At 38.1% G+C, this 144,179-nt stretch overlaps 1 protein-coding gene across 2 annotated transcripts; it reads right to left on the bottom strand.

The window, feature by feature from the left end:
• Positions 1 to 26,535: 26,535 nt before the first annotated feature.
• On the bottom strand, positions 26,536 to 143,299 carry RNF217 (ring finger protein 217). 2 transcript variants are annotated; one of them, XM_070559348.1, is made up of 6 exons: positions 141,750 to 143,289; positions 64,962 to 65,195; positions 53,061 to 53,225; positions 37,790 to 37,991; positions 32,138 to 32,209; positions 26,536 to 31,080 (listed from the first exon to the last, which is right to left on the bottom strand). In XM_070559348.1, the coding sequence occupies exons 1-6, from the start codon at positions 142,623 to 142,625 to the stop codon at positions 31,007 to 31,009; spliced, it is 1,623 nt and encodes a 540-aa protein (XP_070415449.1). In that variant the 5' UTR covers positions 142,626 to 143,289; the 3' UTR covers positions 26,536 to 31,006. The 2 variants fall into 2 exon arrangements, with proteins under 2 accessions (XP_070415449.1, XP_070415450.1); XM_070559349.1 differs by lacking the exons at positions 26,536 to 31,080; positions 32,138 to 32,209 and adding an exon at positions 35,026 to 37,051 and having other exon boundaries at positions 141,750 to 143,299.
• Positions 143,300 to 144,179: the final 880 nt, after the last annotated feature.

Genomic DNA, 144,179 nt, shown 5'->3' with positions numbered 1-144,179 from the left:
AGTACTGCAGCCAGCTCATACTGGCTCGTGAGAGCTGACTGTCAAATTTTTGGGAAATAGGAAAGGATGTTATTTAGGAAATAAGAAAATGAATCTGAAGGAAATGTCAGAAATGCATAATGGAATGAAAAAAATGGTGAATATGAGGGGTAAAGCAAAATAAATATTGACTGTATAATACAACAAAAATAATTTTCTGTGGGGCTTAAAATATATATGGAATTAAAATATATTGCACAACTGTATATATGTCAGGAGTTTAAATGTTCTAAGGTTCTTGCCTTGTCTGGGAAGAAGGTAAAATCACCATTTAACATTAGAATTGTATAAATCAAGGATGAATGATTTAATCACTTACAAATCAAGACAGGCGCTAACCCAATAAAAATGGGCAAAGATAATGCAACTCAAGAAGAGGAAATATAAATGCCCAATAAATCAATATTCACATTCACTGAAAATCAAATAAATGTAAATTACCACCACAACACATCCACCAACTTAAAAAAAAAAAAAAGGGAGAAAAATCTAACAATAGTGTTGTCAGGATGAGGAGCAAGTGAATTTTCACTTGTTGGTGAGAATGTAGATTTGTATGGTGGCTTTGGAGAATAATTCAGCCATATCTAGTAAAGTCGAAGATGTACATAAGCTTCAGCCCATCAAATCCACACCTGGATCTACACCTGGAACTTAGAGAAACCCTTGGCCATATGCACAAGGAGACATGCACAGATGCTCATTGCTATATTAGTTGTGATAGCAAAAATTTGTAAACAGCCAATATGTCACCAATAAGACAATGTGAAATAAATGTATATTTGTATGAAATGATATATATATAGTATATATGTTATATATGTATAAATATTTGGAGCTACAAGTATCCATATGGTTAAATCTCAAAAATATAATGCTAAGCAAAAAAGCAACTTGCCATTATTACTGTTTTATGTCATCGTACATCGTTGTTGGTTTTTTAAAATTCACTTGCATCTCAGATCTCACTTCTGGGATCATTCCGTTTTATATTAATGTATGTTTTTTTGAAATTCCTTTCTTGGTGGTTTCTGAAAGAAAGTTTGTTATTCAATTCTGTATTGAAAGTTGATTTTTTTTCAGCATATTAAAATACTATCCCACTGTCTTATGTCTTTTCTTGTCACGACTTTTTATTGTTACGACGTTTTATTGTTACGAGTGAAAATTAGCGTCACACTGATTTTATTTCTTTGTAAGTCACCTCTATTTTTATTCTTGTTGCTTTTAAAATAATCTCTGCTGCTTTGGGGTTTTGTTCTGCAGTTCCTCGATATTTGTCTATGTTTGGATTTCTTTATATTTTTATGCTCGGATTTATCATGCTACTCTTCCACCAAGTCTGGAAAATTCTCAGTCATTAATCATTTTGAATACTAATTTTCCTCTATTCTCCCTGCCATCTCCTTATATAATTCTGGTTTTATGTATAGTAATCTTTATGCTCAAACCTCCATGTGTTTTAAGCTTTCTTCCATATATTCTATCTGTCTCATTTTCTTTCGATCTGTGAAATTTATTCAGTTCTATCTTCAATCACCAATTCTCTCTTCAACTGTGCCTAATCTTCTTTATTCCTTATATTTATACAATTTATATATTTGTATGATTACATAATTTAAGTTCATATTATAATTTATATAATTACAGTATTTATGTATAATATTAAATGTCATATTTCTTATTTCTAAAAGTTCAGCTTTGTTCTTTTTCTAAATGTCCCTTATTTTTTACTGTCTCTTGTCCCTTAATCATTGTATTCATTTCTTAGGCTGCTCTAACCAATTACCACAAACTTGGTGGTTTAAAACAACAGAAATGTATACTCTCACAGATCTAGAGGTCAGAAGGCCAAAATCAGTATCACTGGGTCAAAATCAAGCTGTTGGCAGGTCTGTGTTCCCTCTGGACTTTCCAAGGAAGAATTCGTTCCTTACTCCTTCTAGCTTCTGGCGGCTGCCAGCATTTGACTGACGGCATCACCCCCAACTTTGTCTTTGTGGTCACACTGCCTTCTTCTCTTCTCTCGTGTCTTCATGTGTCAAATCATCTCTAGCTTTGTTATACAGAAACATATGGCTGCATTTAGGAACCACCTGGGTAATCCAGGCAATCTGCTCATTCTCATCTTTAACTTAATTGCAGCTGCAAAGTCCTTTTCTTTTCCCAGGTATGGTAATATTCATAGGTTCCAGGGACTAGAATTTAGATCTTTTTTGGGGGGGGGGTCATTATTCAGCTTACCACAATCATGATTTCAGTTCCCCTTTCAATTTCTTCAAATGTACTGAAGATACTTAATCTGTGTTCTGTTCTGGTCATTCTAATAAAAGAGTCATTGATTTTGTTGACTCATTAGTTACATCTTGTTTCATTCTTTGTTTTGTGATTTTCAATTTGTTTTTTGGAATATGTTTCTCTTTTTTTCAGCTTTATTGATGTATAATTGATAAATAAAATTGTAAGATATTTAAAGTGCATGTGATTTTCAATTTTGATTTCATATTTCCTGAAACTTTACCTAGAGAGGGTTTGTACCTTAGAAGGAGCATGTATTCATCCAGAAAGCATTTGCTTCTGATGGGCAATCGAAAATCCACTTTAAATTACAATTCCGGGATTGTGATAGGGTTTTTTTTTGAACCTTGCAAATAACATTAATTCAGTTCCCAAACTCACATGATGGCCAGCCCTTATATATATATACATTCTTGGAGAAAATGTTTTAACCTTGATGCAGAGGCAGAGCTGAGTCATTTTCCTTGCTGCGTGCCTCTGTGGCTCAGAGTGTCTTTGAACAGTCTTTTATTTCAGATTATAGTTCTTTTTTGAGCCTAAACTTTATGAAGCACATTCTCCTATGTGGCTCCCCATTTGCTGTAGCTCCAAGCCTTGTTTTTTCTTATTTCTCTTTGAGTGGAAATAAGAATCTGCATGTGCCTCCAAAGTATCTTACCTCCCCATGTATCTACTCATCATGCACTCCTGTCTTCATATCTACCTGACTGTTTTTCAGCCTTATCTTTTCATTCAAAAAGTGTATTTAACATTTTGAATAACTTATGAATATTTATATTTTTATCTAATGGGATGGTATCAGGCTCTCTTGTCTATCACATTATGAGAATTAGAGATTTAGAAGTTTTCATTTGCCACATGTAAATTTACTAATGCAAGGTTTTCTCATTCCTAGTTTTCCTTATTCTTGAGTCTTTGAAGAAGCAATAGTCTCCATATGTAAATATCATCCTGTTGATCTAGGATGAGGTCATGTATGGGCAGAGGGGACAGGCTTTCACTTGGGGTGGTTTATGAGGTGTCAATACAGCTGTTTGCCAAAAATTACTCCTGACTCTTCAGATGATGCTCGAAATCTTCCCACTAGGCACTTCTCTGGATAACTTGAAGGCAGTTGCTAAAACGCAAAGATGTTCTTACAAATGGTAATATACTAATTCATTACCATATACTAATGACTTCAAAGAGAATTAGGGACCTGTGTTTGATATATTTTTCTTGGGAAAAGCTAAGATAGGACGTCGCCTCAAAGTGACGTTTCAGTTGGAGATCCTAGAGAATGCAAGTTATCAAAAGCAAGAAAGAGTTCCAAAGAATGTTGGAAAAATGTTTAAAACAAACTTATGGAACTATCTTTCATCGTTTATAATATGGTAGTTATACTTGCAAAGAGATATAGAAACATTAGAGACTGTGATTGGGATAAGAAAATTTCAGCATCAGTATGTTTACTAGTAACGTCAGGCAGGTGTCCAGGACAAGTAAATAGGTCTTCAGCTCTGCGTGGTGAGATGGTGTGTGGGGAGAAGGAAATGCTTTCTAAGGAGCTGAAAAAAGCATGGGGACAGGTGCAAGCATGCACAGGTAGAGGAAGGCTGACCCGCCCCCCTGAAATGGAGGGTTAATTCTGGGAATTAGTTAGAGATCAGATTGGATAAGTAAGCGAAACCTAAGGAGAATCTGGAGTGCCTGATGGTTTCATTATTTATGCTACTAGAGGTCATATTCTAATTTTCATTTTGAAAGAAAAAAACCCAAAGTAAGAATATTGATTTAAGTGTATATTAATAATTTTATTTTGGACAGTGCCAAAATAATAAGTAATCACACACACACACACACAGGAGTTAGGTACTATAAAATCTCTTTGGAGTTAGGTATTATTATCCCCATTTTATAGACAAAGAAACTGAGTCTTAGATTATTTAACTAGCTTAGGTCAGACAGCTAGTAACAGTGCAGCTGGGATGTGAACCCAGGTTAATTTCCTCCGCCTGGGTTCTAACACAGATGCTCCTTAGATGCTCTAACACAGACTGCCTCCAATTTCTAATTTTGTTTCCCTCCATTCCTGGGTATAGTTAAAAAGTGACTATCACAGTTTATTCTGTAATAATATTAGGAATAGTCAGTGAAAATATAAATTAAAAACCAAGTTTAATGGACTAAATTCACTTGAAATAAACGTTGCATCATATCAATGGAAGAATTCGAAAAAAGGAAAACTATGTTGGCTTTCTCTTAAAAACATTGACTTACATCTGTCCCAGGATGCTTCACTTTCTGCATACCTAACAACATGTTAACCAATTACCTGTCTTTTTCAGAGAAGGAAGAAAAGGGCCACTCTATTCATGAGCTGGGTCAACAGTTTAAAGCATTCGCTAGAAAAATGAAGAAAATTAACACAATCTGACAAGCTGCAGGAACTCTCAAGCAACGTGACATTTCAAACCAGTTCAGTAAGGAAAAATGTGTAATTATTCCCCATAACTGTCAGGTGAGTAGAGCAACCACTCTAAGTACTGGTGAATAAAATCAGTTTGAGAGCAAAGAGAATCCGTCAAACTGCTGGGATAATTCAATGTCCTGTAGAAAAAAGGTTTTCTTCTCTTTTTATTCCTCTAATATATTCAAGGAGTTTTGCTTTCTACCTTTTTATATTTTTTCATTCCACCTCCCCGGGAGCTATCTCCAACCCACTTTGCCAAAACGCTATTCTGCGCTAACACACATATACGCACACACACACTCATTCTGGTTCTGATAACTCACAAGAACTGATTTCTGTTTCATTAGATAAAGTATTCCACCTACATCTGTCATTTTCAATAAAAGAGGCAAGAGAATTTTGAAGTACACACTACAATTATCAAATACAGGGGAAATAATTTTTTCTATAATTTATGAATTGCTGTGGGGCATTTATTGTATCTTATATTCTATCAGCAGGATTCTCTATTTGCTGTGGCTTAGATTTGCTTGCCCTTGTACTAATTTCTGCTCGGCGCATGATATTTCTACACCCAAGAAGTCCATCCTTTTGTCAGTTCTTTTTGTCTCTTACGTTGTGTCATTTCTGCCAATAAGGTCTGTTACTTTATTTAACCAGTCTCTTCTTTTAAAGGGAATAAATTACTGCCTCCAAATTTGTAGTGCCCTAAAACCGTTTTTAGTCCCATAGTTTAAAATTCCTGACATATGCAGTGGTGTGTTACATTTTCTACTTGTGGGCTCTGGGTGATTCAGCCCTAATCTAACTCATTTGGCAGCCTCTAGGTTTTTGGTTTTTTTCTCTTCACTCAGCTACCATACTGTTACCAACCATCTTTCTAAAACCCAAATCTAATATGTTATTACTGTCTTTATTTAAAAAACCAAATTTCCATCACCCAGGAGCATTTCTCAAAATTTATTCTGCCTGATATACTACATATATTTATATAGACATATAAATATGTAATATATATTTATATATAAATATATAATATATAATTATATATACATATAAATATATAACATACATATATTTTTATATATATTTCCTAAAATGAATAAAAATAAATAAGACAACATTTTAAAAAATAAACGACTCCAAAATCAAACACATTGGGAAATCTGCATATTATAATTTCCCTTTAGAGTTTTACAGTGTTGTGACAATTTCTAATTTGGTTTAACTCAGTTTTTCCCAACCTTGACAGTACAAACACATACATACACAATGCACATATTTCAGGGGGAGGTGAGGGGAAATGTTTACGAAAACTTCGTGGAACTCTATTTTGGGGAAATGATGATTTCCTCGAAACAAGCCCAGTCTTCCACATGACGCAGAAGGCCTTTCCTCGGTGTGGCCACGCCCACCTCTCTTCAGCACTGCCGGCCTCCAGCCAGTTAGTTACTCACTTGCACCCTGGGGTGGAGCCATTTGTAACATCCTGCAGTTTCCTCAGTGAGGCAAGTCCTTCCACAGCTCTGTGTATTTAGTGTACTTTAATCTCTGTTGCGAAAGTCCTTTGTTCTCTTGTGCATCACACTAGTGTCTCATAGTTATTTAAGATTCAATTTTTAAAAATTGCTTCCTTTGTGAAGCCTTCCCTAATCTTTCATATCATAAAGTCTATAGATATAAAACGTTTCCCAAAGTGTTGTATGAGATGTGATTCTAGTTGGTACTCAAATTAAAATTTTTTATGTTAATAATTATGTGTTTATTTTAATGTATACTAAAAGCATACTGGTTTTCAATTTGTCATAATGATAGAAAACTGGTTTTGGAAATATATTGATTTTCTCTTAAGAAATAAGCCAGTTGAAATTAAAAAATTCAATAAGTAACAGCTCATTTTGATATGGCAAAACAGTAAATGATAATATCTTCGGGAAATCCTGATCAGTTAGCTTAACGTTGCTGATTCAAAATTGCAGTGCCCAATACGAGCACCAGAGGGCTCCAAATCATAGCAAGTTAAAACGAGCATGTAAGAGATGACCTTATTTCAACGGCAAGAAATCCAATGATGATAATAGCTATCATTTCTTGATTCTCTCTTTTGTTTTAAGCATTTTGCTAGGCAATTTACATATGTGAACTCATTTATTCTTCATAATATCCCTTAAAACGAGCTATTATTATCTCCATATTATAGATAAGATTATTTCAGATAATAACAATGTTTTATTATGTTGTTTTGATTTGATCTTTGGAATTTAACATTGTTTCATGCATTGTGTTAAGATTTTGATATAGAGCATCTCAGTGATAATTTGCAATAACCCCACTTAGGTTCTATTGCATTCCTTGTTTATAGATGAAGAAACTGAGGCTTAGAGAGATGAATTAATTTGCCCAAGATTACCTGGTAAGGCAGTTATTGGTGGAGACAAGTCTGTCGGAAGCTAAAGTCTTCAGTTTCACTAAGTCAAATAAGTAAGGGTCTCAGAATAAATTCTTTCTCTGCATCTCTTCTTGCTTCTCTTCATATGCACTGAATATGTAACATTTAACATATTAATTACATATGGCATATAGCAGTGTCGTATTAGGTTAAATTTTAAAAGCAATCATCATAAAAGCCATAACAGTGTTGATACAAGTGTTGGAAGTTTATTACAATTTCTTCCTTTTTATTTATTTATTTTGAGGAAGATTAGCCCTGAACTAACATGCACTAGCAATCTTCCTCTTTTTGCTGAGGAAGACTGGCCCTGAGCTAACATCTATGCCCATCTTCCTCTACTTTATATGTGGGATGCCTACCACAGTATGGCTTTTTGCCAAGCAGTGCCATGTCCGCACCTGGGATCCAAACAGGAACCTGTGCACTTAACCACTGTGTCACTGGGCCGGCCCCTACAATTTCTTCCTTTTAAAGTTTATGTGTGGGGCCACCCGGTGGCTTAGCGGTTAAGTGCACACGTTCCGTTTAGGTGGTCCAGGGTTCGCCAGTTCAGATCCTGGGTGTGGACATGGCATCGCTTGGCAAGCCATGCTGTGGCAGGCGTCCCACATAGAAAGTAGAGGAAGATGGGCATGGATGTTAACTCAGGGCCAGTCTTCCTCAGCAAAAAGAGGAGGATTGGCAGCAGTTAGCTCAGGGCTAATCTTCCTCAAAAAAAAAAAAAAAAAAAAACAAGTGGAAACATCATGGAAGAAATTTAATTGTGAAATTTAAAATGTGATAGTAGTCCTACACTGGAATATTTACTCATAAATCGAAAAACAAATAGAATAGCCCTGCTTCCTGACAGCAAAGATAATTATAGGATTGAAGCACTGGCCTCTGCAGAGGCTTCTTTCTTTTGTGTGTTCTAGTCCTCTGGACAAATACTTCCCCATGACGAGCCTTTCTACCTTGGTCACCAGATTATCCTCTAAATTGGTTGAAGCTTGTTTCCTAAATTATAAGTAAGATCTTGCAAGTTGCAAAAAGTTAAAAGCAATATGATGAGTTCAATAGCTTGAATCTAGGCCCGAAATGGCTATGTTTGGATTGTAAAAGCACGTTTCTGTTTTTACAGTTTTATTGAGATTCATTGTCATTCAAATGCAGCACTGTATAAGGCTAAGGTGTGCGGCACAGCGACTCGACTTACATGCATTGTGAAATGATTACACAAGTTTAGTTAGTATCTATTATCTCACATAGATACCAAAAAAAGAAAAAAATGCTTTTTTCCCTGTGACAAGAACCCTTAGGATTTACCATCTTAACAGCTTTCAAGCATACCATACAGCAGCATTAACTATAGTCATCAGGCTGTACTTACATCCCTGGTACTCATTTATCTTATAACTGGAAGTTTGTACCTTTTTTGTTTGTTTGTTTTTAAAGATTTTATTTTTCCTTTTTATCCCCAAAGTGCCAATTTCATCCCATAATTCATCCCATAATAAGTGGTGGGAATTGTAATATGACTATTACCTGAGCTAGTGTCTTGTTTTTTTCTCTCATATTTAATCTGTGGGTTGGTAGGAGGTCATGGTAACATTTTACTCATATTTTCAAGTCTATTTCTTCACAGAGAGGCTCCTATGGCTAGTTTCTACTATGGAACAAGAAATTATCATTTTTTAAATTTTAACTTATTTTTATTATTTTATCAAAATACAATTTACAAATAAGTTATATCTTTTTTTGTTGAAGTCATAATAGTTTATAACATTGTGAAATTTCAGTTGTACATTATTATTTGTCAGTCACCATGTAAGTGGGCCCCTTCACCCCATGTGCCCTCCCCCCAACGCTCTTCCCCCTGGTAACCACTAAGCTATTCTCTTTGTCCGTGTGTTTGTTTATCTTCCACATATGAGTGAATCATACAGTGTTTGTCTTTCTCAGTCTGGCTTATTTTGCTTAACATAATTCCCTTAAGGTCCATCCATGTTGTTGCGAATGGGACAATTTTGTCCTTTTTTTCTGTGTGAGTAGTATGCCATTGTATATATGTACCACGTCTTCTTTATCCATTCATCAGTCGATGGGCACTTGGGTTGCTTCTACATCTTGTCTATTGTGAATAATGCTGCGATGAACATAGGGGTGCATAAGTCTCTTTGAATTGTTGATTTCAAGGTCTTTGGATAAACACCCAGTAGTGGGATAGCTGGGTCACATGGTAGTTCTTTTTTTTTTAAAGATTTTATTTTTCCTTTTTCTCCCCAAAGCCCACCAGTACATAGTTGTATATTTTTAGTTGTGGGTCCATCTAGTTGTGGCATGTGGGATGCTGCCTCAGCATGGCCTGATGAGCAGTGCCATGTCTGCGCCCAGGATCTGAATCGGTGAAACCCTGGGCTGCCAAAGTGGAGCGTGTGACCTTAACCACAAGGCCATGGGGCTGGCCCCCACATGGCAGTTCTATTTCTAATTTTTTGAGAAATCTCCAAGCTGTTTTCCATAGTGGCTGCACCAGTTTGCATTCCCACCAGCGGTATTATGAAGTGCTCCCTTTTCTCCACAACCTCTCCAAAATTTGTTATTTTTTGTTTAGGTGATTATAGCCATTCTAACAGGCATAAGGTGATATCATAGTGTATTAGTTTTGATTTGCATTTCCCTGAAGATTAGTGATGTTGACCATCTTTTCATGTGCCTATTGGCCATCTGTATGTATTCTTTGGAAAAATGTCTTTTCATACCCTCTGCTCATTTTTTGATCAGATTATTTTGTGTTGTTCAGTTGTGTGAGTTCTTTATATATTATGAAGATTAACCCCTCATCAGATATATGATTTGCAAATATTTTCCCCCAGTTGGTGGGTTGTCTTTTCATTTTAATCCTGGTTTCCTTTGCCTTGCAGAAGCTCTTTAGTCTGATGAAGTCCCACTTGTTTATTTTTTCTTTTGTTTCCCTTGTCTGAGTAGACATGGTATTCGAAAAAAAATCCTTCTAAGACAGATCTCAAGGAGTGTACTGCCTATATTTTCTTCTAGGAGTTTTATGGTTTCAGGTCTTACCTTTAAGTCCTTGATCCATTTTGAGTTCAAATAAGTTATATGTTTATCATGTGAGCCTGTGTATAGGCACACAGGCACACACACACACATAGTAGTGGTGTGCTGCTAAACCTCATTTGGCGCTGCCCCACAAAAGAACCAGAAAACAAAAATGCTCTGTTTTTAGAGTTTTCCAATTTCTGTAGTGTAACACTCCCATCTTGGCCAATTTCGAACTACCAACTTGATGTTACTGAACATGGAGTCTGGAAGAGATGAATGGAATTGACTCTTGCAAGCTGATGGAAGCCACCTCCAGGACATGCACATGTGTGTGTGTGTGTTGGAGGCTAATGTAAGTTTTTTGCCTAAAATGTCTAAGAATTTGTCTTCTTTCTTTTCTTTTTTGGTATGTTTATCCCTACAACTCTGTATTGACACCTTTTATGCTCTCACATCTCCTCGACCCATCCTTTTACTTCAGCGGTACAGAGGCAGTCAGTCGCTAGCAAGTGTAACCTGGCAGCACCTTCCTCAGATTTCCATCTTGGGAGTTCTCTTTGCCTCTATCTCATAGGATGCCCTGTGGCGACTGCTGAGCCCTTGGGATTCCTGTACAAACATGGAGGGATGAGGGAGTTACCATCCCACAGAGACTCCCTTGACTAATGGGGATCAGAGCAGGTGGATCAATATCGCTTCTTCTCTCTTTGGCCTGGGGCAATTCTGAGTCACGTGCCACCTGGCTCCTCAGAGGGTCCTGTAGGATTGGGGCCCAGTGCCCACAGAGGCAACCATCTTGATAGGACCTCCTTGGATGAGCTTTTCCTCCTCTCACGTTTTATTCTCCCAGCTGCTCACTTCTGTTTCTTGGATTCACATCCTAAAATCAACTATTACCTTCAAGCAAGACCTAATCTTAGGCTCTGCCTTTCTGGGGGGCACGGCCTGAGAGACTGGGTGTATTGCTACAGCTCCATGATGATAGTGATTTGATAAAATGTAACTGCCACCAGCAACGCTGACTAGGCTGTTAGTTAAATTTTTGTCTACAAAATACTTAATTTGCTTTCTCTTTAGTTTAACTGCAAATGAAGACTATTTGGCTTAGATTGTAACTTGTAATAAAAAAAAGATAGCAATGTGATAAAATCTGAATGGCCCTATAAAAAGGAGAAAATACTTGGGATACAATGGCATATAAAATCAGTTGCCTTGGGTTTCTTCTATTTAAGGTTTATATAACAGCAAATTGTTAAAGATAAATAAAAACACATTTAATCAGTAAGCTGTATATTTCTCCTGTCCACATTCACAAAATATGAGTTCTCATTGTCACGCGGTAGAAGGAATATGTTTAAGAACACACAAAATTCTTAAGCAGTGTTGTAATGGTTATGGAAACAACTGTTACAATATTACAATAGCAAAATATGTGATTAAGCTGATTTTCACATCCATAGGTAAAAAGAAAACATTAGTAATCAACTCGGAAGGTGGCTTACCTCATGTTCATTCTGGGTTACAAATTGGGTTATTATTTTTGGCTTAGGTTTGAACTATTTAAGTATGGTAAGGCGGTTATTTCTGCCTAACATACTTTTGTGTTTTTCTTCTCCTTCAGATAACCGGAAATAAAAAACTTAATACTGAGGCATGCTAATTCAAATAAAATAAAACAAGCAGTACATTAATACACCAAATATCCAATAGATAAGACAAATATAAAATTTAAATCTTCTTTAAAACTTTAATGGAAAATCCTCAAATACATAACCAGATGGGTAATGCTATATTTAAATTACTTACTTAGAAAAAATAATTTTAATTTTCTCAGTTTTAAAGCAGAGAATTTGAAGACAAAAGAAAGATATGTACATACCGAGAATTTAGAAAATACAAAAAAATAGAAGAAAATAAAAATCACTCATCTTATTTCTTCTTTTTTTGTGAGTGTATGTAAATTAAGATTTTTTAAAACAATTTCATTGAAGTACAATTGAAATTAAGCTCTTATACTTAAATTTAAATTCTGAAATTGAATGAGTTTCCACATATGTATAAATCATTACCATGATCAAGTTAATCAAAATTTTCTGCAAAGTTTCCTCATGTCCCTCTGTAATCCATCCTCCAATTGTTTTCTTCTCTTTGTCTGGGATTCCAAGTGCACATACATTAGAACTTTTGATATTGTCCTACAGATCCTTAAGATGCTATTCATTCTTCTTCAATTTAACTTTTTTCTGTCCTTCAGATTGAATAATTTTTTTTCCTTTTTGGTGAGGACTACTGACCCTGAGCTAACATCTGTTGCCAATCTTCCTCTCGTTGCTTGAGGAAGATTGTCTCTGAGCTAACATCTGTGCTAATCTTCCTCTATTTTGTTTGTGGGATGCTGCCACAGCATGGCTTGATGAGCAATGTGTAGGTCCAAGCCCAGAATCTGAACCCACCAACCCCACGCCGTTAAAGCAGAACCCCTAAAGTTAACCACTATGCCACTAAGCTGGCCCCCAGATAGAATTTTTATTGATCTCTCCTCACGTTTACTGACTCTTTACTCTGCCAGCTCCATTGTACTCTCGAAATTATCCAGTAAATATTTCCAGATATTGCATATTTTGATTGTAAAATTTTTGTTTGGTTCCTTTTTTAATAGTTTGCATTTCTCTGCTGAGATGTCCTCTTTCCATTCATTTCTCCTTTTCCAGCTCTCTGCCCTCCGCGACCCCTTTTTGCCTGTCTTCTTTCTGTGGTTCTGAAGGCAGGTAAGATGGCAGAGGGTCCTACAGGAATTTTAATAACTGAGCCCTCTACAACATGCCTTTGGGGCAAAATCATTAGAATAAAACAACTGAGACCCTTCCCGTCACTGGGGCTGCTTCCCTACATTTTGAGACCACCCCCCTCCCCCCACCCCAGGCAATCTGCCTGGTCTCATTCATGTCCAGCCCTTTAAGGTAGTTGCTTGTCACTCTTGTTGAACTCAGTGGGGAGGGATCAGTTGTAGGGGTTACACCACGATGGCAGGACCTGTACTACTCAGGAACATTGATTTTTGTTTTATAAAACAAATTTTAGATAGATGAAATCAAAGTATGCAAAGAGCTAGAATTTCATAATAAAAAACGGCAACCTGTAGCTTTAAACACATTTGTTCAGCCTCAAAGAAATTTTGGCATTAAAGATTTGAGGCCTTCTTTGGTTTGAGAGGAATAGCACCAAAGTGAGTCAAAATGGCCTCTGGAAAGAGGTTTCAGATGGTCATTGGGTGCACTTGATACATCCCAGGTCTGCTCCCGGACACCTGCCTAATGAATTAGATTATTGTAATTTTCCAGGACTTTATTAATTTATGTGTATAGAAGATAAGCAATAAGAATGGTGATCTTAATGCCTCTTATCAAAGATATGAGAGATGTGTGAAGCTGTTTCTAATGACCTGGCAATTGTTTTAGTAAGTATGAAGTGTTCCAATAGAAACCTCTTATTGTCTCCAGTGGCCTTAAAAAATCTGATTCTGCTTTCTATTTTCATAATTACTGTTAGTCTAATACTGAGCAAAGTTTGAACACAAAGTAATGAAAGGTGGGAACAATTGGATCCATCAATCCTTTTAAAAATGTTTTTCATTTAATAAAACACCATCAGCATTTTTAGCCATATAGTACATATTTGATAAATAGTCATTCTGAAGCAACTGGGAGAATAATGGAAGGATTCTGAGTGCCTCTGGTGGTTACAGGAAATTCTGCAGTGATGTGTGTGGTGTTCGGTTCACAGATTTCCTCCTTGGCGGACTGAATGGTTCTAGCAATGAGCAAGCAACAGGCCTCGGAAAGTTCTTTCAGCCGCCTTTATTCTTGTTGCTCAAGATTCCGGCTTATGGCCTCCTGGAGTTAATTGCAGCCGCCAGCCTTTCCTGCAGGGCCAGCTGCTTTTTATGGTCAGGGGAGATAAACAGAGCCTCAATGGGAGATCTATTTCTGGGGGTTGAAAGGGCCTCTGTGCTGCTGGTTGAGGGGGAAATCATCCAACCTCCCTCATGGAATGCCTGGATGATTTCTCGGGGCTGTCCTCCTCATACTGGCACTTCCTGGACCCAATTTAAACAGTGGACCAGCTAAGAGAAACAAGCCTGAAAACGCCTTAAAGTATGCAATCGTGTCTAACTTGGCAAACCGAAATTCTAATCTGGCAAGTCAAGATGTGTTAACTCAACGCTGAATTAATGGCCAGGATGAGAAGCATATTAATTTAGGGTCACAATTACAACCCAGCAATTGTTAATAACATTCTCTGGGTCAAGAGTGATTTGCTTGAGGGAGGGGAGAAGAGAGTTTCCTTTCAACGAATACTGCTTTGGGCCTCTTGTGTGAGTAGTATCCACAGTGAATTTATTCCCACTGTGCAACTGCTAAAGCAAAATTTAACTTTGTAAAATTGGGAAAGAGGGTTTTAATTGCTGTAGTTTGATTTTACTACATATTGTTATTCATATATTATATTATAGTGTATTAGAGAGCTGGTTCTCCCATATTCAAGAGAAGGAAACGTAGCTACACAGAGCTTGACCCTTGGTCCAAGGCCACAGCACCCAGGGGCCGGCAGTAGAATCCAGACCCTGAGACTCGCGAGTCAATGCTCTTTTCCTACCCCAGACCATCTTATTTACATGATAAAGTTTTTTGGTTAGGAACGCAAGTCAAAAGCAAAAATCCCTAGGCACAACAGTAACGTTAAGAAAAGAATCTTCTCTTTTACAACGATTTTTATTTCTGAAAAGAAACAGCCTTCTGTCTACAAATAATACACTTTTTAGATACTTTTCACTATTACCAATTGATTATGCAAAATGCACACTGTAAAAGGAAACAGAAAAATTTGATCCCAGCTAGAGGAAATAAATGTACTGCTCAAAGGATTTTTCTCATGAAATGGGATTTGCCTATATTGCTATTTAGTAACCATTTAGACTCATTTAAATTTAGTGAGGGTCACTTCACAAGCAGGAGGGTGTTTTTAATTTCAATGTAACACTTGTGGAGTCAGGCTCGGAAAAGTCCGGTGGCTTTCCAATATTAATAGAAGATGTTGCTCCCTTTGGACTGCAACAAGCAGTCACACATTTTTCTAGAAGGAAAACAGTGCCCGTGTCAAATTGGGTCTACGTCTTAGAGAAGAATTCCCCTGCATCCTAGAATTAGATTATTCTGTTGAACAGAGGATGTGGAGTCCATTTGCCAATGGAAACCTGGGGTGCTCTCCAGATTGTGCTGTGGCCTCTTCTAGGTTGTCTCTTAGGGATGGCTGGAAACTGGCCCGGTCTTCCAGAGAGCTTCATGTAGGGAAGAGGGGAAAGTGTTCTTTCGTGCCTTCAAAGATATTGGTTGCCATGTATCGGACTGTCTTCTGGTTGCTGAGGTACCACACACCAGGCATTTCAATCCCACACCAGCCCTTCCAGGTAAGTGTATTCTAATCTCACAGATGAGGAATTTGAGACTTGTCCCAGTTCCCTGAACTAAAAAGTGGAACCTAAATTTGTAACCTTGTTTGTCTAGGTCCAACATCTGTCTATGTTCTTTCTATTATGCCTAATCGATCTGTTTATCTATCTATCTATCTAGCTATCTGTCTATCATAATCATCTACTTATCTATCTATTTATCTATCTAGCTATTCTATAAATAAAATATTTGGGACATATTCATACTAAAAATTATTGGTCGTTTGTCTGAAGTTAAACTTTAACTGAGTGTTTTCTATTCAGTCTATAACCCCAGGTTCGTGGTCTCCTCACAGCCAGCAAGAAGGCAACAGGATGTCATAATGTTCCTCCAATTTTTTTCATATTGGATTAGGACCCACTCTTACGATCTCATTTTATGTTAATTACCTCTTTAAAGACCCTGTCTACACATATAGTCCCATTTTGAGGTTCTAGGGGTTAGGACATCAACATGAATTTGAGGGGGACACAATTCAGCCCATAACAAGGTCATACCGGATGAGAGTGAACTTTAAATCCCATGACTGGAGTGAAAATACACAAGGAAAGGAATGCCAAGCATTGCTGCCAGCCAGCAGAAGCTAGGGGAGAGGTGAGAAACAGATTCTCTCTCAGAACTTCCAGGAGGGACCAACCCTGCTGATACCTTGATTTTGAACTTCTGGCCTCCAGAACTGTGAGAAAATATATTTCTGTTGTTTTAAGGCCCCCAGCTTGTGGTCCTTTGTTACAGCAGCCCTGGGAAACTAACAGAAGGCCCTTGCTCAGTAATGATTTGCAGAGTTTCTCGGCAGACGAGGCCATGGCGGTATGTCCTGTGTGGTATGGGCTGGATAGCACCCTGCAGGAAATGTTGGGCCTGAGGACCAGGAGAAGCAGGAGGTCGGTAGAGCAGGAGGAGGCAGGGAATCAGCCTATGCAAAGGCACAGAGGCTTGACACACGGTCTGTCCATCTTGGAGAAATGCTAGAACTGAACTGCCTTTAAAAATAGGTTGCATAGGAGTGACATCAGCATCATGGCGGAGAGAGCTCTCTCAGAAATCTTCCCCCTCCAATGCACAATAAAAAAAAATCCATACTCCAACGGAGGAGATCCAAACTCAACACAAAAAATGTTGGAGAGATCCGCGCAGCCATAAGACAGAGGGTGGAGAGGCTGGAGCCCCCCTTGGAGGTGGAACCGGCTAAGAGAAATCTTCCCCCCTCCCCTAAAGACTGCAATCAGGAAGCAGGAGACCTCCTAGAGGGAAGGAACAGGGGAGTGGACATTCGTTCACGGGAACATCAAGGATCCCTGGTGGGCCCCTGCAGTGCCTCGCATTCTCTGGTTGATAAGAGGAGACTCTGAGAAGGAATCCAGCGCGGTGCCTCATGGGTCTCAGGCCTGGGTTCGGATCTCAGCTCTGTTGGGTGACAGGAGTCATGTTACTCAGTCTCAGTCAATGTCAGATAATGCGAGAGTGGTAATTCTAATGTTTTTGCACAGACCAAGACACGCTGACGTCGTGGAAAGTAAATCGCCTTTGGGATTGGAATCAGATGGGGGTTGCGCCTGCCGACTTGATTTCATCCCACCCCCATCCCGGACTCTTCCCCGTAACTCCTGGCCCCATGTTCCAAACGTATCTTTTAAACTTTCCCTTCCTTTTCTCTTTCTTTTCCCTTCTCTTTTTCAGCCCCTCCCCTTCTGTTCCTTTTCTTTAGGGCAACGTTTTTAATGAGATGTAGAAAATTTACCAGCCAGGTTTATGAAAAGTGATCTGGCAAATGGAAGATGCAACCAGGACGCTCCAGGCAACTGTTTTTCTAAGCTCCCCATAAAACTGGTTTAATTTAATAAAAAATTCACTTCCTCAATGTTTAAACATGTAGGTAAAGGAGACAGCCTCGGGAAGTGTTACTCTCACATACGTACACGTCGCTGCCTCAGTGTCTCGGTGTCTCTTGGATGGTGCATCCGGAGGAGACCCGGCCTCTCCTGGAACCCCAGTCCAGGCAGAGGGGCAACAGCAGAGGGCGCGCAGGAGGGAGAAGGCGAGCACAGACCCCCTCCCCCACCGACACCCCGCCCCAGGGCTGTCCCCCCTTGCCCGCCAGCCCGCCAGCCCATGCTCCAGGTGGCCGGCAGCCTCGTGCTTGCGTTGCTGGGGACGAAGATGCTAGAGTGCACCAGCCCCGCTCCTCCCAAGGGAGGCATTTGCACCCCTTGATCCCAGGACTGCCATGGTCCCCGGGGCTCCTCCCTCTGCACGGGGCCGGGGGGTGCTGCCTGGCCGGGCTGCTCCGCTTGCAGGGGAAGCATCAGCCGAGTGGGTCAGCGGGTCTCCGCGTGGGGCGCCTGCCCTGCGACGCCCTCTCTGCACAAAGGTAATCCTGACTTGTTTTTGTTCTTTTGTTTTGTTGGTGATGGGAGTTGCGGATGGAGGAGAAGGATTTTGAAATTGTGAAAGGGTGTCTCCCTCTTTCCTTGTTTGTGTGTGTGTCTTTTTCTTAAAAGATGTCAGAATTTTCCGAGGGGAAGGACCTGCCTACTGGCAGGCAGCAGCCCTGGGTTTGAATTAAGCCTTTGCTGTGTGACTTCAAACAATCACTGAACTTTCATATTTTTAGTTTAGTGGGTAAACTCTAAAAATGAGCATAACAGTAACACCACAGGGGTGTTGTAAGGATTTTGTAAGAATAAGTGTGAACCTTCCGGGCGAACACATATCCTATATGAACACAAAGCAGGGTGCTAGGTATCCCCCTGCTATAGAACCCATAGAAATAACCCCTCCGACTTAAGGAGGAAGAGACTGAGGAGGCCCAGGGAGGTGAAGTTACTCAGCACAGTCGCTGGAGGACGAGAACCCAAGGGTGGAACTTAGATTTCCCACGGCCTGTCCAGTGTTCTTCCGCTCTCCTGCTCCTCTGTCTGTTAATTCGAAGCCAGCGCACTCACACCTTTGGAATAGGAAGATCCATTTTGAATCCCCAGCTTCATCATTTCTGGAGTTGAGGACTCTTGACCAAATCTCTTAACTTTTCTAAGTGGTTTTGTTGTTTATTCTACAAAATATTTCAGTGCCTGTGAGGTACCTACCTGCTGCTATAGAAGGTCCAGGAGACAAAAAATGAGCAGAACATGATCCCCGACCTCATGGAATTCATATTCTTGCTAGAAAGCCTCATACATAATATAAGCAGAAATAATTAACTAATTTGTTGGTAATTACAGAATATGGTGGAAGGAAGTTGTTCTGTTTAATGTTGGGGGTGCGGGCCATTCCAAATAGCTCAAGAGTGAACAGAGCTTGGAAAGGTAACTTGGAGCATGTGGCCCAGACCTGTCCCCACCTCCACCTCCGTCCCTATCCTACCCCTGCCACCGCTGCCCCGCCCCGCCCCCCAGGGCTGATGTACTCACTACCCCAGCTACTGAGAGTGTTGATGACTGACAGCTGTCAGCTAAATCCCCCTCCGGAGATTGTTCTCAGTTGAAGACAGCCACCTCTTCCCAAAGTCATGCTCTCTTCCCAGGGGAAACTCACGTTCAATGACTGATCTATGTAGGGGTATCAAGTCCTGGTCCACTCTCCTCAATTTGGGACAACTCTCTGCCAGGTCTTCCCAGCTTCTTAAGATCACAATGATGGGCTCAGGCTCACTTCTCTCCCTGCCTGCTTCTGTTGCCTTCACTCCTGCACAGGTGTTGATCCTGAGAGTGCGTAGCCATAAACCTATTGCGTGCAAATCTCCATCTGAGTCTGCTTCTCAGAGAATCCCACTCTGAGAAGTGATAATGTCTGATTGTGGCTTAGTGACATCACCCTAACAGCTCTGTAAAGAAAGCTTTTGTTCAACAAAGACACGCTGGGCTCCTCCTAGGGGCCAGTCACTGTCATAGGCATGGAAAAAATGGAGGGGAAGTGTGGAGGCAAAATCACCACTGATTGCAGTAATCCAAATAAGAAATGGGGACAATCTGAAAGGCTTGACTCGGGTGTCCATCATTGAACAAATTGGGCTGACTGATGGAGTAGGATATGAGAAAAGATGGCAGCTCCCAAATAAAAATATGGTTGGGTAAGTGAACAGAATTACTCCTAGGACAAAACAATAGATGTCAACTAACATATGATATAATTGACTTTGACCAAAAAATTTAAACAATACGCTAATCCAGAAATGTGCATATCAGGCATTATCCATGAAAATAATTTGCCTTTTAGAACGCTTCACATCACATCCTTGACAAGATGTCTAGGAATGACACTAAGCCGGCACTGTCCAGTACTTGTGACTAATATCAAGGAATCATTGTGTATTGGCCAACATGTTCATAATGAAAGAGTCACTAACAATATTAAGAGCTAACATTTATTGAAAGCTTAAGAGCAATGTACTATTTTAAGTGCTTTATATGTTTGAAAACTCAGTTAATCCTCACAACTACCCTTCGAGGCATATACTGTTATCCCCATTTTACAGAAGAGAAAACTGAGCCACAGAGAGGTTATGTAACTCGCCCAAGGTTAAACAGCCTCCAAGAAGCAGGGTTGGGGTTTGAATACAGCAGCCTGGCCACAGAGCTGTGCTCTTAACTTCTTTGCAAACCTATCTATCTCACTTGTGAGGGTTAAAACTTGGCCTATTATAAATTTCATTCCTAATAATCTAATTATTTTATATCAAATTCCTAACAGTACCTTGTCTAACACCCAGAGGAAGGAATACTATAACTTCATCAGCCCTTCCCAGTCAATATCCCCACCTCAGAAGAAACCACGGCTGTGACTTCTGTCACCATGGAGTAGTTCTGTCCACGTCTGATGATCATATAATGTTATCCTACAATATATACTCTTGCATGTCTGGCTTTACGTGCTAAACAATCTCTGCGAGATTCAGCCATATTTTTGCATACTGTTCTCTAGTTTTAATTAAAATTCTTTTCGTTCTTATTGCTCTGAAATATTCCACGGTATTAATATGCCACAATATACTTATCCATTTTACTGTTGATGAGAGTTCTTATACACATCCTTTGGTCAACAAATACCCTTATTTCCCTGGGTGTAGGTCTAGGAAAAGAATGGCTAGGTTATAGGGTAAACATACATATTTAGCTTTCCTGGTTTAGTGGTTTCTACTTTGCCCACAGCAGTCCAGGCCCCTGTCTCTAGAGAGCAGTCACCCCACGAAGCCAACCTTCTTTCACTGTATTTGCCTGTTTATCACACCCCAGGCAGAAGCTTCAGACTCTTCTGTGCATTTTCCTCAAAACACGCCACAGCAACACGATACAATCCGCCTTCCAAAAAGCACATCCATGACTTTCTGCCCATTCCTGCCTCTCCGTTCCTAGAATCCAGTACAGAAGTGACTTCAAGGACTCCTTCTAAATTTAGTGACGTCCATGTAATTTTGGCACTGTCAAATTTTACCTTTTCTTTAAACTTCAAATCTATTGGAAAAAAGACAAGAGTCTTCTCTTTTACAAACTTTTATTAGCATTGCTAGATGACACTGCACGATGTATCCGCCCACATTGTGTGAGTACACAGCACTGCACAGGAATCCATACAACAGCTCATACAGTGGCAATCAAAATAGCTGATTCCCATGATCGTTTTCATCCAAGTTGAGTGAGTGTTGTTATATCCTTCCATGAGATCTGACCTCATAATTATGATTACCCTTCCACTCTGAAACAACCAACCCAAACCAATAAAACAGAAAGCCCAAGCCCAACAAAAGGCTGTAGGGACATTACTGAAAGTCCAAAATCAGGCTCCAAATATCACCAGGTATCCATCTTTTGAAAGACCTGCCCCTAAAATTTGTGTGATCTGACACTTGGGTTGCTTTTACTGCCAGCAGCAAGTGAGCTTGTATTTACTAAGCAGCAGCAGTCCACTGACACGCAGCCACTGAAAATTCTTGAGGTAATAGATTTTAAAATTTCACTGCTTAAAAAAAAATCTGTTAAATTTCCAGGTCCTGTCCAGCAGGACATATCTGTTGGCAGAAAGATGCTTTTCCTCCTTTTTTCTTTGTTGAATATTTACACATATTTGCATATACAACCTGTGTCTTTGTCTTTTCTAAGCATATGATTTATTTTAATTATTCATCATACATTCATCAGGAAAAGTTGAAAAATATACTATAGTACATAACGAATACAACAAAACCGGCTTTTTGTATAAAGCTAACACAAAAGGCAGACCAAGAAGAGCAAAAAGAATATATTATACAAAATGTCTTGATGTTGACAAAGCCCACTCTGAATGAATCACGATGGGTATATGGCAAACACCACAGTTCTTCAGAATCTGGGTGGGAGCAGATTACAGGTACGAGATTGCAAAAGACAAGTCATAGGGAACTGGTCAAATTCCTGAAGTACCATCTAATTATTTTTATTTTTAATGCTTTTTGTGAAGTAATTTTGTCCATTTAATTGGAGCTATACAGATCAAGACTGATAACCATCCCAACTCCTGTTTTAAACTTTAATAATCAGCATTATTTTTTGTGGTTTAAAAATACATTTCAACTATAATGGCTTCAATTTATGGTGTTTATTACCCTTTTTTAAAATACGTTAGCATAAAAATGAACAATGAATTAAAAAAAAATACATTGGCTAACCTGCTGTTCTAGAGCTAATACAGTGGACGAAGGCAGCAAAAGCGGCCCGTAGACATCCCTAAAGGTACAGTGTCTCACCAGCACTTTAAAGAGAGGGACCGAGGAACACGCACGACAAATATATGGCTCTTTAGAGAAGAAATAAAGTCAAGTGAAAAAAATAAGGCACTAATCACATATATAAATGTCATTCATCACACAAAGCACCGTATGGAAGGTCAAAGGGACTGCACATTAGTGCTATTGGAAAACGGGAAGAAACCCAGTTTCCCTGGCTTTTAGTCACCAATTTCTTTCTCTCTTTCAGTAATTAATGTAAAAACACTAAAATGGTGGGGAAAATTATATATTATGTTAAAAACACAATTCATGGAACCAACAGCATGAAACAATCATTTGGAAGTAAGAAGTTGATTACTGTAACAATGTAAGAAATTAAGGTTTTAAATACTCCCTATTTTCCAACGTTTTTATCTCAATAGAACTTGTGTTTTCCTTTCCAATTTTCTTTCAAGGATTTCTACATAATATTAATATCTATTTTCTTATTTTATTTCTACCTTCCACTTTCTTAAAATATATTAAAAATGGTTTCCTCCACATAGTTTTAGGAATACCAAAGTTAACAGTATGAATAGTGAAATGTAGAAAAAGTTAAAAAATAAAATTACATAAATATTTTCCAATATCATTGAAAAAAGTACAGAAAATCTCTTTTCAACCAGGCTCATTTTAAACATGACAACTATTATGACATATTATTTGGAAAATGACTACAAATTTTACAGAAAATGAAAAATATGTGCCATAATGAACAATAGACAAGATCTGGTACAAACTACTAGTGAAAATCATTCATTTTAAAATTAAGAAACCTCTTCTCATTTGTTATTGTTCATGAGAATATAGTTAAAATGAGATATATTCTGATAATTCAGATAGAAGATAATTATTCCTTAGAACTGTAATTTGTGAATATACAGTAGTAACAGATTAAACACCCAAACGTTTTTCTTTTTAGCAGTTTATACTCTTTGTGAAAAGAGAGCATGAATAATTTAATTGTCCCACACTTTTGCAATAGATATACATACATATATTTACTTCATGAATGTCTTATAACGAATTCTGTCTAAAATAGAAACAAAGCAACTAATTGTTGCAGCTTAATAAATAATGCTTTAACATAACTTAATAACATTTTAATGCCACTGTTTTCGTGTTCCTTCTACACAAAATTGCTTCTGTGACCTCCCAAAATTTACTACTTATGAAGTTAATAACCGATTTCATAAGCAACAAGATTGTCAGTTTTCATATTAAAAATCTGTAACAGATTGTCCTTGTCAAGGTAAATGACATATATATAAACCAATTACTGTTCTAGGTTTCATATGAAATATAAGGTTGGTTTACTTTTTTCAATACAACCTACAGAATTTTAATTATGAAGAAAATGATCAAATAAGTCAGCTATTGCCATATGGAACTTTTTAAAAGAATGAGTCACAAAAATGGTTTGTAGCCAGCTGATAAAAAACCATGATAGTTTATCTAGAATTTTCTTGATAAAGGAACATAAAGCATGCTAATTTTCTATAAACTGAAAAAAATCAGATATTGATGGTAAATATTTAGATAGTATTTACTTGAAAGGAACAATAAAATTATATGTGGACATAGAGGAAGAAATACATTAACGAAAAACATGTTATGTTATTTTGAAGAACTTATTAGATTATTGAGACTATGGCCTCAGCTGGGGCATGAGGTGAACACCTAACAAGTTTGCAGGAAGCCAATGACGGACAGCACAGGTTGCTGGCTACAAGGAAGAATCCGAAATGACACTATTTCAGCAATTTCTGGGGCCCTTTCACATCCGTTTGACCCTCCCTTGAACTTTTCCATATCGTGTACTAAATCTATACTGAATATGTCTTGAGTGTGGCTTATATCTAAATCATATCAATGAAAAAGTTGAATATTTTCAAATGACAAATGGTTTCTCTCAAATACAGCTAATATCAGTTACATTCAATGTGATCTACTTTACATTGTCAAAAATTCTAATAATGTTCAGAGTATGAATCCATGGTTTAGCCATATATACAAATGCTACAGTACATAAATCCAGTCCCAAGTCCAAGCACAGGACTTTTTGCTGCTACAAAGACCACAAACCATCCATCTGGCCATTTTGGATGAATCATGAATGACCTGGGGTCCGGGTAGATGAATGTCCACATGTGCTTTCCGTCCAACTAATAAGCCAACACAATATTGACCTGACAATGTTCGTGAAGCAATTTCTGAAGCTTGGTTTTAGAGTATTATTAGCCTCTCCGATCTAACTGACATCTCATTCATTTTACTTTTTGTTATAGGGCGGGGCAGGGCTCTCCCACTCCTCTCAAGAAGAGGGACAAGCGTCCCAGGTACTCCTGATACATTTCAATTTACAGTGGAATAAGCTAAGGTAAATTATGGTCACTACCATTGCCAAATTACGGAGTCCTTTCAGTGTTTGAACTTCATTTCATTAGAGTCAAAGGAGTTAATGGTGAGACAGAATCTATCCCACAGTTGGCCAAGATGTGAACGGGACTGCAGAGCGAACAAACAAAATAACCACAAAATCTAAAAGGAAACAGGAACTTGATGTTGAACTATGTGAGTATCACTTCACAAGCAGGGAAGAAAGTCATTTAATATTAATGCTGGAACAGAGAGACAAAAATGTGCGATAGACCTGAAAAAATTTTTTTTCTATGCTAGTAAGTCTGTACAATCTAAGTGATGCAGAATTAAATACACCTAATGAAATTTCTTTTATAAGCTAAAATGAAGTAGCACAAAAAAAAAGCAGTGGCAGTTTTTTGTGTATGTTTTTTTTAAAAAAAATAATTTATTGCCTTTTAAGTCCATATTGTTATTCTCAAACAGTCACTTCTTCAGCCAAAAAAAAAATATATAGTTTGTAATATGCATAATTACGTGCTTCTAAAATTGGCACTATGTCTGAAGATCTATACGGTATATGATATACGAAGGCTGCGGCTAATGCACTAAGTAGACAGTTACAAGTCTTACACTACTGTCACTGTGACCCTCTGCTTCTTGGATTTAGATAAAGTCAACTAAAGTTCCAGCCTCACAACAGTGATGTACAATAGATGCCCCAGACAAGTGTTAGCTAGGAAATGAGTATGAATCCTATCCTTAAAATCAGAGTTACAAAAGAGTTGCATTGCATTGCTCTTTTAAACGTTTGCAACATTGGTTAACATCCAAAAGGTAACATTTCACAATCTTGAACACTTCCCAAATTTTGGAACTCTGATTTTGTTCAGACCGTATCATAGTGCTTCCATAAAATTATTTCAGTTTTATTGAAGTAATAATTGTGGATGAACACATTAAAAATGGGATTTTGGAACTTATTTTCCATAGGGGGAGGAAAATGTCATAATTAAATTATAAAGATTTGAAAAACAAAATACTCTCAAACTGGCTACTGGTGGTAGTTTTGATTTACTATGCTTCTAGTTAGTGGAATTTCTTTTATAGATCTCACAAAAGATAAAAATGCAGTAAAAACTTGCAGTAGAAATTAACTTGATATTTTAAACAAACATTCCAACTGGGTTATTAGCTAACACTTATTAATTACTTGCTATGTTTGAGCTCCTAAGACCAATTTCTAAGATTACTATAGTTTCAGAAACTTGGCTACATTTTTTTTTCAGGTATGCTTTATTTGTTTTAAATTTTAAGCTTTAGATCTGCCCCCTCAAATTTAAAGAGGTGACAAAAATTTGCTAACACTGCTGTCTCCATCAAAAAGCAGGATATGTATCAGTTTCTTTAACTCTGTGAAATTACTTAAATGGCACGAGCATTTTAAAGTGCATTATTGAATTTTAAGGCTATATTTATAATAGATATTAACACAAAACAACAAAGCTGACCACAGGAAAAATTACTTTCAATGGTTGGGACAGATTTCAGTCACAAACACAAAAGATAAGCATACAATCCAATGGGAAGACTCACGAATGCGTATGTGCAGCTTGCTTATAAAATTAAAATCTACAATGGCTTTTGGCATGAATTTCTTTTTTATTTTGGTACTTAATGAAGTATACCAATTAATGTTGTTTAGACCACTAACTTTTTTTTTATAATTATGAGTTTAACGGGCAGCATAAAAGTCTAACGTTAAAAACAACCGCATTTGTTTAACAAGGGAGAGACTGGATAGATGTCTTGGCAGATGTACTCTAATTTGACAAAGGTCAGGAAGAAATGTTGATGCTTTGCACATGCCAGAGTGAGTGTTTCACCTGCTCCTGTCTCTCCTCTCTTTTAGTGAAAAGGAGCTAACTGGAGCATCAGAGGAGTGGAGAAAAAGGAGGTCGGAAGAGTCATCAGGGACTAGGGGAGATTACAGCTGTTTAAGCCTTTTAGGGGAGTCATGGGCCATATATTTGGGTGATAGGATTGAAAGATAAAGGCTCAACTGGGGTCCTTGAGACTCAAGAGATGGTGACTGGCAAAGGACAGAGACTCTCCTGACACCACTGAATCCTGACACTACAGCAGGGAAAGTACAATTAAAGATATCAGGTTGTAACCTGACTGGTGTTTAATTATCTTTGTTTTCCTGTCTGTTCTCCCTCTAGGATGCAATAGCTTCTACCAGAAAACCAAGGTGATGGCAAGAGGATGTTGCTTGTGTCAAAGGGTATGGCCCCCTCTCCTCTTGTTAACTCCACATACAGAAGTTCTTAGGGAAGTGCTGGGATTCATAGTAAAATGAATGTTTCATATTATTCCACAATTTATAAGCATCCCAACAAACCAGCAAACCTTACATGTAGCCTAATTTATTTTTCTATGGATAACTGTGGTCATTCATATTTGCCAACGTATTGCTTCATGCTTTTCACAATGGCATGATTAAATTCCTTTGTGGAGCAACATGCATGAACATGGATAGAGTTTTAAAAAATGTGACAAACATTATCAATTTGGCTATTTCATGTAATTCCCTCAAGTTTTAAAACTAGGCAATCCAAATATCAATGCATCTTTCTCACATATCTTTAGACATCTCATGCATTTATTTTTACTGGAATAATGTGAATTTTTAAAATTAGTTTTGGCAAGGTATTTATTTGGCTAACCAAGAGGGGGAAAATCATCTCGCACAAGGTGTTTTTCTTTAAAAATTATGCACTTTTATACAATCTTTTTTTCCTCCAAGAAAAGGATCTCAAATATGTTATCTCTAGGATCTCATTCACTGAAAATGCATTAGAATTTTATTAAAAATATCTTATAAAAACCAAATTTAAAAACTTATGGAAATGTTCACACAAAGTGACAAAAATATATATAAAGGATCTTCACTGATGCTTTGTAATAGAGAAGTGAAAATAATCCCAATGTCCATTCAATAGGGACTAATTAAATAAATTAAAGCTTAGCCCCACAATGGAATATGTAGTAATTTACAAAACAATGAGGTAAATTTATTTAAACTCTTATGGAAAGGTGTCCACCAATATATACTAAAATGAAAAGTAGTCACAGGACAGTAAGAATATTATCATTCTATTTGTACAAAACTAATACACACACAGATGCATACACACACACACTTATTTGTATATTTGTAGAAGTGTCTGGAAGGACACATACCAAACCATTAACAGTGGTCACCCCTAGAAAATAAGGGGTGGAGTAATCAGAGGAATATTTATTTTATAATTCTATATGGTGTGATGTTTTTTAAAGAAGTATATATTAAATTTACAATAAAAATATATAAAAAAATGACAAGCCTTGGATAGAAAGATGTTTATATTATGTGCAAGCTTCTTTTTGTTAAAGTAGTTTTTAGAATTCATCCCAAAGTTGTTACTTTTTACCTTCATTGTTGGCACTAACATAAATAATCCTTTTTATTTTCTCCCTCTTTTTAAGATCTTGATGACCTTTAGTAAAAAATTCACAAATAATTACTTTAAGTCACCAACAGGGCAAGGCCTAATATATATCAACTTCTAAAGAGACAAATGTATACATTAATTTTTCAAAATCTATGCTATAGAAAAACGAAAACCCTGTGCAACACAGTGCGCACCAGCTCAAGCAGTGATGAAACAGCCTTCACTGATAACAGATACTACTTTGTAACTGGAAAATTGGAACATTTCCAAATAATATAAAAATATCTCCAAAGATAAGTTATCCAAAGAAAGGAATAAAAATCCCTGAGTAGGCCAAAGACAACAGATACAATAACCTAAGAAAATAGATTATCTAAGACCAGAGAGTATATTATTTAGCCAGTTGGTATATATGTATGTGGCATATGTATTCATATGCATCTATGGAAACATTATATATATGTGTGTGTATACATATATATACACACATATATACATATATATACGCAAACATAGCCACTAGATTTAGAATTCATCACATTCACATATCGTCACACTAACAGCTAAGTCTGAGAAAGACGAATTTATAAAAATTAAGTACTTTTTGACAGAATTACATGGATTTATGCTAGAAATTCTTCTCTCAGTTTTAATACTAAAGCATGCAGAATAGGCACTCAATAAATATTTGTTGAATGGACAGATGGATGTATGGATGAATGGAAAGGTGAATTTGTGAAACTAGAGCATCACTTTTTCTGGTATCAGGTTATGCTTTAGAAATATGCCATTCCAGAACCATAAATGGTACACTCTCCTCTAACTGGAGATAGACTAGTCCAGAAGCTACAGTACAGCTATTCTGAGTGTTATTCAGAAAGAACAGAAGTGTGCTGGCTTGTTATCCCTGCAAGTAAACTTCACTATCATGGACTTTTTAGGTCAAATAAAGATGATAAAGGTTCTTATACTCCAACAAGACAAACTATCCATGTTAATGCATGTTTTATCACATAATCTATTCCAATTGAGACAAGGTTGGGGACAAATAAATGCTACATCTATGCAGATAGCTAATTCTAAGGATTTGGAAACAAGTGGAAACTTTAGGTTTCTTAGGGGTCTTTACTTCCTTTCTGCTGATGACTTTCATGATGAAAACAAAGGAATAACATAGTTTAGTTCCTTGTTCTTTTCTTATTTTTAAAGACTCCTCAGCTTGGTAAAACTTCCTGAAAATATTTCCTGCATTTTTTTTTTGCTCCTTCTCCAAAAGCAGTTTATGTTTTGGATAAACCCATAAACACAAAAGGTTTTGTTTTTAAATTACCCCTCCATAAAAAGATACCAACACATTATTATGCATTCGAACAGTAAAAATAAGGAAAATCCTTCAAAACTAGTATTTGTTTTCATGAAAAACTTGGGGACAAATAAAAAGAGAGGAAAAGAGAGAGGAGAGGTGAGAGGGCGGGGTATTAAATAATGTCACATCTTGACCTAAAGCAGAATTATCTATAATTACAAGTTGGTTAAGAAATATGCAGAATAAGGATTTGTCTAAAGGCTTAGGCAGTTTTCTCTACATCAGACTTGTTATTTAAATTAACTAATCCTGCCTGAAGGATTTATTCATATAGTGAAGTATGTATGCCAAAATATAACAAATCTGAAAAGACCCAATGATCAGGTCTTGAGAATTTCCTAAAAGCCACCTATGAGTTTGTCAGTTTATAAAGTTCGATAATCCTGGGGTGACATAGCACAAACTTCTGTGTGTGTATGAGACAGAAAGAGAGCAAGAAATAGAAAGGGTCAACATCAAAATAGCCTGTTGTCTACATTGACTTTAATTCAGTACATTACCAAATTATGCCCACAAAGGAACGATCATCTTTAAATAGGTCTATGAAAATATGGAAAAACAGCATAGAGGCATGGAACTGGACATGTACAAGGTTACTGGACCTAGTTTTAATACAGGTATTTATATACACGCACATTCACACCCCTATACATACACACTTGAGTAACTCATGATTCTTCCCATTAATTTAGTTTCATGAGTTCCCTTTTAGGCATTGAGATTTTTAACAATTATAGCATCTGAAGGATAAAGGAATTATACTGCCTGGGCCACTGATGGAAACAGGTGGAGATGATGAGCCTTTATCTTCTGAAAAGTGGCTTCGCTTGTTGGTGGAGGTGGACTTCAACTATTCACATGGAGTCTCACAAGGTGGCCTGGAGGGAAGTTCAGGTACAAAGACAGTCCAAGCAATGCTCAGGAGAGGCATGCTCAGACAACTCTGAGGATAACTGGTTCTTAATCAAAATATTTTCTTCCAAGAACCATTAGGAAGGTCAGAGTCATCAAACAGATGTTTATAGTTTACGAAAGTGACCATTTTCAAAAGCAGCAATCTGTAGAGGAAAGGACAGGATACCATGTTGGGAGTGCACCAGAGCCGAGGCATTGTGGCATGCAGAGAACCACGGGGAGACGGGATGGAGACGGGTCCTCCCAGCATTTCTCAAGATGTGGCTCTCAGACAGGTGGCCCATTCTGTAGAGCTCCCACCTGGACCAGCTTAGCTCGATGAAATCATCTGCATTTTACCAGTGCATACCTGTCCGTGACCGTTTTCTCTGTTTTTTACAAAGGCAGTAGATAGGAAATACAAATAAACCTGGGAGTAAAGAAAAAAAGATTGAAGCTCCTTAGAGGGAGACACATTTAGGTTTATATATTTGAATTTTCCATTTTGCAAACTCTTTACAAATAATCATTATTTATCAATACGTGAAAATGAAGAGAAAAGACACCTAGGCTGGGAAATGTATTTCGTTCGACAAGATTTCATTCTTTATTCTTTTTCTTTACCTCTCTCCCCCTTTTAAAAACCTCAGTGACACCGGTTTGAATATAGAATAATTCCATATGTGGAGCAATCAACAAAGCAGCCTTTATTTATAGCACTGAATTTAAAATTCTCTAAAGCAATGGTTCTCAAAGTGTGGCCCCTGGACCAGCAGCATCAGCATCACCGGGGAACATTTTAGAACTACAAATCCACGGGCACCACCCCAATACTGGGTCGGAAACTGAGAGTAGGAACCAGGAACCTGTGTTTTAACCAGTCCTCCAGGTTATTCCAAAGCACGCTAGAGTCTGAGAACCACTGCGCTTTAAAATGCGTATTTTAATATACTTGTATGACTAAAACTATAGACATCACTGATAATTTCCTATTTGTCAGTGCTCAAGTTATATGTTGGGTATATGTTCCTATACACATGGGAAGTATCTTTTTCTAGATACCTTTTTCCCAGGGCATCCTTTCATCCTTTCACTAGATGGAACCAAACACCCAAGGGTGTACCAGAGTCTCTTTTCTTTGATGCTCCAAACTGAACTCAGAATTTGAGAATCTGGGTTCCAGGGCCACTGGACTTTTTCACTGAAATACTAGTTGAACTAACCGTGGTATTAAAAGTGGGTTAGTAATGCTTTATAAGATACATGAATCAAAGTGTTCATAGACTGAAAAAGTATCACACCAATCCATCCTATATGAAACAGACCGAATCTCTGAATCTATAAATCATATGCTGATTATCTATCTAAAGCAAACATGGGACAGAAATGAGTCCACGTAATGACTGACTCACATCACTACATTTCCACAATATTCTCTCTGTGGCACTCAGAGAATTCTCATCTCAGATAGCTTAAGTGTTTCTTACCGATTACAACTGCTATGGCCCCTAGAGCTAATCCCAAAACCAGGATTAGAGGTGCAACGAATAATTTTCCAGCTGGAAAACAAAAGGCAAAACCATTTAAAGAGTCTTAAAACATTTACCAAACAATTTCAGCAATGCTTTTTAATACAGAGTGTATGTTATTTTTTCAGAAGTCTGATTATAATGAAGGCTATATTTCTCTAAGGAAACGTATCAGGTGTAGAACAAATATACATATGTAAATTCAGCAGCTTTACTGAAGTCCTGGGCACATGAGTCAAACATCTCATCAAGCATTTATCCTTTATAACGAAAAAAATTCCAAGGCGACTGGCTCACAGGATCATTCACCTTTGTGCTTTTCCTTTAGATTTCTTCCATTTTCAATTTTCAAGATTTTGAAAGATTAAGAAACGAGTGACACTCTCAGTTAGAAGAAGAAAATCTAGTCAGCTCACAAAATGGAGAACTAGTAGGTGCTACAGAGGGCTTCTGCCCAAGCCCACATCTGGAAAAGTGATTTATTTACTTCCTGGATGCAAAGAAAACTAACAATAGGGACACCTACTAGACTGAACTACAAATGGGATGGTTTAACACTGTCGTTGGAGAAAATCACCAATAAACATATTAATATGTTGAAGGCTATTCAAGTGAATCGTTTTAACAAATTTAAAAAGGAAGCACTTCCAAAGAAGGCTAAAGGCTGGTAAGGATGCCAAATGGCATCTACCAGCATTTTTTTTCTAAATGAGTAACTGAGCAGTGATAACAATAAGCTCTAGTCATATGTAAACGTAGCACAGAGCTCACAATTGGAATCCCACAAACTTTGAAAGGCACTAACACAAAAAAAGACTCTAGTAGTTAATATCCTGTTGTTATGCAATAATCTTGATCTTAAGGCATGTGACACAGCAGTACAGCTGCATGACCCAACAGGAGAGACAAGGAGGGAGCGGAGGGCCTCCGCTGTAGAATCACATCAACGTTTAAGAAAAAACCAACATCATTCTACAAATTAAGGACGGTAATTTGGAATAACCAATTACATAAAAAGAGAGAAATATAATGCACCCATTTGTCGGAAGTTTGTGAGAAAAATATTAACTTTTTTATTATTAAGAAATGGTCTTTGGAACCACAAACAGGCAGATAGAAAATACAGTTTCAAATACTAATTTAAAAAGACTGCCACTCAATCAACACGATGTCTAACCATGGGTTTTACTTATATTTATTACCAAAGACAGAATCCAATTAAGTAATACTAAATCTCATCGAACAACTGCACTTCGTACATTGTTAAAGCTACGCTTAAGAGCTTAGAATATATTGGCATGCGTATTTTAAAAGAATCTGCTTTTTCCTGTATAAGTAGCTCAGAATGTCCATTTGTGTTTCCTTTTTAAATAATTATCAGTATATTTTCATAACAGCAATGAAACGTGACCTCAAAATAATAGCACCAATTTTTTTTTTCAAACACCACAGAACTCAAAGAGCCAGAAGTGCACCCTCTCTCTTTGGGAAGTAATAAACTGATTCCAGTCAAGCAATCAATGCTCAATACATGTCCAAGTCTACTTTAGAAACCGTCCTGAGGGATTAAGCATACGCTCTCTTACTCCTAGATCATTAACAACTCTTTTAGAAATATCATTCTCAACAACTGAAATAATATTCTAACATATCCACATATTGTATCGTATTTAAACAGTCTTATACCTAATTTTTTTCCCTTTTTTTCTATTTCAAATTATAACTTGGAAATACACCACTGTCAGCCTATCTAGTTTATCACGTTTTAAATGTCCTTTACATTACTATCAAATTTCTTAGTAAAAGAATTGCACAAAATTTCCACTTCATTCAGTTGAGTATGAAAGTCCAGCACTGAAAATTAACAAAATATTTGCTAATCAATGGTCCCCCAAAATCTCACTTTATTTTAATTTACATTTCGCAGACTACTAATATTACTGAAGATTTTAAAACATGCTTATTGGCTATTAGTATTTCTTCAATTCTGGTTCTAGGCTTTGTAGGGGAGGAAGACTTTTCCTCTGCCTAAATGTGGGTTTGTCTGGCTGGAGAACGACTTAAATTCACATGAGACAGAATAGCAAGAGAAAATTAAACAAAGCTTTATGAGGAACCATGGCCCGGGGCCTTTCTTCCCGAAGGAAGAAAGGGCACCGAAGAAGTGGGGTCCACAGAGTGGTTATATACCCCCAAACAGGGTGTGTCACATATGATTGGAATGTCCCTCCCACACTAGTCACAAGATTGCCCTGCTGGCAGAGTGCTTGATGGACACAGCAGGTATTGGGTCTGCTATCTTGGTGGGCGTAGCAGGAGACAATTCTATTGTCTGGAGCTGGGGGGTCATAGGTGAGCGCAGCAATCAGTTCCTAGCCTAAGGAAAGATGCTTAATCCTGAAGGAAATGCCAACGTTGGGAGGGGGAGGGAAGTCAGTTACAGGAGGTTCCAGACAAGCACAATAAAATGCAGATTTAAGTCCTTGCCTTTGGCATTGATTAAGAGTTTCTAGAGAGAAGGTCATCTCCTTTCTTCTTCCTGGTACAGAGAGGGAGGCACCTTTTACAGATAGAGATTTACCTTACAAATATAAATGTGTCCTAACAAAGGGCAAGTTCCATTCCTCAGAGCCTCCTTCCCTGTCCCAGTTTATCAAAAGCAATCAGCCTCAAATAATCCTGATGCCAAAGAGACAAATCTTGGGGTGGCCAATTTCAGTCCCCCACAGCTTCTTTGTCTTTTTTTAAAAATTGGATATTTATTTTTAGAGGGGGCTCCATTGCTTTTGTTCATATAAATTATCTGCCATCTAGAAATCAGCTAAAGACTTATATTTTCTTTACTATTATATGCTTTAATTAAATACTGTGAATATTTGTATGGAATAATATGAGAATTAAGCATCTTTCCTCAGTCACTTTTATTCCCAACACCATTCACTGAATAATCGGCCTGCTCCCTACCAGAGAGATGCCCTCCTGCCAGAGGCTGCTCATCACCCCCAATCTCTGTTCTCCCTTATTCTTTAGGAGCAGAACTTCTGATTGGTAGCTGGGCACCTGGTCACATGGGATATAGAGCATGTTTCTCATCCTCCAGCTGTGAGAGAGGGGCAGACCCTTTCTCTGCCCCTGTCTAAGGACATCTGGAGGCTGCGGTCCAAAACTGAGGAGCAAACTGGGTTCTATCACACAAGGACAGAGGACGGGAGGCTTACCTATAACCCATCTTCTCTTCTATGTGGAAGGGAGAAGGTAAGTTTGTGACTTGCAGAGTGATCCCTTTTCCTGCCTTTTGTGCAGATGGGAGAGGTTGGGATCCTAACAGCACAACAGCAGCTAGGGGCAGCTGTGCTGGAGGTAGGAAAATATGTGTGGGAAGAAGAGCTTATCTCAAAGGCCACTTCTCCCTGCTTTGTCAGGTTTATTCTAACATGATTATATCTGCATGCCTGTGTGCACACACATACACACAAATACACACACAGTAGAACACAGGCCAAAAAGAAAACCATTTACAGAAAGTTGACCAGAAAGTTTTTACATAAAAACAGAAAGACGAGGCTGGCCCCTTGGCTGAGTGGTTAAGTTATGCACTCCACTTCGGCAGCTGGGGTTCACTGGTTCGGATCCTGGGTGCAGACTTACACACTGCTTATCAAGCCATGCTGTGGTGGCATCCCACATTGAGGAACTAGAATGACCCACAATTAGGATATACAACTACGTACTGGAGCTTCGGGAGGGGGAAAAAAAAAGAAGATTGGTAACTGATGTTAACTCAGGGCCAATCTTCCTTACACACACACAAAGCACACTTAAAATAAAAAACAGAAAAGACTACAGAGAAAATATTTCCCTGTCGACAATGTCTATGGGCTGTTCATTCTACAGGGTATTAAATAACCCAACTCTATTTCATGATCTGAGAAGAGGATTCTAGTGGCATCCAGGCAAATAGTGAGAGGACCCAAAGAGAATGCATCCAAAATATTATTGGACAAATAGGGCAGGAAATTAACTTCCTTTATTTAAGAATGACTAAACAGAAAAACAAAAAGGAAAAAAAAGACTGGTCAAATCAAAGATTATTTAAAATAAAAAATGGAAGGAAACATCTTGCCACAAAATGGCACTGAAGTAAGACAGAAAAGAACTAACAATGCAGAAAATATAAGGGTTTTGTGATTTTAGGTTGCTCTGTGGATATAAAGACTTACAAACAGGCTACAGCTCAAAGCTTAATTTGTGATTAGTTTTCTCTTGGTAATACTCTCATAAAGGAAGGTTAGAATCCCTAGTTATCACTCCAAAGTCTATTTAACTAGTAAGTAAATATTGTTATATAATTATAATATATACCATTATAAGCAAATAAACAGAAAAACATTGAAAATCATTAAAACTAATCTTGACTATACTCAACTCTTGACTATATCTAATAATGCTGTTGGCTGTGGAAAATTATGTTTGATTAAAGCTCAGTAAAAGTATTTTTATAGAGCTCATACAAGATTTCAGAAAATGATGGCACTAGTCCCCATAAGTTAAAGTGAATTAAAGTATACATTTTACCTTTTACCTGATAGGAATATATCATTACCACCAGCTCTGTTCTGAGGAGCCATCATCTGATTCTAGAAAGGGGAGTGGTTTACGACAGTAATGAAGTGACGACGGGCTAAAGAGAGATGTAAGATTTTCATAAAGTAACCAGGCAAAAGTAGGTAGAAATGGGGAAAAGGTGGAGGATGTGAAAAAGTATTGCACATACATGAGAAAGACTGCCAAAGAAAGAAGTAATGGAGTTCTGCGTGATGGAAAGAGAGAGGAAGAAATCTCACAGTGGGTACATTCCAGACGAGCAGGGAGCTGTTGGAAGAAGAAACGTTAGGTCAGAAGAACACTGCCTCGCACAAAGGCGATGGCATTTGGCCAGAGCAGGAATCTGTTTGTGTTTGCATCTTTGTGTATGAGACCACATGTCATTGAGGATGAAGAGGGAGCTAAAAAAGTCAATCCATAAAAGCATTGCAATTGGATATTTAAACTTGAGTTTGTATGCAATGAGGGCATTTCATACTGATCTCATTAACTGTTAGCTATTAATATTAACTATTAATACAGTAGAAAAATATATACAATGACTCATCAACTATACACATACAATGGAACTCCCTTTTGGGGCTCTGAAACACACAGATCTTTTTGATTGTACTGCACGTCCTCCACGAATGAATAGAGGACATGTGCAAGACCCACAGACAGGTACTGTCAATACAAAAGCCAACGTGACACTGTTCCTCTTGTTAAGTGGCTTGCAATAGGGTTTCAGAAATTTCTAAGACTAAAGACTTCACATTTCTGCAGTATAATAAATAATTTGTTCTTTGAACAAAATTTGCTTGCTCATATAAGTAGTGTCCTGCTAATAAACTTAACGTTTTTCATTTTAAATTCAAAGGGAGAGAAAATATCTTCCTGCTGTTTTGGGTTAAAGGCCCTCCTAGAATACCTCGCAAGTGCGCAGAATTATCGTGGCTCCTACATTCCTAAGTATCGCTGCTTACTTCCCAGGCAAGATTCCTGTAACTCACGCGGGATACTCACCACAGACCGACCCTCGCACTAATCTCCTTAGATGAGGTCTCTCTGGGAGGTAGCGATATTTGCATCCAAATATACTGAGGTTTGATGTGTGGTCTCCAAAGAAACGGAGCTGGCGGTATCTCTCCCCACATCGATAACAAAAATTAGTGTTACACTGTGAACAGGTCATATGGTCACATCCTTCAGTTCTCTGGATGTGGATCTGTATCAGGGAAAGAGAAGGAAATGTTATTACATTTTTTCAAAGTAAAATCTGGCAAATGTTATGGAACCGCACTTAGAAGTTTTCCCAAAATACAAGCCCTACATAGTCTTCCTGAGGCTGTCAATTTGCTTATAATCACAGTCTCCAAGATCGTATTTGGATCAAATACTTCATATGTGCAAAGCTCAACAACATTTCAGGTACTCAAGCTGTTGGCTGATTTTGATCAATATATAAACACACACATCCCGAAGAAAACTCACATATCTTTCTAGACATACGCCTAACTCACTGGTTAGGAGGCAATTTAAAAGGCTCTGGAAGTATATTTTGTTCATGCTAGGATCAGCAAGTATAAGGTGACCTGGGGAATAAGAATAGATAAAAAGTATTTCTTAAAAGCAAGGATCGCGTAAAACTTTTTGTGAATAAGTATCAAGGAACAGAAAGCTCTCTGTGGAAGGAAATGATAGCAGCTGTAAGTGTATTCACAATACCATTTTAGGTTCCGACTCTAGTATCATTTGAAAATACATGTATACGACTGTTTGTCCAACGCCACCGGTGCAACTAAGCACGTTCCTCTATTGCTGCAGTCAAGCTACGTGTAAACACAGTTTCGCTTACAATGGAACAAGGAGTTTATTCCTGAACAGTCCACCATAGACCCAATGCGGTGGTCACTGTCTCAAGTACCAAGGCCGCGTTATAATCAAGGTCTTACTCTTTGAGACAAAATTGGATGCTTGACTCAGAATCCTCATGGACACTGTATATAAATTGGAGCCCTCTTTCACTCAAGGATGTGTACACTTTGCTGGGTGAACACTCGTGAAAGAGGACTCAACATTATTTCATTGAAGAAAAATAAAGGTTTGTTTACACTGCCCAACTGTCATGTGATTAAAAACAGTCTTCTCATTTCACTACAGAGTAGGCACTTACCGCATTCAAGTCACGTCTCACTAATTCTCATGTCTGTTTTTTATCATATATATGAGATTATATACATATATAAAATATATTGTGTATATATATATATAAGTTCTTTGTTTAGAAAATTTATTTAAAATGTTCTCAATACTATTTGGACTATTTTAAGTTTCTACCCACAACTTTGCTTTGGGACTAGCATGTCAGGGAACGTTTGAATGCAATTGGGAACTTCCCGGTCAACACGTGAGTCAGTCCCTCCAGTGATGGCTGGACTCTCTTCAGCTAAACCTTGGCCACAATCCACAACCTTACATAGTCCCTCTGAAATCACGCTCTCCATCCCAGGTACACAGCTCAGCTCCCTAAGCTTCTACAGTACTGCAGTTATAATTATATTTTTTCAACCACTGGACAACGATTATGGAAATGGGATAAAATCATCCGGGAGAAAGAGAAGATCTTTAATGTGAAAAGAGAGATTAAAAGGTTGAGAGATAAAGATAATTATACACTTCAAAATTTAACCTTATTTTATAGGTTTTGAGAAAAAAAATTTTAAGTTGCTGACTCCAAATCATGTGCAGTATTTGAGTTTAGTGATTAAATAACTAATATTTAAACTTTAAAGGAACAATATGATTTTTCTCTTTTTAAGATTGGCACCTGAGTAACATCTGTTGCCAATCTTCTTTTTTTTTCCTTTTCTTCTTCTCCCCAAAGGCCCCCAGCATATAGTTGTATATTCTAGTTGTGTGTGCCTCTGGTTCTGCCATGTGGGATGCCACTTCAGCATGGCCTGATGAGTGGTGCCATGTCCACGCCCAGGATCCAAACCGATGAAACTCTGGGCCACCGAAGTGGAGCACATGAACTTAACCACTTGGCCACGGGGCTGGCACCTGGAACAATATGAATTTTAAAAAGACTTCTGAGGCTGCTTTTTTCTTTTTTTTAATTTTAATTTTTATTTATTTATTTTTTTGAGGAAGATTAGCCCTGAGCTAACACCTGCTGTTAATCCTCCTCTTTTTGCTGAGGAAGACTGGCCCTGAGCTAAGATCCGTGCCCATCTTCCTCTACTTTATACGTGGGACGCCTACAACAGCATGGCTTGACAAATGGTGCCATATCTGCACCAGGGATCTGAACCAGCGAACCCCAGGCCACCGAAGCGGAATGTGTGCACTTAACAACTGCACCACCGGGCCGGCCTCCAGAAGGCTGCTTTTAGAATAACAAAAGATATTAATCAAAGTAGTGGTGAAAGTTTTATCTGAGCAATGCAAGTGTTCGTGAACCCACCCATCTATGTACCTACTTACCTACTATATCTATCTACCTACCTACCTACCTACCTACTCGGAGAGTTTCTAGGTGATGGTGACAATTTTGAAGAAGTAACAGCGAAGTAAAGGGTAGCACATTACAGGCAGGACAATGATTGGCACACGGCAGGCACTTAACACGTGATGAGTGAATAAACCAAGAAAGAAAAGTTTACTCAGGGTTTGGCAGGATGTTATATATTCAAAATCATTAGGTTGACTGCAGCTTAAATGTTCATTCCCTCCCAGTGGCTGATTGATTCTTGGCAGGTAAGCCTCTGCTCCATAGGGAAATCTCCCAAAGAACCTGGGCTTTGACTTTAAGAAGCCCTGTGCTTAAATTCTGTCTCCACTAGCCATATAAAAAGAAGTTACTTCACCTCTCCCAAGCCTCAGATTCGATGACATCACTTACATGAGAATAAAAACGTGATAATCTATGTTCAGAGCCTAACCCACTGTGGCACATACCAAGTCAGAACAATACAAGATTGATTCCCATCTGTCCCTTCCTCTCTACTCACCTAAAAAGGTGAGACATCAACTACCTGGGCAATGGATCTGCACGTCTCCTGATTGCCAGGTGGTCCCCTGTCTCACTTCCTCATATGGGTAATTCTCAGGCTGATGCTGGACTGGAGAGCACCTTCCTAGATAGGCAAGGGCTGGCTTGTGGTCAAGGGCATATGAGCATCTGTGGTCAAGGCTTACCAAATCACTACTAGGGCAATACAAGCAAAACTTATTTTTCCTACTATTGGCCACCTCTTCCTTTTAAAATTCTATTGAAATTTGTTTCTTTTACCTGACAGTCCAGTCAGAGTAGATCCAGGTTTTGTGGGGCCTGAAGGTTACCTAATTTGCGGGCTCCTCTTTAAGGAGAAGAATGTAAATTACAAATGCAAATTAGATACAAGGCCTAAGAAGGGACTTGCGAGGTGAGAGGCTCGAAGTGCAGGCTCTTCAGCCTCCTGGTAAATCCAGCCCAGTCCAGCCCTTCCCCTCTGTTGTGCCTGTTTCTGTGACCCATTTCTGAAGACCAATTCCTGTGACCATATCCACGTAGCATAGTAGATGGCATTCAGGAATAATGTAGGCCAAAGGCCGGACTAGACCCTTGAACCATTTCTGATCCTTCTTGAATACTAGGAGAAAACATGTTCCAGTGCCACTGGTGAGAACCCAGAATAAAGGTTACCTTGTCATACACTCAACTCTTTGACTGTATATTGTATTTGATCTCAAAATGTAGACAATAAAACTTAGCAAATTTCCTAGTCCCATAGCACAGTGTTGTATTTGACCTATGAAGGGAAAAGGACTAATATTTGTTTAGAGCCCATCACGTGCCAAGCATTGTAGGTAGAGTAGCACCCTCAAGCCTCATACACAGCGCCATGAGATTGGCATTCTTGTTCACAACCAGAGCTCAGAAAAGTAACCTGCTTGAGGGAATGGAGAAAGGATTCTGATTCACGTCTGTTTCTTTACTAGGCTAAGCACCTCTCTTCATAAAGATAAAACAGAGGGTCGGTCTGTCATATTCTTTCCTGACAGCATGATCTGCATTAGTCAGATAAACACATCTGCTCTCCTCCAGGAGGCATTTCTGAGTCTTTCTGCTTGTTTTAAACGCTGCTCTTGGGGCCAATTCATATTCTTCCTTTAAAACAACATCACAACTTTTTCTGACAGGAAACTTGTTCTCATAAGTTAAACTCATCACTGACAGTTCATTTGCCTCGAAGTTTCGCATACAATTTTCATTGTCATTTTATAACTGCTTGGAAAATTGCTTCATTAGGTTCTAAAATCTCTATGTGGCATATTTATTATCTCATTTAAATAGTGAAGACTGCAATTTCTAGTCTCTTTTAACAGTCTTTTCTTATTTCTAATTTTCTGAACACAGCAGGCAACTAAAATATTGCTAGTCCAATAATATTTCTGCATAGGCAGTGATAAAATTCTAAGCTCTGATAACACTCCATAGTCACCTTGTACATTGCAGGATTATATGGTTCTATAGATTAATTTGAATATTTTATATACATAAAGGCAGTGATTTAATCATGAAAAAATGGTTTCATCATTTACCAACTGTCAGGTACACAGCGCTTCCTTTAATATTATTGTGAATATATCCTGATTACATACGAATATTTTATAATTTGATACTAATAGAGAAATGAACTGACACAATGCAAGTTAACATGCAGGAGGAGACGTTACTTTTCACATTTGCTAAGCAAGTTGTAATTGTGAACTCCTAACGCTCAGGGGATAATAAATTTCATATGCTAAATGAGTTCCCTGAGTATATCTTTAAGGTCACACTTTGACAACGCCATTGTTGTTTGTTTTTAAAACACAGGACCTTAAAAAGGAGACAAATTATGTTTACATAAAGTTCATTTTATTTTTGAATGACTGTTTTTATTTGTTATTATAGCTTCAAAACATTCATTAGCTTAGTTCTGCCAAAAAACAAGTTAATCACCCAACTGCCTATAATTTGGCATCAAAATTCTATTTTTACTTCAGAGATGAGACAGACTAGGGCAGAAAAGATATTCCTAATCTATTAGGTTAAATTTACTAGTCATAACCACAAATGTCACTTAATTTGTTATTACTCACAGGGTTTCTTTTCTCCATCTACAATAAATAAAGACGGCTGATACTTAAGAAGCTGAATATTTAAACACTAAATATTGCTTATACCTCACTAAAAAGTCATGAGACGAAATGTTCAGAATATACCAGATATTTCTTTAATAAGAGTTTGATATTAAGTTCACATTGCTGTAGACAGAAATGACAACACAGACCATTTTTGAGCCTGTAATATTCTCCATAGGACATACCAATACCTGTAATAAGAGATTAATCATAAAAACCATACATACATATATATTAGTACCTGCCCTCCTCAAGTTGTTTACATTTTGTTTAATAAAATGCCACAAAGTATCTAAAAAATAGAACTAAAATTCAGCTTTTAATTTTCATACAGATTCTATTTAATCATAAGGTGAAAGAATAATAATAAATGAACTGGTAAATATCCAACCCATTTTATAATTAAAACAGTACACATATGCCCACAAGGATTCATCTCCACTTTCACCAAGAAATAAGAGCTTATTTTATTCTCTAAGCAGAAAATCATAACTAAATTATGTTATAAATTATTGTTACCAACAAATATTTAACTCTTGGTAGAATACTAAATGTTTGTTTACGCTTAAAAGTCTTTTTATATATAGGTTTGCCTCAATGGCTTTTGATATCTGGAAGAATTAATTAGAAGTAGCAATTATTAGGAAACTTTTAGAAAGTCCATGAGTAATGTTCAGTTCTTTACTACCTCACCAATTCTCCATAACACAGAGATTTCTAAAAAGCAAATATATACATAAAGCCTTCAAAGATGTGATAAAAGATCTTATGAGTCTAGAATTTTTGTTCAATTATAAAATAAATATATACTGGGGCAAAAATAAGACAGTTCCAGAGATGCTAAGACTGCTCTGTACGTTTTCTGGCGCCAGGACTTGACGAAAGACTTCCTTAAGTGCTTTTCTTGAATGTGAAATTCAAGAAAGGATAATGTTAGCCCATACAAAAAATTTTATAAGTAATCCCAGAGAAAAAGCTGGAAAGCAACCAGTCTAATTTAGAATAGGAGGCCAGTTGGTTCCCAAAATATCTTAAAAAAATAACAATGGAATATACACCAAGTAATAATATTCCTGAGGAGCTAACTATGAAATAACATGATAAATAAAGCAGGTATTTCTTTTACTCTCACTAAGGAAAAACGAAAAACTGGGAACTTTCAGGAAAAACAAAAGAAAACAAAAGGCAGGAAAGTTCCAAATATTCAGCATAACAAAATATGGCATGATTAAGTAATTGATAGTGAGCAAGGATGCTAGGGGCATTTTTCCTAGAAGTTGTGATCTCCTAGAAAAGAAACGTAATCTTAGTTCCATAATTACATGTTCTTGGTTATGTAAACACCCAACTGGTTTTTAAATCTTACAATCATTCTTTCGAAAAAACAAGTATTAAGTATTACATTAAAACTGAACTTGAACATTATTTAATTTGACAATATGAAAACAGTTACAGCCTACAGAAAATGGGAAATAGGGAAGAAGCGAAAAGAATTGTAGGAGGGCTAATATCCTCACACACCGTCTAAAACTGTTAGAATATTTAACAGAGGTTTAAGTACATTATTTAAAGGTAAAAGATAATCAAAAGAAGAACTAAATTAATTACTACCAAAAATTGGAAAGAGAAGAAAGGAAGGAGACAGATAAGTGAAATGGATCCTCATCTGTCATGTCAAACTAAAAGTGGTTGCCTCTATTACAGGAGATTAGATTGTAAAAAATAAGATGTTGATTTCAAGATTATTTGGTATCTCCTTCTACATTAGCTTTTTAAACCCAAGACTCTGATGACTTTGTCCTCCAATGTACCTGTTTGTTTGTTATAGGGAATTTCATATATATTTCCAGTTGTCTTATGACTGATTTATGATGACAAAAATTCTTTGAAGAAGAATACTGTCCAATTCTTATTCCTCAGGATAGAACTGTACTACAAATTAGCCCCTGATTTTCTTCCTCCTTCTTTCCCATACTTCCCTTGCCCTGTGCGCCATGTTCTCAGGAATCTTCAGATGCCACTTATCTCTTCCTTCATTCATTTTCACCCCTTCCCCTCTGTGACTGTGCACTCCCTAGCCTGCCAATTGCTCAGGTAACACCTCATCCTAATAAATCTCTCCTTTAATTCCACATGACCGTCTAGCCCATGATTACCCTCAAGCTTCTGTTTTCACCAGCCTTCTTAGAAGAATACTCCATACTCCCTGCTTTTCTTACTCACCTCTCAACCCCTTCTCAGCTGACTGCAAACCCATGTTACATCAGCTGTCTTTCTCCAGAAAACATTTATTCACTCAACAAATACTTATTTGTTCACGTGGTTCCGGCCCTTAAGGAGTTTACAGTCTAAGGTATAGACAGACAATCAATTGTATGCTATATACTCATAAGCTATGACAAACGCTATGAAGGAAGAAGTACAGGTAGGAAGAGAGGACATAACAGAGGAGCTTGATCTGGTCTAAGGTCACAAGAGGCTTCTCTAAGGAAGTGACATTTGGTCTGAGAAATGAAGGACAAGTCACAGTTCACCAGTTAAGAGGACTCAGAGCTGGGAAGAGCATCCCAACACAGCATATTCTTGGCACTGTAGCCATGAAGTGAGAAGCAACCTGCTCGAGCACTGTCACAGCATTTCTCACTCTACATTTAAAAACTCTTTAATTATCTGTACCCCTCCACTCAAACCGCTAATCTCCCAGTGGATAAGATCTAAAAGGGTTCAGTTCATGTACATCTTGTTTATTATTTTACTAAGGGGACTTGCACAAGTCCTTTCACACAGCATATTCTCAAAAAGAGAACAAATGTGTATTATCCATGACCCTCTCATTGCCAAATCCATGAACATGTTTTTAATTCTTATCTTGTCTCTCTCAGTGTCATTTAATCAGTTGATCACTACCTCCTTCTGACCTTTGACATATCTTTTTTCCAGGTATTCCTCTTATCTCTCTTAGGTTCCTATTTCTTCATCTATCCCTTCATTCCATCCATGACCTACCACTTTGCACATACTCTTTGCGTGATCTTTTCCATATTCAAATGGTTTCAACTTCCCTCTACTGGATCTCATTTCTTCATTTCCACTGTGGATCTGGCCCCTGAGCTGCAGACTCATGTAGCAACTGTTTGCTGGTCATATGTATCTATATGCCTTACAAACATTTCAAAGTCAAATAAACAAAACCATAGTCATCATCATTCCATGACCCCCTAGCTCAACAACAACAAAGTAAAACTAGGCCCATCTCCATTATTTTACTCAGTTTTTGATATCACCATCCATTTAGACACCCGAGCTAAATATCCAGGGATTACTCTCTTCTTACTTCTCACATCCATCTCATCATCAAGGTCACACAGTTTTAGCCCCAAGATATTTATCTAATCCTTCTCCTCCTCTCCAGCCTCTACCACTAGCTTAGCTCCTACTGTCATCATTTCCTTCTAGATGTCTACAACTACCTTCATATAACCAACAGCAACCAACCGAAAATACAAATTTGATAGCACCAACTTTTCAGTCTGGAGGATAAAATCCACATTTCTTAACAGTGCATGCAAAGCCCAGGCTTCTGTGTGCTTCTACAGCCCAGCTTTCACCACTTCCTTCCGAGAACCTTACTAAGGGAACCACAAAGTGCTTGTGGCTCCCTACACGGCACACATGTCCTGGCTCTGTGCTCTTGTGCTGTTAATCATAATACTCCTACTCCTGGATACCTTTCATCACGCCCAAATCCACTAAAAAGTCCTCAACAACCCAGCTCTCCCTGGATTCCCTGAGATGAATGAGATGTCCCTTTATCAGGAACCTTCCTATAATACTCTATGCCAAGCCCTACTGAAAGGCAATTGTGTTTTATCATTGTCAATGTAACGGCTTTGTCTCCCCTTCTATGAGTTTTATGAAAAAAAGGGCCACATTCTAACAGAGCACATAACGGATTCTCACTAAAAGTCGTACAAGGAGGAAAGAAAAATGATATCCGTTTATTCAACAATTATGTATTTAGTGCTACCCAGTGCCCGGCACTGCTCTGAATGCTAGAGGTATCTCAAGGACCAAAATAAATCACAACCCCTTGCTCACACGGCTGCAAAATATACCCACTATTTTACATAGTGATAAGTACTATAGTGTGCTATGGCGAAAAAAATAAAGCATATGGGGGCATACTACCTATTGAGACAAGGGAAGGTAGTGACTGAGAAGCTGAATTTTGCTCAAAGACATGAAGGGAGAGAGCTGGTTGTGAAGGTATCTGTGGAAAGAATATTCTAGACAAAGGGAAGAGCAAGTATGGAGACTCTGAGAAGAACACATGCCTGATGTCTTTGAAGCACAGCAAGGACGGTGAGTGGAGGAGTGTGAAGGAAGTAGATGAGGTCAGAGAAGTATGGGGTGGAGGAGTGTCCCCAGTGGGACAGGTCAGATGGTCATCATAAGGACTAGCTTTTCTCCGTGTGAGATGGGAGCCATGGAGGGTTTTGAGCAGAGGAGGGATGGAATCTGTCTTATGTTTCACAGCTTCATTCTGGCTGCTGGGTTAAGAACACTGTGAAGAGTAAGAAACCAATCAGGAGGCTATTGCAAAAATCTTGGAAAGAGATGATGTATTGTAGCAGATTAGTGATGGTAGGCGTGCTGAGATGTGGTCAAATTCTAAATATATTTCATTGGTACAATTTACAAAACTTAGTGATTGATGGGATGTGGGGTGTGAGAAAGAGAGTCTGGGATGATGCAAAGGTCTTGACGTGAGCAGCTGGAAGGTGGAGTTGCCATTTACTGAGATGGGCAAACTATGAGAAGAATCACTTTGGGGAGAGAGAATACACTGTGTTAGAGAAGTCTATAAGGCAAGTGAAGACACTGAGCAGGCATTTGGATATATACGTTTGCTCACAGCTCCCCAAACCTTTATGATCTGCCTATGATTGCTGTCACCAGTAAAACCCGTTCCTTGTTTTGAATTCTAAGTTGAGTTTGCTGCAGAAAGAAAAAACTACTCTTAAAACTTAAAATTAAATGAATCATCTAAGAAAGCTCTAGATTCTTTAGCAAAACTGGTCCCATCGGTATCCACATGGAAAATGGGCAGCTTTTTACTCAAACATTCCCCTGTCTACACAGCTCACTGAACTTATCCCTCTCAGAAGCCCTCATCTAACAAAGGCTCTCAATAGGGGCTCTCAGCCCCCTGAAGATGCTTCAGATTTTTCCTTTTGTAGGGCAGGGTCTGCTTGGTACAAAGGTGGCTGATGCTGGCAGTTAAGTTGTTCTGCAATGCCTGGGACATCCTCTATGGTAGAGAATTGCGTTCTGACCATATAATTTTCTAATGCATTAGACATTCATAGAGGTGAAAATCTGTTTATAAGTATCTGAACATAGAACCTAACTCCATTTTACATAAAACAAAAAATAATGTTTGCATGGCTTTAATAGATAACGAATGTTTTAATTATATAACTGCTGTGTAAATCGAGGAAAGATTGATTGTATTTAGAACCTGACTCTATTTTATATATAAGCCCAAAATATGTCTGTGTGGTTTTAATGAATATTAAATTTTCTAGCAATATAACTACATATATACATACATATATATATATACACACTTATTTTGTCCTCATTTAAAATGTCAAATAGAAAGAATAGGTATTGCTAATATTTAAGTTTCACTTCAAGGTTTCTTAAATCCAAATTTATGCATTACGAATAGGAACAAAAATCTGACTTCTTCTTGACGTCTTTTAATGTACTGCGTATTTCCTTGTTGAACTACATATTATTTCATTACAATATTTTCACTTATTTCTGTTTTATATTATAATTAGGACAAGATATTGATTTTTCAAATGACTTGTTATATGTAGTCACATTATAAATTTAATCTCAGGATAGTAAACAAATATTTAAATTATTTGTCATAAAAATGGAGCATTAGAGGCAATGTAGTTTACATCCCAGAAAGTATCTGCCATTGAACAATGAGGCTCTTGTCACAACTCAGGTCTAGATTTTGGCACACAAAGCAAACAGTGGCAGTGATAACCACTGCTCCAAAGTTCGTGATTTCAAGCAAGCTGGAGAGTTAAAAATGGGTAATCGGTGGTTAAGGGGAAGCTATTTTATTTTCTGAATGGGCACTATTTGAAAGCAGTCATCAGAACCATACAAATGTGTTTTTGCAGCAGTGTATGAAGTGCTGGAGAATCGCAGGATTATCTAGAAGATCCAATATTAATACTCCAAGTTCTTTCTTCAGCAACCACAGGTTACACAGCCACAGTTCACATGTAAGAGCCACAGGCATGGCTTTTCTGCTAATTTTATGGTGAATGGGAGCAAATGAATCATTTTCTCTGCATCAATGCATTCTTGCCCAAAGCATCCTATTATAGATGTAAGAGAATAAAATATCTGAAGGGAAATATCATGATAAGTAAATTCTTTTATTTCCAAAGTCACAACAAATTATGGACAAACATAATTCACTCTCCCCTGCCTGGCGCTGGGTCCACTTAACCTCTCTGAAACTGTTTCTACACCTGGAAACCTCTTCCTCACAGCTTTCTTTTAAATGAGACAACGAATGTAACTTACATATTACTGAGTCTATCATTTTATTATTACTGTGTAACACCTCAAAGCTTTATCAAAAGACACTTAATAGATAAGATCTGGATGGCACATTGTAACTTAGCATCTTAGTATCACATCTAAGGATTTGAGAAGACAACATAAGTATAAAACTACAATGGAGACTGACATGTAGTAAATATTAATAGATGCTAGACAGTATTGCTATTACTATTTACTGTGCTAACACCACAGAGAAAGATAGATCATTGTACAAAGGCATTTTCATGAATAAAATAAAGATGGCATATCAGAATTCAGCACTCCCTATTCATATCTTTGCATTTCTTTTACAAAAAGAAAAGTGACTATCCTCTCACCTAGAATTAGGGAATATTTTGACCCTGCAATTATAAAAACAAATGACTTAATTACCCATTAATTCAGAAATTACGTTACTTACATATTAGTCTAAGAAAATGGATAAATTCCTAATTAATTATCTCTATTCAATGTCTTGTAAAACAGCCTAAACAGAGATGTGAAATTATTTCTATAAAAGGAAATTAGGGTCAGCTGCAGATAATCGAGCGGGCTCACTGTGAGTCTCTTTGCACCACATTACACAAATGTTTATGGAAATAGTTCTCTTATCTGACATTAAAGAAGAAGGTAATTTGAGGGAGGAATATTTGAGGAATTTCCCTTTAATTTTCATAATTAAAAGAAAAATCTAAGCATATTGAGAAATATTAACCCCAACTTTGCTTTAGTAAGCCCAGTATTCTGAGCAACATTTCACTTCAACCCGAGGAAGGAAAAAAAATGTAACAGCCAAATCCTTAGAGGTTGTATAAGAAAACAGAGATGTTTAAGCTGCTCCAGAAAGCTGTGACGTTATAATCCTTCTGTTATCTTCTTAGAGTTTATTTATTTTTAATCATGAACTATTTCAAACACTTTAAAAACTAAAGATAATAATGGAACAGACATACATGGATTTACCACCCACATTTAAAAATTAACATATTGAAATATTTGCTTCAGAAATATTTTTGAAGAGATAATGCTTCCTTTATATACTGCCTTCTTTACATAATTGTTTCTTAACGTCAACTTCCTGCTTCTTCAAACTAGCGTGCTTCAAATTATTGGGTAAAAGGGCCGGAAGGAATGTCCACCTCTCTTTTGAAAGAAAATATGTCAAAAGAAATAGACTCAGCAGAAATAGGAGCTTCGGAAAAATGAGGTTTTAACAATTCAAAACTTCACAAAGGAAAAACACGATATGGCTAACCATCCAAAACTGGTTAACCGTAAGACAAGTGAGACTAACTGACTAGTATTAAGAACAACCAGAAGGTTAGATCATTAACCATTCTTACAAAGTCCTCACTCACATCTTGAAGGCTTCATAACTTATCTTTACTGATGCTTATTATAATATTAGACAATAATATTAGAGATTTCTAATTATTCTAAGATCTAAAATGATTCAGGCCTTTACAAACATCCGGCAGGTTGCTACCATCTGACATGCATTTATTAATAAATTAAATATTTTAAAATTTCCTTTAAATAAGCAGATTTTTTAAAAAGTATGTATTAAGCAATGAAATTACACGTGGTATCTGGGTTCTGGAAAAAAGGAAATAATAAAATAACTTACTTTGCTTTTTGCTTTTAATTTAGTTAGTCTATGGAATCTCAATCTCACCAGGAGGAGATTCCCTGCTATAAGATGGTCATGTAAACTGATTCCACAGTTCCTTAGCTCCTTTGCTTTCAGCTATTTCAAAAGCAATTCTTTTTAAAGCCCCAACCTTTTAGCTATTACTTCAAAAGGAAACCAGCATGTATGCTTTCTCTTAACTATTTATCTAGATTTGTTAAAACCATGGGAAGTTTGTTAGTGCATTCAGTAAATTCCTTACAGTTTTGGCTGCTTTTTTTCCCTACACATCAGAGTGCATTTAATGTTAGATTGAGAGGTTACAGTAATAAATGTATGTTTTTAAGTATTACCTCAATTCACTGGAGAATTTCACCAATGTACAATGCCGCAGTATTACTCACTCAGAGCCAGGCTAACTGGTAATTGTTTTTACAGCTTTCCAGAGAGACATAAAGTATACTTATGAACAAAGTGTTAAGTACAATGACTTAACAGCACTCCTAAATTCCTACTGGCCTTTATTTAGTTTGAAACTGAGCAATAGCTTAGAATAAACTGAAAAGGCAAGATAAGGGAGGAAAGGCCTCATTTTCTCATTGTTCTTCAATGGATGGAAAATAAAAGTGTCCTGAGCAATTGACGCAGGGGTCATAAGCAGCCCCAGAATCAAAAGGACAATTGTGGATGAATTTGCCTTCTACAGGGAAAACAAGGAAAGCTTTAGCTCAAACATTTTTAGACATTACTTTTAAGAGAGCCAGGTCATCAAAACTATTTCAGAAATTTCTTCCAACTGCTAAGAACGTAACATGCTATTTCAAGCAACACTTTTACTTACTATATGTATAAACTAGTATGTGAATTTGGTATAGTGAATCTGTGCATCATACTTATGCTCATTAAGAGGCTTCAGAATGTACTTTTACTGTATCAAGTTAAATTCACAATGATCAATTTTTTTAAATTTTCTAATAATTCAAATTTCATTTATCTGGTGCTAAGTCTCCAGTAAGGAACTGTAGAATTGTTCTTAAAAGAATATTAGGCTCAATTTAGACATGATTCCCAAAAATAAGTTTGGCAAAAAGTGGAACCACATAAGATAGAATGTACATATACATATAAACATATATAATTTCTAAAAGCTTTAAAGAAAACTTTCAAATTTCAACAGATCTCTATCCTGTTTTCTGACTGGATTTGTTTGCTGATTTCTCGATAGGAGACTCTCCCTGGCTGTTTGCACAGTTGGTTTTCAACATGTAGGTCTCAGTTCAAATGCCCTCTAACTCTTGATGACTTGCATGATTATCAAGAGAAAAATGAAAACTGGGATTCATAAATCCCTACATCCTGATTTTAGCTATTAGCTTGTAACTCCCTAGATTTATAAAAGCAGCTATCAGTTTAATGTCATCCAAAAGTGATAAGCAATGGCAGAGGGAAAGAAAAGCAAAAGATTGCAGGAGTCAGAGCCCCCTAACTGAGAAGTGATTACAGTACGTGTGGCAAACTAGAAATAATACTTTTACATCATTTGCCTACTAGCTTTTCCCTGTACACACAACTCCATTTTTAAACGGAAAATAAGAATTTTGAAGTGTAAAATGAATATTTATATGTAGCCTCCTTAAATTTTGGAACGTAATGCAAATAAGAATATATGTTGTGTATATACAAAATTTTCAATTTAGTTATGTAATATAATTACTCTTCTAAAACGAAACAGAGAATATTCTTTTTTTCCACACTTGCATGAAGAAGTTATACACATAATTCACTTCAAGATTGTAAATATTATTGTTCAATGACAGCCAGATGCACACAATCCTTTCCTCCCGAAGGTTCTCTCACCTTGCACTTTGGACACTTCTGGGCATTCCTCTGCCCATGCTCAATTTCGCTGGCCCAGTGACGCAACAATTTGTCTCCTTTTTTGTACTCCTTGCAGTTAACACCTTCATGCCAAGGAGAGTGGCACTTAAAACACCAGACGAATTGGCAAGTGGGGCACTGGATCTGCGTAAGGAAAAGTAATATTAAGTACTAGTAGATATACTGAAAGCATCTAAAAGGATAAGAATGGTGAGGCTTGGGGAAATGAGCTAAAAGGTTATAATTTGTCCAGATTTAAAATATTTCCCTGTCTAAAAGACCTAAACTACAGTAAGATATAACTATTCTATCATGAAGGGAGGAAAGAGTTGCTTTGGCAAGGCTGATTTGGCTGTTTGTAGACACTACTGGAATTAAACACTTGGGACATTCTGGAAATCAATTTGACCTTAAGAAAATCTCCTAGATTGAAGCAGAGTAAAACCTGAAGGCTCACGGTGCCTCATTTCCACACAGTCAGGCTGCTGCCCTCAACTTCGCTTTTCTCTTGAAGCACTTTTCCAGGCATTTCCATTGCTCTACCTACCAACGGCTTCGTTCACTTTTATATAATCAAAGCCTGACAGATGCTTCATCAAACGAAAAACACACCAGCAAATCAACTGCTTTATCAGCATTTCCCATGAAGCACCTTCTAAAATAATGAGTACCCTGCTTTGCTATTAATCTAATGGAGGTTAACTATAAAAATAATACAAAGGATCCTATTAGAAATATATCAGTATGCTGGTCCCGTGGCCTGTACAGAGGAAACTATCAGAAAGATGTCTTTGTATTTTCACTACGTGGAGGTTTCTGTGCAAGTGTGTGTGTATGTTTATTGAAAATATCTGTCTTCCACTCGACATGGAAGACATTTTATCTGACTTCCTTTATTTGGAATGACTGTCGAGCATCCCATTCTCACACACTATTCCCAGTCCTCATCTCTACAAACATATGGGCATAACTGGACGTTCCCAGCCCTGTTCGATTAAAGTGAATTAATACAATGTCTCCCTATGAACAACACTGATAAGTGACTCTTTTTCTCTGTGCTCCTGCACATTACGTCACTGCAGCACGAGTGAACTGACCGATGACATTGTGAAGATTAGTCAGAATTTATTTTGGTAAACTGTATACAACATCACCACTTACTTTCTTGGGAAACCACTTTTTGGACAATGGTGGTTCCGATACATAGATTAACTGAGAGGCAATGACCATCACAGCTCTTCTATTTATAACTCAAAGCACTGCAGTTTTCACTAATGTCAAGAATAGATAATGTTCTTCCTATGCAAATATGAAGTAACAAAAGTACATTTGCTTTTAACTTATATCAAAACAAAATAATATTTTGTTATAAATTTTTAAGATGTCCATGTATATTTATTTATTGAAATTCTGTTATATGGTAATGTTTATACTGCTGCCTTACATGCATTATTTATTTTTATCAACAAAATAATGCTGCAAAGTAGGTATGAACACCACAAGTTTACAGATGAGGAAATTAAGGCTCAGAGAGATTAAATAACTTGCCCAAAGTAACACAGCAAGTATGTGTTAAGAAGAAATTTAAACATAACTTTGTCTGGCTCCAGGACCAGCAATCTTTTCTCTCTTCCAAACTCTTCCTCATACTAAACAGAATGCTTTCTTTGACAATTAAAAACCAAAAGGGAAGTCAAAGAAGGTCACGTGGTTAAACTATTTAGTAAGTCAGAATTCTACATGATTACCAATATAGGGTGAATTTTGAAAATCCTTTTCAAGATTTTACTCAAATAAATTAGGAGACTCCTTGGTTAAAAAAAGGAATGCTACTATTCAATCATTTAAAGTAACTATTTTTGCCTTTTCTGATCACTAAAGTTAAAGTAAGTCATTTTTAAAGTAGGAAGAATGAGTTGAAGTGGGTAAGCTCCAGATAATAAAGCAATGTAAAATGATCATTCCTCTATGTCAGTGAACAATGAAGAACAGATGTAAATATCGCTGGGGCCTATATGAATATAATTATGAATGGAATGAGTGAAATGGGGAAGAAGTCAGAAAGACTCGCTTTTCCTCATGCATCTGCCATTCTGTCAGATGGGCTTGAATATTTAATTCAGTTCTCTTCTATTAGACATTATTCATAATTCTAAATCACTGAACTTTAGCACTGTTAAATAAAATAAAACCTCTTTGGCTTTTAGTCTTAGATTATATTTATGAAATGAATAGAAGAATGAATCAAACAGTGCTCTGAAACTGGGATTCACTCTCTGGTTCTCAGACGTCGTAATGGTTCGGGATCTTCGTGATCAAGTGCTGAACCATCACATCTATGTCTCTCTAATAAAGACAGTTAGAAAGGTGTGATTCTCCTAAGGCACCAGAATGATAAAAAATCTGACACTTGGTGTCCGTCCCATCCAGTGGCTCCCAACTTCTCGCAATAAACAACTAAGTCCCACTGCAGATCTTACTGCCAACCCTCTCCAACAACACAGACTTGCTGACAAACTGTGAAAGGAGTTTTGCAGCAAGCTCTCAAGTGAAGACGCACAGTTTAAATTCATACCAGACTGCTTACTGTCTCTCATCGAAAACATTAAAATAACTATAGCCTTGCTTAGGATTAAAACAATGAAAGGACGAACAGCCAACTCCGACAGCCTTGGTATTCAGACTGTGCCTGAATTTTCTAAATACTGACTTTTTGGTCAGAAGATGCGTTACTCATTCTAACCTTAACCATACTCAAAATTGGCCTTAAATGAAACACACCTAGACATCAACACCACATCCTCCTCCACTCCTGTACTATACCTATTCTTCCATGTGAACTGCCATCTCACAACCACAGACCTCCTACATGAGTGTCTGCCTTCTGAGTGATTATATTCACACAGAGATCATCAAGCTCTATCCTTGCTACTCAAAGTGTGGTTGGAGGAGCAGCAACATCAGCATCACCTGGGAGCTTGCTGGAAACAAAGAATTCAGGTCACACTCCAGACCTAGAGAATCAGAGCCTACGTTTTCACAAGGTCCCTGGGAGATTCACACGCTAAAGTTTGAGAAGCACTGCTCTCGGCCATGGGACCCTCTCTCTCTGGCCACACCTGCACCAGGGATGAGTCCTTAAGTCAAGAATACGTATCCACTGGCTGGCAAGCACCCTGCAAGGGGGCTGGCATGGGCTTTGCGCAGCAGGGTGCTCATTGTTGAATAGACATTAACCGAGCAGATGTTCTCTTCTGAGGAGTGAAATGGGGATACACATACACTCTACCTTTGCTGTGGAGGCAAAGACAGAGAAGAGCTGAGTGACCATAGTGCAGATCACTGTAGAAGGGAACAAGAGACACTCACATCTAGTGAGACAATGGAGGGGTTCTCACGCTACCAGAGCTGGTGTCCGGTTCTCCGTGAGGCCTGCCTGGGTGGCTGCTGGGACTGCTTTCCGGCCCTTCCCACTTCCTGGGGAGTCTCAGAGTAAACCAACCTCTGAGTCAGCTTGAGAGACAGCACAGCTCTGCTTCTTGTAATTGGAGAAAGTCCAATTAACACAATCTGTCTATTGAAATCTTATCCAGATCAAATGCTACTCGCTTCAAAAAGTCTTCCCTATTCCTCCCAACCAGATTGAGTGTCTTCCTTACAGAACTGACATTGGAAGTGCAGCTGTCTAATCTCCCTAACAGCCTATGAGTTCACTGAGGGCAAAGCCTGGGTCTTGCCCATCCTGTATTTCCAGAGTTAAGTAACACAGAACTTCTGGCACATGGTAGGCATTCATTAAGTTATTTGTAAAATGAATTATTTTGCACACAGCAAGTACTACATATTGCCTAATGTGAAATGAATTCAAAGAAAAACCAACACATCTAACTTACGACCAGTGGTTGAGATGGTATCAGTACTTCTTAGATTACCAGATGATGTTTACTAAATATTTTATCTACAAGACATTTTACTGAGCATCATGATTAATGTGCAACCTCTTCTACAAGAGCAGAGCTGTATGTGCTTCAAAAATAAAGTTATCAGAGCTGGAAATCTTGGTTAACTTTCCCCCGAGTCCACGAAAAAAATTTCATTTTTGACTTTTGAATTCCCTTAGTTTTTCCAGAAATCTGGGCCACAGTGACTCTCGGATGATAAGCTAAACCAACCTACTTGACCTTAGCAATGGTATTTTCCCTTGACAGCTTATCATGCCAAAAAAGAAATAACCCACAAAATAAAAACAGAGCTCAAAACCAAAGAGCCCCCCAGATAAGTCTTTTCTTGCCTAAATTTTATACACTCTTCATACATAATTATCTTAAATAAACCACAAAATCATTACTTAAATTCAAAATATCAGATGACACCCACATGGAAATGTAGCATTGCTCATATGAGAGCTTAACTCAGTTTTCCAAGAAGAATTTGCTCTACTAGAGTTTCAGGTTAAGACAGATACTAATGAAATACGTTCATGAATTCACTTGCCCAGATACAAACCCAGAGAGCTACAAAACCATGAAATAACTGCTAGAGTAGAAGCTTGGATGAGTGGGTGCCATGGAAGGGTGCTCAGGGAAGGCTGGGACGGAGGTGTTCAGAGAGAAAGTGGCCTTGAAAGATGACTGGACTGTCACCGGGACAAGTGATGGGGTAACACTTCAGGCAGAGGGTGCAGCCTGAGTCGCAACACAGAGGCCTGAGAGTACATGCTACAGTGGGGAAAGAGCCAGTGTTCCAGTGTAGCCCAAACGGAGAGGTCACTTCAGCTGGCTCAACCCTGAGCCTTGCTGAAATGTCCAAGAGGATCCAATTAGCCTTGCATTGATGTTCCTATACTCTTGATGTGTCTCTCAAAATACACTGTGGTATTTACATGAAACATGTAAAACAGCTGTCAGACTAGGGTGTGTCCTAAAGAAACAGATCAATATGTAAATAATAGGGAAATCTTGTAGTTATAAAATTTTCCTAAGAATTTAAGATAGTTTTCTTGAAGAGGAGAAGATTGTGAAGAACCACAGGGTGTTAGAGAGGAGAAAAGGAGTGTTTGATGCATGGCTTCAAATATTTCAAGGAAGCACTGTCTGCTCCCTTACAAGATCAATGCCTACAGCAAGAGCTTCTCCACATGGGAAACAGGGCTTGACTTCTTGCCTTGATTCTTATTCTCTAAGATTTCACCTCCTGCTAGGTGATCTCTCCCTGACTGTGGTGCCAGTAACACGTGGGCTTCATGAGGTATTGTTCCCTGAACACAGCCCAAATGTGGCCAAGTGACCTTTCACTTAATTGCTCACAGCACAGCTGAAACTAAGCTGGAAAATGAAAGAGAAACTTTCCTAAAGGTGGGCACCTAACGAGGACAAAAACACAGAGTGTCACATGATAAGATAAGCTATATGGAGATACAGTGCTGATTCATATAAACAACCTCACCGACCTCACTCATCCTGGTTTGCCAGCACAATACATTCACTTCAATACTAGCTTTTATTTTCAACAGGGAGGCATGCTTTTCTAGGGCAGCACATCAGAACTTGGGAATGGGGCTTTTGTCCTTTGAAAGAGTCTTTTCTTCCTAATTTGAGGGTCACTGTTCCATAACAAACACTGTTCCATCTTGCTCCCACTGCCTGGAAACACCTTTAAGCATTTATAGAGTTTTCCTCTAAACCTAGAAAGCAAGGCCCAGAGAAGTGTCTATCTGAGTCTATTTCTTGTCTGAGGACCCACCTCTTCACAGATGAATATAAAAGGTACTGGAAGATTCTGCTCTGATTTGTGTAGCCCAAACTCACTAGCCAGCACGTTGTCGCATCATCCTCTTTTGACTGGGACACTCCATTCTGAACACAGTACAATAAGGCTAACACCTCACAGAGATACTCATGTAAAGTAGCAGGAGGGCCATCTAACCACATTGTGTCCACGAGGAAATGGGAGTGTTCTCTGCAACCAACAGGTGAAAGCAGGAGAGAGAGATCTCAGGCTGAAGGGAACCATGAGTCCTTTCAAAATGGAAGGGAATGATTTTATAAGTAGTGAGTTCCTAAACAGCGGAGGTGTTCAATCAGTGTCTGATGAATGGCCAAGTGACAGGCATTTTGTAGAGAGGACTTATACACTGCGTGGATAGCTGCATCAGGTTCCCTTACAGATGTGAGAGCATACATATGAGAAGGCAGAAGTACAGTGTGGTGGGTAAGAAATGCAGTCCTAACCATCCTCCAGACCATCTTAAAATAAACACCAGATTCGGCTTACTTTCACCCACTATCCAGTGGGGCCTCAGACAGAAAAGATTCTTTACTTGTCTCCAGTGCTGAAGACCCAAAGGATGATGTGATGAAGTGAAAACCAAACAGTTCTCAATCCCATTGCAGGCAATTTATAGTAGCTGTGAGCCTTGATTATTTTTTTTTTAAGGTCAGATGTAGGCTAAAATATCAAATGAAATTTTTTTTAAGGTCAGATATAGGCTAAAATATCAAATGAATTCCAAATATCTGGCTCTTGTTGTTAGAAGTTCAAGCTCAAGTAAAGACTCTATAAAATATTATGATGATTTTATGAATCAAGAAAGCAAACAAAGAACAATTTTAGCAAAGCATCTCATTGGTGACTAGAGGGAGAAATGCATCCTAACAAATTTAGTAGGCCTGCATCATAGCTCAGTGTTACACACTTTTTCAAAGGTAAAATGTACAACATGCCCTCTGTTTAAACTGGCTTCTTTAAACCAGACTAGACAACTACATCTTTATCTCCCTCGCAAATCTATGCCAGCAACAATCATTTAAGAAACTATACTTGTGATCCATCGGTTCCTGACATCAATGATGCATTAATGCCAAGAGAAATCAGTGTGTGTCATGAGCTAAACTGACCTTGCAGGGCTGATGCACAATCTGACTCTCAATTTGTAAACACTGTCAACTTAAAATGATGGTGTCAGGCTAAAACAGAAGAGGAAAGTAGCATACTAACCATACTTTCATGGGAAAGCTTCGAACACTTTTATATATGGAAAAGAATTTTCTCAAATCATCTTTGCTAGAAGGAAGCTTATGCACGTTATTTATTTATTTATTTTAAAATGAAAATTGTTTATTATAAGCACAGCTGAAGAGGTGCAGCTGGGATTTGAACAAACCAAGGATTAGGAGGCCCCCAGAAGCAGAAACAGTGGGAAGCCATTGCCACTCCTAGGGCCTAAGAGACAAGGGTGGAAAGAAGTTTCTGGAGCCCAGTGAGAACTGGAAATGTGGAGGATGGACCACCTAGGGGGAAGCTACAGTCATGGAGGGACACAGCTACTGCCAGAGCTCTGCACTGAATTAGGAAAGGGAGGGAGGAAGTAAGGCACCTATATCCTCTCCTTCCATCCTCCCATCTCCTGCCAGTGCCAACCCCTGGCTGAACCCAAATAGAAACTGAGATGGTAAGGGAGTTTGGAGAAGTAGTCCAAAGAGGCAACTTTTTGGAGCACAGGACAGGTCAGAGAAGGTTGAATAGTAGACACAGGCAGAGGGGAAACTGAATATTACCAGAATTCCAGCCTTTCACATAAGCACATTTCAAAGTACACCAATTAGGAACAACAAACCCATTGATTTGATTATAATCTTAAAGCCCTTAGAAAAGTTATTTTACCACTCAAGGAAATAATGTACTTGGGCAGTTTTATAAAATGTGATTTCTACCCAGAGGGTTTATAATTCCAAGAGAGAAAAACGAATGCTAAAGATATAAGGTAAGAATAGAATTTCCCCAAGACATTTTACTGGCTTTTTTCTTTCACCTTGTGATGAGTCAAAGTACCCTTTTGTGAATTATCAAGGTTCTGTTTAATGTTTATGGGAAGAAGAGTGGGGATTATTATTAGTTTTGCCTCAAGGAAACCATAAGGAGAATTACCTCTAATCTGTTCCCTGTGTTGATTTATGCATGGCCTTCAATTCACTCCAAATCAATATGAAAAGGGGATCATTTCTTGGTCTACACTTGGAATAAGACGGGAATCTAGAGCTGTACCTACCTCAGTAAAACACCTAGGAGTAAAATAACTATATTTAATTATTTGCAATCCTCTCCTCTTCCATGAAGAACAACTATAACTTTCCCTATCTCCCAAAGCATGTATTTTTTTCATTTCTCTGAACTCAATGACCATCCCCCTCAAATATTAATGATTCCATCAGATCATTCCTGAGCATAGGATCCATGTTTCCTGGACATCTCTTCTTTCAGGACCCAAAGGGTCTTCAAACTTAACGTCACCAACACATTTCAAATCGAATTAGTTTTCTACTCCCCAAACCTGCTCCTCTTCCTCAAGATAACGTCAATTTCATCCCTCCTTTACTCCCACCATCACCAGTCACCCAATCTTTTATTGCATCTCTATTCTTTTTGACTCCTCCATTCCCCTCCCAATAACCCACAGTTGCTCAGTCTGCTGCCCTTGACTTCTAATGATAATAAGTATAAAAGTTCATAGTACAAGTTGAGCACTTAGGATGTATCAGACGTGGTGCTGAGCACTTTATATATGTGATCTCATTTAATCCTTACTATACCCTCATGACAGGGACTATTACTACCCCAGTTAAACAACTGGGAGCTGTACTCCAGGTTACAGAGCTACTATGTGGCAGGCTGAGAGTTTGAATCTAGTTTGAAGCCAGTGCTCTGACCCACTTTTTCCAGCTTGGCAAATTCAACATTTCAATCCTTAGTTTAATGTGTTTACTCTTTAATGAAGCTTTCTCAGTCTCTCCTGTCCTTTCTTCTCCTACGCTCTCAGCATTTTCTACCTATATTTATTATAGTACACATTGTCGTTTATGCATTGGCCCACTTATCAGTTCCTTCAACAAATAAATTATTTTGACAGTATACTCTACCAGCCATAATGCTTGACACAAGTTATCAGCAATAAGCAAGCCTGGACCTGGACTCCTAGAGACCAGTGGGAAAGAAAAACTTTAAGCAAATAACCTCACAAAAATACCATAAAATCCCAGAGGATAAGTGCTATGGAGAAAAACTTTGGGTTCTGTCTCCAGGCATCACATGAGTACCATTAGAGCCACAACTTCAATATTTCTATTTTCCCACTGCTAACTTTTCCCTGAATTTATATGCAGTTGGAGTTGTGTTAATAAATAATAGGAACTGTTGATGTTACGAATTAGATTTCTAGTTTGAAATTAAAATTACCTTGTAGAAATGGAACGGTAAAACTTTTTGGCCTCGTGACAAGAGTTACAGGGACAAGAAGGTAGAAATATTATGAATAAGAAAGACTGGATTTGACCAAAGCTGAGGTTGTCTCAATGTAAATCTCTCAATTCAGGAACACACTCGTTCTATTTGATATAGTATGAGTTTGCAGAGTTCAGAACATAAAGAAACACTCTATTTACTCAAACTTTTGCCAGAAGGGAGTTGTTGAGTGAGGGCCTGGAAGGATAACCTGGCACCTAAGACTTCTTGTTACTGCTTGTTGATATATTCTGTTTACCCCTTTTCCATCTGCTGAGTACAAAAAGTTAACAAATGGTATTTACAAAAGCCTATTCAAATGAAACCTCCAACTATGATATTTTAGATCTCAAATTTCATGTGAGATGTACTCAAAGGTTAGTTGCTGCTATAAGATACCTATAATACTTTCAAGCAATTTTAACTTTCTATGTTACGTACTTCCAAATTGACAGCAGAAGCCATAATAAATGCTCAAAAAATGACATCCTGGATCAAAATATTGTAACTCAATGACTCACAAAGAATAATATTGAAATATACATTACAAGGGTTTTATCAATAGATACAAAACCTACTTTAGGCTGTAAACAATATTATAAAGAGATTTTACATTGCTCAGACATGTTAGACATTACTAGTAAACTTTTTTTCTGTTTCTGTTGCCTTATGATTCAATTTATTACATTCAAGTGCTTGAATTCACTAATCTTAAAGTTATGAAAAACTATACCAATTTGGAAGTCAGTTTCATTATTAGGGTAACTGAATTTTTAAAAAATACAGCAAACCTAAAAAATATCCATTGGTTCGCCAAAAAGAATGAAGACATTTGTCTCAGTTTAGGGTGCTACACTATAATCATGAATGTCACAGTTGGTGTGCTGGAGTGTCCATGTCTGTGCTCTCTTTACTCATAACATGCAGACAGGTATAGATAGGCATGTAAATCAGATGGTTAATGTTCATATAAGAGTCTGGAGTTTAATGAAGAAAAATGTGATACAAACATACTAAATAGTCAAAATCATTGCTTCAGGAATTGCTTGAATTATCCCTGGAACTTTATACAATATAGAACAGTGGGGTAATTTTCCTTTTCTATTGTAGATATCTCTTCTACAAAAGTAAAGAAGAGTCACAAACATAATCATCCTCAGTTCTGCGGTAGCTTTATTTTTCTTGAAAGTTGCTTAGTAGTTTCACCTTATATTGGGATTTTCATTCCTCATCTATTCCCAAGGATTTTAACTGTTTCATGGCCAACAACATTTATTTTGTACTGAATTCCTCCTCTCCCGAAAGCAAATTTCCTTCTCTTTTGCTCATCAAAAGTAAAACAAAATGAGTTGACTAGACCTGAGGTCTTGACCCATTTGCCCCCTACTCCTCTTACCTACAACCCAATTGACAGATGTTGGAGGAAGCCTGACATTGGGAAATGTTATCAGGGTGCCCTTGGTTCACTCAGAATTATACAAATATAAGATCTTATATTTTTCAATTCTTCCATAGTTCATTCCCTATACGTGCGCATTGTGATAAATTATGCTCATCACAACCCGATGGTGATTTTGGATGAAAGAAGACCTATAACATTTTACTATTGCTATAATTGTACCTGAAATTACACCTCCTTTTACTCATTTCTTAAGAACAATATATTTTTAAATTATTTCCACTTTTATTCAATTATTTATAGGGTTTTAATAATTGCAAATTCCAAAATAGTATAGTATGTTTATATATATAAATATATATTTTATAAATATATAAATTATTAGTATATGTAATATATAAAATATATACATAATTTATAATTCTAAATATAATTTAGAAAAAATTCAACTATCCTGTCATAAAATAACAAGCCTTTCTAAAACTAATAATTTCTGATGACATCAGTAACATAATTGTAATAAAAATAACAAAAATAATCTAAGAATATACAGAGCCAAATTAAAATATTCTATTGCTATTAAGTCAGCATTCAAAATCACTGTAAGGGTATTATTTTAGTTATACAATTTTGTAACATCATACATGCACTTTTTAGAGAAGAAAAAGAAAGGTTTTTCCTGATAGTCATGACTTAAGGACACCAGCCGGCACAAAAACAGGAGCAAGGACGACATCACATTTGTACAGCCCAAACTTAGCACACTGCCTGGCATTTTGTTTTTGCTGAATAAATGAATGAAGAGTATTTTATACTACTTTCACTCATTATAGACAGAGCCAGAGGAGATTCACATTTGGTCCCCTCAAAAAAGTCGAGCTTATACTAAAATTTAAAAAAAGTCTTAGTATTTATTAAATATTTAGTAATGGTAATGACAATAACTTTAAGATTAGCCTTTCAATTAGGCTACTAGATGAATTTTAAACACGGTTAAAGTCAAAGAAAAGCTTTAATTAAATCCTCAAGAGTGCTCTCTTATCCTCAGCCTCCCCAAACCACACATTTTCAAACCATGGTCAATATATACTCACCTTAGACTCCGGTAAGGGAAGGAAGCCCACTTAATGCCCACCACAAGTTGGCCTAATTTGGCTGCTCCCATCATGTGACATCTAACCCACAACTCTGGTGAACATGCTTACTTTGTATTTGCTTTCTGATCTGGAAGGGGTGGGAATATGTCCCTTTTTCTTGAAGGTTGTAAAGTGCTTGCACTGAGGACATGGCTTGGTGCTGGAATCAATGCGGCCAAGTTCCAAGAAGTACTTATATTTGATGGAGTCTTCATGCGTTAAGTTATAGATAACCGTTGTTTCTTCCAGGAACTCAAAACATTCTGTGATAGGGCATTTGATTTCTACTTGGCCAAGTTGTACCTGTGTGAGAGAGCAGATGGGAGAGGGAAAAAAAAGGCACTGGTTATTAAGTTTCTCTTTTTTTTCTTTTTTCATTCAGTATTGCCTATTCATAATCACAGTAAAGGATTATCTGTCATTTTTCATGATTCCTAACATCATAAATGGTAATTAGTATGATACCTATATTAGCAGTACCAAAATAATTAATCACTATATAATGTTTCCAAAATGATTTATAGCATGTTTAAACATTCTCTATCATTATATTCATGAACTTACGTGGACCTAAGCCACAGGCTTAAGGAAGAAAATTAAACCAATCACAACAACGTAAAAAAATAATCCTTATGAGATCTGGCTACTACTGAGTTCTAAAATTACTGAGGTAATTTATAAGGTGAATTTCTTCAAAGGACCACAGAGATAGATTAGGGGAGACAAGAAGAATATATTGGAATGCTATATTTAGCATTTGGTATGGGATTCTAGAGATGGCTAGCATTAAAGATTACAGTCTAAGATTAAAGCACAAAATGTGGACACAACTAAATTTTAAAATATGAAGAAAGTAAACTACTTTGAAATATGGAGAACCTAGAATGTTTGCCATAAGTAGCAACCAAGAACTCTTTATATTCATGGCATCATAATCTCTTTTGGCCCATCCTAACGTAGCAGAGGGAGGCAGTGAAAGCTCCGAACGGCAACCAGTGCTAAACCATTTCTTTCTCACTTGGGCGAACCTGACATTCTGAGAAGGCAAAACATGTTGACCCTTTGAGGACTGAGGTATGAATGGGGAAAAGCCACATGGTCTGGGAAAAGAAAAATGGCACCACAAGGAGCAAGTAAAAAAAACCATAAACTCATAGTAACTTCTAACTTTGCTGTTTACCTGGCACAGACTTGAGGAAAGAGAGTTAAGAAGCTATAGGCTGAAGGATGCATGGGAAGGATATACATAATACCAGTAGAGGACATGAGCCAGACTGATAAAGGGATGAAAGAGTCTGGCTTTGGATAAACCTCCTTCTTCATACCGACCTGCTGAAAGTGTAAATTATTAACATAATTTTATGCTACTATTGTACAAAACATGGTCCAGAGAGATTTTTCAAATATTAACCCAAAGCAAGTTTTTTCCACTTTTCTTGATGAGTCTGCTTATAGTTACAATCAGATTTTATTACAATTATTACAGTTATGATAATGTTATTATAACCCAAATAATGTTTTGCAATAAATTTTTTCCAGTTACAGCTCACGACAGAAGTCCTCAGAAGATTGTTAAATAGAAGCCATGTGTGACATTATAAGAAATTGGCTTAATGAAGAATATAAAATATTTAAAAAATTAATACGTTTCCTCTTTTAACATTCTGTTGACATTTATCAAGCCTGATTCTGAGCCAGGTCCTGGGGTGAGGCACTGAAGCTTTACACATGCCCATCAATAAAGAGGCAATCGTGATACAAAGCGGTGAGTGTCCCAACGGGGAGAGTACAGGGTGTCAAGTGAGGCTACTGGGGGGTGCTGGGTGACCTCACACTTGGGAGGGTCAATAAAGGCTTCTTGGAAGAAGTGAGGTTTCAAGTTGAGATCTTAAGATTAGTAGGACTTACTCAAACAAGGGTGAAGGTGTTTCCAGCAGACAGAAGATACAACATGGGCAAAGGTCTGGAAGTAACAGAGCATAGTACACTACAGCAGGGATACTCATGTTTTTCCCACATCCCAGGTGGATCAAATGTGCACTGCCCTAAGGTCCCTGCATCCTAACTTAAGATGACAGCCTTAGAGACTGAAAGATGAGCAGTATGACTGGAGAACAAAGTGGGCCAAAGAGAAAGATAGGGCTGTATGGATGAACTGAGATCAGAGCATGAAGCCTCTTAGGAGTCTGGACTATATTCCTATGAAAACAGAAAACTTCGGTTTTCAGCATGTGAAAGACAATTTCTTTTCATTCCACAAAGAAAGAGCTGACCTGGGCCAACTCAAGTGACTTGTTTATTGGGGAGCAGTCTAGTTTAGGGGGTAAGAGCCGCAATTTTTTACTCCCAGGTCAATGTTTTAATCTAGCTTCCCTCACCTATAAGTTTATTTATTTTAGCTAAATAAATGATAACAATGGAAGCAGTAACTTCACAGGTGCCAAGGAACAGTCTGGTCTTATAAAAATGGAATGCAGGTTAGGGAACAGAGCAACCCAAGGCAGCTCAAGGGGGCAGGTTATCCTGTCACTCCTTCAGCAGTGGGTGTTCACTGCCTCACCACATGCCTTGCAGATAAGATTCAACCAAATACTGTGTCTTCCTCTTCAGTGTTTCTCAAATCTGCCTGCAACCTGTTCCATTTCCATAGAACACGCAATTTCCTTACACTTTAATACTCTTTGCGTTTTGCCTATTCTATATCTTCTCTTCTTTCCGAAAGCTTCAAAATCCCTACCCGACTACACTGAGCCAAATGGTCTCACTTATTAAATGACAGAAGCAATATGATCATACTCCCTCATCTTCCCACTACCAACTCTCCCAATCTCTGTCTGTCCCCATCTTTTCTGTCTTCCTTCCTTTTACAGAATAGGGCCTGAATCTACTTCCAGGACAACTGCATGAGTCTCTTACGGTGTTTGTTGAGAACTCAAGTTTCCTGGCCCACCCCAGACCTACAAAATTTGAATCATTGCTGGTAAGCTAGTAACTGACAGTTTGGAACAAGTACTCATCCAATCCTTTGAATTACTCATACTTCTTCATACTAACAATATCCCCTTTTTATAATAAAATGCTACTCATGACCTATGCAACTCTTGACCTCTACATGGCTATCTTTTTCAGAATAATTTCCTCAAAAGACCACCAGCAAACAAGTAACATGATTAAGCAAAGTGCATTCATTTATTTACGCAACAAGATTTATATTTCATCAACTCAAAGACACATTTTTTCAACATCTTAATATCTCAAAAGTCAAGATTGTCTTACAATCAATAGCCTTTAGCATTGTGCCATAGTTTAATTTGCAGTGTTTTACTTTCTTGGTTGCCCATACTATAATGCTGCATCTTACAATTGATCACGTCTCAGATTTCAATGAAACGTGGCTTTTGTGAGTTAGGCACTGGGATGGACTCCGGAGAGATGAGGAGAGAGAGACACAGGGCTTCTAGTGGAGGAAATGTATGATAAACTAGTAAATAGGCCAGGTGGGTTGTAATCAGTGCTACGAAGGAACTACACATCAGGGAAGGTATCTCTGAGGAGCTGACAACTTGAACTGAGGACTAAATGTCCTGTCATGCAGAGAACTTGGGGAAGAGACTGCAGGCAAAGGAAACAAGGACAATGGTCCCAAGGCAGAAGATGCCTGATATGCCTGGGTTCAGTGAACAGAACTGAGTGACTGACACACATACTAAGTGAGGCAGAACATGCAGACCGTGTTGGATAAGAAGTGTGGATTGTATTCCAAGTTCAATGTGAATCACTGACTGGTTTTATGAGGAATAGTGACATACCTTGATTTACATTTTAAAAAATCATTCAGGATTTTCCTGGAGAATAGGCTGTGGAAGGAAAAAAGTGGAGACTGGGAGAATAGTAGAACTCTGGATTGCACATGTTCTTCCAACCAGCAGCATATGACTGTTCCAGTTGTCCAGGCAGTAAAGGACGGAAGACTGAACTAGGTAGCAAGAGGTGGCCAGATCTGGGGTGCATTTTGGAAGGGGAACCCATGGGGTTTGGTGATGGACCAGGCATGGAGGATGAAGCAAAGAGAGGGACCAAGGATGACTCCAGGTTTTTGGCCTGAATAATTTGATGATTGGCAGGTGCTACTTACTGAGAAGTTTCGAATAACATATAATTTACATGGATATGTGGTATTTGCTGGAAATGATTCACTGCAAATTTATTATAGTAACAAGAATAAAGATCATTAATTCATCCAAAAAACATACATTGAGCTTCTACAATATTACAGGTAAAGGATATAAAGGTCCAGGATATAAAGTAGCTTAAGCCATGAATCTTGCATTCATGGAACTGGAGACTACAACAATTAAATTTAAATTTGTGTTGATAGCCTCTTCTAGCAACTTGGGATTTGATGGTACTAATTCATTTAATATTTTAGCCAATGTTTAAAAATTTTTTTATTAGGGATAATCATAAACACTTACAAAAGTTGGCAGAGTTGTATTATGAAAGCTTAAATATTCATTTTCCAGCTTCAGCAATTATCCACTCTGCCAATCTTGTTTTTTCTGTGCCCTGACTCATATGGCCCTGCCATATTATTTGAAGCAAATACCAGACATCATATCATTTCGTTCATAAATATTTCAGTAGGGGTCTAAAGAAAAAAGAAGTCTTTTAAAAAACATAACTGTGATACCAAATATCTCCCAAAATGATAATTCTTTAATATCAATTTAACAGTTTAAATAATGTGTCATCTAACTTCAGTTCACAGAATTTTATGTACTTAATATACTTAAAACAAAGTTATTTTAAATTTCTGTTGCGTTCAATGCTAATACCACTATTTATCAACGAAAAATGTGCTCTCCAATTCTCTGAACAAAAACATGCCCATTCTTGTAAAACAAAATTACTTAACTCTAAAACAACCTCCAAGGGCGTTAGTAAGAAACACTATTACCCACTTAGTGCTCAAGCTAGATGGCTAATTTGCCACCTGGGAGAACCCAGAAGTAATTTAGCAACACAAGTGAGAGAGACCTAAGGAAAAGTGGCAGATTAAGTAATTAAATCCTCCAAAGAAAAGGACAGGGAAAGTATAAACTTTGGACTTTGAAGCTCAATTTATCCAATTCAGTCGTGGTTTTAAGTGTTGCTCATCATAGTCTACACAGTGCCAAAGCTTTTGTTCACTTGATACCAAGGGATTTCAGATTTCCTCTTTCCTTAAAAATGGAACATGTCAGTATGGCAAAAGAGAAGAGAATACCACAACAAAAGCAATAACAACAATCACGAAATGTATATGGCATCTCCTAAGCCAACCCGAGCACTCTTCCAGTCCTTTCTGTACATGAATTACTTTGTGGAACACCATAGAAGCAGATTCATTTTCAGGTTCATGGATTTACCCATAACTTTCTCATCAGTGATTATAGGAAGGTGGCTGCTTTACTGATAAATAGGCATTTTTGTTTACTCAGCAGCTATTACAGAGCATTGTGCTAGATCTCTTTGAATTTAAAAAAAAAAAAAAAAAACTAATGAAAAACATCAGGCCAAATATCCCAGAAGTTCTCTCAACCCCAAGGAAGATAAATATAAAGAAAATCACACCCAGGAACATCAAGTACCAAATACAAACAAAGTATCTTACAAGCAACAGAGGAAAAATTTATATTCCCACATAAAACACTTCAGCCCCAGGTGCCTTGCTGGTAAATTCCACGGAGAATTGAAGGATGAAATAACACCAGTATTACACAACTACTCTTAGAAAATAAGGATTTTTAAAAGGGGGGGCGGGAGAGCACTGCTCAAGGTGTTTTATGAGGCCAGATTAATCCTGATACTAAAGCCTGATAATGACATTGAAAGAAAGTAAAATTACTGATGGACCTCTTCATAAATATAGATGCAAAAATCCTAAACAAAATATTAGCCAACCAACTGAACGATACATAAAAAAGATAATCTATCATGATCAAAGTGAGTTTATTTCAAGAATGCAAGGTTGGTTTAACATTCAAAAATCAATTGATATAATTCACACATTAACAAAATAAAGGAGAAAAATCAAATGATTACCTCAATATAAAAAGGAAAAGTATCTGATAAGTTCAACATTCATTCATGCTAAAATCTTAGCAAACTAAGAAGAGATGAAAACCTCCTTAATCTGATAAACAGTATCTACAAGAAAACCTACAGTAAACATCATACTCAATGGTGAAATATTAAAAGCTTTCTTCTTGAGATTGGAAAGAGGCAAGTATGCACTGCCACCATTATTCAACATTGACTATATAGCTCACAGTCAATGCAAGAAGAGAAAAAGAGAAATGAAAATAAAACAATTGGAAATGAAGATATAAAATACCCCATTTCTTGCAGATTGCATAATTATGTATGCAGAAAATCCAAAATAATCTACAAACTATTAGAATTAGTAAGTGAATTTAGCGAGTTTGCCAAATAGGTCAATACACAAAAATCAATATACTTCTATATACTAGTAACAAGCAGTTTGAAAATAATATTTAAGAAATATCATTTAGAGCAATATCAAAAACATAAAGTATGAAGAAATCCAACAAAAGATGTACAATATTGCTACACAGAGATATTTGAAATATTTTTGAGAAAATGAAAAGAAGCAAATGAATGGAGGGATACATCAGGTTCTTGAATTGGAAGACTCAATATAGTAAAAATGTAAATCCAGGTCATATTGATCTAAGGCGATTTCAAAAAAATTTCCTGCAGTTTTCTCCTTTACTTTTAGGGGAAGGTGGGTTCAAAATTACAAGCTGATTCTAAAATACATATGGGAAAAATAAAAAACAAAAAAATAAAATAAAACAAAACACATATAGATGGTCATGATACTCCTGATGTAGAAAAACAAAGTAGTAAGACTTGTTCTACAAGATACAACATGAAGCATAAAGCTACAGAAATTACAATGGTGTGTCTCTGGTACAAAGACAGATAAGAATAGATAACAGGACAACAGAATAGAAAAGAGTGCAGAAAAGAACCACTTACATATGGACGCTAGATGTATTGACGTTATAGAGCAGTGGGGAGGATGGGTTTGTTTTTTTCCCAATAAATTGTGCTGCATCACTTAAATATCCATTAAAAAATGTGTCTTAACTTCTACCTCAAACTGGGTAGATTGTAGCTATAATTACAAAAGGGGAAACAATAAAGCTTCTAAAGATCAAGAAGAATATCTTCACGACCTTGAGAAAGTGGAAGATTTCTTACACATGACACTAAAAACACTCACCATAAAAAACGTGACAAATTGGAATAAATAAAACTTAAATGTCTGTTCATCAACAGATACTGTTAAGAGAATGAAAGTGCAAATTAGAATGGGAGAAGATATTTGCAATAAGTGAAGGATAAGGGTGTGTTTATCCAGACTATATAAAGAACCCCTCAATAAGATCAACCAGATCAACAAGAAAAAAGCAGACAAACAACCCAACAGAAAAATGGTCAAGGCACTTCCCAAAAGAGGATGTCCAAATGATCAATAAACATATAAAAGTGTGCTGAACTTCATGAGTTATCAGGGAAATGAACATTAAAACCACAATGACATACAATTTTGAAGGAATTAATTGAGTTTGCATAGTACTTAAAGATTCAGCAAAATAATATTAAATAGTTAGAATAATAACAATACAATTAATGTAGCATTTATGTTCTACACAATCAAGCCAAATGTATCTTTGTACATACAATCACCTCTTTATGTTACTTAAACTTCTTTCCTCTTTCCTCTCTAACTGAACTTTCATGCCCCCTTATCCACTTAATTTTAAAATTTTTAATTCACTTTCTCAAGTAAGGTCATAAATTCTCAGAGTTCAAAACCATGAAGTACAAAGATATAAATTAGCAAGGCACTCTTTTACAACTTTTTTCCATCCATCCCACCAAATGGTTGCTGTTTCCTTTAAGAAACTTTTTACACATCTACAAGAAGTGCAAATATAACTATTTTGTCCCTTTCTGACCCAAATGTTAGCAAATAATATTCACCTTATTTTCTTTACTTAACCATATATTGTGGAGATATTTTTATATCACATATGTCGAGTTTCCTTGTTTTTTGTTACTTTTTAATAACTGCTAGTATTCCACTGTACTATAAGCAGTCTTATTTCCCACATTGATGCACATTTAGATTGTTTCTAGCATATATTTTGCTATGGCTAATAATGCCACAGCGAATAAACTTATACATAAATTATCCATATAAACTTATACATAAATTATATACACGTGTGCAAGTATATCACTAAGATAAATTCCCCAGACTAAAATTGTTAGATCAAAGGGAACATGCTTGTACTTTTAATGGACAAGCCCAGTTTGCTCTCAATTAGATAATTACATATTTTTAAAAACCTCACAGTGAAGATGCAACAATGAGGTACAAAAGGAATAATGTGTGAATGCTTACGATACAGTTTTATCCAATAGGTGAAGTGCATATTCAGATGTGGGAATCCAAAGGGTAATAAATGTTTCTTCCTTAATTTGAAAGAATTATAAGCCCAATCCAATTTTTCTTCTTGAAATGCATGCTGAGATGTATTATCAGATGGTAAGCAAACAATTTTTTAGGATTCAATAGCTTCTCTTGATTCTTTAAGAAGATAACTCCAAAATTCTGATCAATCCCTAAAGAATATTAGTATGAAGAGATTTTTCAATGCCAATTACTATTTAGACTGAAAGAGAAAAGTGTAATGTATGCTCAGATAAACAGAATGAGTACATATTCATTTAATTATGATAGAATTTGCTCTTTGAAAGGCAGAAATTTTATAAGAGACCAGATATTTGGTTACACCTTAGAGAGGGAAATATTTCTAAAAGAAAAATTTTGGGTTTACTTCGCTTAAATGTTATCCATTCTTTTTTTCCACCTTTATGTCAATCTAAATCAGATATTCCAATTTTTTAAAACCAGAAAATAAAGACACTACATAGGTAATTTATGAAAAGAACCCCAAAACGGGAATCAGATACCAGGTTCTGGAGCTGTTTATGTGGTTTTGTGTCCTTGAGTTTCAGGAACACACACAACCAACTCTCGCAGAGATGGACTAATTCACCTTTAGGATTTCCCGCTTGCTCTGAAATTGTATTATAAGACGTGCTCTTACAAACTTACTTACAAAAAGACCGAACTGCACTTAAGCTCTCTAAAGCTTAGTTTTAACTAAAAAAGCTGTAGAGCGTAGGAGTTAAAAGATTCCAGAGTCAAAGTGGCTGTGCCCCTCACTACTCGTTCCTTCATCTCTCCCTTGTCCAGCATCTGCAACTGTAAAATTCCATCTGGTTGGAATATACCAACCACACTGGGTTGTTTAGAGGACTGTATGAGTTTTTATGTAAAATACCAGGAACTGTACCTGGCAGACCTGGCAGATAGGGAATACTCCATAAAAGTTTGCTAATACTTATCTTCCTTGATACTTAGAAAGCAGTATTTCACAAAATTAATTTTAGAAATTAAAAACTCTTTTAAGCTTATTTCTTACTTGAGAACATTGAAAATTCTGCATTCATAATTCAGCATTCTCATTCATAATTCAGTGTTCTTCCTCCAAAAGCATATACTTAAAGGAAGATAGATAAAAGTACCAATTACACGAATATACTGTATTCCAGTAAGTAGGACAGAATGCTGAGGTACATAAGAAAAATAAATCATATACCTTTACATCGAAAGTGCCCCGTTTTCTTATAAAATTAACCAAGAACGGAAATACAGACATATAAATGTGGAAATATAGATACATAGGTCACAATAACGGACATGAAATGACATTGGAAATATTTTTAGTTCAGCCAGTATCACAGGCTGATAATTAGCATTACTCTAGTGAGAGCCGGAAGCCTTAAAATTTCTTTTTTTTACCAAGTTTAATTTCAGTAAAAAGGGCCAAACGAAAATTTCAGATGCCAGAAATAACTTTAAGCTTTAAAAACTTTTATAGAACCTACAAAAACCTTCTATAACTTCTCTCTCTCTTCATTGGTTTCTTTCCCTTGACCTTCAAAATATGCTTAAATATCCTAAAAATGACAAAAGCAAACAAAACTGAAAGCCATTGGTGATTTAGTTATGGAAAACTATTCGGCCCTTCCACAAATCATAGTAAATTCTCTTAACACCCCTGAAAAGTGAAACAAGAAAGTAAAATTTTGCAATGCGAGGGGATTTTGAGGACTTATGAGTAGGCAAATTAGTGCCCTTGACTCAAGCATGGGCACACAAAGCAACAGATTCAGGGAAAATTATTGCAAAATGGACATGTTGGCCCAGAAGAGTAATCTCGTATTTCCCCAAATGCGTTCCCTGTCTTTGGCAAGGTGTTTTTAATTCTCTCTTGGGCCCTATAGGATATGTTTACCCACTCATCTTGGTAAGGGATCTTCAAATTCTTGAAGACAGCTGTGAGGTCCCTTTAGTCTTTTCTTCAAGGAAAACACCTCCACTTCTTGAACTACTCCTCACATATTGTTTGAAGTGTTTCCTTCTTCCTAGCTTTACTGGTTTATAAAAGTGTGACACTCAGAAACCAAAGCCATCATGCAGGTGTGGTCCGGCCACTGGGGAGATAGGATTATCCTCAACCACAGTAAAACCTGAAAGAAAGGAAAATGAAAAGAAAAAAAGCTCCCAGGAATGATAAATTACCAAAATTAACCCAGGAAGAAGTGGAAAACTTGAATGGGCCAATTACAATAGAAGACATTTGTTTATGGCTTCTTCTACGAAAGCATCTATTTGCTAGGTTTTCACCTCTATTGCAACTGAATATTCTCTTATTGTCTTCCCTCTGTCTCTCTGTAGTTTTCTCTCTTTTCTCATCCTGTCTATTTTTCTCACCTTGTCTCTTTGTCTTGTCTACTTTTACTTTCTTGATCCTTAAATCAGTCTTCTAAAAGAATTAATCTTTTATTTCTTAAAATAATCAGCTTTTGGACTTGCTTATCCTTTATGTTGCTTTTTTTCTTTAATTTTTGCTTTTCTTTCTTTTGGTTTTCATCTTTAGCATTATCCTTTTTGTGCTTTTATTTGTTTCATTTTGTTATTCTTTTCCTAGTTTCTTAAGATGATTCCTTAATCCCTTTGGCTTCTGCTTTTACTCTGTAGTAATGAATACAGTTTTTTCTATGTTCCAAAGATTTGGCATGAAATGTTCTCTCTTCATCATTTTCTAGGCAGGTTATAATCTGTTTTCATTTTTTATTTAAGTGTTTCTTAATTTCTATGCAGTTAAAATATTTTTGGTGACTTTTTGTATTATTTGTTTTCAACTTTACTTGATTACAAATAGAGTAAATGAATAATTTAATCTTAATTTAAAAAATATTAAGGTTTTATTTCTAGCCAATTATTTACTATTTAAAAAAATGGTTCTTGAATATTAAAATTTTTTACTCTAATCAACAGATGTAAGAGTCTATATAGATTTCAATTAAATCACAGCTTTGATGGTTTAAGCCAATTTCTCTATGAGCTTATCAATGATCTACTCGATCTGATTCTGAAAGAGGAGTACTGAAATTGCTTACTGTAATTTTTTTCCAATTATCTTTGCACTTCTACTTTATATATTTTTGGTTTATATATTTAACTGCAGTGTTGCCTGGTGCATACAGGTTTATGACATATCTTCATAAATTGTCTTCCCCCTACTTGGCAGTTTTACAATTAAAATTCCACCTTTACCTCATCAGAAATTAATACCGCCACTTCTTCCCTCTTTAATTGGCATTTTTCTCCTATGACTTTGCTCGTTTCTTCTCATTTCAACTTCTTTTTAAATCACTTTGCTGTAAATGATTCTATGGACTAGTTTCCACTCAATACACAAATATTTACTCAGTGCCCACCATGGGCAAGGCACTCTACTAGCTACAGTAAATTTTTTTTTTTCACATGTGTCGTCTGAACTACAGTAGATGAGAGATCCAGAACTGACAGCAAAACCAGTAAGCAAAACTTTGGATTGGTCTTGAAAACAAGACAGGGATACTAAGAAATATGGGTATAGGATTCTACTTATCAAAACTGAGTTACGAACATAATTTACGTTTGTTTCGGAATACGCTTGATAGTCTCAGTTTATATCCTATACCACGGCACTAGTGAATTCTGGGCTTTGTCCTCCCCCTTTGTAGTGTGCAGTGGAGAAATCAGCCACGTCCTAAGTACACTAAACCCTTTGGGAATCCCATCCCACACAGCGCTGCCGTCATCTCGGCTAATTCACAGAAAGTAATGTTCTTTTTATGGAGCTAATGTCAAAATAGTTTTAAAAAAATCCCAAAACCTTTCCTCTTGAAAATTCTTTAGCAAATAGAACAACAAAATCACTCCTTACGATACTACTCGTAAACCTGGAGGTAGTCCAAGTTTGATGCTTAAAAAATACATGTTCTATATTTTTACTCACAACCATTTAAATGTTTTTTTCTTTTTCCTACAGATTTTGGTCTTTCAGTATTGGCAAGCATCGATGCTTTCCTAGACCTTAAACCAAGTTAACATGGATCTTTAACTTAAAAAGAGCAATTTCAACAGAGCCTTTTCATGCCGAAACAAAGTATCTTTGTGCACCATCCACCCAGTTCTAGGAATAGATTGCTAATTACCTGGAGTTTATAGATTTAATAAAGAAAAATGTAATTACCTTCTCTCTGGCTTCTAGTCATTATTTCCAGATATAAAAGACTATTTAGCGTAGAATGACCAAATTTGCTCAGTGTATTTAAATATGAAAAGAGAAAATATATATACATTTTCCAAAAGCTGTCTTCTCTTTTTGACGTTTGAATTCGAATACTTCCAAAGCAGGGAGAAATCTTATTCCAGGAGTATAGCAATCTCTTTTAAAAGTAGGACTGGGACAGAGAGGTGTTCAAAAAGACTTGCATGGTGAATAGAATATACTATAAACTCTTACTGAAAAGTTTTTTGATTAGATTGAAAAAGGACTGGCATATGCAGTGCTAAATGTCTTGATGTACTGCAAATACCTTTTAGAAAATCGTACTCTGCTTCAACTGAGCTTTTTCATTTCTTTCGGTGACTCCGATACAATGAAAACCTCTTGACTCCACTAATGGCCATAAAGTAAATACTGCTCATGTACTAGAACAGAGATAGGTCAAACATGCGGTTTTTGATCGAAATAATTCACTTAAGAAAACTAGCTAAGATAAAGTATAGAGGAAGACAGTAAGATACAGACCACATCAGAAGACTGGGAGCTGCCTGGAAATAGTAGAACCCATCACAATATTTTAACAGAGTTAATAATCCTAAGTAAAATCGAAAATCAAGTTGTTTTTAAAAACTTTTATACCTTTGACTTATAAACCAAACATAGGTACAAGTATAACGGGAAAATAACACAATTTAAACGTTTTTATATAGTATTTGTATAGTTCCACAAATTTTTATATATACCATACTTGTATACTGTATACTTTATATACTAAACACTTTACATATACTAATAGTATTTTGTATTGGTATTATTTCCAGTTTTATTATACGCTTTTATCTCTTTTTATATCAAATTACACAATAAATTTTCCATAATGCATATTCTAGAAATTAAATCCTTTTGGAATTACACAGAGTGTATATATATCCGGAGATCCAACCTGGGTCCTGAAATCATTTTTTGTGTGTTGCTCACCTGTGTATTGTTGGTGGCAGAGACGCCAAGATTTCATCATATACCTAAATGGGTGCTGGACTAAAAAAGGGAAGTTAAGATAAATAAGTAACCTATCAGTTGTATTAATAATAGTACAAATGATGTCATGTTCATTCAACAATTCATTTAATAAATACTTACTACGTCCCAGGCACTATTACTCTTTGCATGTAAAAATAATGCTACTATACTATTGGCACATCAGGGTTCTTTTGTATTTGTTTTAATGTTTTTCATCCAGTGAGAGAGAGAGATTTAGGCTATTACGTCAATCACATACCCATCTGGTCTTCCACAGGGTCAAGGGTCACCCAGGAAAGCAGTGCAATTCCTGGAGGGTTTAGGGATTGAATATGGAAACTTGCCTACTAAAAAGACTGACTTGATAAACATTTTTGATTCTCTGTTTTTGTTCAGGGAAAGGTTTTTAATATTTGTTTTAGTGTTATCCTCTCAAAACAGGAATGCACAGTGCCTTTTGTTATTCTACCACAGAAAAGTGGAGTACTGATGACACGTTCATGCTCTATAGTAAATGCTTAAATGGTAACCTTTCCAGAAACTTCCGGTATTGTCATAGTGAGCTGAATGATGATGTTGCTGACAGCAGCAACTAACATTTATTGAAGGTTAATAGCCAGACATTGTTCTAAGAACTTTCCATTGATCACTTCATTTTTTCCTGATAAAGACCCTATCAGGATCCGAAAGCACAGAAGAATAAGTAATTTGCCCAAAGTCACACAGAAAGAAAGTACTGAAGCTTTAATTCAAACCTACTCACTGCCAGAGCTTGGACACATTGTCACTATGCCTCTGCAGATGCCTACCCAGACTTGGCAAAGCTAGCCACTTGGAATAATACTGCTGTGCTGCTAGTGACCACCAAGAATTCTTAAATGCTTCATCAAAAGCAGTAAAGTCTTTCTAAAATGATACTTTGATAAGCATAAGCAGTCTAACCATCATCTCCCTCCTCCAGGCTCAGTCTGTAGACAGGCAGATGGTTTCCAAGCTCGTGTGGGCTGTCATCACGGAGCAGCAGCCCTTCCCTTCTCTGGGCCCCTCTGGGTCACCCCTTCCTCATCTATGAACCATTGGTAATTTTCTCCTCCCTCCTCAAGGCTTCACTCCCAACCTCCCCTTTCAGCTGACTGATACACAGGCAATCAACAACCTGACCGCCCACTTGACAAGGTGAAATCTAATGTGGTCAGATGAGAACACCTTTAACCTTCTGTTCTCCACCCACAAGGGGATGCATCTTCTTCCATCCTTCCTTTTTGGTAGAAAGCAGGGCCTCTCAAGCTTTCCGAGATGAATATTTCTACCTACCTTGTCAGTGATCTCAACTCTTTCTGGTAACTTCAGACAATCAAGCATATAAACATGCTCAAATTTCTCCCATCATGAAAGCAAAACAAAACAATAACTTGCTAGGACCCAAGTGCATTAGTCTTTATGTCTTATTCTCCTTCCATTTTCAGCCAAGCTAATTGAAAAATTATTTAATGCTCTTATCCCTGTGTCCACATTTAAAAACCCACTGCATTTCACCCTCCACTTTTTGTTACTCTCCACAAAATTACCAATGACCTTCTCATTATTAAATGTCCCTGTGAATCCTGATCTTATTTGCCTCCTCTGCAGCACAGAGACTGTTGACATCTGCTTCTTTCTTGACCCCTATGACATCACATTCTCTTTGTTCTCAGTACTTCCTTCTGTCCCCCTTGTGGATTCTTCCTATGTCCATTCCTTAAAGCTTCCCAAGTCTCCAAGGTTCCACTTATAATGGATTGTTCCCATTGCAGAATCTGAGTGGTTTCAACTCCACACATATGCCAAAGGCTTCCCCATGTAAACCTCCAGCCAAGATCCCTCTACTGAGCTTCTGATACCTACACGCAATTCCCTAGTCGATGTCTCCAGTTAAATACCTCAAACTCAGCCTAAAACCAAACTCATTGTCTCCTCTCTCTGACAACCCACTTTCTTACATGCTCCTTATCAAGTGAATGGCAAAGAAACCAGAAAACAAAATATTATCTCCTCCTGACTTCTGCCTCATCTCTTCCTCAGCCAATCAATTAACAAAAGTTTACTTTATTCACACCTCAAAGAACCTTTTTCATCTTTAGATCTCCATGGCCACTAAGTTAGTCCAGGCTATGGAGTACTCTTTCTAAAACACAAATCTGATCATGATACTCCAATAATTAAATTACTTCAATAATACCCTTGTGCTCAGGAGGAAGTGAAAACTCCCTAGAAGGTGAAATAAAGACCCAATTCACGATCTGACTGCTTTTCTGGACTCCTTACTGCCATTCGTCCATCGCAGGCCATGCCCCAGTCATGCAGTGGTTAGCCTCTGAAACATGCTGTGCTTTCTACCTGCAACATTATTCACACACTTTTCTTGCCTAAATCCTGCAGGTCTTAGCTTAGATGTCAAGTCCTTTTGGAAGACCTTCCTAATCCCCCACATGGGACCAGGTGATCCTTAGTGACCTAAAGCAGCCTGTGCTGATTCCTGCCACTGTATTTCTCTCATCCAGACTGACTGCTTGTTTTCCCATTATCCCATAAGCTCTCTGAGGGCAGGCACTCTGCCATGTTTATTCTTGCATCTCAAATACCTCACTCACCACCTGGCACAGAGGAGGTACTTAATAAATACTCATTGAAATTCAGAAAGAGGTTCCTAGAGTTAGTGTTAGTTTTCCAGGGAATGATCAGGTAATGGGTGTCCAGCCACATAAGGCCAAGGGTCAAGCATGGAACAGATAGAGCCGATAAAGGGGAGAGGGGCCATTAGCCCAGGAACAGCATTACTATAGGGGAGGAAATGTGATTGTGTTTGTTTTCTCTAGTGTATAATGTGGGCTTGTAAAATGTCCTGTTCTGGACTATTTTAAGGGGTCCTGGGAGCAGGGAAGGGGGTGACAGCCTAATTGGCCTCGATCAGTAGTTCTAAGATAGAAATGACCAGTCACAACCGCTAGGGCAGAGACCTCACACAAGCCAGAAGCCCGGCCTCCCTTAAGGGGGCCAGTCAACATCCTTGGCTGGCCATGGGCTCAGCTGTTGCACCTAACATGCCGACTGAAAGAAAAAATGGCTGGGATGCAGGAAACGAAACACTTCTGGCCCTCTCTAGTGGCCTGCCCATTCTTCCCAGCCCAACTCCCCCCAGGTGTTCCTAAACTGCTCCAAATAAAGAGCACTGACTGTTCTGTTTGTTCTTGTTTTTGTTTTTTTTAATGCAGCAGTTGCCAAAATTCTGCTGGATCTCTACTATATATAATGGAACTATATAAATTTTATCTAACTGTTGAATAATCGCATCATTTTTTGAGAGAGAATAGAAACATATTTTTCTCCCCTATACCAAATAGATCTGGTTTGGGCCTCACTTGCTAGGACTAGTAGAAAAACAGGTATCAGTCATCTTGGGGGCCTGGAATGTGGGCAGTGTGTGACAGCAGTCTTGGGGGGCACTTGTGTTTGCATAGCTGATAAATGACTTTGTAAAGGAAATTTGGAAAACAGAAAAAGGGGAAAAATTAGGCTTTGTCTTATCATCCAAATATGACTGATATTAACGTTTAGATATGTTTTCTTCTAGAGTACACTGTATTTATTCTATATGCATTCTAAATTCAATTTGGTATCTTGCCCTTCCACATAACATAGCATGAGCATTTTCCATGTTATTACCATCTGTAGTCATCATTTCTGAATGCTGTATAATATTTCAGAAAGTAGAGGAGCCACAGTTAACCTGTGGAGGCTACTTCCAATTTTATGCTATTATAAATAATGTGGTGATGAGTAACTTTATGCATATGTATTTCAGGTTATTTCCTTAGGATAGATTCCTAGAATTGGAATTATTGGGTCAAAGTACAGGATTATTATAAGACTCTTGACACATATTGCCAAACTACTTTCCAAAAACCACATTTATTAACAGACCATGATAGTAACCATTTTACCATACCGTTCTCTGTGAGTACCAACATTAAAAAAACAAGCAATCTTTTCATGTGCCTGTTGGCCATTTGTATACTTTCTTTGGAAACATGTCTGTCCATGTTTATTAGGCAAACGCAAATCAAAACTACAATGAGATATCACCTCACACCCGTCAGAATGGCTATAATTAACTAGACAAGAAGTAATAAGTGTTGGAGAAGATATAGAGAAAAGGGAACCCTCATACTGCTGGTGGGAATGCAAACTGGTGCAGCCACCATAGAAAACAGTATGGAGATTTCTCAAAAAATTAAAAATAGGAATACCATATCATCCAGCTATTCCATTACTGAGTATTTATCCAAAGAACATGAAATCAATAATTCAAAAAGATATATGCACCCCTATGTTCACTGCAGCATTATTCACAACAGCTAAGACGTGGAAGCAATCTAAGTGCCCATCAACAGATGAATGGATAAAGAAGATGCGGTATATATACACAATGGAGTACTATTCAGCCACAAAAAGGACAAAATCGTGCCATTTGTGACAACATGGATGGACCTTGACGGTACTAGGCTAAGCAAAATAAGTCAGAGAGAAAGACAAATACCATATGATTTCATTCATGTATGAAAGATAAACACATGGATAAGGAGAACAGATTGGCGGTTACCAGAGGGGAAGGGGATGGGGGGGAGGTGAAAGGGGTAAAGGGGTGCATATGTATGGTGATGGATAAAAACCAGACTATTGGTGGTGAACATGACGCAGTCTACACAGAAGCTGAAACATAACAATATACGCCTGAAATTTACACAGTTATAAGCCAATATGACCTCAATAAAATAATTTTTAAAAAGACAAGAAAACCAAAACAGCATTAAAAAACCTCTAAAACTTGTTCCTTTAGTGTGATAAGCAAAAATGGCAATATTATTATTTTAACATGTGGCTTAAAATTTTTCTTTACTAACTGTCAGCTTTAATATATATTTGTTTATTTACATGTTGTTTTCTCCTTTTCTGTGAATCTTCTAGCCATGTGCTGACCTGTAATAGTTTGATGCTTTATATATACTCTGCAGTATTCATGGAGATTATATAATATTCCCCGTGAAATAAGAATAGTTTCCAGCAAGATGAGCCAAAGCAAGAAGCCTGTATCCAGAATCCAACCCTGAACAGATGTTTGCTTGGCAGCCTAGTTGCAATAATTAACATCAGAAAGCAGGGCAATTAAAAAAAAATACAACCAGATCTCACATCCATGAATCATGGTTCTGTAAATGTCCCAAACCATCTGGATGACTGGGCTCCAAGCCTCCATCTTGAGAAAGACCTGCACGATTGCACCAAAAGACAAGGGACCTCTGAATACCAAATGTTCATAGGATATTGTTTGTCTGCCTCTTAAATCACTTCTCATTCTCTACCTTTTAACAATAGATATTGATGTAACTGTCTCAAGTCCTCTTTCCCTGGATTATACACTTCTCACAGGCACATACCACATTTTATTTATCTTGGTATCCTAGGGAGCATCAGGACCTTGCCCTGCATACAGTAAACACTTAGTATTTGTTTGTTGAAATAAACTGCAATAGAATAATCAAAGCCTTGGCAGATGTCTGACCCCAAGCCAGACAGTGTCTCTTAATTGCACTGACAGTAGTTTATCATTACAATAAACAGCTCTGTCTTAAGTCCTGCTGATGGTGGGGCGTCTGGCAAAGGAAACACACCAGCAGTGCTGCATATGATGAACAACATGAAGAGAGAAGAGCGCTTGGCTTCGGAGGCAGGTGGAACACCTTCAGAGCACGTGTGGTCCCGGCCCAGGTTTACTGTGCGGTTCTGCATCAAGCAGCCTGAGCTATGAAGCAAACTGTGACTTCAATTTGATATGCAAAAATGGCAACATAATATTATTTCAATGTATATTATTTCAGCCAACTATTATTTGTTTTCCCAATAAAAAGATGGTGACAGGCAATTCTCAAAGGGAAAGAGATGGGTGTCCACATGAATTAGCAACCTAGAGAGATTTTCATGTCAGTACTATTTGATTGCATATTTTCAAAACATTTAACTAAAATCTTTCCCACATTTTAGGAAAAGTGCTAATTGCCTCCAATTCCACAACATTTCTTTTGCAAAATCAAAGGCTTCACTAAGTCCCTGTACTGGCAAAGAATTTGCTAAAGCACTTTTTTTTTTCTTCAAGATTTTATTTTTTTCCTTTTTCTCCTCAAAGCCCCCCAGTACATAGTTGTATGCTCTTCTTTGTGGGTCCTTCTAGTAGTGGCATGTGGGACGCTGCCTCAGCGTGGCGTGATGAGCAGTGCCATGTCCGCACCCAGGATTCGAACCAACGAAACACTGGGCTGCCTGCAGCGGAGTGCGCGAATGAACTTAACCACTCGGCCACAGGGCAAGCCCCTAAAGCACTTTTTTTTTTAAAGAATGCATGGCATAATCTGTCCCTCAAATTATTTCTTTCCAGCTTTCAACTTTGAATCATTCCAAGCTTTCTCTCTCTCTCTCTCTCACACACACACCCCCCTCTTATTTTTCCTTCTTCTTTGCTTAACCATTTAAGAGAATAGAGGCATACTTTTTTTTTTTTTTGAGGAAGAATAGCCCTGAGCTAACATTGACCAATCCTCCTCTTTTTGCTGAGGAAGACTGGCCCTGAGCTAACATTCGTGTCCACCTTCCCCTACTTTATATGTGGGATGGCTACCACAGCACGGCGTGCCAAGCGGTGCCATGTCCACACCCGGGATTCGAACTGACGAACCCGGGGCCACCGAAGCAGAATACACACACTTAACTGCTGTGTCACCGGGCCAGCCCAAGGCATTCCATTACTTAATCACAATATAATCATATCACCAGGAAACAATACAGATAAAATATTTCTACCTAATACACATTCAATATTCATATTTCCCCAATTGTCTCCCAAATGTTCTTCATAGCTGATTTTTAAGAATGATTCAGGATCCAATCGAGGATCATAGAGTTCATTGGTTGTCATTTCTCTTTTGTCTATTTTAATCCTTCAGCTTTTTAAAAAATAATGTATTACTAACATTTTGAGACATTCAGGCCAGTTGTTTTGTTGACTGTCCTGCAATCTGGAATTGTTCCTTATTTCCGCATAATCAAATCTGATTTAAACATCATTGGTGATGTGTCCTTCCCACGGTGTCAGATCAAGAAGCACATTCTTTCAGTTTACTCCATGATTGGCAATAAGTTTGATCATTTCGTGATTGTGATGTGATGTCTGCCAGATTTCTCTATTGTGAAAGTACTTTTTTCCCTTGTAATTAATATGTAATTTGTAACTGACACTTGACCATCAGACTATATTTTGTTCCCCAATAAAACCCAATGGTTTTTACCATCCATTGATGATCCTTCTCTGAATTAGATATTGCAGTGGGGGTTGCAAAATCGTGATCTTTCTAGTTCTATTATTCCTCCTACATTTACTAGCTGTCATTCTTCTTAAAGAGCATTTTTCATATCACATTTTTTAAAAAGTCACTATAGACTCAGTATTTATTTTTTATTCATTGTGTTACAATCCATTACTGTCATTCAAATTGTCCCAAATTTGGCCATTGGGGACCACTTTAAGTCAGTGCCCTTTTGACTAGTCTGCATTAGTTTTGAATAATTCCTTGTCCTAGAGCTGGAATCAACTGATTCTCCAAAGAACCCTGTTTCTTTCATTATGGAATAATATTTTGAAACCAAGATCCAAGCCTCAGATGCTCTTATTTCTACTGGAGTATCATTGCCCCTAGGCCCTTTCTGTCATTGGAGTTATTAAATATACATATATACACACATACATATAATTCTATATACTTTTATATTATTTAAATTTAATATATATTTAAGTATATTTTTTAAATATAAAATATATTTATATTTTTTCCTTTATTTTAAATCAGCATTTCCTACTGATGCCTCCAATTCTAACCCAATGCTATAAGGGTTCATTCTCACCTTTCCTCACTCTTTTCTCCCATGGCGAGAAAACTGATGTTGACATATTTATTCGCTTCATCTTTCAATACATACGTAAGAGTTTCCTAATTACTATACCAACAAACTGACAACAACAAAATGCTACATAAAGATCAGATTTATTTGAAATTCTCTCAGAATATATCCCACAGAGTCAGAGCACTGTGTTTCAAGTTGCCTGAATGAACTCGTCTGTGTCTTTATGCAACCAATTTGATAAACAGCTTAGCTCCTTTGTTTCTGTTCATATTTTATTTCCAGGCTTGCTTTTTTAAAAGATCCTTTTTGATTTAATTTTATCTTTGATAAGTAACATATTAACATGGTCAAAAGTCACAGCTATATAGAAAGGTATACTCAGAGTATTTTCACTCCTCCTCTTCCTTCCACCCCATTCCCACCTATCTCCACAGGTAACCATTTCACAGTTTCTAGTGTATCCTTCCTATATGCTTCTTTTTGCAAAAATAAGCAAATACATTCATATATTCTTATTTTTCTTTCATATTTTTCTCTGAAGTATTTTTAATCTAGTTGAAGAGATAAAGCATTCCTGCATAAAAAGTTAACTAAGGAATAAAAGGCAGAATATTGGTCACAGAGGTAGTCCAGTTTAACCATGCACAGAATTCAAAAATCCATAAACATCCAAAGCTGTGCATTGCCAAATACATAACACAGTAAGAACAGAAGTTTCGAAATTAGCTTAAAGCAAGTTGTAGTCCCTATTTTCACTTACTTTAATCATGAAATGAGCACTAAGAATGTGCTATATGTACTTGACAAGAAGGAAGAGTTAGCATTATACCTAAAACACTGGAAATCATGAAAATCCACCTTACAACTTATAAAATGTTTAGCAATAGAAGTAGATATAAGCTAAAGATCCTTTTAAAATAGAGTCAAGAAGCTAATACTTTGCTCTAAAATAGAAAACTTAAAGAGCTCTAATAAATAATTCTAACAGGCCTTAGAAGTAAAAATTTTATTAGTGATATAACTTCTAGCTGGAAACTGATTAAATATCTAGACATGATCATTTCTGGTGTTAAAGGTAACTTCGTAAAGTCAAAGTGTTACCCAGATGTAATCTGATTTCCCACAGCCTATCACAAATTTAATGGATTAGAGAGCTAAATACATGTGTAGAATATTAAAATAGTATTACTAATACATATACTAATATTATATTAAATATTATATTAAAATAGTATTAATAATACCCAATATTGATAATACATACCAAGCACTATACCACGTGCTTTTTATGCAATATTTTGTTCTCTCTTCCTAGCATTCTTATGAGGTTATTTTTATTATTATAATTATCATCATTATCCCCACTTTGCAAATGATGAAACTAAGACTTTCCAAAAGTTAAGTAGTTTTCCCAGGGTCACAGAGCAATACTATGCCACTTAAAAATTAGAGTTAGGTTCAGCGGCTGGCCCCGTGGCCGAGTGGTTAAGTTCGTGCACTCTGCTGCAGGTGACCCAGCGTTTCGTTGGTTCAAATTCTGGGCGCGGACATGGCACTGCTCATCAAACCACACTGAGGCAGCGTCCCACATGCCACAACTGGAAGGACCCACAATGAAGAATATACAACTATGTACCAGGGGGCTTTGGGGAGAAAAAGGAAAGAAATAAAAAGAACAATTAATAAAATCTTTGGGGCTGGCCCCGTGGCAGAGTGGTTATGTTCGCGCGCTCCGCTGCAGGCGGCCCAGTGTTTCGTTGGTTCGAATCCTGGGCGCGGACATGGCACTGCTCATCGGGCCACGCTGAGGCAGCGTCCCACATGCCACAACTAGAAGGACCCACAACGAAGAGTGTGCAACTATGTACCAGGCGGCTTTGGGGAGAAAAAGGAAAAAAATAAAATCTTTAAAAAAAAAAAAAATTAGAGTTAGGTTCAGTCACCTGTATGTGACAGTCCACTCTACTTTTATTGACATTATACATGTGTGTTATTTTAACAAGTCAAATGATTCTTACAAGATAGGTAATAAAAATAGATCCAACTCTAACTCTTTATTCCGACCGGGACATAGTTTTCAAATTCATCTATTTCTTTTATGATAACCTTTATGTTTCTAGAGAATATGCTTCTGTTCCTATGTTAGAAGAGTCAAGTGTAGAACTCTCATAGCATTCTCACCATTTTACTTATTTCCATCCTCCCAACAGAGCTAGAGCACAAGTTTTTGTTAATTAATAATCCATATTTAGCATATTGTGCCTATGGAAGTAATATTTACCATCTATTGCTGAGTCTAATAGTATATTGCAATGCCATTTCATTTCTTATATAACTATTGCATTCCTAGGAAATAAATTTTTCCTTGCTTTTTTATTTTTAGCTTGCTACAGCCCTATTATTAATATTTCTTGAAACTCTGCAACTGAGTTATAAACTTCCCCTGAAGATTATTTTCCACAGAATCAGATCAAATAGATTTCCAAGTTCCACCTCTTTCTTGGATCATACTTTCTGGAGCCCTCTGTCTGTCTGCTCCAACAGGGGCTGTGCTAAGCCTGCTACTTTTCTCCTACATTGGAGCCCACGGCTTCCTGGATTCAGTGTTCCCCACCGTCTTGCTTCACTTCCCCTGTTTTGGTGGAGAACATCCTCGTGGTGGTGTCACGCAATCTACATTTCAGAGTGAGGCAGTGTGAAGCTGACTGGAAGATCAGCTTCACACTGCCTCGCTGGCTGATTGCATTGCCTAGTAATCAGGTGGCAAGCTGGCCTTTTTGCTGGGAAATCACCAAGTGTCAGTAACCTTAAGTATCTTCCCTGGGGCCATATGCTTTCTCCAGAAAAGAATCCTCCAGTTTTATGCCTGGAAGTGTATGTCCAGCTGCCAGTGTTGGAGCATGTGGCCATAGCGGGTCTGGAGGATACATTGCCCTTCATGTGGATTTGCCCACAGATCTCTGTTTTCAGGGCGGTGCCTCTACCTCATTTGAGTGGGCCTGCAGCATCCCTGCTAAACCACCGATTACTCTGGGATAGGGGTGAGCACCTAGCTGCGCAGGGTCCAGAAAGGTGAGGGGGGAGGAGCTCCTCTTCCTTATTCAGATTTTCAACTACTCCTACTCCTTTCAGCCCCACAACTCACCATCATCTTCTAAATATTCTGGTGCCTCCTAGTCCAAGGACTTTGTGACGTTCACTGGTCCAGACTAAACTTTCTTGTTGGTATCCCTATTTTTAATCATCTAAGTTTCAAATAGCTCTTGTTAAGGCAGTCATCCCTCCATTTATTTTCTCCTCCTAAAAATGGGTCTGGATTTCTGCTCCACTGTTGTCTTTCCCTTATTCTCATTGCCCTTGTGAGTTGAAACCTAAGTTTTGTGAATGCTGATATGTTTGGAAAGCCTTCAACGAAAACAAACAAGATGTTATGTTTTCAGTGAAAATTCTTGTACTCAAGGAGATTTGTCCTTGAAATAATACAATGAGCTCATTCTATTGTATCAAATGAGGTATGAATCAAGCAGAATTTTGAAAAAAAAATTTAAATAATTCTAACTTAGACTCATCCAACACGAGTGCCCCTTGGATTTCCAGCAAGTCACTTGATCTTAAGAAAGTAAAGACAATTGTAAGTCTCCCCAAATGTAAGGTGGAAGGCTTGACTAAGAAATTATTAAAAATACTGTACAAAATACAGATAAAAAGCAGTAGCACTTCTTGATTCTGTACTTCACTGATTGATGCTAATGCCAAACAAAGGAGCCCTCTTACCACACCTCTATAAAGAACATAAATCTTTCCTTTAATACTTACATATCACTCTATCCCAAATTCTTGAATAGCCTGCATTAGAAATGGCTAGTGGCTATACTTCAAAAAACTCTAATTCTATTGATTGTGCACTGCTAGAAGCCTGAGTGTAACCAAAAATAGTTAACTGCATCAGAACATCTGATTAAGGGAAATATGTGGTAACTTCTTTTGTAAAGTGAATAAATGCTGCTCTATATCACTGGCTTGTAATTCGAAATGTTTTATTTTAACCTTTCACCACTGAACGCGTTAATCCATTTATAATACTACGCTTCTGCCAAAATAACTACTGAACACAACTTGAATAGAAAGATTAAAGTGACTGGTGCCCACACTGCAAAAATACACATTCAGTCAAAATTTAATAATAACTTCCAAAAAAGTCAATGGCATTTAAATACACATAATTAAGGAAGGCGTTTAATCCTATTTTAATCATAGGATTATACACACTTGAGTTTAAAGGCCTAGAAAACACACGATCCTAGTACCAAGTGGAGAGAAACGTGGGCACTTCCCAAAATAATATGACCTATACAGAAATCTTTTTGCTGCACGATAGGTTATTTCCATTATTTTATGCCTTCATGTACCTGTTTTCTATACCTTATTTATAATTCCACAAATTACTAAAGCTGCTTATGATAAGACAGACAATACAATAAAGATGCAAAATAGGGGCAAAAGAAAATCTGCCAGTTCATGAACGAGCTAACATTGTTGATTAAGAAACCCTGGGGCCGGCCCTGTGGCCGAGTGGTTAAGTTTGTGCGCTCCACTTTGGCGGCCCAGGGTATCGCCGGTTCAGGTCCTGGGTGCGGACCTAGCACCACTCGTCAGGCCATGCTGAGGTGGCGTCCCACATAGCACAACCAGAGGCACTCACAACTACAATATACATCTATGCACTGGGGCTTTGGGGAGGAAAAAAAAAAAACAAAGAGGAAGATTGGCAACAGATGTTAGCTCAGGGCCAATCTTCCTCACCAAAAAAAAAAAAAAAAGAAAGAAAGAAAGAAACATTGCTCAGGACAACTGCAATTAATCTCCAAATTTAGCTCTGTGTTTCCCAGTGCAAAGACAAATGAGAAAAACAATGGGGTAAATAGCTGTTACTGTCTAATAAAGAAAAGAAAACCAATACACTGAGAGAAATATGCTTTCCTACACAAAATTCTAAGAAAATTTGTATAACTCTTCATATAAAACATATTTGACACCATGAAAGGCAGTGTCATCAAATGGCATGTCTTTTTTCCTTTTAGTTGTATTCACAGTTAAGATTTATTACAGCAAAAGGGAAAATAAGAAGAGGGAAAAGGTGCACGGGGCGAAGTCCAGAGGAAACCAGGGGCAAGGTTCCAAGAGTGCTCTCCAGTGGAGTCACACAGAATGCACACAATTCCTCCAGCAACAGACAACGTGTGCGGAGCATCGTAGTTCATTACATCAGTAGAGAAGCACTTAGCACTCCAGTTCCCATATGTCACAAAGGTCCAACTTGCAAGTAGGACTTTCTAAGGACAGTGGGCTCTAGCCAGCTACGTTAACCCTTTTCTGCACAGATTCCATTAAAATAATGCACTAACGACCCACTAGATTGATTTCACAGCCCATTCCTGAGTCATGACTCAGTATGAAGGCTAGCTTTAATGCATCCCATCTGACACAAAGATCCCTCCACTGACACCACAGTCCCCTAAAGCTTCTGATTTTTTTTTCTCTGCTCTTTCACTGTAAAATTTGTCAGAGTGTTCTAAAACTTATCTCTACCTTCTCACTTCCAATTCAGTGTTTGACCTTTTTGAGAAATTTTTTAAAATCTATAAAATTACGAAGAATAATGAAAGAAACATACCCCTGCCATCTAGTAGTAACAACTATTAAGTTGTTAGATCTGCTTAGACTTTCATTTAGGTATGGATGTTTTTATTTATTTATCTTAAGAAATAAAATAGTACAAATACTGAAGTCTCCTTTACCCAGCCCGGTTACTCTTATTTTCTTATTTCTTCTTCCAGTGGCTGCACTGTCATTAGATTGGCAGGCCTCCTTCAAGTCCTCTTTATACTTTCAAGTACAAGCATATCCATTCGAATATATGGTTGATACATATCCTTCTGTATTATGCCTTTTTTCACTAAATATTTTTTGAGATATACTCACGTTGGTAAAGATTTATTTCTTTGGTTGAAATGCTATGTAAGATTCCGTCATATGAATATGTCACATTTTAGTAACCCAGTCTGTTTTCAGTGGACTTTGAGGATGTTTCCAAATGTTAGTTCTTAGAAATAGTTTAACAAGGAAAATTCTTGTACATATTACATATCTGCGTGAACAAATATCTCTAGAAGGAAAATTCTTGAGTCTTGGGGAAACTATGTCTCCTTTTACATTACTATTTTCTTTAAGATGATGTGAAAATATGGAAAATACAGAAAATATAACTATATAGAGTAGCATCTATATAACCCTATAATTAGTATCCATAACTCTGATTATATATGTATATATAATTTAAATAAATTGATTATACTATATATACCATTATAACTTGCATTTATGATTATATCATAACCATACTTCCTTTCTAAAACACTTTAGTGTCTGCATATATGTGTTCCATTATTTATTTAACCAACATCTACCATTTAGCATTTAGAGTTTTCCATGTTTTCTCTATTATCTAACATAGTGACGAATATCCTAGTATTTTTGTATGTATGTGCATTTCTGATTACTTTCTTAGGAAAATTCATAAAACTGCTGGCTTCAAAAGTATGAACTTTTAAAAAGATGTCTGATACACCTAATAGACGGCATTTTTAAAATCAATGCTGTAATTTTTTGAAGAGATTTTTCTACAGGGATGGAAAGTTAACATAGTCCAGGTGTGTACTTTCTGAAGATGTGACTTCAGACTGGACAGCGGATGTGTCCCTTTGCTTCCTTTTCTGGAATATCAACAATTTTTGTTGACCTTCTAATAAAAACTAGACAGCATACACATTGATATCAAGAAAATTGCGAAGTGGCTGCTAAGTGTTCGTGAAAGGCTATATGCTTCAGACACTAGATATATAATGGACAATATTGGTGGCTTTCTGTGCAAATAAAACGTGACTAATAAATGTACAGAGTCGCAGGACCAGTTCATCTCAGGGCAGAGGTGCCCTCAACAATATCACGAGCAGGGTCTACCTGGTTCTTCAGGAAGCAGCTTTGGATTTGCTCCAAAGTTCATTCAATGAAATGACCAAGTCCCTATCAATACTGTACTATACTTTACCGTATCGTTACATACGTATACTTAAAGTAGACTCACCTACTTTATCGTATGTAAGAGATGACCTTGACCTGGAGTAGTATTCATTTTTAACTAAAAAAGTAATTTTCCTTCATTACAAAAATGGATTCTTCAGAAAACTGTACCCCAGGTAAATGAATGAGTCACGGCAGTTTTTATTACTGTCCATCAGAATGGCAAGCGTCTAATCAATATGAAAAGTTTTGTTTTGGTGTGTTTAATTTTTCACTGTTTCTGACAATAATTGGCCAAAACATTCAGTTATCTCTCAAGGCTGATTATTCTATCTACAGTTGGATGATGTAATCAGCATAGAGAAGAATACATATCCTATTTCCATCATCAGAAAGGATACGGCTCAATTAAGAGCTGTACTAAATAATTCAATCATAATATTAAATAGGGGAAAGCAGAGACTTACAACCAGTTATAATTTGCTCCTTCTATCTGTACCCTAGTATCATCATCTACACATACATCACAGAGTTTTTCCAAGGATTTAGTAAGGTAACCCATGGAAGGCGCTTACAGTAAAGCCTGGAATGCAGTACAAACTCAGTAAGTTTTAGTTATTACTATCATTATTATTCAAAATCTCTTATCTATTCCAGAGTGCTATTTTGATAAAAGCACAGTAGAGTCTCCAATCTATTCTGGGACCACTAGTTTAGGAAGGGCCATCCATTTTGCTCAAATCCAGGGAATAATACAATATGAATGGTACTACGTGGGGCTGTCGATGTGAATGGTGTCCTTTGGAGTTGTGTAACATATTAGCCCTGAATTTGGTCTGGAGACAGTTTCCATTTAGAGAATAAGAAGCTGATGAGTAAAAATCTTAAATACAATTCTTTTTGTAAACAGAGACTGGCTGACTTAATATAACTAGCATATGTAGCCTGAAGGGCATTATATTTCTAGGATGTGTATTAACTTGTTTCACAAATTTATTTTCTATACTATAGCACTAAATAATAACTGCTTTTACTTACTGGTGCTGTTGTATGTTATTTACCTATAAACATTATCCAGTAGGTACATAATGGCCAAGTGGGCATTTGGACCTTGATCTACTAGATGAAAAGTCTTGTCCTCTTTCCAGTTGCCACTCAGTGAGATGACATACTGAATCATTAAAATACAATGAATATACATGGGATATTCTTGTGATAGTCTTTCTCTCAGACTTCCGTACTTTTCTTTTACTATATTATTTAATATGAATTAGATATGGTAGATGAATAAGAACTGTGTAATGAATAAATCTGCATTAAAAAATACCCAAAGCGCTTAGATTTTCTTTTAGCCCAAGCATACTCTGGCCTCAGCACTGTACCTGCTCTCCCTTCTCCCTGGAAGGCTCCTCCTCTGGGTGTTCACCTGCCTCATTCCTGTGCTCTTCTGAAGCATCCCGCCATCCACGAAGCCCCCCGTGACGACCCTCTCAAAATCAGCACAGGGACACACATGTGCACCCACCTGATAGATCCCTACCCTTCCACTTACCCTGGTTTTGGTCTTTTGGCAATAGCCACTATCACCACTGTCCTGTTATGTACATTTATTACCTGTTTCTTCTCACTAGAACGTAGGCTCCAAACCTGAGCAGGGACTCAGTTTGGTTAACTGCTATATCCTCAGAACCATGAACAGTTCATGTTTCATATAGCAGGTGCTCAATAAATATATGCGAAATCAATGAAAAAATCAAAATTAAATGTCAATTATTTCAAATATTTCTTTTTCCTTATGAGACTTTAAGAAAAATCTTTAAAAAATGCTAACTTTCAGGAAACAAACATTTAATATACTTTAACTGAAAAACTACCCATGACAAATGAGTATGTTGTTGAAAGATATTTTACTCAAAGCTCTGAAAGGACACCTTCAATTTAAGGAGTTATGAAATATGCTTTTGAAAAGGAAGTGGACTATAGCCATCAAAATATAATGCACATGAATAAGAAATTCAAAGATGATAATAGGGGTTGGCCACGTGGCGGAGTGGTTAAGTTTGAGCACTCTGCTGCAGGCGGCCCAGTATTTCGTTAGTTCGAATCCTGGGCACGGACATGGCACCACTCATCAAACCACGCTGAGGCAGCGTCCCACATGCCACAACTAGAAGGACCCACAACTAAGAATATACAACTATGTACCGGGGGGCTTTAGGGAGGAAAAAGGAAAAAAATAAAAAATCTTAAAAAAAGAAAAAATAACACAAAGAAAAAAAATGATAATAGATTTGCCAATAAAGCCAAAAATCAAACTAAACCAAATTATCACTCCTAATTTATTCACAAGCACATTACAAAAGTAAACTATAACTTTAATTCCCACAGACTGTCTGCTGCCATATTATGCTAAGGAGCACCAATGGGAAAACATGGAAACAAATACTTGGAAAACAAACACTTGGAATAGAATAAATTTCTGTGAAACACAAAACTTATGCTTTCTAGGAATACGTAGAATACCCTAGTTATAAATCCATCTTTATTAATGAAGTTCATGTTAAATTACAGTCATTATGAAAACATTATTTTAAGAAGCCCAAAACCACTACCCATCACGGTATAGTGAGTGTTAATACAATTGATAGAGAAAACACACTGTAGTGTGACAGAGTACATTTAAAATATCATATTCATTGTAGTTATCTTACATTTATCAGGGACTGTTAATTTGCAAAAACTTCCCAAATTCTGTCAGGTAAGCTACTCAACTTGAAAATCCTCATTCTGTTATGCTCATCGAGATAGGTCTTAGAAAATACCAAGATTCTCTCTCTTATTTAATCTAGATCTTTAATGGGATTCAATATATATTTATTCAACGAGTGTCCTTTTAAAAGGTGGAATTTGATTTAAAACGGAATCTGGCCTCCTGATGTGACCCCTTCAACTCCCACTAAAATGCATATGAAAACAGAGGAAAAAGACAAGAAATCACCAAAAACTAGGTCTAGCAGTTAATATCACACTAGGAAGAATTTCTTTAAACACCACGGCTAACAGAAGTGGATACAGAGGAGGAAGAATAAAGAAAACCAAAATGCAATGGCAAATAGAGAACTAGATGGAAAAGCACCATGAAAGAAATAGTGCTTGGTTCCGATTAAGTAATCATTTTTAAATTAAAAGTGACTTTTTCAGAACCTAACATTTCCTTGTTCTTTCATGTAAAACTTCTGGATCTAATTCAATGAATGATGCATCCACATTAATGAATGTTGATGGATGCTTTAAGACACTACCTAACCAAGCAATTTTTGAGTAATTACAGAAAGGAAGTTGTTAACAAGGCGAAAATAATCAGATCAAGAAGCTCAAAATCACAGACAATGGCACCTGACACACAGTAGATACTCAATAAATGGTGGTTATGATGATGACCTGTGTCACTGAAGGTGAGAACCCAATTACACTCAGTATTGTCTTTTAGTTTTTAGCTTTCTACTGTCCCTGAAGATCAAAATTTTTGTGGAGTAAGCCCTAGAAAAACATTAAAAATTTGTCTTTGGTGTTCTGGCTCCTTCCCTTGTTTTTTTTGCTGAGGAAGATTAGCCCTGAGCTAACATCTGTAGCCAATCTTCCTCTTTTGGCTTGAGGAAGATTAGCCCTGAGCTAATATCTGTGCCAGTCTTCCTCTACTTTGTATGTGGGTCACCACCAAAGCATGGCTGACAAGTGGTGTAGGTCTGTGCCCAGGATCCATGTCCACAAACCAGGGCTGCTGCAGCATAGTGGGCTGAACTTAACCACTATGCCATGGGGCCAGCCCTCTCCTTCCCTTTTAAAGTCCCCATCTCATTTCTTGAATTCTTGGTTCCCTTCATCACCACCCTACGACCTTCAAAATTATTGCTTTCCAAAGAGATTTAAATCTAAGAGTCTGTGCTATTGTGTTTTACATACCTATAGTTTAGTGTGTTAACCTTCCCAGGTTAGGACTGAATTTCACCTGCTGTCTTTTTGGGGACACATCTTAATTGAAATCATGATCTAATAGCAGAATTTTAGGGGCCATGGCAGACCAGGGAGGGTTGGACCTCAGAGCTGGCAGATCTCAGATCATTTCTCAGATCTCTAGTCTGCTGCATCCAAGCACAGCAGCATGAGGGAGATAACTCAAGGCACTCAAACCCCAGAGTCTCTGGTTTAACCTGTGCTGTAATGGGGTGGCTAGGAGCAAAGAAGCAAAAAGCATTCTTTCTGTAAATTTTGCACAAAGCATTAAATAGCTGAGTCTAAGAGCTAGCATATATTTAAACAAAAGCAGTTGCTTTTTTCTTAAATTCTAAAAGGTCTACTATTTTTTACATAACAAATTAGTTTTATTGAATTAAAAAACCTCAGTCGAAGCATTTTTGAACAAAATTTCCTAAAGATTCAAAGTGAAAAAGCTTGCACTGGAAACAGAGAAATTGGTATAGGCATTCAGATCTGCAAAATGCAATGCCCCCTGGAGCTACTTCATGAACTGTTTATTTAGAAGACAATCGTAGTAATGCAGATATTTAATGTTGTATTGTAACTTTTTACATCAAAGCACTTCATACATTATACTTAATTAGCACTTGACGACAGCAAGGCTCAATTGAAACTAAAGTTGAACACACCTGATCACTAATAAACCAAGAATAAAATAAACAGAAACATGGTAAATCATTATGTTCTGGCAGTTCCTATCTAAGAGGAAATAATTTCTAGTCACACTAACAGCTTTGTGTCTGCTACTTAATAACACCATCCTCATTCCTTTAGAGCAAAGACTCCAGGAGAAGAATCTAAGAAAACGTTGCTCATTTCAATTACGTGACATGAATGAGATGCAGAGAAGACATCCAGTACACCCTGAGGGTGGCCAGCCAACTGCTGTCCTTTCTCTGTTTCTCCATGAGAACCAAGCTGGTGGTCTGAAAACCTGTCTGACCCTTAGATTTAGTGAAAAAGAATGCTGGGCTGTCTTTGCATCAGCAAAAGGAAGCATGAACCAAAAAACTTACTGAAACTAGTCTAAAATGACTGGAGCAATTTGGGACTCTGAACATTTTTAAAGATTCTATAACATTATATGGGTAAGATCAACTCGAAATAACGTTGCAAAGATATAAACAGTTTTTGCAGAAATTTCTCCCAGTGAATGTGCATGGAGAGGGAATGCTGTTGTGAGCAGTTTATCTCTGATGCTAGTTAGGAAAGCAAAGGCTTTTTGATATGTGGCTATGTCTTTCAGAGGAATAAACAACAGAAGTGATGGAAAGAAAGGGAGGAAGGGTACGAGGAAAGGAAGGAAAGACAGAGAGAGAAGGAAGAGAGAAAGAAAAGAGAGAGAAAGACAGCCTATAGTTAACTATAATGCCAGTAGAATAGTCAGCTGCCATGAACCAAAGTCCTGTGGCATCATGGTGCATTATTACGTGCACATAGCTCTCCACGGTATATATTTGTTCATTGTCTCTCTCTTGCTTGCTTCTTGTCCTTCCTAGAAAGAGATGACACCATCCAGAAGAGAATCACTTCTGCTTCTAAGACAGTGATAAAACCTACTGTCCAGGGGTCATGTCTGTGAGAGGGCTTGACAGGAAGTATTTTGAAGAAATTACAAGGGCTCCTGCAGCGCAAATAAATGTGCCCCCTGTGTTTACATAACCTATCTCATCCCTTTCTTGAAGAGAGCTTATGAGTGTGGATGAGAAAAGAAAGACACTCATTCTACAACAGCCTTGATTTCCCTAGCCTATGCCTGTATCAGCTCCAGCACAGACCAAGAACGTGAGCAGAGAAAAAATGGTTCAAGTTCAAAGAACAAACACTCTGCCCTGCACACTTCTGATACCTCTGCTCAGGGAAGCACCCTCTCTCTACTTCCTTCTCCTTTGTGAACTAGTTATATAAAAGCCTACGTGGTAGAAAAATACATGGAATATGGTATCATTTGCAACCATTAAATCAGAAAAAAAACATTAAATAACACTGAATGCTAATACGAAGATGAAGAAACTCATACTCTCATGTATTGCTAGTGGCCTAGTAAATCATAAACCTTTTTTGGAAAGTAATTTGGTGACTTCAGTTCAATATGATGAACTTGGCTGATATGCAAAATCTCTCCACCAAACACAAACACATAAAAATACTGAATCAGGCGCTGGCCCCGTGGCCGAGTGGTTAAGTTCGCGCGCTCTGTTGCAGGCGGCCCAGTGTTTCGTTGGTTCCAATCCTGGGCGCGGACATGGCACTGCTCATCAAACCACGCTGAGGCAGCATCCCACACGCCACAACTAGAAGGACCCACAACGAAGAATATGCAACTATGTACTAGGGGGCTTTGTGGAGAAAAAGGGGAAAAAAATAAAATCTTTAAAAAAAAAAATACTGAATCAAATAAAACATTTTTACTACCGAATTAAGCCTGAAACCAACAGTGGGGACTCTCCAGGATTCAGAAGAAAGAGCGGTCTCCAAGGCAAGGGCCAGATACAGGCTATAAGCTGAGGCCAATCAACAGCGGGGAAAGGATCCAGTCACAAAGAGATCCTGACTTGTGCGAAATCACAGAACCAAAGAGGGCTGGTCCATTTGCAGGACTAACCAATACCTCACCAAAGGCAAGAGGCTTCGCATCAGCCTTGACGGAGAGCAGAGAGAGGGAGTCATTCCAAGAAGTCGGAAACCAAGCCCTGGACTGTGCTCAGGGCTGGGATGTCCAGACTTACATTATAGTACCCCTGTGATTCACGGACCCTGAGTAGAAACTAGATATGAAGACTGGTCCAGAATTGGTTAATGCTTAACTTCTTTGTAAATATGATTCTCTAACCTGGAGCACAATGGATGTCTGTGGAAAACCATCTCAGTAAAGATGACTTTATCTGTAAGAAAGTACAAGGTTAAGAACAAAGAAACAGGCAAGAAGCATTAGTCACCATGAACAAGAGATTTCTGCACCCCAAGCACTGAAGACAGCAGAACAAACAGAAAAAGACTTTACAAGAAATAAGCTTAAAATGTTCAAACTGATAAAGGAAAGAATAGAAACTATCAGGCAAGAATAAGCCTGCTGCATAAAAAAAAAGCAGCAAAAATGAAGTAGATAGAAATTCTAGATGAAAAGCACAGTCACTGAAATAATTCAACCAACTATTTATAGGCTGAACAGAGTTGAAGACAAAATTAGCGAATTAGAAGACCAATCTCAGAAAACTGTCTAGAATTTAGTTTTACATAAATGTTAAATATATATTAAATATGTATATATTCGATAATTGTGTTTATCCAAGCAGAACAAATCCAAAATATCAACAAAGTTATATTTAAAAAGATGTTCATTATCAAATTCAATTTTAATAAAAATCAATATCCAGAAATAATTTTAACATACACTGATAGACTATTAAGTTGTTAAATATTCATTTAGTGGAATAGCATGCTTTCATTAAAATTAATTATAAAGTCTGTGGAGCAAATTGGGAAATGCATATGAAATAAATCTAAGTGAAAAAAAGGATAGAAATGTCTATGCAATAATTATAAGTATATAATATATAGAGAAAAATAACACGTCGTACACCACCACCATCCTTGCGACTACTCTAGGAAAGCGAGGTCATATACTTTTATCTGTTCTGTAGCCCTGTAGTTAGGAAGATAACTCCTCTAATGAAATTTTCTCAAATCTCACATCCCAGTTATAATGTAAATTTTGGAATCTCAAGAGGAAAGTTCAGGCCTCTTTTCTCTTCATTAAATATAACTCAAACATCTCCAACACAAAGGGACATTCTACTTCTAGGCTCCACTCTCCATTCACACTTTAAAATGACACCATTACAGACAAAGTCCTCAAGCTCCCTGGGAAGCATCCTCAGGCCTCTGGCCAACTGCAGGAGCTGCAGGAGATGACACAGACTGCGACAGCACCTTCCTGGGCCTGGCAGAGTGCCTCAAAAAATATCTATAGACTTAATAGCCCATTACTGGGTCCTTATAAATAGACACTTTTTCTTACCTATTTCTCAAGGCTGTAGGACATAGTATAAATCATCTTTACCTGCATTTTAAGTACTATTCCTAGAAAGCGTGATATACATCAAGCTTGGATTTGCCACATAAACAATAATAATTTCCCAGAATTCCTAATTATGCTGGAATGCCTTACGTTCTATAGAAAAACATATTTAATTAACTACCAATCTATCCGTGAAAGCTTTCTACTGCAAATAATTCAAAGAGAGTAACATAAATTCATATGTAGAATGTAACATGGTATATGAATTTTTAGCATTACATCTTAAAAATTCTTAAAGATTAGTGTTTCCTCAAGATTTCAAAGATTTGGCATTAAGAAAAAAATTATTTCAAAAGATTTTCAAAGGAAGCTTTGAGAATCTGTTATAGGATGCTTAGGTGATGATCACCTGATGACTGAAAACCCAACCCAGGTACCTGCCTTTATCACAAAAGATTTTCCTGCAGAGATCAAGTTTCTCATTCTGTTGCCCACAAAACAGAAAGTCTTTCTGCTTTCTCATCATCGTTAAGGAATTCCTCATTGTACCCTTATGGTTTGCAAGATATATCTGTCTTTAAATTGCAGAGTCAACATTTTTGCAAGGAACTTTTTATCCTTTGATGTCTCAATATGCTCATATTTCAATGTCAAAAACCTTCAGAGACTTCCCGGAGTGACGTGAGGCACCAAGTTTGAGGCCGAGTTTACGGAATCAGTCTTTTCCACTGCATCTATAAATCCTACCTACAGGCCTTTAGAAAGCATCTTTTTTTCCCCTCTTTTGTCAGCTATTGAAAAGACTATAAACTAGTGAGACTAACTTTGTAACAAACAAATCAGAATTAACATTTTAACATAAGCTGTGGTCCTTTGTGCTTTGTGTGTATATTTATGCATTTATAATTTTACCTCTCCCTTTCCACAAAAGGATTGTAATAAACACAATGGTTTTCTTCCAACGATTTTATCATGGCTCAGAACACTTCTGTACCTGCCTTGGGGACAACTTCCTAGCCAAGCAAGAAAACAGTCCTCCTTATCTTGAATCTGCCCGACATTTTTACTCTCCCCAGGGCTAGGGCCTTCACTGCTCTGCTTATCTCCTCTCAGCTTCCACCTCATCCTTTTGCCACATGATTCATCAGCCACAGGAAAACTATCCTGGCTGGAAGGTGGCAGTGCGGTTTCAGAGTGAGGGCAGAGGAAAAGGCCCTGAGCCAGAGTGGGAAGGCTAGGACGCAGGAGAGAGGAAGTGCCCTGTGATGACAGCCTTTCCTGCCCCAGCAGCCTGCCTACTCTTAAGTCCACAACCGGACCGCACCTCAGTATCAGGGTTATAGTTGCATACTGGCTTCAAGTCAAAACAGAAATAATATCATTGGTATGCCTTGTCTCTTTTAATAAATGGTTTTGGATCTATTACCTATATGTTTATCTAAAACTTTCCTACTGGATTTTTTCCAAAACTACCTCTGAGAAAGGTAGCCTTATTTGATTGCTGAATTTTATAGGAAAGAAACCTTTAACTTACCATTAAAAAAAAAAGATCAGAAGCAAAAATCTAATTAAAAATACAGATTTCAAGTGCAGAGTTTTCAAGAGCTCGACATCATTTGGCTGCTGGACAATGAGACTAGACATAGATGTGGTATCAATTATTTGTGAGTTCCCATCACGGGCCTTCCCTAATTTATCTGAACCTCAATTTCTTCTCCAACCACTGACCTCACAAGGAGACTCTGAGGACTAAAGGACAGCATAAATGAAAGGGCTCAGTGTGGGATGTGACAATAGCTACTCAGACACTCAATACATATTTGGCTTTTCCTCTGCTACAATTACCTTTTGATGACAACGACGATGATGATAATGATGTTGCTGTCTACCAATTGTTGAGTGTTTCTTGTGTACTAGTTACTGTATCTCCATTATAACCTGAAGACCCTGAGGCTTGGGGAAGTTAACTTTTCCAAGGTCACAAGCCAACAAACAGCAGTGCTGGGATTTTAATTCACAGCCTCCTGACTCCAGAGCCAGTGCTGTTTTCACTACGATATGCTCACTCTCTTCTCTTATCAGTCATTACAGAAACACACAGCCCCTCTGTGCCGCTTCCTACTGACCTGAACTTGAACAAACCTATCATATGTAACAAAGTATTTCAGATTGACTTAAAATGTATAAATCCTAGATGTCAATCACAGCTATGTAAGTCACACTTTGGTAACAAATACAGAAAAATATTCAAATGAGAGGAAAAGATGAAAAATGAGAATTCTCTTTCATTCCAATCAAGGCATTCCAGACTAAACGTGAATGTTAATTACTAAATCATATGATCTCAGCACTAAAGTCAAGACTTTAAACCTCAGCTACTATACCTATGTATCTGATTCTTAGCCACCTCTACATGACTGTGAACATGAGTGTGCGTGTGTGTGTGTGTGTGTGGGAGCGCTCATGTGTGTATGCATATATATTTATCTTCGGCCACCACTATTATTAAATCAATCTTTCCAATACACAACCAAGCCTTTTCACTTTCTCCTTATCCTACAATAAGGTTTCCAGACTCCATAGCATCCCAATTGCTCTTATTTTATCTGTTATATGTGCCTTCTACTGCAGATCCAGGACTATTACAATATAACAAGGAGCTTCCTCTGACTAACAGAATTGGCAAGACTCTCTCCATCGTCTAGGTATAACAGAACCAAACAGATTCCACAATACACATTAAATACTTAGTTACAACAAATAACATAATAGAGAAGATTCCACTCTAATGAGGGATATGAAGTTTCATAAGCCAGTGGCAGTCATGTGGACACTGGCAGAAAGGAGAGAAGAGGCGGGTGGCCTCGGCGGCGAGACTTCCAACAGGAAACTGCGGGGCCACAGTCAAGCTGACAATGGAAGCAACAGAAGAAAAGAGGGTGGCAGCATTAGGAGTAGATAACAGGACCAAAAGAAATAATAAGCTTTGGAGTGAAAGTCAAAGAAGGTATCTAGATTGGAAGTAAATGAGGCAATGAAACCACAACAGAGCACGCAATTCTTCTAAGTCCTATGGGGAGACGAGGAGTGGCCAAGAGAACATTTAGGTCCTGAGATGGAAGCAAAAGTAGGACAGTAATTCAAAGTGACTTGGGCCAGTTAGAGACCATGAAGCTTGTGATGAAGAAGATTAGAAGATTTGAGGTCACGGTTTACTTAATCCACGAATGAGCACATTGTTCTAGTGCCTGGAAAGTGGCGGCTAAATTCCTCAGCAGTCAAACAAGCTTCCTCACACTCAATAGCAACAGAGCAGACAGAAAGCACTTCATTTAGAAGCTAACAACGAGACAAAGATGCCCGGGGTGGGCCAATCAAATTAGGCCACTTTGGGGATTACTAGTCTTTCCAGGATGTTACTCTCGAACAATACCAAAATAATCCATGTATAGGAGTTTGGAGTTTACAAAAGTTTCTGTAGCTAAAGATCCTATTTCATATTTAGAATGCCAAAGCACTTAGAATATACCTGCAACAATTATTTTAGTCCACCCTGGATGGAAACAGTAATTCTAGAGGTCTGCCTCTGAATACTCCCTCATGTGTCAGGGATGATTGATGGGAGTCACATTTGTTCTTCAGCTGCTGTGCATTTTCTCACTTATCGCTGCTTTGAATCACACCACTCAGCATTAAAGGATAATCATTTTATTTCCCTCTCTCAGCACAAATAATACAAAATCCATGCAGCGATGCGTGGAGGATTCCATTACAATGTACTCCAACCACACAAGGGAGAAATCCTACACTTCGTTCAAAACTGTAAAACTAAAGGAGAAAACCAACACAAGTGTGCGAATTCTGGACCAGTAAGCGGCAGTCCCTAATTTTAACGACTTGTGATTCAAATTTTAACACTAGAAGAGTGTATTTATAATTAGGAAGAAATTAACTTATTTCAACTTATTTCTATTGTCATATTTTAGTTACTAGTTGACACAACATATGATTACATCTTTATCTATCACATTATAAGATACTAATAGGTGGTAACATTAATACAGGATTCTATGTGCCCAGCCTTCCTAGATCCTTCATTCTATAGTTCTCAAATTAAGTCCAACAAGCCTAAAAGCGCAACTCCATTTATCACAGACCTCAAAGGCAGAGCCTCTAAAAATAAATGGTAGCAGGAGTGCAGTATAGGGAGAGAATAAACACACAGAAAGACCGATAACAACAACAAAAACCATGAAGAACGTAGGAAAATTTACTAAAAATTTCATATAAATATTGAATTCAGCATTCCCTAACCAGAACTCTGATCTTCAGAACACTTTTGCCTTCTTTTATTTCCCTCATGAGAAAAATCTCATAAATCAGTAGCAGGGGAATATTAATCAATAAGGAAATCAAAAGAAGATTGAAAAATTAATATTCTGAAAAATGTCAAATCAATAAGGAAAAGGTATCTCTGAGTTGACTGAAAATTTGAGACTCTACATTGCAAGGTCGTTACAGAATTTTTTAATTATGTGCAATCGAAAGATAGTTCTCATATATCATCCTTCTATCTTTTTTTGTTCCTTTTTGAAGAAGAAGAAGAAGGTTAGCCCTGAAGCTAACATGTGCCACCAATCCTCCTCTTTTTGCTGAGGAAGACTGGCTCTGAGCTAACATCTGTGCCCATCCTCCTCTACTTTATATGTGGGATGCCCACCACAGCATGGCTTGACAAGCAGTGCCTAGGTCCGCACCTGGGATCTGAACCGGCAAACCCTGGGCCCCCAAAGTGGAACATGAGAACTTAACTGCTGTGCCACCAGGCCAGCCCCCCTTCTATACTTTTGAAACACTTTATAGCATTAAAAATAATATGATATGCTAGAATTATGTTACTCTTCATACCTGAGATTTTAAGCTTTACTCTATTTATTAAAAATCCTTTTGCTATAGTAATCCATTCAGGACAATCTCTTCCCATTAATGAAGCATGCTGGTAGACTATAAACCATGATTCAAATCAGGACATGGAAAACTTCCTCAAAATGTATTGAGCCACGAAATCATTTCCATCACTTTAAAATGTGCAGATACTCTCATATTTCAGTCAATATATTTAAAGAAAATATATTCTAGAGTGTCTATTTCTCTAATAGGTATACAAATCTGAAATGCACCATGTTTTCCTAGAATACTTGATTAATGGAAGAACAAAAATTTCCTTAGGAAATCATGAAAGAATAACATTTAAGGGTGAAAGAATCAATAGCTCTGTTTTTTAAAAAATAATGCTTTCTTTATAGTATTTATATTCATATGACAGTGAACAAATAATGTCTGATATCTCTAATACTCCCCTTGCATTTCTACAATATGTATTATAGAGAATACATCATATATTATAATATTATGTGTGTTAGTGTTTCTCAAACTGGAATCCAATGTACAATGACCACCACTGTACTCTCAGAGGTTTTTTTGATGCTGGTTTTAAAGACAATACTTCTTTTCAAGCAATTATTCATGTCTTACACCTTTTTTTTTTTTTTCCTGAGGAAGATTCACCCTGGGCTAACATCTGTTGCCAATCTTCCTCTTTTTGCTTGAGCAAGATTTGCCCTGAGCTAATGTCTGTGCCAATCTTCCTCCATTTTGTAGGTGGGATGCAGCACAGCATGGCTGACAAGTGGTGATCCGAACCCGCAAACCTGGGACACCAAAGAGGAGCACACCGAACTAACCACTAGGCAACAGGGTCAGCCCCTCTTACACCTTTTAAATACGTCTTTTGCCTCTAGATTCTTAAATAAACTAAAACACTGATTTAAGATTAAGATAATGACACAACATGGCAAGGTTTTGTAATACTAATTGCCAAGGGCTAGAGGGAAAGGAACAGAGACAGAAACACTGTTAAATGATGAGACCCCATTATCTAAACCAGGGTTTCTCAGTAGTCCAAGTGGAGAGAGGCTTGAGAGAACCAAGTCACCACATGACCAATGGCAGAGTAATAAGGATAATATTCATCTGAACTGATTTAGTTTCAGGAAAAAAAGGTTCATTACACTAAACCAATCTTATTTGTAGTTAAGTTACGAGTTGTGCAACTGTGTTGGGATCTATGTTATAATTTGTTTCAGTTTCATGGCTGTAGAACTAGGTGTGAGGAATAAGTATAAAGCATGTGACAACTGTCACGGGATGTTTATTTATATTATAGTGTTAAGTCAACAGCATGGAATCCACAAGTTCTTCCTTTAGAGGTGATCTGAAGATTGCTCCATTTTAAGAAATATTGCTCCGTCCTTATCATTTCACCTGATGCTCAGAGCAGCCCTGCAGGGCTCCCCTCCATTTTCAAGATTAGGTGAACGTGGTGCAGTTAGGTTACCTGCATGGTCTGTAATTGTATTTTAGGCTCTGGCTAAGTACAGGGCTTTTTCTATAATACCACACTAAAGATATCAGTGAGTTTGAACTACAATTTTAAACTTTGGGAGAAAAAAAGGAAGACCTCTTGTATTTGCTATTTTTCTAGAAGAAGCGAGATGGATGAGAGAAGAGATACATTGATAGGTATTCACAAGGCAGAAAGCATCCAGTGAAGCCGCAGAAGAGATCTGCGGGCACCTCAGCTGAGGAAGCAACGAATCCGGCCAGCTCCAGGGGCCAACTTCCCTGTGCACCTGCGGTTAGCCACCGAGGCCACGAGCAGGCTGAAAATGGAATGGCGTTCCTGCAAGAGAAAATTTACAATGAAATATCCCGAGACCAGCCGCTCTCAGGGCTCACCTAGGAGACTCAGAACCAGAGCTAACAAGAGCCAGCAGGCCCTGCTTGTCCTCACCATAATACACAGCACATTTTTCCTTGTACAGTCAGTAGAGGATCTAAGTCACCTTGAGACATGAAAGTCTGTTTGACGTCAAATACTGCTATAAATCAAGTGCAGTTTGCAGACTATATGGAATCATGGAAACAGATATGTTTATACTTGAAAACAAAAGGTAGCAGCAAAAGGCACGTTTGAAGGACTCAATTCAACACGTATTTATATAGTGCCTATTTTATGTAAGGCATCGTTCTTGACCAAAATGGGAATATAGATTCTTTACTAGTTACAAGTTTATAATCTTATAGGCACTTATAATCTTATGTTGATAAATAATTACTATAAATTTGATAAGGGCTATGACTAACATAAAAATAATGTGTACGGAAAAATGGTATATAGAGGATTCTGAATTTAGGGATGTTGGGTAAAGATCTACGTAAGCTTATGGAGTTACAGTAGCATTTAAGAAAACTCCAGTCCAATTAGTCTTCCCTCCTCCTTGTCCATACCCCATGGCAGTCTATACCTGTTAGAGAGTCTGAAACAGGGGAAAGGAGCTGAGGGAAAAAAGGTAGATGCAAGTGACACATGAGGTGTCACGCCTAGGGTGGGATAACGGAGGGGGAAAGTGAAGTGTGGAAAAAAAAGGTGACAGGCAGAGATGACCAAGGTTTGAGGCTGAGCAACTCAGAGGATGAGAAAGGAACACAGGAGGATGAAGTGGTGACTGTTCTGGAGAAAATATAAAAACTTTCCTTCTGGGCATATTTAATTTGAGGTATGTGAGGAGGAATGTCTCTTAGGAGATGCCCCCCACTCACAATCAGAAAAGGGGCTCTGCAGCTTGCAAGACAGATCAGAGCTAAATACAGAAATTCCAGTGATCCCTGCATGGGGGCAGCTGAAGTGATGGGATCGATGAGGTCAAAGGAATACTTACGGGGTGGAAAAATAAAAGTCTGGAAGCAGATCATGGAGAAATATGCTATTTGAGAAGATAGGGTCAAGCGAAGCCGTTGAGGGTGGGACAGTGATAAGGCTAAAGGTGAAGAGAATGTAAAGCAAGCAAGGACAGCAGTGTTCAGGGCTGTAGAGAGGGTGAGCAGGAGGAAGACAGAGCGTTACCCTGAAACTAATGGCAGGGTCTCTCACTTGCACAGGCTCCCTTCAAGGACCTAGGAATGTATTCATATGGTCATATGTTTGCGCAGAAATAAGATATTTTTTTAACTGCAATTGGTTTAGACTGCTGTTACTTTCCGCTGTGACTTCTCCTCCATCACTGTGGCTGCTGTCATTATTGCAGCTCCAAGCGGACATTTTTCAGATTTGCCTAAGGAGAATCTGAGTTGATAACATATAATAAGTCTGAATTTGGGGGATACGTCTATGGGATTTGCAGTCACTGTTGAGTATAGTTAGCCAATCGGAAGGGCCCCAGGGTAGGAATGACTTCTAGGAATATCTTACTTCCTCCTGCACTGACTGACCTGGGTCATTACATTAAGCCACAAGGGTTGTATCACAACATGACCATGTCCTACAGAACCCAGAGTGGGAAATATGGGCACAGTGGAGGAGAAACAAAGTTTGAAATATATGGAGACATAAATTTAACAGTGGCAAATTCCCTCCAACCATCAAACACAAAACATTTTTAACGGATTTTGTTCTCTATACCTAAATCAAAACAGACCTTCTAAACTCTTCAATCAGTTTAACAATTAAAAACACATCATACTTTTTCTTCTTTTTTGACAGAAATGCTATGAGATAGAATTTATCAGCATGTCTGTGTTTGGAGGACACAAATTTATAGAAGTACTACAGACAACAAGTCTGTCCGAGGGGGTATTTCACATGCGTCCCAACTCTCAATACTAAAACACGTTACAATTAACTACTGGAGGAAAATAGGAATCTTCATATTCTGTCTTCCAAAATTATATTACAAATTTTTTGTCACACAAAGGTAATCAGAGTGTATGAAGTAAAATATTGGTAAAACATCATATGAAGATGTAAAAGGCAGTTAACACAAATATTATATTTAAAAACTGTGTGACTTTGTAGTATTTGTAGGCTTTTAAATTTGTAATTTGTTTTGATTTTCCTAACCATTTTCTTTCGCACCTAATTTTATATTCACAACTTCAGGCAAATTCACAATTTGTCTTAAAGAGTACACCCACATCGTATAGCTTCAGATTCCGCCAAACCTGGCTCTAGCCCTGATTATACATCTCACCTTCTAGAGGGCTTTATCAACAGAATGGAGGCAGCAGAACTCAGATTGCAATGGATTAAAGAGAACTAAAACTCTTCATAAAAAGAACATCATAAAAATAACCAAAAAAAAGGAAACCACAAACAAGGAAAAGATATTTGCAACACACACAACCAACAAAGAATTAATATTCTGAGCACAGAAACAGAACTCCTATGAATCAATAAGGAAGAGAAAAATAACCCATGAGTCAAACAGAAAAATAAGCTAGACATGAAAAGGCACTTCCAAGAATGAAACATAATTGTCCAAAAGAATGTTCAAGCTCAATCTACGTGAGGGAAATGCAGACATTAAACCATGAGATTTTTTTCACACCCAACAGATTTGCAAAACACTTCAAGTATGATAGTACAAAGTACTGTTGAAGTTGTGGAGCAAGAGAAACTTTCATCAGCTGTGAGAGCAAGTATAAATTGGCACAACCACTTTGGAAAACAATTTGACAATACCAAGCCGAGCTAAAGATGCACATCCCTGTGAAGCACTAATATCTTTCTCAGATATAAACCCTGGAGAAATTCCTGTACGTGTGCATTGTATGTAACAGAAACAGCAAACAACAGAGACAATTCAAATGTTTATCAAGAATATAATGTGTAAGTAACTGGGGTATATTCATGCAGTGAACCACAAAATAGCAATGAGAGCGAGCAAATGGCTATCAGACACTTCAATATGGATGAATCGCAGAAATTTAACTTTGGATTAAAAATGCATGATATAGGGGCTGGCCCCGTGGCCGAGTGGTTGGGTTCGCGCGCTCCGCTGCAGGCGGCCCAGTGTTTCGTTGGTTCGAATCCTGGGCACGGACATGGCACTGCTCGTCAAATCACGCTGAGGCAGCGTCCCACATACCGCGGCTAGAAGGACCCACAACGAAGAATACACAACCATGTACGGGGGGGCTTTGGGGAGAAAAAGGAAAAAAAAATAAAATCTTTAAAAAAAAATGCATGATATAAAATAATATACAATACCTGTTTTCATTTACATAAAGGTGAATTCAGGCAAGAATAAGAAATAGTGTTTAGGGACGCATACATTTGTGATGAACTATGGTTAGCAAATGATTCAATAAAATCCAAGACATTGACTGCCTCTCAAACAAAGAGCACAGAATGTGTTGTAGACAGGCACCACGATGAGCTGAACAGAAGTACACTGCTGTTCTATTTCTTATGCATGGTGGTGAATATATAAGCATTCGTCTTGCTATTGTTTTTTAAACTCTAACCTTATGTTATATATATTCCATCACATGTGAGATATTTCATGAAACAAAATTTGCAAAAGAGATTAGAGAAAGGCAATAAAAGTATGCTAACTTTTAAAAAATTATTACTCAAGAAAGTAAAGGTACAAATAAATAGCCACAAATAGCTCCCTATTCAGGGTATAAATACAATGAAGAACTAGCAATAATCTTATTTCAATTCTTTCATAATGGAAATAGAAGGTTTCCTTAGGTAACATTGAGTACTTAACATCCCATTTTTGCATAATACTAGTAGCGTGGATTTACAAAGGATATTGTATATTCCTAGATGATCAAAAATTCTTGTACTATATCCTTAACTATCTCAATGCTATCTCTTTCAGACACTGAGCTCCAAATCCCAGAGGCTGCCAACAGTCAGCCACGGAGCTATAAAATTCAGAGTCAAGTAACAGGTGTAAACTTTCAAGTATAATTCTTACTCATGAAAGCAGAACTGGAAATATAATGCCACACAATTGCCTACTGTAGCATGACTAGCACTGAGGAAAACACTGGGCAGCTCAGGATACATTTGAAAGTGCGTTGTAGAAATTTTTGTTACCTCCCTAAAGTCATGCTAGTAACTAATTTTTTTCTCCAAATTGGAAGCAGCAAATGCAACTGAGACAGAATTGGAGATCTGGAGTCAGAAGTCTGGGCAATCTTGGTTATTTCACTTGCAAGTTTGTGAATTATGGCACTTATGAGGCAATTGGAAATTTGAACACTGACTACATATATGATATTAAGAAATTATTAATTGTTTAGGTATAATAATATATTATTAAATATATAATACATTATTAAATATATATTATTAAAATATATAGTATATTATTATATATTATATATAACATATTAATATATTATATATAACATATAATATATAATACATAAAATATATATAAATATATATTATTAAATTACATTATAAATTAATATATTATTAAATATATTAAATTATATTATAAATATATTTTATAATTGCATATAATTATAAATATTATAAATAATGAAATATATTATTAAATTATTAAATAATATATTATTAAATATATGTTACAAAGGAAAAGTTCTTACTTTATAGAGATACAAACTGAAATATTTGCAGATGAAATTATGCCCGGAATTTGCTTCAAATAATAAAGGGAGGGGAAGTGAGTGGGAATAGGGAAGGAATAAAACATGAGTCATGAGTCTCAAACTGTTATAGTTGGGTGATGGGCACATGGGGACTACACTAATTTGCCGTTTTTTTAATATGTTTGAAATTTTCCATAATAAAAAGATGCATACATACATTCATCATACACACACACACACACACAGCCCTTACATATTTTTTCTTCAGGTTAACATTTTACAATTCCCATTTCTCCTAACCTCGCTTTTTCCTCCTGTTCCCATCACGACCCCCTCCCTTTCTCCAGTCTCTTCACACTCCAAGGAGAGAGATTTGTTGGCTGAAATGCAAAACATTGTTGTTTCAATGACTTTCAATGACTCCTCACCGCCTGCAGGATGAAGGCTCAATTCCGTGTCCTGGAATACAGGGCTCTTGCGGCTGATTCCTGCTCACCTCTCCATCATATCTTCTGCTTGTATTCAGCCACTTCAATTTCAATGGAAGAGCTGTGTTCTCATAGCCATGGTTCTCTCAGGCCTGGACACTCTTTATCAGCCCTTTCTATACCTGGTTAAGCCCAGCTCACCCTCAGATCTCATCCGAGGCCTTCCTGCTCTTTACAAACCCTCCTTGACAAACAGCCTACCTATCCCTCCTGTGTGCTGTCCCAGCATCGGCATTAACCCCTAATGCAGAACCTACTACACTGCAAGACAAGTGCTTTTACTTCCATGCCTAACCTCTAAGTCCTTGACTTAAAAACACGGCATGTTCAGTCAGCATCCCCAGGACCTGGAAAAGTGCATGTAGCATCAAGAAAGCACTCAGGGAGGGGCCAGCCTGGTGGACTACTGGTTAAGTTCAGTGCACTCCACTTCAGTGGTTGGGGTTTGGTTCCCAGCCACAGAGATATACCACTTGTCAGTGGCCATGCTGTGGTGGTGCCACATATACAAAATAAGAGGAAGATTGGCAACAGCTGCTAGCTCAGGGCAAATCTTCCTCAGCAAAAAAAGAGAAAGAAAGAAAGCACTCAGTGAATGTTTGTGCAATTAGGGAATAATCTTATTCTCTCATATTTCCTTATCTTTTTCATCAAAGAAAGGAAGAACTAACCAAATGCTGATCAACTAAGACGGGCTAATGATAATAGTTTTAATAATAATGGGAAGGAGGAAGAAGAGAAGAGTTAATATTTATTAGTATTCACTACCTGTCAGTTATTCTCATAAGCATTCTATTTATATTAATACGTTTAACCTGAAAACCCAAGACACTTGTTAAAAATACAGATTCCTGGGCCCCATCCCAGAATTACTGAATCAGAATTTCCTGGGGCAGGGCCTAGGAATCTATTTTTAATAGGTGCCTCATGCATTTCAGATGTTAAGTCAGCTTTGGGAATAACTAGCCTAGCAGTACAGAGCAAAAGAAAGTTCATGTGATATCATGTACATTTTTCATTTTGAAGTTATTGTTACATAATATTTATTATTCCCATGATATTCTAAAAATTTGTGAATAATCCTAGTGTAGGCAGGGACAATGATATTGAATTAGCCTTTAAAATGGTCAATATTCTATTCTATTAAATTGGAGAATTTAGAAGGCTATGTCTTTTTCTGATAGCTAACTCTGACATCATCAAAGAAAAATTGTTTTAGGTGAAAAATGGCTGGTCAGCTTTATTAGCAAGTAAGGATAAGGTTATTAAACCTCTGTTACTTTAAAGTTAGAATTTGACAACAAATTATATTACAACAAAGAATAATATCCTACTGAATAAATAGCCTTTACAAAAATTTGGAATAGAAACTCTCAATGTAATTTTCTCTTCAAAAGTTAATTCCATCCTTTCCAAAACCAAACCCAAATTCTGAACAACAAAAAAAGCCAATTTCAACAAGGAAAGCCTGCCCTCCTCCCACTATTCTAAACTTTCATTATCTAAACCAGAATGAGCCTAACACAGTCTAATATGTGGCTATGGGAATCAGCAGAGTAGCCGTTCCATCTACGCACCATGAGAAATGTAAGCATCACAGAGCATCCTATGTCAAGTATCAAGTACGTTCTTAAAATGAATGTTCTATCTCCTCTCAGTTTCTTGCTTTCTCCTATGATGTATTATTTATGAAGCTTTCATCTGAGAAGAGAGAACATGTTTTAATAGATGTAGCTGTGTGTGAGACCAGTATTTAAGATACCAGCCAGCTTTATCTAGGAAACATTATCCTAATTACAAAAGTACACCTTTGTGATGATAATGAATAAATGTTCTACTACAATAATATCAAAAGGAAGCATTCCTTACTATTTGTAGAGTGCTCTCCAGCCTTCCTTCCAAAGTGTGACACCCCAGACCAGAAGCACTGGAGTCACCTTGGAGTTGGTAGAAATGCAGAACTTGGGCTCCATCCCAGACCTACCGAATGGGGATCTACAATGTTAACAAGATCCCCTGAGGCCTCCATATGAGAAGCACTGCTTTACAGTTTTTATAAATTACTTGAGTCCCCTGGGTTCCATCCCAGTTCTGGACTAACGACCTGTGTGACCTTGGGCAATCTACCTGACTCTGAGGGTCCAGAGCAGCACTGTCCAATAGAACTTTCTGTGATGATGGAAAAGGTCTGCACCTGCGCAGTCAAACACAGAGCATTGAAATGCTGCTATTGAGACTGAGGAAGTGAATCTTTAATTCTATTTAATTTTAATTAATATTTAAGTAGTGTCATGTGGCTATTATACAGCACAAGTCTAGAGAGTACTGATAATATAAAACCCCGTCCAGCTCTAAAATCTTACGATTCTAGATCCAGAAAAATGATTTACAAAATCATATTCAGGATTGTATTTAAAACAAATACTGTTGAGTTCCTACTATGCATCAAGCACTCAGGCTTCATCAATCAACAAAACCAAAATCATTATCCTCACGGCTTACAGTCTCACCAGGAGAGAAAGACAATAAAAATAAACACAATAATAAATAAAATGTAACATTATTAGAAGATAAGGCTATGGAAAAATAGAGCAGATTAATAAAGGATGAAGGATGCTGCTGAGGGGATGAGTGTTGGGAGCACTTATACACGAGATACTAAGAGGAGGCCACCAGGAGAAGCTGACATTAGAGCAATGGCTGGAAGCAGAGACGTGTTAGCCACATAACTAGGGGGAGGAAGAACGTACCCAGAGAGAGTAAACAGCTAATGCAAAGGTCATAATGTGAGTGAGGGCCTGATGTGAATGAGGAACAGCAAAGAGTGCCAGGAAGCTGGATCCGGGTGAGCCACGGCAGGAGTAACGGGAGATGGAGTCAGAGGTCAGAAAGGAAACTGCGGGGAGCAGAGGGTCGTGGATGATGGAGGGCCTTCAAACCACTGTGAGTCTTTGACCTTTATTGTGAGGAGCCATTGTACAGGAGTAACATGTCAGACCTTACATTTATAAATGATCCCTTTGGCTTCACTCCTGAAATCACTCTACAAAGGTGGCAGGGCAGAAGCAGGGGGACTCATTAGGATCTTATTGCTGGATTCCTGGTCAGAAAGGAAAGTGACTTGGTTCATAGTCGTAGCAGTGGAAATGTGAGAGTGGCTGGATTCTGGATATATTTTAAAGGTAGAGCTAACAATAGTGCATGAAATATAGGGAAGCAGTGTGAGAGAAAGAGAAGAGTCAAAGTCGATTCCAAGGTTTTGGTCTAACTGGAAAATGCAATGGCCATCAATTGAGATGGGGAAAACTATGGGTGGAGCAGGGTTAGAAGGAAATACAGAGAGGTGAATTTTGGACGTGTTACATTTGAGATGCCTAGTACACTCCAAGTCGAGATGTATCACACAGAAGAAGAGATCAGTCTGGAGATCAATGGAACAGCCTGAGATGGAGATACATGTGAATTAGAGAATCAATGGCTATAGAGAATATCTGCCAGAAATTGGATGAGATGATAAGAACAGTCAGCATAAACAGAGAAGAGGATTAAGACTGTTGAGAGTTAATAGTTAAGAAGTAACTCATAAGGGGAGGAATTAACAAAGAATTATAAAAGAAATATTCAGTATGGAAGGAAGGAAATCAAGAGACTGGTGTCCTTGAAACAAAGTGAAGAAAGTGCTTCTAAGGGAAGGAGTAATCAATTGTGTCAAATACTGCTGAGAAATCAAGCAATGTAAGAGTAAAAAAATAACCATTAGATTAAGCAATATGAAGGTCAATGGTGACCTTTCCAAGAGCAGTTACAGTGGAGAGGTAGAAACCAAGCTTGATTGAAGTGTGTTCAAGAGACAATGGAAAGAAGGACAATAAGAGATAGGGAGTATAGACAATTTCTGCATAGAATTGGACTATAAGGAGAGCAGAGAAAATACTAGCTAGCTGAAGGGAAAATGGGGCTATACGTGGGCTTTTATTTGTCTTTATTTTGTTGCCTTTTTTTTTTTCTTTAAAGAGCATTAACAGCCAGTTCGTATGCTGATGAGAAACATCCAAAAAGGGGAAAAATCAATGATCTAGGACAGAGCTCAGAAAATATATTGGGCCCATGGGCCAAATCTGGCCTATTAACTGTTTTGTACAGCTCATGAGCTAAGAGTGATTTCTACATTTATAAATGGTTGAAAAGAAAAATCAAAAGAAGACTATTTCATGACACACGAAAATTACATGGAATTCAAATTTCAGTGTCCGCAAATAAAGCTTTATTGGAACACAGCCATGGTCATCATTTATGCATTGTCCACAGCTGCTTTTGCTCACAGCAGCAAGGCTGAGTTGTGATAAGAGATCATATGTGACATTTTAATTGATTCCCACTGTTGAACAGTGCACTATGAATCACAATGATAGAGTTATAACTTGACAGCATTTTGAGTGCCATGAAAACTGCCATACTGTGACACTTTATTTTTTTATTACCAATGCATACATCAAAAGGAGATAAAATGGACTTCAAATGTCATGCTTTGAAGGCACAGTGGAGTGTGGACTATTTTGTTATTGAACACATGTTGTCTATTTTGAAGAAACACCATAACTCTGCTAAAAGAACACAATATAGGTCAACAATACCAGCCAAAGCACCCATTAAAATATCTCCAACTCATCGAAAAGCAATGGTCAGGAAATTTAGAAAATTTAAAACAGAATATCCCATTACAGCAGAATTTCTTCACAAAATGTAAAAACTAGGATGAGGTTGCAACCAAAGTTAAGTTCTCAAATGGCATATTTGTTAGACAAGCAAAGCAAGCTGTTTACCAATTTTAAATGAATTAAAATATGTTCGATTGCAGCAGCCAAAGATGTTCCTAGAGAAAATAAAAACTTGTTTAAGACTAACAGCTTTTTGGCAAGAACGCTTTCAAAAAGTTCAGGAAATTGGAAGCAACATCAATAGCCAATTTAAAGACAAGGCAAGTGGTATCAAGTCATTTTCCTTGGTTCACTATGTTTCAATAAATGTACAGATACTGCTTAATTGTCGTTGTTCATTTGAAGAGTCTATGACAAGTCTGAAGTGACGGAAAGTTAGCCTCTACGAATAGTCTGTGTAGAATAACCAGAGTCAAAGATATGCTTAAAGAAGTTGAGAAAATACAAATTCAGTACAATCTGAAGTGGAATCTGCTACGATGTGTTACAATGGATAGTAGTAAAAATATGTGTAGAACAGAAAAACACTTAGTTTGACAAATTTACCAAGTTAGTGAAAATTTAATGTGTTTACATGCTACGATTACTCATTATATTACTCATTAGCAGGTACTTTGTTAAAAAATATTTGAATCTATCGTGTTATTGAACCAGTGGCATCACCAGTGAAATTCATTCGATTTCATGGACTTAACCATGATTAGCTCTGCGAATTTTGTCAGAAATAAAAGCTGAATATCCTGACTTGCCATACCATGCAGCTAGCAGTGGTAAAATTCAATTGCAATTTTTTGATCTCAAGGTCAAGTTGAAATTTTTCTGAATGAGAAACACAGCCTTCAACCATCTTTGGGAGTTAGCTTTTTCTGAAAACTTTATAATCTTTATTAATGAACTCAACCTAAAAATCATAGGAACTATAGCACCTATACACGAAAGTTACACTGCAGTAAAATCCTTTTGGCAACTAACATTTGAGTCACAAGTAATGTCAAGCTGCTTTATAAACTTCTTGTACTGTCAAAAATTAAAATAAGAAGCAAGATCTCCATCCCACACAAATTTGCAGCAAATATATTCTCTGAGCTCAAACATCAATTTCAATGCATATTTTGAACCTTGATATGATGCAATGGAAATTTCCATATTTCAAAATCCATTTAAATCAGTTAAGAGCAGATCAATCACAAAAGACCAGATATTGTGTTACTGTATGATTCTATTTACACAAAATGTTGGGAATAAGCAAATCTATACAGACAGAAAGTAGATTAGTGGTTTCTTAGGACTGGGGGTTGGGGGAGACAAGAAGGCATGGAGTGACTGCTAATGGGTACAAGGTTCCTTTAAGAACAAACTAAAATGTTCTAAAATTAGATATGGAGAATGGTTTTACAACCCTGTGAATATACTAAATAACATTTAATTGCACCCTTTAAACTGTATGATATGTGAAATACATTTCAATTAAGATGTTTTTAGAAATCCATTTAACTGTGCAACTGAGGACCTTCCACCCAGCCTTCAATTGGAAGTAATTAATTTGTAATGTAATAACACTTTAAAAGGCAAACATCAAGAGAAAAATCTAATACAATCCTATAAAGGATTTCCAAATCATGAATATGCACACATGCTGATGGACTGATATCAGCATTTGGCGATACCTATCTGTGTGAAAAGACATTTTAAGGATGAAATATGTAAAATCTCAATACAGATCAGGATTGACAGATGAATATTTACAATTAACATTGATGACAGGAACACTAACTTTGAACCCCAATTAAGCAAAATGTTATCCCAAAAGAAAGAATTCTACTTTTCCTATTAGTAGATCTGCATTACAAATAAAAAATACCCTATTATTATTATTATATTTTCAATTTCGTCAATAAAAATACATGGAAATCTGGGTTTTTTCCTCTTACAAGTTCCTATATAATATGGTTGATTTTGCCTCTTGGCCTGCAAAACCTAAAATATTTACTATCTGGCGCTTTACTGAAAATGTTTGACAACCTATGATATAAGAGAGAGAAGGAACAGATATTGGAAAAGTGTTTGGAGCAAGCAAGAAAAGGAAGCTTTGGCACCAATGGAAAGATTGGTTTAATTCAGACTTTTAAAAAATCTACTTGAAATGATTAGGCACAATTACCAGCACAGAGACAGGACACACGATAATCAAAATAGATTAAAGGAAAGGCTGAGGTCAACCAGGGGAAGGGCTCACTGATGGAAACCATGCATATAATATCTTTGTAAAAACCCATAGGACACTTGAAATCAGTATTTGAAAATAATATCACAGGAAGTATTGCCTAATGGTTATCCTCCCCTTCCTCTAACCACGTAACTGCATCTTTCTCAAGGTGAAAAACAAAAAAAGCCAACATGGCAATAACCAAGAACAAGGTCACAAAAGAAGGTGAGGCATTTATAGAAATAGTGATGTTTGACTTTGTAAATAGAAACAGTTTAAGATCAAGAATAACGCCAACTTGGCTGTGAAGACAGACGCAGACTTGCACTTGGAAGGGAAAATGAGAAACACAATTTGAATTATGCTCCTTTAATGGAGATGATTATTTGCACCTTTGTAACCCTTCTAGCATTCATTTTAAAGGCAATGGAAGAACCAAAGGCAGGGAGCAGTGATAGGTACAGTCTGCATTAAAAACATGATGAATAATTATGGACTACCACCCATAACTTCCATCAGAGAGATCCCCAGGGCAACAGACTTAAGACAGAGTTTAAACCTAATCATCTCTATTGTGGTATGCTACACTGTACTGTGTAGAAGGGTGATATCTAGTAAAAAATGCTAGCTTACATACAAAATAAATCTAGATTATCTGCCACCACGGATGCCATAACAGGACGATCTTGAAGACTGCAGTCTTCATATCCCTGATTCTACAAGGGCACCAGAGTATTTAAAATGAACTTAAAAAATAAAATACCTATTTTCCAAAAGTCAAATAAATATTAAAAAGTAGATTAATGTAACATACACAGGTTCATAACACCCACTATTAACAAATGTTAACATTTTATCATTCTACTTCCTATTTTTTAGATAAAAAACTAGAACATTACAGATAAAGAACACAATGCCTTACCATCCCTCTCTTCCTCCTCAGAATTAGACACTCACAAATCTGGTTTAGTTTTTGTTTCTGTACACTACACTAAAAACATACCCCTGAACAATCTCTCATGGCTTCATGTATTCTTTAAAATGTCATTGCTTTGAAACTGCTTAAATTCTGAAACTTGGTTGTTTTTTACTTAACGTATTTTCAATATGTATATTTATGTTAATATATAGATTTAGTTAAGTGTAAACACAGTTAAATATTCTACTTTATTAATGTACTAGAATTCACTCATTCATTTCCTAATGATGGAAATTTGTTTCCAGTTTTCCACTACTACAAATAACTTTGCAATACACAGTCTTGTACATACCTCTCGCACATGCAGGAGTTTGTGAGGGAGTTTTTCTAGGAACAAGCAGTGTCTGAACATACCTGTTCCCCATATCCTAACCAGCACTTGGCTGGCATCAGACTTTTTGATCCTGCCACTCTTAAGTGTGAAATATTATCTTGTTTTGTTGTTGTTAATTTGTGTTTTCCTCATTAGTATGAATCACGTGTCCTCATAATGAGTACGAACTTTTTTGTATATGTTTATTGGTCATTGACGTCATTCAAGTTTGCATTTTTCTGAGTGATTTGTCTTTTTCTTATTAATTTGTTGGAGTTTTTATATACTATGGATACTAATCCTTTATGTCTTAAATATATCATAAAACTATTTTCCCAGGATGTGAATTACTCTTTACCCAGGTTTATAGTATCATTTTCCCCCATCAGAGATTTTTCACTTCGATGGAATCAGTCATTTTAATTTAGAGTTATGTTTCTCAGGTGCTAACTAAGAAATCTTTTCCTGTACCAAGGTTATACAGATAGATATCTGAAAATCTATCCTACCAACAGATTTTTAAACTTGATTTACCTATATAGGCCTTTAATATATCTGGACCTTATTTCTCCCTACATTGAGATAAAGAATCTTGTTTAATTTTCATATGGAAAGCCAATCATCCTTGCACATTTACTGAAATGTCCACTCTATCTTCATTGATTTATGGAGCAATCTCTATTATGTCCCAAGTGCCGATATACAATTGGCCTCATTCTTAGCTCTTTTTCTGTTCATCGATTTATTTATCTATATCTATAAAAATACTCCACTATTCTAATTAACTTATCTTTAAAACATGATTTGATATTTAGTAGGGCAAATTTTCCTTCCCTACTTATTCAGAATTTTCTTTGTTAATCTTGGACCTTTATTCTTCAACTTACACAAGATAAACCTATTGATATACATTAAATTTATAGATTAATTCAGGAAAACTGACATCTTTATGCCATTGCATCTTCCCATTCAATGGGACATCTCTCTCCATTAATTCAGGCATTCTTTTATTTCCTTCAATGATCAATCATTTTCTTGGTGAAGACCATGCATGTCTTTAGATTCACTTCTAGGAACCTATCTGAATGTAATTTCTTTTTCTCATTGGTTCTGGCTGGTGAATAGACACCAAGACTTCTGTGGGCTGCTCTATATCCAGTAAATCTATAACCAATGTCTTATGGGTTCTAAAAGTTTAGCTTTGGATTCTCTTGGATATTCTATGTAGGTAACCTTATCCTCTAAAATAATGACCATTTGTTCTCTTTCCTTCCAAATTATGTGTCTTTCTTTCTTGTATTGCATTGGTTAAGATCCACACAATAAAGCTAAACAGTCGCAGTGACAGCAAGAATCATTATCTTTTCCTCATTTAGAAATGCTTAGTTCTTAGGTTTCACCACTAAGTTTGATATATGCTATAAGTTTTTGACACAACTCTAAAAGCTGAAGGAACTTATTTTTAATTTTAATAAATGCTATTTCTTCATCTATTGACATTATTATATGATTTCTATCCTCCAATCTATTAATACGGTAAATATTATGAAATTGATTTGTTCATGTTAAATAAAGCATATTTGCATTCCTGAGACAAAGTCTCCTTGATTGTGATGTAAGAATGGTGTTTCAAAAATGTATTTGCTGGGGGTTGGCCCCGTGGCCGAGTGGTTAAGTTCGCGCGCTCCGCTGCAGGCGGCCCAGTGTTTCGTTGGTTCGAATGCTGGGCGCGGACATGACACTGCTCATCAAACCACGCTGAGGCGGCATCCCACATACCACAACTAGAAGGACCCACAACGAAGAATATACAACTATGTACGGGGGGGGCTTTGGGGAGAAAAAGGAAAAAATAAAATCTTAAAAAAAAAAAACGTATTTGCTGAATTTCATTTGCTAGCATTTTATTTAAGATTTTTAAAATTATTAATAATGAGGGAAATGGGACTACAGTGTCCTTTTTCTTGATGTTTTATATTCTCCTAGTCTACCTTTATCAAGCTCATACTAGCTTCATATAAACACTTTACAATGTGCAAAAGTTTCACAAACACCAACTCATTTAATGTCTTTTTCAAGGGTCCTATGGTTATTATATGGCAAAAATTGAAACTCAAATCTTCTAACTCCATGCCTCTTTTTACTGGTCCAGTAAGTAAGCACTACATTTGAAACAGATCTACAAAGCACTGTGGAAATTAATTAATTAGTTAATTAATTAATTATACATGAGGTGAAAGGTCATTATTACGGCACTTCCTCCCTCACAAAGTGAGAGTTACCATAGACGATGGAATAGAATGACAGGTATTAGTATTTCTTATTAGTCATCTCTGTTCACGTAAGTGTGACTGGAAAGAAGGAAGCTTTCACACACAGATACCTACCTCAAATTAGATGACCTCTAAGGTCCTTTCCAGCAGTGAGAGGTTAAGACATAAATCCACTAAACTACCACTTGGGCTCTAAATTCACACTAGTCCTGGCTATATTTTATCCACCACTTCAATCTTCTAATTTTTGTGCCTTCCTCTGTACACTAAACAGACTGAATATGCAGAGCTCTAGCCCATACCTTGGTTATCAGGAAGTCAAATAACCCCCAGAATTTGATTGTCTCAAAACATGAAAACATTTTAAAGTTAGTAGTTCTAACCCTTTTTGGAGTAATGGTCTGAAAACTCAGTAAGTGTTATGGACCTACTCACAAGAGAAAATGGATTTTGTATAAGATTTCAGGACATTTATAACCCTCTGAAGACAATCCATGAACTGATATGACCACCAAGTTCAGAACCCCTGTTTGGGACGGGGGCATGAGAGGCTGAAGTGGTGATGAATAGTAAATATACAGAAAGCTTTTCTTTTCCTTTAAAACAGAGGACTCTGTAAAGTGGCTCTTCTACTGAAAAAGTTAGATTTGCCTCTTCCCTTTTCTCACCCTGACAGCAAACCTGCTGGCCTAGGAAAGATGAATGACTTCCCTTCGCAGATCTTTAATCTTATTCAAAGACAGTATGTTTGCAATGCAAACCCATTTCCATTCTTCTCACCAGGAACTGACTAAGTTACTTCCACATACCATAAAGTCATCAACTTTTGACATTTTTTTCTTTATAAATTTATCGATGATATACCCAAGGTGACTTAGGAAACAAGTGTTTGTGTATCGTAGGGAAATTTTTTAAAGCCTTTAGGGGGTAGGGACAAAGGTAAAACAACTGCTTGATTTGTTTTCAGATAAAATCTACTATAACATCATATGAAAGTATATTATTAATGTTAAATAGTCTACAAAATAGCAATAGTTATAAATTATTATGTAAAATGTGTTATTCATACAAAATGCAACACAGGAATACTTTCTTTTGGTGGTTGGGGATGGGGTTTAGACTATGGAATTTTTATGAGGTATTAACCACATTTTTGCTACAGAAAATATGGAAATATCTATAAAGTGAGATAAACATTGAAAAAATATCTTGTATTACCTAATGCGCTAGCTTTCATTTTCAATAAAATAGGTACTTTTGAGGAAAAATGTTACAGTGTTGGGATCCAAAAATTAAATCCCATTCATACTTATAGGAGAAAAATAATAAATTCACTTTGAAATGAGTTGTTCTTAACAGGCAGATTAATATAGAGGAAAAAAGAGTTAAATTTCTTGCAAAGAAGTGAAATGAGATATGACAAAGAACTGAAATGAGATATGACAAACATAATGAATGTTCTAAACATAAAATATAAAGTTCAATTTTTAAATTACCTATTTTTTTTTTTTTGAGGAAGATTAGCCCTAAGCTAACATTCACTGCCAATCCTCCTTGTTTTTGCTGAGGAAGATTGGCCCTGAGCATGTGGGACAGCTATCACAGCATGGCTGGATAAGCAGTGTGTCGGTCCACACCTGGGATCCGAACCAGCGAACCACACGCTGCCAAAGTGGAGCACATGAATTTAACCACTATGTCACTGGGCCAGCCCCAAAAAGTTCAATTTTTTAAATTAATTTTTCTGAAATTGTTTTATAAGCATTAAAGTAGTACAAGCATCACAGATCAATTCGTACTTGCCCTATTGTGCCCTATTGTATCAATAAAAAAAAGTCAAAGTTGTTTTGCTGGGTCAACAAGCAAAAACTGCATGAGCAAAAACTGCAAGTCACGCAGCTAGAGCACGCTCAGAAGAAGATGGAAATCTCATCTTCAGATGACCTCGAGCTGCTTAGGAATCAAAAGTTCCCTGACTGTGAAACTCAATGTGAAGAGCAAGCGGTAGGGGAACCTGATAAGAAGCAAGGAGTCTCTGATTTGTAGCACACCAGACTTAGAAGATCATTACCCTCCCACCCTCCAATCAGATTCTGCCAAGCTAGTATTTTTCATAACCACTCCCACTCCCAACTCCTTAAAAGTCTGTCCCCACTTGAGCTTGAGGAGACAGATTTGAGCCTTGCCTCCTGTCTCCTTGCTGGTTGGCCATGCAATAAAGCTCTTTCTCCTCTCAAAAGCCAGTGCTGTAGTACTGGCTTCTATGTGCATCAGGCAGTGAGCCCTTGCTCAGTAACAGTAGTCATAGACACTACGCAGCATCTGTGATTCCTCACACTATTTAATTTAAAAATATTTTAAATTTAGTCAATGCTACTGTTCCTTAAACTACTTTTATCCAGTGGTGTTAGATGGCAAGGCAACTGAAAAACCTGTGATGACACAAATGTATAGGGTTTATATTCTTCTAAAATCTAGACAACCCACACATGGAACAAATCTACTTTAAAGATAAATACTTGAGTTTTTTTACATAAATTTAAAAAAAATTAACATTGTATTACCTCCTATTGAAATATGACTGGTTTTACGATCAATAACAATGAAATCAGAGGAAACACTTCAAGACTCTATGAAAGAAATGGAAATATAGAAGGGAAGGGGACTCAGTTACTCAGCATAAAATCAACAAAGCAAATGTTTGTTTAAGTAGTTACTTTACGAGTTTGCTCCTACTGAAAGCAAAGAAAAGGCCAGCCACCATCAAAATAAAACAGCCATGTATGGTTGTATGGCTGTATGGTTAAACCATGACCCCAGGGCCTTTCCCATTAAAGGTACAGGAAGTAGAACTGACACCAAAAGAGAACACCGTTATAAAAACAAGAATCAGAACAGACGAAGATGTGTAATTAGATAGGAATTAACTGAGTAAGCAAACCAGAGTCATGCAAAACAATTCAAAAAAGTAAAGACAAAGACTAAGGAGATTTACCGAAAAATTCTAACAACTTCCTGTCAGAACTGAAGGTTGACCAGTAAGACCTTCGTTATCTGTGGAAAGGGGAGGGTGGGAGTTCCTATGTGCTTTAAATAATGATGAAAGGAAACTGTTGAGCATAAATTGAGGAAAGACTAAAAACAGCAAATTGCAAAAAAATTAGGTAGCAAAGGATAGCTCAACTTCTTCAATAAATTGATTCAGACAATCCGTAAAATAACAACTATGGACACCTATTCAAAAGATGTTCTCAAATTTTTCAGTCAATGACTTTTTACATGGCGTCTCTAGAACCAAACAACTAAAACCAACCAACCAACCAACCAACCAACCAACCCAATCCATCACAGACAGGTAAACGTGAGAGGAAATCAAGCTGAACACAGGTTGATCCTATGCTGCTTGAAAGATAAAGCCTGCAGCTGGTACACAGAGCTGTGCAACTTGGGGCCTCTGAACAGAAAGGGCTGCAAGGATTGGCATGACGTTCCGCTGGACCAAAGGCAATGCACTCCCAACACCTTTTAAAGGCAAAACTCCAATAAGTGATAGGACAGGAGACAGAACCTCCTCCACTGCCTGCACACTGGGGCTGACCACTGTCATCTCTGCTCTGGACTACTGCAGTTGCCTCCTAACCCATCTCCCTGCTTCTATTCTTGCCACCCCACCCCTAAACACAACTCTCTGCCTACACAGAAGCCAGAATGCTTTTAAAGCATTAATTATCATTTTACAATTCTACCACACTGTTCAACGACTTCCTGTCACAGTTGGAATAAAGCATCAATTCCACAGCAGGGCAACAAGGCTCTACACGATCTGGCCCTCATCCACCTTTGTGAGCCATCTTCAGCCAAGTGCCCTTCTGCTCTCTGTTCATGAGACACAGCACGTCTGTGCTCTTGGCTTTGCAGAGGGACTCGCGGTCTCCACCTGTGGTGCTCTGCTCTGTGTTGAGTCTTTGTTCCACCGACTCTCGCTCACCATTCAGCTCTCGCCCTTCCACCTGTATCTGCCATGCTGTCTATCTGAGCCACTCTCTCTAGTCCTGGTCACCTGCACACCCTCTCTCTTTCATTCCACAAGTGTGTTTTGGAGTGTGTAAGTGTGCTTGCTCATTCCAACTCACTTAGAGAGACGCCTCACCCCTAACTCCCTTCTACTCTCCCTGGGCATCAACAATCACTTTTTAGACAACAGTCAAATTCCAACTTTTTATATTGCCCTAAACACAGCTTTCTCTCCTAGGACCACTTGAGTCAACAATTAGCATCATACAATTTAGTCATAAACATTCCCTAATCTGCCTGGAGAGTTTACTTTTCACCTATTGAATTTCTAAACTTGCTAAGAGGATGGATCATGGATTACTCTATGGGGATACACTGTCTCTTCTCACAGGGATTAGCAAAGTGCTAAACCAATAGTCTATGCCTAGAAAATGTTTTTACTAGAAAAAGAATGCTCCAGCTCCCCCTCCCCTTTGATTCCCTAAACCAACTGAACACCAGAGAACAGATCTCCTATAGCTTGACCACAGTGAGAGAAAAGAGAAAGTCTTGGCCAGTGGAAAAGATTTCCCTATGCAAAACTTTCTGCAATTCACTAATTATCTATGGGAACATGTGCTTCAATTTGTATTTCCAGAAGCAGTGATGAGATTAACAGTAATTCTTCCATCTTGTCTCAGCTACAGTCCTATGATCAGAAGGACACACTTTATGATATGACTGTGTACACTTGGGGGGGTTTATGGCCACAGATCAGCATGTCTGTCATTAACCAGCCTGTGAGAAGCCTGCCACCTGGACCATGGCTTCATCAGCAACCTGAGCAAACCAACAGGGTCTGTCCGGTCCAACTAGATTATAATATATTAGCCTAAAGGACATTAGAACAGAACAACGCAAAAGCTCCAGTGACTTTTCTCAGCATCTTAATTTTAATTTATTAATTAATGATATAAAAACATCTTACTATCACTAATAAAATTGTTAATAATTGTGAAAGCAATGTGTTAGGACTGGCTTCCTTATTTTTAAAAATCTTCACTCAGCATTTAGTAATACTGGGCCTCTAAAGTCTATGTTCGATTTATTTTGATACATTGCTTTAATGACTGTCATAACTGGAAAAACACCTCACACAGACACAGAGATGCCAAAAAGTACGCTGTTGCCCGTGCTTCCTAAATCTTTATACTTATTTTTGTGTCTCATCTACCAATTATTCCAAGATTGTTGATGAAATTCAGCTAGTAGATTACATCTTCCCTAACGTCAATCAACTATTCTTGCAGCTAATCAGAAAGCACTAAATTTTTAAACAAACGGGTTAAAAATTCTTTGAAGCAATTCATTTGGGTGATTTTTCAGCCTGATAGAAAACTCTTTCCAAGTTTTTAAAGTTTGCAGTGACTTTTAAAGAGAAAGGCATATCTGAACAAACACTGTTTTTCAGAAATGCTGAAAACCAAAAAAATAAAAATAAAATAGAAGCAAAGATTTGGGAAAAATTACTACTGTTTCAAATGTTTTCTTTCCAAGCATTCCTTCTAACTTCTCCCTCATCTTAAGGATAAAGCCTCAGTAACTCACAAAGTGACATATTAAAAACTAACAAGAAGAAAAGGGTAAACTCAAGGAATATCTATTTTTGGTTGCTTCAAACTACACTTGAAATACATGTATTTACCTGGAAATGACTGCACTTAGATCTTTACAAATCAAGATCAGAAATAATCCTCTTGTGAACCTTGAGCCCTTCACACACACACGTAATTTTCCCATAAAGTGCCAATATGCTGGACACACAGACTCTTTCTTTCTTTCTTTTTAAGAGCCTATCATTTTCAAAGCGTTTCTTTCACAAATAATCTTGAGGAGGAAAAATGGTAACATAAAAAAACACTGAAGTTAATGACAAAACCAGTTAAAAATAGGATTAAATGAGAATTCTTGGGACGCACTTATCATTTCCCACCAAGGGCATCTGTGGCAGGAGAATAAAAACCCCCTACTCTCCACAGAACTATTGAAAGAAATTCACTTTCACCACTGAGGTCATAGGTTTATATAAAAAAAGGTGCGCTAAGACCAGGTCATATCAAAATCCCTTCTGATTTGACCCAACAGCTCTACTTAGATCCAAATTAATAATAAACTAAACTGCAAACATTGGGGAAAATGGCATTATCAAAAGGAACAAAACAGGAGTGAAATATTATGAGCAACTGTTTTATTTCACCTGCTGTTTTGAATTGTTAAGCCAGCAACCAGAAGACAAAGCTGCCATGATTGAACTTGCCCCAAACAACTCACAGCTAATGGGCTTCAGGAACACTCAGTATGGCCAAGAAGCACGTGAGGAAATAAGGCAAGAATCAGCAACACAAAAAGGGAAGTAATTTGCTACGTAGCCTATAATTAGCCTCTGAATCTTAAACTACAGATTATTGAGGCGAATAGCTTAGGAAGATTTAAAAAGGGATTAGTCATTCCTATGAATGAATAAGCCCAGAATTTAGTTACCTGAGCCAGGCAAAAAAAAAAAAGGCACATCATCAAAGCAATATATCCCCTCTGTTTCAGGGTGCACAGATCCTCAACCAGGAGGAGAGTTCTCAGTACAAGATAGATGCTTCTGGAAATTTAAATGGTTACCTATTCTAGAGGACACTAATCAAATGATAAAATTTTCACCCAACCAAACTAGAATACCATAAACAATAAAAATGCAGCAGTGGGCCAATTTAACAAAAATTAAGTAGGGTGGTTAATTCTAAGGTGTCATTAGATAAAGTATTATTTCTCTATAGAATATGCCCGGACTACAAAAAATATCTGTTACATCAACTCTTTTTATTCAGAAATATGCTCAACGTTTTCAAATAATATTTTAGCCACTTCTGAAGCTAGAGTTTTGATATAATGGAAAGTAAATTATATTATATAGAATAATTTTAAGTGATATTAATTAGAATAATTAGAAGCTGGCTCTGATCTTGAGATATTTCAGTTACAATAGAATTATCTAAAATATTTAATTTTAAAAGAGAATGACTTTTACGTAACCTTTGCTTAAATTAAAACTAAGTGTTAAATTATTCATGGATAAAGCCCCAAAACACACAACACCAAAGTATATTAATGAATATAATGATATGAGTTGGAAATATTTAATTAAATGATTGACAAGTCATGAAATACTTTTTAAAAACATCAAAATTCAAGCTCAGGGCCAGCCCAGTGGTGCAGCAGTGAAGTTTTCACGTTCCGCTTTGGTAGCCCAGGGTTCACCAGTTCGGATCCCGGGTGCGGACATGGCACTGCTTGGCACGCCATGCTGTGCTGGCGTCCCACATATAAAGTAGAGGAAGATGGGCATGGATGTTAGCTCAGGGCCAGTCTTCCTCAGCAAAAAAGAGGAGGATTGGTGGCAGATGTTAGCTCAGGGCTAATCTTCCTCAAAAAAAAATTCAAGCTCAGTTTTACTAAGTTCACAACGTTTCTGATTTGTTTTGGAAGTAGTGTAGTGCTTTTGAAAATTTGGTCCCAAATTCTTTGACATTTTCACAAAAGTTGGGGTCTGAGTCCCTTTCCCTTGACTCTGGGAGTGCATGTGACTGCTTTGCCCAAATGATGCTGAGCGACTTCCAAAGTTAGGGCAGAAAATGTCAGGCAGCTTCCACCTGGCTCCCTTGCCACTCCAGCCCTGGGCAAGCCAGCCTCCACGCAAGAAGCTGCTGTCCCGAGACTCGCATCCTGGCAGGGCCATGTGCAGGCACTCCTGTAGACAGCTGCAGCTGAGCATCCTGACAACAGCCAGCATCAGCTGCCAGCCAAGTGAGCTGCCATCTGACTACGGCCACATGAGACACCCCAAGTGTGAACTGACCAGCTAAGCCCTTCCCACATTCCCGACCCACATGTCGTGATCAAAATAAAATGGCTGTCTTAAGCTCCTAGGTTCTGGAGGAATTTGTTAAGCAGGAAACATAGTAACCAGACGAGGTTTTATAATTGAAGAAGCACCTCGGTGATAGACAGGATGCCAGGATAAAGACTCAGGCCATAGCATTCCGTTGCATTAAAAATTTCAATATACTGTGGAATAAGACATCAAAAATTCAGGGTCAAATATCTACCTTTCTTTTTCTACCAATGTAAACACGTTATAATTTACTTTCAATCATTCCCTCAGTCTTTTAACAAATATTTATCAAGCACCTACTCCATTCTGGGCTCTGTGCTATGTGCTAGTCATAGAAGTAGCTCAAAGAATAGTGACGGTGGGGGGGAGAGGGGCAAATAATTAATCAAACATCGAATCATCACAAAAAGGTATAATTACAAAAGGGGATAAGAATACAATGGTGGCTGAGTAAGAAGGACTCTAAAAACAGGAACCGCAGGACTGATTCAGTCTGGAGACCGAAGGAAGCCTGAGACCTGACGGATGTGGAGAGGCTAACGGAGGGAAGGATACTGGCTGGAGAGAAGAGGGCACGTGTGACGGAGAAGGGGTTGAAGAGGACAGCAGAGGCCATGCCATCAGCAGTGTTATGAACTGGGATCTTTAGGTAGAGCAATGGGAAGGACTTACGAGTTTTCAAGCAAGATAATGAAATGGTGAGATTCTCATTTTAAATATCATTTTGAATATCTCTTACAATACTTCATATACTGACAACACTAGCCTCTGGTTTATTAATTATTTATGGACTAAATAAATAAGTCAGCTACACAAATACTCATTTCATGCCCACAATGCCAAGAGCTAGGAAATTAATCAGCAAAAAAGATGAATAAGGTCTCCACATGCATTAAGCTGTACAGTCTAACGGAAGTACAGAGCAGGAAACAGGCAATTTCAAAACAGTGAAATAAGTACAGTAAGTACAAGGCGTTGTCAAAGAATATGAGGATGCTTAGTCCAGATATAGGAGGTCAAGAAGAATTCTCAAAGGAAGAAATGTCTAAGCTGACACCAGAAGAATGAGTAAGTGTGAAAGAGGCAAACCGAGCTGGGGGATTAAGGAAAAAAGTGGATCCCCCTGAGACAGACCCTCACGTCACTAAATCAAAGGGTCACAATTAAGAGAATCACAGAGTGCTCAAGGGACAAAAAGCAGTTTAATATGGCTGGGGGTACTTGATGAGAAATAAAGTTGGGAGCGGTAAACAGGAGTCAGATCACTCAGGCACATGTACACCGTGTTTAGATGCTATTGCAAAAGCAAGAGGCAGACACAGAAACACTAAGAAGAGAGTGCCAAGACCAGTCTTTCAGCTTATCAAGAACCCTCTGGCTGTAGTGTGCAGAACAGATTGGAAACAGTCAAGATTGGAGCACTGAGACCAAGCAGGAAGCAGTGGTTGGAATCCAGGGAAGAAATGATGGAGGCCTGAGCAAGGGAAATGTCAGTAGAAACGGAGAAAAGTAGAGAAAAATACAGAAAATATTTTTAGATGGTAGAATTGAAAGGACTTGGTGGTTAATTAGACATGGGAGGTCAGGGAGAGGAAGAACTCAATGATGACTCCCAAGTTTCTGACCTGGGTATAATTGTTGAAATGGGGAAACTCAAAGGAAGAACAAGGCTTTAAGGGTGTGGGAAGGAAGAGGAGGAAAGGGAGATTTAGTTTTGAGAAGTTTAAGGTGGCTGTGGGTGGGACATGCAAGTGGAAAGGCCCAGGAAAGAGATAGCTGGATGGTACTGGAGGTGAGAAGACTGACCTGTGCTAGGAATAAAGATTTGGAAGTCAAGAGCATATATAAGTGTTCCTTAAAACCATGGGAGTGGATGAGACGGTCCCACTAAAAGTATACAAAGTGAGAAGTGAGAGGGTGAGGATAGGACTGTGCACATACTAACATTAAGAGATGGTAAAATAAGAGAAAGTTCAAATGGAAACAAAACAAATGGCCAGAGAGTTAGGAAGAAAACAGCAGAGTATGTTGCCATTAAAACTTAACAGTAAGTTAGATCACAGCTTTTCTAAACTCAATTGCTCTTGATTTTATTGCATGAAGATGAGGCTGAGTTTGGTAGAAATCTTTCTCTGGGTCTGGACAAGAGCCTTCCACTTCCTCCAAAAACGTATTTAAGTTTCTTCTCCTTCTTGGACTGGAAGACTTGTGATTTTGTACAATACAGATATAAATTTGAAGGAAAAATAAAATAAACAAATTTAGCTTATAAATAAGATAATAAATGTAAAGAATGTAAAAAGGCCATGGGTTTTACAGCCACATGGACCTGAATTGAAATCCTACCGTTGCCATTTCTTAGCTATGTGACTTCGGGCAAGTTATTTAATCTCTCTAACCTTGCATTTCCTCATATAACATCCTACTACCTACAGTACAGAAATGGAGCTGGTCCTGTTTTCTTGAACCCACTCTAATCAGAAAGCTAACCCCACTGGTGCCAAGAAAAACAGTACTGTTCACAGTTACAAATAACCTCCTTGTTGGGAAATCTGATGGTCAGTTTCAATCCTCATCCTGCTGAAACTGTCAGAAGCATTAGACAACGAAGATTACTCCTTCCTTTTTAAAACATTCCCTGTCCTAGACTTCTGGGTAACCCCTCTACCTTGCTTCTCTTCTTGCCTAACTGGCCCACTCCATTTCAGACCCTTTGCTGGTTCTCTCTGATGTCCCAGGCTCTGTATCTGTAAACATTGCTATGCCCAGACTCACTCCTCAACCCTCCTTGTCTATCTGCTATCATTCCCCAGGTGACCTCATTTAGTCCCACGGCTTTAAATATCATCTATATGCCAAAAACGTTAAAATGCACATCTTCTGTTCAGATCTCTCTTCTGAATGCCACACACCAACTACTTATACTCAACATCCCTTCATGAATGTCTAAATAGCTTTTCAAACTTAGCACGAACTCCTGAGTCTCCCTACACCTAGTCCTCCTACAGGATTCCTCATCTTACTAAACGGCAACCCCATTCTTCTAATTGCTTGGACTCAAAACCTGAGTCATCCTTGACTCCTTTTCTCTCAGCCCACACCCAATCATCAGCAAATTCCGTTAGCTCTATCTTCATGAGACATTCAAAATTTAATCAGTTCAAACCAGATTCCCCTCTATCACCCTAGTCTGAACTATATCTCCTCGGGATTACTGCCGTCATCTTCTAACTGATCTTTTATATCCATTCTTGACTCCTATAGTATACTCTCCACAAAGAGCCAGAGTAACCTCTTTTAAAGGTTAAGTCATATCTGGTTAGCTCAGAATCTTCTTATAGCCTCCCATCTCACTCAGAGGAAATGCAAATTTTCTGTGGCCTTAACACCCCATCCAACCAGCTTTCCCACTCCTCCTGTTGTTTTCTTCTTCTTGCTCCCACCTCATTCCCTCTGCTTCAGCCACATGGGTCTCTTTGTTATTCCTGGAACACCCCCAGGCAGGCTCCCGTCCCGGAACCTTACACCTGCTCTTCCCTGAGCTACCCCGCGGTCTGCTCCCTCCCTGGCCTCATGAAGAACTCTGCTCAAAAGTCACCTTTTGAGTGAAACAAACCCTCCCTGACAACTTGCCCCAAATGATAAATATATAAAGAAAAACACCCTCCCCAATATTTATCACCCTTTTTCTCTTTTTCCATAGCCCTTATTATCTCCCGATATACCAGATAATTTACTTAGTCTATTGTCTGTCTTCCCCACCCCCCAGCCTAGTATATAAACTCCACAAAGCCAGGGGCTTTATCTGTTTTAGTTCTCTGTATCCCTAACCCTACAACAGTGCCTGGTATGTAATAGGTATTTTATATGCAAGTGAATTAAAATTAAATAATAAAATATGTGTAAAAATGCTCATAATATAGATGTTCAGTAAATGGTTCTTCTTATTATTCACGGAAACTTAAAAACTCAAGTGTAATTACACGAAAATTGATGGGGCAAATAGTACTGATAAAGTTGAAAGAGAATGCTATATTCTAGGAATTATTCTCCTGTAGACATTGAATTTTTGTTTTAAGACAAAATTTGATTTGGGAAGGTTCATTTATCATATAAAACCCTCCTGACAAGGTGAATCTGAATGAAATAAACATTTTTGCAAAAAGTATTAGAACTTTAAAGATTTGCCATATTGTCGTGAATGATCCAAAACAAACTTAGCAAAATTATGTTTGCTTTTAAGTACAGGTAATAAATATTTCGAAAGGAGCAAGATATTTACTAATATTCCCTTTCCGAGAATTAGAAAGAGGCTTGAGAAATGTGTATGAAGAAATAAGTAACGAATGGATTTATTACTTTGGATGAAACATAATAGGAGGAATTGTAACATGCTTACTAAAATGTTAGCTTGTGTTCCAGAACTGATTTAATAAAATCCTCTCAGAAAGAAAGAAGAAGAGAAAAAGAGACCCACAGATGTCTGGGAACTTAAAGGGAAACTTATTTATGCCAACAGAGAAAACTGGGAAGAAAGACTGCCAACAAGGCTCTAAATGCCTTGAAGGCATTTAATATGTTTATAGAGTATCTCATGGCAGCTGGCATACAGGTATCCAATAAATGTTTGTTAAATGCATAAACGGTATACTAATAAACAAATACGTTAATAAGAAATGACCACTCAGGTATATGTCTACATTGCCCATCACAAACTTTTAATAAAAAGCTGGGGGCTCAAGTTCTAATGGTCTCCTTTTTCTTTCTCTCCCATGAGGAATAAGGAAGAGCCTTCAAGTATAAAGGCTGAGCTCTACTCCAGGAAAAAGAAAAAATCACCACTCTAAAGGTTTCAGTACTGGTCATGTTATTTGAGATCTTTTGGGCAGTGCAGCACAATGCAGGGTTTCTCCACGCAGCCTCATCTCCAGACACCTGGAGGAGACAGGAAGGGAGACATGCATGCAGCACCCCGACCAGGTCCTGCTGACCCAGAGCTCATCAGCCCTGGACAGAGGATTCCCCTGCAGAAATCAAACACCAATTAAAACCAGATTTTGCAAAGTCGGAGAAAAAAGAACGAAATTATTAAAGAGGAATGAAGAAATTATTAAAGAGACAGAAGAGGAAAATAAGGGCATGAGTCAGTAAGGTGTGAAAGCAAATGTTACCACATCCCTAAACACACGTGCCCGTGCGCACACACACGCACATGCTAATTCTGTACATGCAAGAATAAGCTTACATATGCCTTAATCCTCACTTTTCAAATTTGTAGAGGGATTTAACAGATTTCAGTCTCATATTATTCTTCACATTTTCAGGACTACCAAAATCACACCTGGCCTGACAGGATCTGTAAATTCACCTGTGTGAAGGCAGCTGCGTTCAAACTCCATATTGAATGCAACAGTTTCCAAAAATATACAGGCTGCTTGAAGGTTTAAAGGAAAAAAGTAGGTTACACTTTTACCCATAAAGGGGTGGATGTTGCAGAGTTTAATAACAGGATACATAAGCTTTCACCCCTAGATCACTGATTCTAGGGTGACCATAGTACACAGTCATTTTAGGACATTACCATCTAGCAGCTGTTTTGTTTGCAATCTGTAGAAAAAATGTATTGCTTGTCTCTATTAATACTCATTTGACAGGTGTATACATTCCAGCTCATGTGCATCTGCCAATCGTGAGCACTTTGAAGCAGGGTGATGCAAGCCACAACAGCTGTTACCTTTAGAAAGCCCTCAGCATGCCCAATTCTCTCCTTTCTTTATCCGAAGTACTAAATATTAATATTTCATACTATAACAGGTTTTACAGTCTAAAACCAAAATCATAAAGGAAAGATATCTGTGGAGGATTTCTAAAATGGGCACAGTGTCATTCTATGAAACAAACAAGGCAACAATCTCTCCTCCTAGGAAAATGTGGTAAAGGCCAAACCAGCTGAGAAGGTCGACACTTGCATGGCTCAGTGACCTGCAGGAGACCGCAGGCGTCCCTGGGACAGTACGCTTCAGCCATAGTCACCCATGCATGCAGGTCACTGGGAAATGTGCTTCTAAAATTTATGGACCAAACATTTATGTACCCGGGGAATATAAACCAATGTAACACCCACCGTCCCTCTCATGGTGCTCTAGCGCCTCTAAGACAACACCCATGTGGTGCCAAAGATTATAACTTATCAGGGCGACCCTTCACCATGGCAACTGGAAACCGGATGGTACCGAGTGTGCTGTAAAGTCATCCACTCAGAAGTGTTTCCCACAGCCCCAGCCACAGCGGTAACTGGAGAAGAATCATATTTGGAAAAATAAGACTACTATTTGTAAACCACAGTACGGAGGTATTTAAATCACGGCCTAATCGTCTCTGTCTGAAATAATGATGACACCTGCCCATGGGCCTTTGCCATATATTCAGCCCATGGCACTGATGAAAATAAGACATCATCTAAAAACCCACACTCCTACCTCCCGAGTTCATACCTTCTTTCAAAGAACTCAGCGTCTCCTTTCGGAAGAATGTTAATTTAACCAGGCTAATAGTCCAACTCACGTCCCTAGTATGCATTTTTAATGTCTGTATAAAATGCTTAATAGAGACTCTGCTTTATTTTCTTAAATGATGTTAAATAATGCACTATTTGGCACAAACTCTAAAAAAAACGGTGGGAAAAAAGTCGCTAATAACTTTTTATTTCAAATATATCATCTTATTTTAAAAGGTCTTAGGAGCCCTGCAAGTTCAGGCTTGACAGATTTGCTTCTGTCAAACCCAAGACACCTTTAAAATGAGGGGGAAAGCACACACTCCGCCCTTTTGATCTGGTTCAGTGAGGCAATAAAACAACTCGGCAGGCTGATTGTGTTTGCTTTAGACCCGGTGTGTCATCACACAACGTGGGTGCAATTCCATGTCACCGATGAGGAACTTAAGGCACAGAGAGGTTAAGTGACATGGGAACACAGATCCTTTGAGTAGAAGGGACCTTTGAATGAATACAGATCAGAAACATTACAACCACAAGCCTATATATTTATCCAACTGAAAAAGAACGCCATTTCTGTATAAGCTAAAAGTTTGTCTAAAAACTCTTTAATTCTAAGTTTAACAACAAACTTAGCACAGGATTATTTTGGTCTGCTTTAAGTCTTTGCCTTAAACATCAAGAAGCTCAGAGTAGAATTTAGTGCCCAAGCAGAAGCCCACTTCCTAGCCGTGGTTTCTAGGGGTAAACTCCTCCTTTTGTCGCTCAGCTCTTCCTAAATTCAACAGCTCTCAGCCGAGTGTCTGTTCCACGGCAGACAACGTTCTAGGTGCTAAAGATACAGTAGTGAACAGATTATGTGAAAACTCCTGTCTTCACGGAAATTACTTAAGTAGAAGACAGAGCATGCTAGCGCTCTGGAGAAAATAAACAGGAAAGGAGATTGGGAGTGTGGGGTGAGGCTAACTTTAAACTGGGTGGGCAGTGAAGGCCCCATGGGTGACATTTGCGCACAGACCTGACAGGGAGAGGAGGCAGGAGTAAGCCAGCAAAGGGGATGGCGTCCAAGGGGGATATTCCAGGCACAAGGAACACTAAATGCAAAAGCCCTGAGGTGGAAGCACGCCTGGCCAGCATGACTCACCTTTTTGTTGTTATTATTTCAAATAATATTTTTCTATATTGAAAGTTCCACCAAACACTTTGGAAGAAGATCAGGAACATACATAAAATCGTAAACACCACAGACAACCTTCAGATACTGTGTCACTTCAGAGGAGTTTGCGGTGGTTATGTATGGCAGCAACACTTCACACACTTTGCCACCTCCCACTCCCCATTGCTTCTTTTCTCCACTAGAGATCAAAACGTTGACATCCTACAAATAACTCACAGAGGTAAAAAAAAAAAAAAAAAAAAAAATCTGCTTTGGGGAAAGAGTTTACTTCAAGGAAATCAAACTGCAATGAGTACCCCAACCACAATGACTACCTCCCTTGAACTTCTAACCCCACAGTATTTGTATCCAGTGTTTAACATTAAATGCTACTGTTTACATCTCATCATATGCTACCTCCTATTGTTCTCCTGTACACATCTGCTTTCACAGTGACTTCCTTGGACCAGGGCCCATAACTTGGGAATGTCTGAATCCCACCACAGGGCTTTGCACACGCATGGCACCAAAATCTGTTTGACGGTCATGTCATAGAAGCTACCACTATGAGCAGCAGACGTTCCTCCTGTTTTAAGTATCTGTTTGCGGATAAAGCATGAAAGAAACGTCATAGTCTCTTACAGGCGTTTGGATAATCTCCACCATCTTGGCCAAGTTACTGTTTGTGTAACATTCCATTCTGTCTAAGTTTCCCTTTGCATTTCCATCTGGGCACAGTACATACTTTCAGTCTCGACGCAAGCACGGACTAGCCACAAAACAGAGAGGAACAGCACCGTGTGGAAGCCTGTTCAGTTTGCTTTAAACTATTCTACTATTACGGAAAGGGACTCGACATGAAACTGCCAGATAGAGGGACTATAAGACATTGTCCCTACAGTCTAGCAAGACAAACAGACACACAAGGAACAACTTCAGTGCATGTAAGACACACAAAAGTATTTGGAAAGTATATAAACAGGGGCCTGAAGGGTGAGGTAAGGCTTCACAGAAAAGCTGGCACCTGAACAGCCCCGGTTTTGAAAGATGAATAGGCCTAGGACAACCAGACTGGAGATCAAAGGGCATTCTGGATTGTGCAAAACACTGGCAGAAACATAGATTGAAACTGCTGGAAGAACACATTCACCGTCAGCGAGGGGAGGGCTGATCTGGTGCACTCCTGAGCTTTCCAAGAAAAAAACAAGAAGCTTTCAAATGCGGAGCTGAGGCAGAAAGTTTCACCAGCTGCTTGTTTTGTGAACCCTCTTAGCCTTGCTGTGCTTTGTTTTGCTCTTTCTGTTTTGTTCCCTCTTAAAGAAATAAGGCACTGTGCTGGCGTAAAACTTCAGTGAGGAAAAGTACTTCAACCTTACAGTGGAAAAGGGAAAGTGGGCAAGAGCCAAGGAATAAATAAATAAATTGTACTTTCCTGAAATAGACAAATGGAGCAAAATAAAAAATTCAAGCACCATGGCCCCGACATATTAATCCCAACCCTCCTCTTCACCAACTCAATACATACTTATTTCAAGCCCACTAGTTGTTAGTTCCTGGGATACCAGGCCTCTGAGGCACTCACTGCCCTCCTCGGAACAAGCTCTTGCTTGCAATCTAGTAAAAGAAATAAGAAGAGCGCCCTGCACTGTACCCTGTTCTTGCCACGGATGCCAACCAAAGCCTGAAGCTCAGGCAGAGTTCAATTCCCATCAAGTTAACCATGAGGACAAATCACACAAATAATATTATAACGACAACCACCAAGATGTGAGAAACTGATAGAGGTCCCCGGTAAGGGCGTCTCATCGCCGCTTCCTGTGAGCAGGCAGCTGGACTTCCCCGCCTGGGATTTGGAACGCTGCACGGCGTGGGGACCTGAGGAGGGGATAACGGGGGTGCAGTTACCTGGGAGCTCAGGTAGACTTTGAGGCATTCCTCGCACACGGCCTTCTTGCAGCAGGGCAAGGGCTTGATGGGCTTGTCCTCCAGGCACACCCGGCACATCAGCACCATGAGGGGCGCATAGGCATCCCCTACCCCTCCCAGGCCAGAGTAGGGTGGGGCTCCCAACAGGCTGGGCACGGAGAAGGGCTCGGGCGCCAGGTAGAACTCCAGCTCGATGCTGCCGCCGTCGGGGGACAGGGGGTCCGCTGGGAGGGACAGCCGGGGGCTGGGGAAGGAGGACGGGGTGCTGGGCGGGTTAGTCACCGGCGGAGCCCGAGGTGGCAAGGCGGGCGGCGAGAGCTGCTCCGCGGTGGGGACCTCGGGCAGGTCGTTCTCCACGCAGAACACGGAGCAGAAGACTTGTCTCTTGGCTGAGAGCGGGCGTCGCGGGGCCAGCACGTCCAGGACCAGTTGGTCCGGGGCCCCAGCGCGGGTCCTGGGCTCCTGCTCCTCGCCGGGGGGCGCCTCCTGCTGTTCATCCCCTTCCTCGTTTCGGTCCCCAGCTTCCTCCTCCTCCTCTTCCAGCTGCTGCTGCAAAGTCTGAGGATTGAGGGGCCCGGGCAGTGCCAATCCCGCGGGCTGCCCGGCCGCTGGGCTCTTCCTCCGGCCCGGGGCCCCCAGGGTCCTCGCGGGCTCCGGGGTGCTCGGGTCCACGCAGCCCAAGTCGCCTCTGCAGCCACCGTCGTTCGGCTCGGCGGAGGCGGCGCGCGGCCCGGGAGCCCCGGCGAGGTCCCCCCGCGGCCTCGGAGACTCGTGGGGACCGGGGACGCCGCTGGCCGGGGGCCGCGCCTCCGGGGACGCGCCGCCGCCGCTCACCGTGCTCTGCTCCTCGCCCATCGCCGCCCGCGGCCCGCGCCGCCGCTGCCCATCCAGCCGCCGGGACCCCCACCCGGCGCCGGCGGGCAGCGGGGGCAGCGGCTCGGCTCCACTCGCGGCTCCGCTTCTGCTTCCGGGTCCCTCCTCCGGGGCTGGGACGCCCCGAGCTCCCTCCGGGGAGCCCGTGCTCCGCGGCGGCGGCGCGCGGGGAGCCCTGCCCGGGCCGCTGCTCCTCCTCCTCGTCCTCCGGCGCGGCCGGGCACCGCCTCGGGGGCGCTGGGGGCCGCTTGCTCGGGCCGCGGGGGCGCCCGCCCCACATGCAGGTCCAGGCGGCGCCGGGGCCCCCGCGAGGCCCGGGCGGGGCAGAGGGGTCCGGGGCAGGCGGCAGTCAGCCCCGCGCCATCGCCGCTCCCCGGGGCGGGCCGCGCGCCTCGGCGGCCGGAGGGCGGTGGTCACAGGGGCGGGGGGCCTGTGGCGGCGCCGCGCGCGCCCCGGGAGGTGCAGCCGGAGCGCGAGCAGCCGCCGCGGCCCCTGGGGAGAGGCCGGCGCGGGCGCCCTCCCCTCGTCGCGCGGCACCTCGAGCCCTGCTGGCGGCCCCCCCGGGCGCACACCTCCCCGCACGTAGACACGCGCGCAGGCCCCCGCGCTCTCACTCACACGCACACCCCGAGTGGGTGTGATCGGCGAGCCGAGATGCGCTCTCCCGCCGGGAGTTCGCACTTGGCCCCAACAAACCCCTCAGAGCAGGCAGCTCTAGACGTTAAGCAGAACTTCCTACAAAACTCCTGCATGCTTTTCAGCTGGAGGCTAGAAAACCCTGGCGACTTCAGATTTTAGTTTCTCTTCACTTCATCCAATTTTAAATCCTTCAAAAAGGGAGTTCAGAGAAAGAGTGCTGGGGATTATTAGTTCAAATGCTGTATATACAGCTCTCCGTTTCCTGCCTAACGGGGTAGGAAGGATCTTTGAAACCCACAAATAAGCCAACAAGTACTTTTAACCTGCTCTTCCAACTGGAATCCTTGTGGGAGCTGATAACTAATTTAAGATTTATCCGGTTTTCCTCCTCTTTAGTGTTCTCTTAGGAACTTTTTTTAACCCTTTAAATATTCCAAACTGGGTAGCACCTGTAGTAAGATGATCTGGCCTAATTAATAAGCTGAGTCGTTGGTAGAACTCGTGAGGCGTTTCATTAGCATAACCATATTTATCCCCCAAACTGTTTCCAAGACAACAATTTATTTGAGCCAGAACTTAATTATGTGTTGATCTGTATTTTACAGGAAGTATTAGTCACCCAGACTGGTGTGTTTTAGTTCCCTAAAGCCAATGAAAACATTTTTGGGAAGCCAACCCTTGTTTTTTCATCTCGAAGGGAATTCAATTTACACATTCATGTAATAGGAAGGAGCTGTGAAGTGTGTAGAATTTTTTTATCTTGAAGTTGTTATTGGGTTGTTCTAAAATAGTTTTCAAATCAAAAAGGGGACTAGCTATGTGGTCCTAAGAAAGCAGCGTAACACGGAAAAGCATCTCCATCAGGTGCGTTTTGTGCTCAGTTGCACCCCAAAGGGA

This window comes from Equus przewalskii, chromosome 9, assembly GCF_037783145.1.
Source record: "Equus przewalskii isolate Varuska chromosome 9, EquPr2, whole genome shotgun sequence".
Taxonomy (NCBI): domain Eukaryota; kingdom Metazoa; phylum Chordata; class Mammalia; order Perissodactyla; family Equidae; genus Equus; species Equus przewalskii.
This window is presented reverse-complemented; position numbering and strand designations above follow the sequence as displayed.

Bases quoted from the DNA above. Each gene is read 5' to 3' on its own strand.
- RNF217 (XM_070559348.1), bottom strand. From the start codon at position 142,625: ATGGGCGAGGAGCAGAGCACGGTGAGCGGCGGCGGCGCGTCCCCGGAG. The intron at 37,992-53,060 runs GTGAGAGAACCT...TCCCTGATACAG, and splicing joins AGAAGTGTCCAAAGTGCAAG to ATCCACATCCAGAGAACTGA. The intron at 31,081-32,137 runs GTAAGAAACACT...CTTTACTCCCAG, and splicing joins GGCCATAGCAGTTGTAATCG to GTTTATTTGTATTTCCTATC.